This window comes from Lingula anatina, chromosome 4 (assembly GCF_051362555.1).
Source record: "Lingula anatina isolate TDL-2025a chromosome 4, LinAna3.0, whole genome shotgun sequence".
In the NCBI taxonomy this organism is placed as follows: Eukaryota; Metazoa; Brachiopoda; class Lingulata; order Lingulida; family Lingulidae; genus Lingula; species Lingula anatina.
Window position 1 is genome coordinate 29,348,323 of NC_141770.1, and position 144,179 is coordinate 29,492,501.

Here is a 144,179-nt window from a genome sequence, read left to right on the forward strand (position 1 = left end):
AAATATGAAAGTACGTACTGAGAGGATAAATACATCCGGACCGAATTTCAAAATTCATCTAAAACGAGTTTCTGTGCAATGATAAAAGTCGTAAGCGAATTCAAACTCAACACTGATTTTAATGGGAAGTATATCTGAAACGCGACCAAATTTGCAACATTTATAAATCATAAAAATAATATTTCTTGCTACTGTAATTTTCTGCTTTGCCAGAATTTTTACCCATGAAGGACAAAAGTGGGTTGATAAAAAAAAAAAAAAAAAAAAAAAACTACAGATATTCACGTACTGGCCATGGTTTAGTGGGAGAGGGGGGGGGGGGAGCGAAGTTAATTGATTCTCTCGTACTATATATATATATGGCTGTACCACCCTTCATCTTCGGTGAGCATCCTAGCATTTCTAAGACAGACAGTTAATTCAATGCAATTGAGATAACTATTACTTTCTGATATTTCCTAGTTACTATTTATATTTTATAGTTTATGGCCGAAGTTAGTAACAATATTATAAATTGAAAATATTTATGTACATAACATCAGTGAGTCTTTTTTATTGATCAGTTTTATTAAATAAATTTGCCTGACGAACTGATCAACAAATTTAAACATTAGGACCTATTATGCACAATCAGCGTTATAATACATTATATTGATTTTTCCAATTATCATCCCCATTAAACTTATGTTATCTCTCCGCACTTCTGCCGCTGTAGTAAACACATATTTTACAAAATATAAATTAAATTAATTGTGCAAATTTTGGTCTTAATTCACGTATAAAGCGCTATTATCATTTTTAGAATTATTTACATTTTAGTGCAATATTTTAATTATTTAAAAATAACATATAAATTATTGGAAATACTGTTCCTCTTCAAAGTAATATGCGGAAAATATTGCTCATATTAAATGCCATTTCAAGAGAATAAAAAACAAATAAAATTCCGTCTAAATACGAAGCGCTAACATAATTTAAATTCAGATACGGATTTTCCCGCAAGTCTGAGACCACATTTTTACTGGCAGTCAGTTTTTTCATCTTATAACGACGATCTTTGACAAAACCTTACTTTATAAGGCTTTGGAGTCATAGCCAAACCGAACTCTCCTTTCAGAGCTTCCTCATAATCTTCCCCCTCTTCTGGTAAAATATACGTCTTTTGTAACAGTGCCGTGACCATTATGAAAAGTTCCTTCAGCGCCAAGGCATAACCCAAGCATTTACGTTTTCCAACAGAAAATGTCGTCGCACGTTCTTTGAGTTCATTATCAATGGTCGTCCGTCCAGCGGCGTCTGTCCGCAGAAAGCGTTCAGGTTTGAAAAGGTCCGGGTCAGTCCAGACGCTACTATCGTGACATACTGACCAGTAATTGATTAAGATCATTGTATCATCGGGGATATAGAATTCACCGAGGACCACCTCTCTGGTCGTAGCCCTGGGGAGACTCAGAGGCAAGACCGGTCGGAAACGAAGTACCTCGTGAATCATCGCCATGACGTAAGGCGTCTTGTCCATGTCGTCGGTGCGAGGCTCTCGCGATTTTCCGATCACGGAATCGATCTCTATCTGCGCCTTCCGCTGAGCGTCCTGAAAGGCGACCAGACAGAGCGTCACCCAGTTGAGGGCGGTGGATGTTGTATGGAACCCAGCACCTACTATGTCAGATAGTAAATTAAACACGTGGGCGTCAGCGAGCTTTTTTGTTCGTCTGGCGTCAGATGATGTTGTAACGTAATTGATTAAGACGTCCATAACGTCACGGGGAGGGGTTATATGCGACAGCGTCGGTGTGTAAGAAGTTAACCATCGTTCCTGCAACAGACGATGGCAGATACGAGGCAACATGTCAGCCATGGCTTTAAACTTCCTCATTCGCTCCCGCATAAATGGTTCAAGCCACGGGAAAAAATCGGCTGGATTTCCAGCTTTGCAAAAATCAGTAAAATTTCTTACAGATTTTAACATATTCATAAATTGTTCATCTAAATTTCCAGCTCGGCCACACCCAAAGACAAGCGCGAAAATCACCGAACTTACAGCAGTTAAAAAGTCAGACGCAGGGTCGTATGGTCTTTCTTCGTTTTTCAAAATGTTTTTCACCAAATTATCGGCTTGTTTACTTATCAGTTCCTCAAGATTTTGTTTGTCCTTCATAACAGCGTTTAAGGCACGGACTGCGATTTTTCTTTGGACGTCACTTACTCCATAGTCGCGGTTATTTGTCAGGGATGCCCCGTCACAGATACTACTGAAGCTAAGGAGGCTTGCCCGGCCGTCAAACTCTCCGCGTCTGTCTAGCAGAACGTGTCGCGTAGCAGCCAGCCCGTTCACCACAACGACAGTTTTGCTTCCCATGCGTATTCTATAAATGTCTCCGTAATTCTCCCTCCATCTCGCTAACACCTGGTGAGGGTGAGAGCCCAGGTATGGCAGATGACCAAGAATCGGCCAGCCCCTCGGTCCGGGCGGCAGTCGACGCTGTGTCCTGCGATCTTTGTTTCGGTCGCTCTTTGGAAAATGATCGAGAAAAAATTTAGCCAAAGACACACCGATGAAGACACAGGTAAAAACCATAAAAAAGTGAAGCAATGCCCCCCCGGCCTGCACGCAACCATCCGTGAAACTGTCCTTAGCGGCCATTTGAACTGGGCTTATTCTGACTCGTTTTACAGACGATGTCCAGCTATTTATTCAAAGCATTCCTCTGGTAACTGAACGCTTTAACTGCTTAAAGGTAAGAGTTACTTGATCTCTTTCGGGTTCAGAAGTTATCACTATTAAATAAAGAAGAAATGAAATTACATTTATATAGGTGCTATCGCCCCCTCATTTACACGCATGATACCCCCGTGATGCGTGCCTTGACATTTCACTGAGCGACCTGACATAAAGGAACAAAACCCGCACGATGAACTCGTTTTCGCTTTATTCACAACCTCCTTTATTACGAAAACGAGCTTTTCAGTTTTAACCATACCCGCTCCGTCAGAATTACGCGCTCTTTGTAATACAGTAAAGTAAAACTAGAAGATTTGGCAGTCAGAGCAATGGTGCTATGTGATGCTTGCGTCTCATTGGGAACATTCCAAACAAGGTAAAAATGGGGGTGAGCGTCAATAACCTCAGGCCGGATATCAAATAAAACCATTAGTGCAGCTTCACCTGATACATTTCTAGCACAACCGTGCTACAAAGAAAGTATTTCTATCACTGTCTATGATACCAAATATAGACTTAAGATGCTTTTTCTTTAACCCTGAAATAGAAGTTTGAATGAGAAAAATACTTCCGTCTCCAAATTGGTAGATGGTTCTTTTATACAAGCCGCTGAGTCATTGTGATAAAAACATGGTGACCCAGGTGAGATATAAGGACAGGACAGGAGAGGTAATTATTGGATATCATAGCACTGCATATTAACTTGTTCACATTTTAACTGTAGGTCAACTTTCTCTCAAGGTTGAAATTTTGGTGAAGTAAAGAAAAAAGTGCAAAAAAAATTAATAAATAAATAAAAAATGGACAGATATATGAAATGAATAAAGAGATGAAATAAAATAAACAAAAGAATAAATCAATAAACAGGTCAATAAATAGACGAATCAACTCATGAATAAATCAACACAAAGAAGATAGGTAGAGAAAAAAAAAAGAAAAGAAAAGAAACCAATCAAATTCGCTCGACAAGAAAATTGGTGAATTTGACAACGGATGGTAAAAATTGCAAACACAGGAGAACTGACAGATAATTGCTAGTTATATATAAAGCACATATGTGAGCTCTGTTAAAGTGCATGACCACCGTACTAGGTGTTATACATTGTTGCACATGGTTGAATCGTCCTCTTTAAGTTCATGTTGTCACGCGAGGCTCATGTGATCGCCGGAATGTCATGGCGACCTTTATGAAGCATTCGTCGCACTTTTCCTTCCGTTATTCCCAAATGTTATTCTAACGTTGGTATAGTCAGTGAAATAATATTTTAATAAACGTGTGTGTTAATGTCAAATAACTGTGCTAGGGTGTTAGTGCTTTTGCACCCGTGACCAGTTGTGACAAGTACACATTCCACGTGGATTGGCTGATCCACTTATTGCTGATATATAATCACAACAATGCAGTAGTTAAATAAGTCTTCGTGAGAGAGAGAGAGAGAGAGAGAGAGAGAGAGAGAGAGAGAGAGAGAGAGAGGATAATATGAGAAAGAAAATACGAAAATATGTGTGTGTGTGTGTGAGAGAGAGAGAGGGATGATATGAGAGAGAAAATATGAAAATATGAGAGAGAGAGAATTTGGTTCTCTGTAGAAATATGTAAAATGCGTCTATAATATCTGCCACCCTGGTAGAGAGTACTAGTTCTAAGGTTGATCGTTTTACATCGTGCGGTACGTGTGTCGACATCGAGACAATACGATACGAGGATTGCGGCTCCCTTACACAGTTCATGTCCTTTAGTTTGGACCAAGCGAAATCACTCCGGTTAATTAGCATTGTCTAGCGCTGGGGCTCCGTTTACAATGTTCTTTTAACTAATAGCCAGGCTATTATAATTTTTCTATCCCCCTGCCATCTATTAAACCAATTAAACAATTATAAAAAGAAAGAAGGACAAATAAATAAAAGTAAAGATTAACTAATCTCTCAACATGCTTGTCCGGTGTCTTTGTGCCGATTCAATCAACCTGTCCTCCTCCACTTTAGCCCACTTTAACGTACAGTAACACTGACAAACAGGTGATATTTATATTTGCTTTACAGTTTATCGTTGAATGGTGCATTTACAGTACTAAGAGCTGTAATTCTAAGATAGACGTTAGGACATGCATTGTATATATTGTGAGACGCGCATTTCCAACAACCGTGTTAAATATTCATGACTGTGGTTGTGCCGTGTCCCGCACTTTTTGCGGTGTGTGGGACTCAAGGTTATTAACCCCGCCCCTCACCTTGTGGAGAATAATACACACAAGCTGTCCTTCACATTAAGAACTGTTCTATAAGGTCAGGGACTGCAGCATGACCTTGGTTGGTAGTTCAGGGTCGCAGTATTTGTCAGGTGTCTTACATAACCCATCTCACATCAACAAGGAAGGGATAACAACACGTGTCTAAATACAAGTGCACTGAATTTTGTAATCGTACCGTCTTTCCTCCAGCCAGGTGGATACATGTGTTACAATGAAGAAACTATGTAATAAAGAAGTTTGCTGTATACACAACAGGGGGATTTTTTTTCTCAAATTGCGTGATGGGCCTCTACTGACTTTGATAGAATACCGTGGGGTATATTTTACTCAAAAGGACTTATATCCGACTTCGGTTCACGATTCTCGACTTGAGAGAAAAAGTAACTCAACACCACAGCTTAGTTACAAAATCAAAACTGTTTATTCCCAGGACGTTGCTTGGTGTTATGCAAGACATCGGGGCGACAGACAGCGTGATTTTAAATTATCTTAATGTTAGATAAGAGCAAATAAAGTTAGATAAGAGCAATAACGATGCAAATACGAGCCTCGTGCTCATGCCCGCGACTCCATAGAAATCAACATTAAAATCAATTAACATGTCTGAAGAATGTTTTTGTGGTCTGCACAAAGTTTCTACCTTTTGATGTTATCTAAAGACATCCATGCCACACATTTTTGTCATCCACCCTACCCCGTCGCTTTTTTACTTTTCTGCCAACTGAAAATCACTTTGCCCCCTCCCACTTTTTTTTGTTCAAAGTTAAAAGAAAATCTTGGTAAGTCGTGTTCCACTCGCTGTCTGTATATTATAATGGCAAGTCACAGTGGAGGAATTGTGTTAGGTGAGCGGCCTGCTATGCTCCCCACTGGCTGTCAACATTTTGTGTGGGGGGATGGGTGCAAATTTCCAATGTTTGTCTATTTTTTCCCTTATTAACACGAAAAAAGCTATTCTGTAGAATTATTGTTTAGTAATCAGCATCTATATGATTGACCATTATCCAATGATTGCCTAACAATTTAATTATACTGGCTTACTTGTCAACGGGAACGAGGTCATAATGCGGAAGTTTATCGGTTTCTTTTGACTAGTTCCACAATATAAAGCTTACACATTCATTGTTATTGCATAGTGAATAACCAATCAACTGCCATCAGTTATCATCCACAAAGAAAATTTTATTAACATATGATGTATTTGATATTTTTATTGGTTAGATACACAAATTAAACATATTTCAGTTATAAAGAAATTAGCATCTTATATCGGAACCAATTGGAAACCTGTCTAAGTGTCGTGTTGGCGAGTAATGTTGTTAAATGGGATGTTTGCGTCTGTCCAGGTGTTTTACTAACGCCATTCCGCTGGTTAATTAAATTGTATTTATTATTATGAGCTGAAACCCAGGCAATATAATGCGGAAAAACAAACTTCAGCAACTTCAGAAACTGGAGGACTTAGTAGAGCCAAAAGCGGAACTGGTGAAGAAGTCGATATGCAGTCGAGAATATTGTTTTTATGCCCTCCGTACCGTAGGCTTAGTTCTCTTTTATTATACGTTTTCGATCGGTCTTACTCTCTACAACAAGAAGGTATTCACGGTAAGTTTACTGGAAAGTCATATCTTTACGGTATGTTTGGAAGTTTTATGTAAAACCTCATAGAAAAATATATAAAATAAAAGCCAGAGCTTGTTTCATAATAATAATAATAATAATAATAAATAAAAGCGAGAGCTTGCTGCTGTGTGTCTCGATGTTATTAACTAGATCTTCCTTTGCCACTTTGCTAGTTCCCCAGGTAATTTTAATTGATGAAATCTTACACATCTGCTACTGACTACTTTTAAGAAGTAATTATAAGTAGCAGATGTGTAAGGTTTCATCAGACACACCTAAAGCGCAGGTGGATGTACCAGTACTTTGTACCAGTCATGTTCTAGTATTGAGGCATCCTCATTGCAGACATGCTGAAAACTTTTCAGAATGGCCGGACATTTGGACTGGCAGCTAGTAATGAAAAATTGGCTGGGCCAAATGGATTTTTGTTGGACCAAAAATCACCCTACTTGTCGAGACTGATACTACCAGTACGATTAGGGTAGCTTACTTTGTTTGTGGATGTGATAGGTTTTAAATGGAGGGGAAAAAGGCTTTGGGTTTTATATAATTTTATTGGTGAAATATGTCGAATAATGAATGTAAATTCAAAATTGTGGTTCTTAAAACTCTTGTCGGTCCTTTGGACCAACCAAGTCCAATTTTTTACCAGTCCAGAAAAATTTTCCCGGTCATGACCGATCGGACTGACAGTTTCAGCAAGTCTGTCATTGTGAATTGTAACTGCTTAAATAGGCAATATATAAAGAAAAGAAAAACAAATATGTGTTGCCCTCACAATTATTGTAACAAGTTTGATAACAGTAATGTAATAATAATAATAATAATAACTTAGGGCTTGAGGTACATCTACCTGTTGGTGTTACTTTGCCTGCTGCACATGATTTCTGCATTAATTTAAGCAACTGGAATTTAAGTCATCAATTTGCCCACATATCACTTGCCTGATGCAAATTAGATTTTCAAAAGGCCTTCCCGCCCCTGGAGTGGGGCAAGTAGGTTTTCAATAATGCAAGAACCTAAATGTATTTTGTGTCAAGCTCTGATAACCTGTGGAATGTCTCTTTTTTCCAGCTATTTCACTTTGCACTGTCAGTGACTGTGTTCCACCTGACATTCAAGTTTGTGATGGCCAGTATTATACGGAAACTCGTAGAATGTAAGACTGGGAAAGATAGAGTGATGTTGTCCTGGGGAGTGTACTTGAAGAGAGTGGCACCTGCAGGTAGGAGATTTCTGTTACGTCCAATACATATCATATCATATCAAACTCTCCTTCACAGCTAACACACTACCACAACTAACACACTGTCACAGCTAACACACTGTCACAGCTAACACACTGTCACAGCTAACACACTACCACAACTAACACACTGTCACACCTAACACACTACCACAGCTAACACACTACCACAACTAACACACTGTCACAGCTAACACACTGTCACAGCTAACACACTACCACAACTAACACACTGTCACAGCTAACACACTGTCACAGCTAACACACTGTCACAGCTAACACACTACCACAACTAACACACTGTCACAGCTAACACACTACCACAACTAACACACTACCACAACTAACACACTGTCACAGCTAACACACTGTCACATTTAACATAGGCCGCATTCACATCGAGTTGAGCCATGGTTCTACAAAGCCATGACCTCAATATGGCGGACGTACATGAAAGGAAAATTGCCTAATCTTTTAATAGTCTCTCCGCCTCTCACACGCCTCCCCATGCGTCCTCCCTGCGGGGGTACAATCATTAAATCTCGGCTCCATTGGGACAACACATGGAGAGGCGTGTGAGAGGCGGAGAGACTATTAAAAGATTAGGCGGTTTTCCTTTCATGTACGTCTGCCATATTTAGGTCGTGGCTTTGTAGAGCCATGGCTCAACTCAATGTGAATGCGGCCATACTGTCACACCCAAAATAATTCACACCATCATACTTTCTCATCAGATTGTGCTGTACTTGTAATATTAAAGTTGACAGTCTTAAAAAATCAATTTAGAAATCAGTGTCTTTTGATAAAATTCTACCAAAGCAAAAGCAAATGAAACTCTGATTATGATGCATGTTCACATAATTCCTCATTTATCAGTCAGATTCTCTTCATTGTTTATTTACAGGTATTGCAAGTGCTCTAGATATAGGACTGTCTAATTGGGGAATGGAGTTCATCACAGTGACTCTGTAAGTATATGAAATGATGTTCACATTATTTTAAAGCTTGTGTCTTTAAGTTACTCTCATAATGGAGAAGGAGACTGATGAGTTTTACTCATGATTGTAGAATTAAAAATTCAGGAGTTGAATATGGATTCATACAACATAAATATGTTAATTTCTAGCTAGAATATTTCTTGATTGTTGAGAAAACCTGTTGAAATTTCCAGGAAAACAAGTTGTTCTACTATATTATAACAGTCTAACCAGTAGTCTGTATGTCTTTAAGTACTAGTAGTATGTTCAGTTCAAGCCCATTCAAATCCAGTGAATAAACCCCTATTTCAGGTACACAATGGTGAAGTCCACAGCAATTATATTCATCCTGACCTTCTCAATATTAATGAAACTAGAGAAATGTGTAAGTACTGTATGCTGGTCTGTTTTGTAACAGCACCTCATGATTTTTATATTATATGGCACTGTATCTATCTATGAGTGTGCTGGTGACTTACAGACAGTTATTGATTTTGATATTGTTGTTATGTAACAGATCTTCATGCATAATATGTTATTATGTTGTAGCTCTTTGCAATTTGTTATACATATGAATCATACGATATTTAAAAAAGTGAATTAAACTGTACTTCAGCATTTTAATTTACTTTAGCATTTTCTGTTAAAGATTTAGATCCGTGATGACAAAATCGATTCTCTTTGTTATAGATATTAGAAGAAAAATTTGTCCTTTTTGTTTGATATCTAAGCTTACAATGTATTCTTGATGATACTTTATAAATTATTAGGAAAACGACAAGTCATAATATCTAGACTCTCTGAGTAAATTATTTGGGTTTCCTGTATTTAAAAATGGTTGTTTATTTCAGAGATTTTCCCTGGTGTTTGTGGTGCTGTTTATCTCGGTAGGGCTGGTGCTATTTACATTCCATTCCACGCAGTTTAACTGGACGGGATTTTTACTGGTGCTGACAGCAGCCTTCACAAGTGGCTTCCGGTGGACGCTCTCGCAGGTGGTCACACAGAAAAGTGAAATAGGTATGAGGTTTTTTAGAGGGAACTTTGATCACTATGGCCAATGTGTGTTGGAAACACCTGTTAAGTTTTGACTGTTGTTTTTTCTTCATTTTGAGGTGTCTTAAATACTAGAATTTTAATTTTTTTTAGCAAAGAATGACAGCTCTCTCTCTCTCTCTCTGATTTATCACTAATTTTTATGTACAGACACAGATGTGTCTGTACATATTGCCATCACCTGCGTCTGTCCTCGCCGATGGCGATGGCGATGCCGATGCCGATGCCGGCGCCGTGCACTTTCCTTGTAAACACGATAAGTGGAGGGCAGTTTTACTTTTTGGCTTTATATTTACAGAGCTGATGAATATTCATAAAACGCAGGTCAAGTTCGAAAATCAGCATGATTGGGCCATTATTGTAGAAGTTATGCTGTTTTTTCACTTTTCAGCATATTTTTCACATTTCCTCAGATTCAATTCTTAGGCATGTTAACAGTCTCATTATTAGTACCACCAGCGTGTACGCTGGCGGTACTCATGGTTTTAGTCCCGACCCGTCTCGTACAGCTCCTGCGGCTCCTGCGGCTCCTGCGGCTCCGCCGGCTCATGCGGCTCCTGCGGCTCCGCAGGATGGCGTGGGATACAAGTCACCGTTACCGCTTCTCCTCCTAGACCGCAAGGACCTATGTCCCCATCTCTTGGATTTAGGTCACATATATTCTCAACTTGAACCCCCTGGTTTTTTTGTCTCAGTTGGTGCATTGGCCTGGGCGTGGCGCTCATTGTAACGCACCCTTGTCAAAATTTTTGAAAATTCAATGCTAAATATCTCCAATACCGAAGGAATTATGGGAAAAATTTCTACAGATGGCTGACCGAAAGTCATAAGTGGAGATTTCAAATATGCCCTTGGATTTGACCTTTGACCTTTATTTCAAGGTCAAACGGGCCAAAATTTTCTAAAAATGGGAATTTTTGCAAAAAAATTATTATTTTATGCCGAGTTTCAGAAACTTCACAGATCTAACTTATAATAATATGGACAGGTGTTACCCTTAGGGTCTTCTTTCATCTTCGTGAGTTTGGGGTCAATCGGTGCATTTTCACGGGAGCAGCGGCCATTAAATGCCGAAACTGAAAACTCTCCAATTCTGGAACTGTTAAAGCTAAAGACCTCTTGTTTTTTGCATTTTGTAGAGCTTATCAAGCGCAACACTGAAGGTGGTGTCCGTTATTTGTTTTCGATACTGCTTAGGCATTGCACTTTATCGAAAAGTTCAACATCTAATATTTAGTGGTGAAAATAAAAAGTGAAATACTACAAAATTAGCAGAGATACGCCCATAGATACTGTTGAACTTGAATAGGAAGTCATATACTTGTAATCTAACTGTGACCTTGAAATTGACCTTTGACCTACTTTTCATGATGAACTGCACTTTGCAAGTTTTCTGATTTTTATATCTCCAAAACTGGCAAAGATATGCCGATAGTTACTGTTGAACTTGAATAGGAAGTCATATACTGGCAATCTAACTGTGATCCTGAAATTGACCTCTGACCTACTTTTCACCATGAACTGAACTTTGCAAATTTTCCAGCCCTAATATCTCTTAGAGCGCATTCTCAACGAATTAAGCCAGGCTTTACAAAGCCGGTGACCTAAAAATGGCGGACGTACATGAAAGAAAAACCGCCTAATCTTTTAATAGTCTCTCCGCCTCCCCACACGTCGTCCCTGCGGGGTACAGTAATTAAATCTCGGCTCCGTTCGCCATGCGGAAGCTACCTGAGAAATATTAAGTGCGCATGCTCATCAGTTAAACTCGTGGTGAAGAAGGCATGGCGGCTGAAGGCGATCGAAGGAAAAAAGCTCTTCTGTTCTATTATCTTTGAAAACAGAGACGAAAAAGGAATAATTTGGCCCGTAGAGCAGCAATGAATCGACTATCTAAGGAGATAATATCACCAGAGATATTCACGGAAATATTAATGTTCGGAGCCAAGATTTAATTACTGTACCCCGCAGGGACGACGTGTGGGGAGGCGTGTGAGAGGCGGAGAGACTATTAAAAGATTAGGCGGTTTTTCTTTCATGTACGTCCGCCATTTTTAGGTCACCGGCTTTGTAAAGCCTGGCTTAATTCGTTGAGAATGCGCTCTTAAACTGGCAAAGATATGCCCATAGCTACTGTTGAACTTGAGTAGGAAGTCATGTACTGGCAATCTTACTGTGACCTTTAAATTGACCACTGACCTACTTTTCTCCATGAACTGAACTTTGCATGTTTTCTGGCCTTTATATCTCCAAAATTGGCAAAGAAATGCCCATAGTTACTTTTTAACTTGAATAGGAAGTCATAAACTGTGACCTTGAAATTGACCTTTGACCTACTGTTCACCTTGAACTGAACTTTGCATATTTTCTTGCCCCTCATATCTTCAAAACTAGCACAGATATGCCCAGTGTTTCCTCTTTTGTCAGCATATATGCAACACTGATAACACATTTCAAGGAAAACCAATAGGCCTATTGTCTAGAAAATCACAGGAGTGATCATTGTTAGGAAAATACAGGTCAATTGGAAAAAACGCTTGATTGGACCATTTTTACAGTTTTTTTTTTTTTTTTTGCATATTTTGAGAACTCTTGTTTATTGCATTTCTTAGATCCTGTCAGGCACAAGACTGGTGGTGGTGGTGTCTTTTTTTTTTTGGCTTTCCATCTGAATGTGCTTACTCCAGCTGGTGGTACAATATCCGGAGGCGGTATCGCCTCTCTGATCCTCTAGTTAAACTAATAAGATACGTAAAAGTGTTTGTTTGACATTTCCTGCATCTTTACAACATTGTTAGTTGATTTTGTAAAAATGATGGTAAACTTGTTATCGTGTATTGTGTAATAAAGTTTCAAAAATGGAAATAAACTCATATCATTGCAGTTTGTCAGATTCAATCATTCACTATGTTCAGAATCTCAGAATGGAAGAAATTGGACATTTAACACTGCTCTGTTGATATTTTTCCCATCTCATCAATTGTCTTAGTTGATCATATAAAAATGGCAGTAAACTGTTAATTTTGTTTTATGTTAAAAATTGTTAAAAATGGAAAAAAAAAAACATTTCAGAACAGTGCTGTCTTGTTTACATTTTGGCATTTTCAAGTTGTGACTTTGAAGTTCCATGGGCCTGAAGACCTTTGCTAGTCACATTTTCTGAATAACCATGATACTAATATTTTATTATTAAAAATTGATGGTCATCATGCTGTTAAACATTATGTAATATTGCATCAAAATTTGAAAAAAAAACTATTTTGGGCACTGCTCCCATGATGACCATTTAAGAAAAACCATGTCACTTACTGTTCTCAAACAGTACAGTAAATATATATAGATGTGTCTGTACATATTGCCATCACCTGCGTCTGTCGTCGCCGTCGTCGCCGTGCACTTTCCTTGTAAACACGATAAGTGGAAGGCAGTTTTACTTTTTGGCTTTATATTTACAGAGCTGATGAATATTCATAAAATGCAGGTCAAGTTCGAAAATCAGCATGATCAGGCCATTATTGTAGAAGTTATGCTGTTTTTTCACTTTTCAGCATATATGCAACACTGTAAACACAATATAAGAAAAACAGATGGGCCAATTGTCATTAAACTCACAGGAGTGGTCAATCCTGCTAAAACGCAGGTTAAGTTAAAAAATCAGCATAATCGGGCCATTATTTAAGAAGTTATGCTGTTTTTTACATTTCCTTAGATTCAATTCTTAGGCATGTTAACAGTTTCATTATTTAATTAATAAGATATGTCAAAGTGTTTTTTTGACATTTCCTGCATCTTTACAACATTGTTAGTTGATTTTGTAAAAATGATGTTAAACTTTTTATTGTGTATTGTGTAATAAAGTTTCAAAAATGGAAATAAACTCATATCATTGCAGTTTGTCAGATTGAATCATTCACTATGTTCAGAATCTCAGAATGGAAGAAATTGGACATTTTACACTATTCTATTGATATTTTTCCCATCTCATCAATTTTCTTAGTTGATCATATAAAATTGGCTGTAAACTGTTAATTTTGTTTTATGTTAAAAATTGTTAAAAATGGAAATAAACCCATTTCAGAACAGTGCTGTCTTGTTATTTTCTGTTTTTGTCTGTACATTTGACAGCTTTGCTGCCTTGTTAATTTAAACTCAACACAGTGTCTTTGAGAGAGAGAGAGAGAGAGAGAGAGAATAAGCAGCTAAGTGTCTTGCTCCAGGTTTATGTCTTCCTGATATGATGTATCACAAACATGTGATGTCTTGTTTCAGGTTTAAGTAATCCTCTAGATATGATGTATCACATTCAGCCGTGGATGATCATAGGTCTGCTGCCTTTGTCTTCTTATGTGGAAGGTAATAATAATAATAATAATAATAATAATAATAATAATAATTTAATATCAATAAAATTGTTCATGGTTCTAAGTAATTTACTGATATTTTTGTGATAGTAATCACTTAGTTTGGCACAGATTTTTTGGTAAAAAATCTATGTTTGGATCTTGTCACAAGAGCATCACCAAGCTAAAAGCCCACTGGTTGTTGGGTGTTGGTGAATGCTCTTGTGACAAGTGCGAAACTTATCAGTATAGAGTTTAAAACTATCTGTAATAATCGAAAAAACAACTAAGATTCTTTTTTGCCAAAAAAAAAAAAAAAAAAAGAAAAAAAAAGTTCCCTCTGGGTAAAATTTTATTTAGATGCATGAAGTTGTATAGTTAAAGGTCCATTTTTTTCGGAAAAAGAACCCCCCTTTTTAAATTGCTGGCCATTGGCCTGTGATCTATCCCCAAAGCTATTAATGATTTCTTGTTCATATTACAGGTGTTCCACTAGCCAGTTCCCATCATCTGTTCAGATTTCATGAAATCAGTGAGATTTTGACGTCAGTTGGTATAGTAATAGGAGGGGCTTTCCTGGCCTTCATGTTGGAGTTTAGTGAATTTTTACTTTTATCCAGAACCTCAGGCTTAACTCTTTCCATATCAGGAATATTTAAAGTAAGTTCCAAATACACGTTGTATCAGACCTTTGTAAAGCAAGAAATAAATTGTTCAGGAAATGACAAGACATGCTCCTTATTCAAAATTCTTAACAAAATTATGTTTTATAAGTTATAAGCCAATATTTGGGCTCTAATTTTTGTTTTTACAATACAAATTAAAATCATTGGTGGGCATAATTAATAATTATGTCACTAAAAAATAAAAAAAACTTATTGATATTTCTGTGTGAACTCAGTGTTATTTATGCATTTTTGGTTTCAGTTATGTTGTTGAAAGTCTTTGCAAAAAAGTAATGATACAGTTATGACACCATTGTAACAACTACTTACAGACAGAGGTGAATAAATATGATGTCCTGTTTTATTCAGGAAATTTGCAAAATAGTAGAAAATACAGGTATATTACTTTAGTAATAGCTAATAACTGAAGGAAATTAATAATTTTTTCGTATTTTTCATCCCAGGAAATTTGTACAATAGTCCTTGCGCACATCACATTTGGTGACAAGATGAATCCCATCAATTTCCTGGGACTTGTGATATGTCTGTTTGGAATAGCGTTACATGTGATATTAAAAGCTGTTCATAGTAAGTACATATCTGTCACCCAGAATATCAGATATTACTGGAAACTCACACTGCCCTCTATTAGCAGCATGTTTCTTCTATTCCCAGTATCACCTGGAGTCTCGGACACAAGTGTTACCAGGTCCCTGCTACCAGCATGCTTCTCCTGTCTCCAGTAACACTGTGAGATTCAGAGATCCCAGAAAATGAGCCTCTTATTATCTGCCACATCTCTTATTTTCTAGGATTTTTTTAAAATTATGCCTGTTGGAAATGGCAGAGGAAAGCTGGTAGCGGAGACTATTTTTCTAGTAAAGTCTAATGATGGTGAATGAGTAGTGAAATGGATGAACTATTGTGTGCATAGACGAGAATATTGAAATGGGAAAAAGAAAGAGAGTCGAGACAGACAGAACAAAATGACAACCTGACAGTCACACAGGCAGACAGGCAGACAGACACACAGACAGAGAGGACAGAAGGATAACCTGAAGGACGGACAGATAATCAAACAAACAAACAAATAAACAAACCAGCAAACAAACAAAGAAACAAACAGACAGAAGAGAGGCAGAAAAGGTGACAGGTGACACAATAACAGAATAAATATACAGTAAAAATTACTGTTATAAATATTTTCACTACTATTATAGTAAAAAAGTATCCATTTGATTGATGTTATGGCAAAATGTATTTGACATAAATACATATACACGAATTTATATAATTTTCAGAATAATGAATAACAATATTATTTTTTCTCTAGGAAAAGAAGATGAAAAAGAATTACACAATAATTCTGAGTCTATGGAGATGCTGCTAGTAAATGGAGAGGCAAACTCCACAGATGAGGAAGAAGCAGAGTTATTTGACCGCAATGCTGTGAGACCACCCAGAGTTCACAAACATAGGTAGAAATAACCTGTTTTAGTTACTTTATTTACATTTTACAATTTAAATTCGGTTAAAAATCAGATGGTCTTCTCAGGGACATGTTGTTTGAGGTTATTGAAAGGGGAAACCACACTCAAGGATGACAGATATTCCCTGCTTCTCATAAGAAAGAAAATGGTGCTTAAACTTTGAAAATGATTTAGATTTGGGAAATCCATTGGAAGTGGCTGAAGAGATGGTTGGAATTAAGAGAATTTTAGAAGGAAATATCATCATCGGATTCTTTTATTTGAGGGGTTTTCTGATTTTTAGGGACTGAATTGAGAAAGGTATTTATAAGATTTGCAGGATATGTAGACATAGAAAATGATTTAGATTTGGGAAATCCATTAGAAGTGGCTGAAGAGATGGTTGGAATTAAGAGAATTTTAGAAGGAAATATCATCATCGGATTCTTTCATTTGAGGGGGTTTTCTGATTTTTAGGGACTGAATTGAGAAAGGTATTTATAAGATTTGCAGGATATGTAGACATAGAAAATGAGTCTTCAGGAAACTGTAACAAGGATAGTGTACCTTAATGATTTTTAAATGCTCTAAGTCTTGAGAAAAATGTGACAGGTATTGCTACTAAAAAGAAAACAGTGGGAGGAATGAGTTGAATATTATCTTTTAAAAAAATGATTGAAATTAAAAAAATTCTGACATCTTTTTTGCCTTATATTCCATTGCTGCATTCTTTTTTTTTTTTCTTGTTGCAGTGAATGAAAAGGCATTGTACTGGGCATTTCAAATCAAGTGCAAATGTAGTATAAAATGAAGATGTAAAAAAGAAAAACTCATCCGTCTTGAAACCCTGGGGCTAAGGAACAGTGCCAAAAACAACTTTCTTTTTGCTTTTTTTTCACATTTAATGTTTTCTGTTGTTTTGCATTTCAGCAATGACTAACAATTAAAAAAAGCATCTAGATCTTTAAGTCCACAAATATATGATAATACTCTGTTTTATTGATTTTATTTCTGTTTTGCTATGAAAAGCAGTCTGTAAAAATGAAGTGAATGATGTGGATGAAGGAAGCCACATTTATTTATTAAGTCCACCGTTAAAAAAAAGAACTTTATAAAACAGTATCACGTACAGTTTTTTTAGAAGACGTTTTATGGAGAATTTTTTCTGTTCTTTTAATGAAGTGTCACGTCACATCTAGCACATTGTCACACCTAACACATTGTCAAACCTAATACATTGTCATATCTGACGCAGTCACACCTAACACATTGTCACATCTGACACATTGTCACATCCAAAACATTGTCACACCTAACACATTGTCACGTCTGCCACACCAAACACACTTGACAGTAGAACTTCATCCAGTCTGCAACTGAAACTTTCCTGTTCAAATCAGTATGAACTTCTAGTCTGAAGATTAAAAGAAAATGGGAAAATTATCAAAAGTTGAATCGGACTTGTCTAGTAACTTTGGAAAGTCCTATTTGTTTTTCTATAGAATATGGTATCATATCTACAAATTGGTTGCCTTGGTGCTTTTTGTCATTTACAAATCCCCCATCGGGTCTTCAAAGGTTTGTACATTTGTTGACATATTTCAGCAAACATTACCTTGAATTATATGATGAAGTTCATCATATCTTGTACCGTTTTTTATATTTGAAGTCTTCCATATTTTCTACACTTCTTAAGTTTGTATTTAGAAAATAGGTGTTAAGCTTCTTACAGTATTAGGTTTATTGTTGACAGCAAATACTTTTCATTATCCAGATATGGATATAATAATTAAAAAATAATAGTAAGCCTAATAATATATATGACACAAAGTATTATTTAAGCAATATATTTACAAAAACAGTTATTTGTCAATTTGTGTATATATATATATATATTTAAGAAAACATGAATTAATAGTCTTGTCATGATTTTATGGTGTAATCCTGGACAATGCATTTTAAAAAAATATTTACCAGTAGGAACTGCTAAGTTTGTGAACTAAAATTTGTTACTGAAGATCTGCAGAAATGATAAACATCAAACCTGTAACATGGAGCTATTTTATTGGAGACTCAGTAATGAGAGCCCTACACTATGGGACCATTCCCCCAGATATTTGGATCGCTCTATCTCCCTGCTGAGTCTCACCAAATTCCTGTCTTTACCCCCTAGCTGATAAGGTATACTTGACAGACAATTAAGCTGGTTATGTTGATAGCAATTTAGTGAGGCTCCCCAGAATTAGACCGATCCAGATGGATCGATCTAGGCATGGGAACCCAGTCTATGTTCCAATACTAGAGACCAAACAAACAAAATGTGTTCATAAATTAAATATTAAAATGAAAGCCGTAGCAATCACAAATCAATGCATTTGAATTGCAAATGTAAGAGGACGAAAATTAATTGATCTTTTATTTTGTTAAGATGCAACATTTTTATTATGAAGATGACAAGAATGGGACAAGTATTATCCTAATATGTTTGACAAGAATGGGACAAGTATTATCCTAATATGTTAAGTATTGTTGGAATATATACTTTATGTGTTGTGAGGGCTTCCATATGTTGATAACAGTTACTGTAATATGAGGTGTATGATATATAATACAGGGGCAGATGGAGGTTGTCTTCTGGAAGATTTTTAAGTTTTCATTAACAGGTATCTAATTTTTTCTGTTGGAAGATTGTCAAAAATGGAGGATGGATCCACAAAGATAATTTGGAAAAGTCAGAAAATATGTGGATCTGCCCCTGTTATACTTGGTTGAAAATATGGAGATTTCTAGTCATGATTGTATAATTTGGTAATGAAACTGTGTTCTATATATAAAATAAATGTATGTTTTTCAAGGAACGTATCACAATTTCTAATGTCTTTACTTTGTTACATCAAACACACATAATTGGATTTTGACACAACCACACTGTCATATCTGAACAACTTCTCACCTAACACACTTTCCTGTCTGAACTTTTCACATCTAACTCATTTTCATGACATTTTCACACCTAACACACTGCCACTCGACATTGTCACACCTAATGCAGTCAAATCTGAAGAGAATTTTTTCTCTCCTCTCATACACTTAAATAACAAGTCCTGTGTTGTAACTTGCCCTGCTTGTGTACTTTTTTAAATACCTCTCACTCACATATTCCACTTATATATTTTTATTTGCATTCATGGAAAATTGTATTAAAAACATTATCAGAATTTTTCTTTTTTATTTATTGACAGTTGTATTTCGTACAGAAAATTATTCTCACGAAACTTTTGCAAGTTTGCTTTATCAACAAATTAAAGCAATCAAAAAAAAAAAAAAAAAAGCTAAGAAAATACCATTGTCAATTACTTTGCTAAATTACAAAAGCTTCAAGTATTGCACCCCTGATTACTTTCTCTGTTAAAACACAGAAAAAAAAAACATGAAACTCAAAATCAACTTTTGCAAAAAGCTTCACAGTGCACACACACAAAAGATTAAAATAAGAAAAATAATCTCAGTAAAAGCAACAATATCCCACATCATGGTAAGTGGACAGGACAGTTTGTACTCCTGAATAATTATTTAAGCTAAAATAAATGAAGATACAAAAATATGATAACCTCTAACTTTTTAACCAATTAATACTGATCTACTTGTATATTTTACAACTTGGAAGATGTGAATGGGAGATGGGGAGGAGAACAGTTCATCTAGTATCTACCATTACACTTCCCATCCATTAAACAAATAATTATACGTAGAAGTCCTACCAGAAGATCACGCTTAAATGTTCAAGTAGTGCCATCTTAACTACTGAGGTTATATGCAAGATAAAACAAAAATTTGTTACAGACTTTCTATTAAGTTAGCATTTGAAAGGTAAAGATTTACAAAAACATAAAGATAACATTATAACAATATTATAGAAAATATCCCACGTTTACAGACTGCATTGCTTCATTTAATATCCAATGAATACGTCGTTATTGCAAAACACACATACTAAACTGGTTGGTTATAAAATCACAAATTTACAAAAGCATCTTTGAATATGGATGTGATCAATATCCCACATATACATGTCCTTGTGGACTGCATTACTGAATTTTCTATCTAGTAATTTTTTTCAACAGGATTTTGTCTTTTCAAATCATTGTAGATGTAATTTTTTACTAAGCTGTGCTAATTACATACTACACAATAAAATTCTCTCTGTTGCTTCTCACCTTGTTCAAAACTGATTTCCTCAGTCCTAGAAGTCAGATTTCAAGTATTTCTTGGTGAAACACTGGTGTTACAAGAAGTAAATACAAAAATAAACCAATTCTCATTTGCCACTTCTAAATCTTTTACAATACCTTTTATATATATGTTGAATTATACTTCATATTCTTACAATTATAGGTATTTTTTTGCATTGCTTTTTATTTACAACAATAAAATTAGCAAGAATGAAGAACTTTACAAACTTGAGGATCAGAGAGGCAATACTGCCTCCGGATATTGTATCACCAGCTGGAGTAAGCACATTCGTATGGAAAACCAAAAAACAAACAGGAACAACCACCAGTGTTGTGTTTGACAAGCTCTTCAAAATGCAATAAACAAGACAAGAAATATGCCCCTTCCCCCAAAATAAAAAAAACAGCACAACTTTTATAAAAATCGTCTGATCAAGCCGATTTTCAAGACAATAGGCTTGTCAGTTTTCTTTGAAATGCATAATCAGTGTTGCATATATATTGAAAGAAAGAAATAGGCCTATCTCTGCCAGTTTTGGGAATATAAGGGATAGAAAATTTGCAAAGTTCAGTGAAAAGAAAGTCAAAGGTCAAATGTGACAGATGTGACATCCAGCATATGACTTCCTATTCAAGTTCAAAAGTAACCATGGGTGTGCCTCTGCCAGTATTGGAGATAAAAGAGATGGAAAAATTGCAAAGTTCAGCGCATGGTCAAAAGTAGGTCAAATGTCAATTTCAAGGTCACAGTTAGATTGTCAGTATGTGACTTCCTATTCAAGTTCAATAGTAACTATGGGTGTATCTCTGCTAGTTTTGGAGATGTAAGGGATAGAAAAATTGCAAAGTTCAGTTCATGGTAAAAAGTAGGTTGAAGGTCAATTTCAAGGTCACAGTTACATTGCCAGTATATGACTTCCTATTGAAGTTCAATAGTAACTATGGGTGTATCTCAGCTACTTTTGGAGTATTTCACATTTTATTTTCACCATTGAATATTGCTCAGTTGTGTTTTTTGATACAGCGCAACTCCTTGACCGTATCGCAAACAAAAAAATGGACACCACCTCCAGTTATGTGCTTGACAAGCTCTACATGATGCAAAAAACAAGGTCTCTAGCATTTACGGTTCCAAAATTAGGGAAAGTTTTCAGTTTCAGTATCTTATGGCCGTTTCTCCCATGAAAATGCACCGATTGACCCCAAACTCCCAAAGATGAAAGGAGTCCCTAATTGCATCCCCTCACTATAATACGAGTGCTAAACTCTGTGTAGTTTCTGGAATTCAGCACAAATAAAAGTTTTTTTTTTTTGCAAAAAATTCCCATTTTTAGAAAATTTTGGCCTGTTTGACCTTGAAAAAAGGGTCAAAGGTCAAATCCGAAGGCATATTTGAAATCCTCATATACGACTTTCGGTCAGACTTCTATACTAATTTTTCCCATAATTCCTTCCGTTTAGGAGATATGTAGCATTGAATTTTCAAAAAATTTGACAAGGGTACATTTCATCGAGTGTCACGCCCAAGCGAATGCACTGACTGAGACAAAAAAACCAGGGGGTTCAAGTTGAGATTATATGTGACCTAAATCCAAGAGATGAGGACACAGGTCCGTGTGGTCTAGGAGGAGAAGCGGTAACGGTGACTTGTATCCCACGCCACCTGCGGAGCCGGAGGAGCTCACGGAGCCAGCAGAGCCCACGGAGCCAGCGGAGCCGTACAATACTGGTCAGGACTAAAACCATGAGTACCACCAGTGTACACACTGGTGATACTAATAATTATACCACAGGAAAAGCAAGAGGGTAAACTAAATTTTCATTCTAGTGATAGTGTTATTTAGCTTTTACCATGGCTGAGGTTGAAAACAAAAGATACAGACATGACGTATTTGGCATACATGCATATCACACCTGAATATATAACAACTCTCTCTTCACTAAATCTGTCAAATTGGAAAGAAATCCAACTTCCTTCACACAGAGAGAAGTTACCTTCATTTTTCATTACATTTATATTTGATTGAAAAAAAGTAATATGGCCAAAGAAAAATAATATTTTTCATATGGCTGCAATCTGTGCTTCAGTACAGAATATTTAGACTTTTCTTCAGATATCCAATTATTCAGTTCAGAACATCCAACAAGTGTCCCACCAATCTGTTCAGATCCGTATCGTAAGGATGATTTTTCAGCACAGCTTGGATCTTGGCATCGTTATCAGGTATTATTTTTCTCAATTCATTGAAAAATTCTCTGTTTTTCTCCTCCGACCTTGGTTGCCTTGTTGGTGGCTTTGTTGCTCTATTCTGACCTTGATCATGCCCTCGTGGTCTTTGACCTTTCTGACCCCAACCTCCAACGCCTCTTTGAGGACTCTGTGCTCTTTGACATTCTCTAATCACGATAAGTTGTACAACAATTATTATTACTGTTATGAAATCAGAGAGAGAGAGAGAGCGAGAGAGAGAGATCATAGCATATGGCTTCCAATGTCAGTTGGCATCTTTATCATTACACCGGTTAAAGTAGACATATTAACTTATAATGAAAACTGATATCTAGCAACAACTTAAGGTCTCACCTCATCAATCTCTCCATCTCCCTGGGGTCTAGTTTTTTCAGTAACTGGTCCAGTGTTGGACCTCCTCTGCCGAAGGGATCATTGGGGGGCATGAACATGTCCCCAGCAAAGGCGTACATCAACAACCTACAGAGATTTATAAGAGTAATATTTTGGAGATGAGTACTCAAACCTACTTCACCAGGCTGTTGCCAATGACAGGTAGACTTAGTGCCAGACAACTTAATAAAATATTTTAAAATCCAAAGTAACATTTTTCTCTGGAACAGTAGACCTTTTGGTGAATTTTCAACACTATTTTTTTACATCAAAACACCAGTTATTATTTTCTTTTCATAAACAGTCTTTTTCTATGACACCACACTATGTCATGAGAAATAAATAATAGTTTGCAAAAGAGTATCCTTTTTCTCAGACATATTTATCATGTATATATACATGTAATAAAACATTTAAAATTCAAGCAAGATGTTCTTTTCTGATTTATCAGATATTGACAGGCCTACCTCTGTTCTATGAATGTTCTCCATTCCTCACTCTCTTCCATCAAGTCACGGTAGTTATCATTGGACACTATGACACCATCCTTCTGAAAGGCATACTGGACTATAAACCTGAAAAATAAATTACAAATAGACCTGATTAATAAAGAAATGAATAAAGTAAAACATAAGAAATGAATTAATAAATAAAAGGAGATCTTTTAAAATTTAGTCCTCAAGCTAATGAAGACTAGATACTTTTTGCACCAACTTCATGAAGATAAAATAATAATGATTAATATTTCCCTATGCAGGCAAATAGATATTAAGTGGAGGACTACCAATTCTTTTAATTTAAAAAAGATAAAAAACAACTCCTTTATCCACTCACCTATCGTCATAACAAGTCTGCCTCTTTCCCTGAATCTTCCGGGAGGGGGTAAAAGTAAGCATGCCACTGCCCTCCAGCTGCTTCCAGAGAGCCTCGTCTCTCTCAGGGTCCTGAGATCTGGCCGTGCTCTTGAAGTGCTGTGGGGCAAACACCATGATCTCGGTGTGGCCGCGATTCTTGAAATAGTCCACAGCTATCTGGATACCCAGCCAGGAAAAGAAGTATTGTCCTTGCTTCTTGCCATGCCTGGTTTAAGAAAAAATTTTAATTCACATTTTTTTGTATAAATTCATCTTTGAAAATTAAATTTAAATTTGCACTGTAACACACATTTGGTAAAATGCTGACTTGAATTGAAATCCCTTTAAACTTTTAATTCATTATTTACGAAAATATTTTTTTTAAACACTGTTTAAAACAATATTATTAATCAATTTTATTTAGTAATATTAAAGCTGTAACAGTTAACAGTGAGTAAGAGTAAATAATTACATAAAAATGTATTATAAGTTTAATATTTGGCAACAGAGCACATTCTCCTAATGAATCCAAGTATCTTCTGAGACTGCATTCAGAACAGCAAACTATAAAGTCCCCAGACCATCATATGGGGATCCACTGTAAAAGCTTGCTGTCTAATTCTTAACTGACTCCCTGATTAGATTCCCTGCAGCATTCAAGCTGGTCAGCCATATTTGATCCAAAGACTAGTTAGTCTGCTGTGGTGAATGCTGCCTAAGGCTGAAGTAGCTTTGTGATAATAGTTAACTAGCGCATGCTTCCCAAATTATACCATATTTCATACTTACGTAAAAGCCACATTGCTTCCGTCAATGACAATACACCTCAGTGGCACGTCCTTCCCAGCAGCCTCCACAACCTCTTGGCTGTTGCCACTGGCCCATCTGGTTCTGGGTCTGGACGAGTCTTTAGCTTCAGAAACATCCATCTGGTGAGGTGAAGCCGACCTGCCTCGGTTCATTTCGCCACCATTTCTTCCTGTATATTCATCACGGCTTTTACCAGGGTTATAAAAATTCTGAGGAGGGGGTTCAACATCTCCTATATGCATTATATCATCATTATCCGAGTTGTTGCCATAATTTTGTAAGTTCTCTTGACGAGTGGTGCCCCCTTTAGCATGGAATTGTTGCTCTTTTGGCTTCAGTTTCTTTTTCTTTTTAGCCTTTTTCTTTCTGTTAGGACTTTCCGATGCCTTGTGTTTTTGACCGCTACCCCTGTCTGTCTCTAATCATATAAATTAAAAAAATATATTGTAACAAAGGTCATTGCATACAAACGTTTTTAATACCATAAGAATGTGTGTTGAGTATTTAAAATTTTAAAGAAAAACTAACTTTAATTCAGGTTTTGATAAGAGAAATTTACAAAATAACTAATTCAGTTATTTGGGCAAAAAGTTAGGCTACAAAGTCAACTTGAAAAAAAAAAGCTAAATACTTATATTAATTTTTGTTCAGCCAAGTCAGATATTTTATCCAGATTTAACTGACTAAAATGATAATTGCTAGTAATCTTTTAAGCCTTGAAAGCCAGTGAAAATAGTTATCATCTTTCAAATGTTCAAACAATTTTGAATGAGGCATATATTACCCAAATCTCTGTGCTGTAGTTGAAAAGCTTGTATCGGACTCTGTGGGTCTTGTTTTCTGTGTTTGGGCTGCAATTCGTCGTTATCATCATCAAATGGTTCCTGACCGAAATATTGAGCCTGACGTTCAATATCACCCGACCCAATTCGGCGATTTCTCTCTTGGGGCATGAAGGCCACATCCTCATCAGAATCCAGGGTGACAAAATCGGTGACATTTCTCCTCACAAACGGGGGCTCTGGCTCGTTATCATCATCAAATTGTTCCTGACCCAAATGATGAGCCAGACGTTCAATATCACCAGACTCAATTCGGCGATTTCTCTCTTGGGGCATGGGGGCCACGTCCTCATCAGAATCCAGGGTGACAAAATCTGTGACATTTCTCCGCACAACCCGGGGCTCTGGCAACATAGCAACTGATGTTATGGCACTGCTGTCTGTTGGACGAGATCCTGTTGCATTTATGTCCATGGCAAAATTACTGCCTGTATTGGAAGCGGCACCAGAAAGAATTTTTCCATGACCAGCATAGGAGCTTGCAGCCATGGCAATATCAGTATTTGCACCCTTGTAAAAGTTGCTCTCAATTCTAGATGTGAAGCCAGTGTAAGTGTGGGGTGAGGTTGTCATTGCTGCAGGCTCAGTTGATGTGAACCCTGTATTAAACACAGTTTCAGAACTAGTAACATGTACATCATTTCCTGTACTCGTTTGACCACCGGCTTTTGCTTTCCTCAAATCAGAAAGAGCTTTGATAAGCTCTGCAACTCGCAGATGAGTCCCCTTCTCGTGAATGACTTCACGCATCTCCTGTTCAGTGTAACTGAGATTTGTAAGCAAAGCATAATAGTGCTGTGGAATGGGAATGTTCTGATCTGAGCACATCATCGGAGCTTTCTCTGCAGAATCTGCTGTCTCTCCCCCAGACGATTGCGCACTAACCCCTGTTTGCGAATGTGTGTTTGGAAAATTTGTCAAGTTTCTAGCTGTATAATCCATTGTTCTTTGCAGTCGTGACATGCTCATAACAGGTGTCTGATCTGGATCATGGGAATGAGTAAAACTTCCATTACTATATGTGTTAGTCTGACCTGCATCAAACACAGCCACACCATCTGGCACATCACCACCTCTTCCACCAATAGGAGGCGCTCTGTGCTGCGGAAACACCATAGTACCATCGACACTGTCCATTTCCAAGACATCATTCACTGCCGAATCTGGGCAATCTTGGCCTTGTGTTCTTGGTCTGGGTCCGTTGTTCTGTGATGTCACATTGTACTGGAGTCCTGTGTAAGGGCTCCTTCTCAAGTCTCCTCTGCCATCGTCAAATTCCAACCACTCGATTACAATCTTCTGGCATCCCAAAGGAAGGGAACTAAAGTCACGAATTGCCGCCTGTACATCACTATAACTGTCTAACTTGTTTGCAAACTGCCTATTTAACATTATCGATTCCTCACTAGATTGTTGCTGACCTTTCCTATACTTTGCCGACAGGTCATCAAGGGCAGAAGACGCCATGACAACTCCAAGTTCTGAGCCCATGATATTGGCCACATTATGATGCGTAAAAATGGCAGCAATTTCAAATTTCCGTTCCAATTTGTCGTGAACTGGTGGACATGTTAAAACTGTATGTAGAACAGCAGGGTATGGCATCATTACTGAACCTTCAGGGTTACAAAGAGATTTGGTATATTCCTGAAAAAAGCAAATGACTGACTGTTAACTGATATAATTATAAAAAAAAAAAAAAAAACATTTATCTAAAATTTTAATTTAAAAGTTAATGATAAACAGATTAATGATGCTGGAATTGAGATAAATGCCGGCTTATCAAGACTTCAACGTCAGTTGGCTCGATACCAAAATGATACTGAAATAAAATTCTTAATCATAATTCTATGTTTTGGAAAAGTTAATGATAAACAAATTTATAATGGTTTTCAACAGTATGGAGACTAGCATTTAGTGATTTTAAAAATAAACTTGAATCTTAATTTATCAGTCTAAATACTAGCTGTAAGTCATTGTGGTCTAAAATGTTATTTCTAGAATTTAAGTACTAATACATGCTGATTTCCTGAATATCTTTCACAATTAAGGTAAAGAAAATTGCTGGGCAATATTTAACTAGAGGATCAGAGAGGCGATACCGCCTCCGAAGATTGTACCACCAGCTGGAGTAAGCGCATGCGTATAGACCCCCCCCCCACAAAAAAAAAGGGACACCACCACCAGTCTTGTGCTTGACAAGCTGTAAAAAATGCAATCAACAAGAATTTTCAAAATATGCAAAAAAAAAATATACATATAACTAAAAATGGTACAATCAAAGTTCAGTTCATCGTAAGGTAGGTCAAAGGTCAATTTCAAGGTCAGAGTAAGATTACAAGTATATGACTTCCTATTCAACTTCAATAGTAACTATGGACCTATCTCTGCCAGGTTTGGAGTTAAAAGGGAAAGAAATTAGCAAAGTTCAGTTCATGGTGATAAGTAGGTCAAAGGTCAATTTTTTTAGGTCACAGTAAATTGCCTCTAATGACTTTCTATTCAAATTCAATAGTAACTATGGGCGTATCTTTGCCAGTTTTGGAGACAAAAAGGGAACTAAAATTTGCAAAGTTCAATTCATGATAAAAAGTAAGTCAAAGGTCAATTTCAAGGTCACATTTAGATTGCCAGTATATGACTTCCTATTCAAGTTCAAAAGTAACTATGGACCTACCTCTGCCAGTTTTGGAGATAAAAGGGAACCAAAATTTGCAAAGTTCAGTTCATGGTGAAAAGTAGGTCAAAGGTCAATTTTTAGGTCACAGTAAATTGCCTCTAATGATTTTCTATTCAAATTCAATAGTAACTATGGGCGTATCTTTGCCAGTTTTGAAAGTGTAAGCATTAAAAAAGGTGCAAAGTTTAGTTCATGGTGTAAAGTAGGTCAAAGGTCAATTTCAAGGTCAGAGTAAGATTACCAGTATATGACTTCTTATTCAACTTCAATAGTAACTATGGACCCATCTCTGCAAGTTTCGGAGATAAAAGGGTACCAAAATTTGCAAAGTTCAATTGACCCCAAATCCACGGAGATGAAAGATGACCCGAAGGGTAACACTATCCAATAATATTATTGGTTAAGTCTGTGTAGTGTCTGAATAACAGCGCAAATAATTTTTTTTTTGTAAAAAATTTAGTTTTTTTGAAAATTTTGGCCTGTTTGACCTTGAAATAAAGGTCAAATCCAAGGGCATATTTGAAATCTACACATATGACTTTTGGAAAGCCATCTGTAGAAGGGGCATTCCGTGGTATTCGTTTTGCATTACGGACGGAATTTTGACACTTTAAAAATAAATTCTACAAGAACTATAATACATACATTGTTCAAATTTGGCAGGAATATTGATTAGTGCAAGCCTAAACTTCTGACCAAAAAACTTGAAATAACATCTATTAGTTTTTGAGAAATATTGGTTATTGATCACCATTACAGACGGAAAAAAATGGACAAGCATTTTTATTAATCAACTTCAACTTCAAAACTCTGCTCTGTTTGTGGCTTTTTAAAGATAAAACTGCAATTTTTCCCATAATTCCTTCCGCAGGGTAGATAATTAGCATTTAATTTTGCCATTTTTGGACAAGGGTGCATGGCACTGAGTGCCACACCTAGACCCCAATACCGACAAAGCCCAAATTTTACGTGGAACGAGTTGGGATTATAGGTGACCTAAATCCAAGAGATGGGTACGGAGGCCCTTACCGTCTAGGAGGAGAAGAGGTAAAGGTGAGATGGCGGCGGAGCCAGAGGAGCCGGCGGAACATGCGGGTCGGGACTAAAACCATGTGTACCGCCAGCGCCTACGCTGGTGGTACAATTAAAAAGGAAACTTAATATGAAAAACACGTTAAAAAATTAAAGCTAGCTTATTATTACAAATTTACCTTTGCCAGTTTCACACCGTATTGATTTTCCAAAGACCCAATAAATTCGATCCACTGTTTTCTACTGCCATCTGGATCATTGGCGATAAGGCCAAATCCTAGACGAACGTCAAACTTGTGTTCTATCCGATCTTTTACGGAATTCAATGTTGGGACAACGTCCATGTTTACTATCATCTCGTCCTTCACCTCCATTATTTCGGCCGTCAGTATGAACGCTGTACTTGAAACGCAGCTCTTGTCAAGTTTTATCCGATGAATTCATATTAGGCCATTTCGACGAAATTTCCTTCGTCATACCTATTCCGTTTTTATTTGAAAATTGCCAGCTAATCAAACTGTAAGAACTTTCCCCAACGTCAGTTTCTATTTCGAGCCTGTTTTCACCAATTCATCAATTGACATCTCGCCAAAAAAGAAGGGTGTTAAAAAGAATCATCATATCATTCATATGTATGACGAACACCACTTACTGCATATATATCATAGGTTTATGGTGAACTGTGGATAATTCCAACATCATATATACAAGATAACATTCATTTGAGGGTGATTACATTTTAACAATGTTACTTATAAACTTTTTTTATTACTCCGCTGATCTCATTTCTATTTTATGGTCATTTTAAGAAATAATAATTAGAACGAGGCTCAATTTTGGAGAAAGAGTGAAATTTCCGGGATTTCCGTCGAAGTCCCCCCCGCGTAGGGTGTCAACTTTTATAACTGTCTTTTGTCAACAAAATAATTTTTTATTTATTATTTTTATTAATTAAAATGAAATCTAACCCAAATTACTGAAATGTAATGGTTAGACATTTCACAATCATTCAGTGCGGATAAACCACATAGTTCTGTGACTTCCGGTACCAATGTCAACTATGAATGATCTCGGAGAAGAAGATTCACAGAAATCGAAGTCGTTAGTTTCACTAGAGGATAACACTCTGCAGGTGAATAGGCTAATGATACTGGGGGTTAAAAGTGATAGTCTACCTTGCAACAAGTTTTAACCTTATGCCTTGAGTTCCTTTGTTCAGATACGTTTGGTAAAAAAAGGTTTTGGTTAACACTGTGCATGAACAGCTAGTTGAGCTACACTAATCACACATTTAACCAAGAGGTATACACCCTGATTAAACCAATAACTGAACTTAGATTCAAAACAATAGAAGTAGATAAATGTGCACATAACTGTAAAATGCCAGTCAGCTAGCTTGTACACTGTGTAGCACGAAAATTCATGCGTTAGCACTCCTATTGACGATTCTGATATGTACTGTTAGCACAGCCAGTACATATCAGAATCGTCAATAGCAGTGCTAATGCATGAATTTTCGTGCTAGTACACTGTGATGCAGAGGATCTAAAAAATAGCTTTACCTCTCACCTCCTGAAATTGTGCACTGCTGAAAAGTTTTGCCCTGACAGTGCCATGAATGCAATTCTGTTGTGAGATAATACTGTGAGATCATGCACACACTGAAGACCACAGTTAGGCTTCTGACTGAGAGAAGTATGGCGGGGTTCATTGTTTCCTGCCTGGAAGCAAACCACTGAATTATTATGCAGGCCAAGAATGGGCCCATTCTAGACAATTAATTTCCTAAGCTAGACATTAATTACCTTTGCATTTTCAAATGTTTAATATATGAAACTAAGAATATTATTTGTTTTTCAGAATGATGAGGAAGAAAAAAGAGCCTTAAGTGACATTCCACAGATTCCACAGATTCCTAAAGTTAAGGCAAAACCTGCTCCAAAGCCAAAGAAACGTATGTGTTAATATTTCACAACATGAATATTCAGCACATTTATAAGTAAATAACTTTTCAATTGTATATGATATGTTTTACCAAAAATAGTATGTGTCTGATATAACCCAGCTAGTTGTACATGTAAGCAACTTTGATGCTGATCTCCCGAAATATTTCAGTCTACTTAAAACTGATGCTGTAATTCTATATCCTCAGGAAAGAGAAAACTTTAAAAGGATACTGAAAGTTTCTTTGATGCATTAATTAATCAATCGGTTAATAAATAAATTGATTAAATTACTTATTTTTGGTTATAAAGCACCGGAGATCCCCATATTTGAGCGTAAGAACTGGCTGATCCACCTGCACTATGTGAAGAAGGAGTACGATGTGTGCAAGTCTCTGATCAAAGAACAGCTCACTGAGACTGGGGGGATGTGTGAATATGCTGTCTACGTTCAAGGTACAGTCATTTCATTAATGTTAGGGGATTGTGTTGTCAAGTGCACACCATATTTGATCCACAGACTAGTTAGTCCAGGATCAACTGGTGGCAAATGTGCCCTTGTAGTACTTATTGATTAATTCATTAAAATATCCAATTTTTGTCTTGCTTTAGTTAAAAGTATTACTATTTTTGATAAAGGATCGTATTATTATTTTTGATAAATTTTAATGAGTGATGTCGAAATATGTTTTTGAACATTGTTTTCAGCTTTGATTCTGAGACAAGAGGGGAGGATCCAGGAGTCCTTGGAGCTCTTCCAGACCTGCTCACTTCTCAACCCTAACAATGCTGATAACCTCAAACAAGTGGCCAGATCTTTGTAAGGGTGATATGGTTTATTTGTTTAAGGAATAAAATGCAATCTTGGGCTTTATCTATAGCCAAAAATGGGATTAGGTATTTTTTCCATAACAGGATTGACTCAAAAAAATATTTATGGAATATTTTTTACATATTCATAGATGTAACTAACTTGTTTTTAAAAATTGTTGTTTTTTTTTCATAGCCTTAGTTTGCATAAATATAAAATGACCACTTTGGATTATTTTAATAATTATTTTAATATTTTAAAGCAATAATAACTCTTTCTTTGAGATTAAAAATTCCGCAAGAAATACATTGTAAACAACGCATGGAAATATATTCTATTGCATTTTACCATTAAAACGGCTGTTATTGTAGTAAAACTAAAATCTGTGCTTGTCAATAGGGCTTTCGATGCCTTTCTTCCTGGTCGTTAAGGCATCCGTTGCCAATGACGTTAGGGTGTCATGCGGATTCTCGCGTTCACTCGAGACCAAAATAACTTCTGGCGCCAAAAGCCTGATGCAATAGCAGACGTAAATTGCGAGTTTTTGTACAGTGCGTCGGAAAAAAAAAGCCCAGAATAGCACAGATAGCACACATTGTAGATATAGATGCATTTTGAGCAATAAGACGAATATATCTTATGAATCTTATATTATTGTTATGGTGTTGTTGTTGTCTGCTTTTGAATTTCAGGTTCCTATTGGCCAGACATAAATTATTTGATGTATTTCAGGTTCCTATTGGCCAGACATAAATTATTTGATGTATTTCATGTTCTTATTGGCCAGACAATGTATTTCAGGTTCCTATTGGCCAGACATAAATTATTGGTGTATTTCAGGTTCTTATTGGCCAGACATAAATTATTTGGTGTATTTCATGTTTTATTGGCCAGACGATGTATTTCAGGTTCCTATTGGCCAGACATAAATTATTTGATGTGTTTCAGGTTCCTATTGGCCAGACATATATTATTTGATGTGTTTCAGGTTCTTATTGGCCAGACATAAATTATTGGTGTATTTCAGGTTCTTATTGGCCAGACATAAGGCTGCCATAGATGTGTACAATGAGGCCGCAAAGATAAGTGAGAGAGACTGGGTAGGTGATTCATACAGAAGATGTGAAAATATCAATATTTGCCAGCAGGGAATATTAAGAAAAATTGAGAGGGATGTATGGTATAGGTTAACATCATATCTCTTTTGTCAGCCTTAGTAGGCCACTAAGATAAAACATTGTCAACTATAATTGGTCTGAGGCAAGCAATTTGCTTTTGCAAATAAGAAGAAACTAAATAAATATTAATCATTGCATATATGCACATGTCCAACTATATTTGACTAAAAACATTGAAATTACACAATAATTTCCTGACAAATTCACCCCCCTGCTACTCCCCAGGAGGTGGTCCACAACCAGGGCATATGCTACCTCTACCTGAAGGAATATGAGAAAGCCAAGGAGTGTTTGAAGCAGGCTATTGCCTTTGCCCGCCATGATCTGTCCTATATAATGCTGGCCAAGATTTACTTGATGGAAGGAGATATTAACCAGGCTATAGAGGTCTACAAGAGAGCTGTGGAGTAAGGGTTTAATTTATTGATTTTAAATTATCATTATATTTTAAATTATCATTATATTTTTATTGTGGGGTAAGTTATATTGTGAATGATGCATTAATGTGCTAGGTGTGTTGACAACTCTATTGATTTCTTCTTTTCTGCTTCTTTTTTTTTTTTTTTTTTTTTTTTTGCAGTAGGGCAGTTGATTGAATAATTGATTGATTGATTGACAGGTTAAAGATATTTTAAAAAAAGAAGCAACTGAGAGTTTCTAAACATGTAGTGAAAATGATGGACACATGGTTCCTGCTTTGATGATAAAATAACTGCAAGTGTCTTTGTTGAGACATTCAGTATTTTAACTTGTATGTGGTTTAAGTGTATCTGCTATGAATTCATCATATGAGAGTTCCTTTTTAAATGCAGTTTTTGATTTCAGGTTTTCTCCAGAAAACCCAGATATTTTGAGCACTATGGGCCTGCTGTACATGCAGGTAAGTTAACCAACAGTATGCCACAGAAAAGTATTTGGTACAGTGTGGTCTTTTTCTTGGTTTGTGCTGAACTAAATAAACACATTAAAAAAAAAAAAAAAAAAAAAAAAAAAAAAAAAAAAAAAAAAAAGCAGGTGATACATTTGTAGAGCTGATATTGCTGTAGCACTTTGAAGAAATTCCTCTTGTACTAGGTATCTGTTATACTATTCTTCCTCCATCTTCTAGGTTGGGCAGTTCCAGAAAGCATTTGAACACCTTGGAAATGCGTTGACTTACAACCCCACCCATACCAAGGCCATCCTTGCTGCAGGCAGCATGATGCAGAATCATGGCGATTTCGATGTGGGGTTGACCAAGTATCGAATTGCAGCACAAGAGACGCCGGAGAGTGCACCCCTGTGGAATAACATTGGGATGTGCTTCTTTGGAAAGAAAAAGTTTGTAGCAGTGAGTACATTCAGTGCCATTTTAAAAAAGAACCTCATAGAATCTTGTTTGCCTACATAACAAACACAGAAACACACAAATAAAACAACAAATAATGGATGATTGGATAAAATAAGAAAGTAAAAAATGCCTTATCCTAAGCTGATGGACTTTTGAGTTAATAAGCAATTTTGTTTCATTGATTCATTTATTGATTTTGCTAATTGTTTATTTTGCAAAGACTGAATTAAATATTTGATTTGTTATGATGTAATGTAAAATTTGAAATACAACACAATACAATACAATGCAATGCAATTATAGAATACAATATACAATGTCACCTTTCCCAGGCCATCAGCTGTTTGAAGAGAGCCAACTACTTGGCGCCATTTGACTGGAAGATCCTGTACAACTTGGGTCTCGTACATCTCACCATGCAACAATATGCCTCGGGATTCCACTTCCTGAGTGCTGCCATCAACCTGAGACCAAAATATGGACATCTCTTCATGTTACTGGCAGGTTAGTAAACATAGTTATAACTGGAGATTTCACTTCCTGAGTGCCGCCATGAAGTGCACAGAATATGAAGCTAAGACGTGAAGGAGGAGGTTGGTGGCAAAAAGATTTTACATCTTCTTCCTCCCTTCTTTGGTGTGGGAACTTTTGTTATTATCACTACCATTAGGAAACGTAAGATGTCAAGAAGATGGTGGCAAAATGTATACGTTCAAATTTTCCTTCATCCTCCTTTAGTTTGATTAAAAATATTTTGGCACTAGATGTTTGAAGCAAGCGTTTGTGGGTAGTAGTAGGTGTCTTTTTATTTCTTCTGTTAGCTTGGGGAAGAACCTGAATCTGCCATTCTGTTAAGGAAATGAGAGCCCGTTGCCCCACAGGTAGATCCATGCTATGGGGCAAATTAAATCATGTCTAAGAGGTGTGGCAGGCACCCTAATACAGTGGAAAGAAATCAATAAGTCATATTATTTGTTGATCTTTCACAACTTCAGATAATAATGGTACAGTTACAGGCCCATTTCAAAAGGGGGTTCTTTTTCTGAAAAAGTGGACCTTATACAATAAAACCTACTTGTACCTAGATCAAGTTTTACCCAGAGTGAACCTTTTCTCGGCAAAAAGGGCAGTTCTTTCAAACCCCCAGAACCCCCCTTGGCTATGGGCCTAAGTTATTTGATGATTTACTGCTATTCTTGCTATGTTTCAGTGGCATTGACCCACCTAGAGGACCCAGATAATGCTAAGCAAGCTTATGAACAGGCTATGAACCTTGACAGGTAAATACATAAATAAAAGTAAGCCTATGAGTTAGTAAAGAAAATGTACTGGTAAACTGAACAGCGGTGGGTTACTAGATAGTGCAGAACTGAAACTTGTGCCAAGTCTTATTATAAGATCCTCTAACTTTTGATCTACGTGTACTTCAATCCAAAATTATCATATTATATTTGTCTGTAAAAATAAAATAATTAATAAACTTAAACATTAATCATATGGTTTATGAAAGAAAAAATGGTGAGATGTAGAGGTTTGTATTTTCCAGTCGTGACCTATCTATTCCACTGAACTATGCCGTGTTTCTGTACAATCAAGGAGAGAGAAAAACAGCTGCAAAACAATATGCCATTTATGAACACAGATTGAAGCAGGCCAGAGAGAAGAATCCTAAAGCTATTGACCCAGAGGTAAGTTATTGCAGAATAAATATAGAGCTACAGTGTATTATATATTTCTCACTTGTTATTAGTTTGTAATACCTTTAAGAGAGAAATAATGATAATAATTATGAATTATAAATTTATAATGATTATATAAATTAAATAAGCAGAGTAACTGTATTTGTAACTGTTAAAACAGACAACATAGCAGCCATTTATTTATTTAATTGTTTATATTGTTTATTTATTTAGTTGTTGGAGGTTGGTACCAAGCTGGGTCCAGCTCTTCAAGTTGGTGAAAGTTTAGTGTGGAAAAAAGAACAGCAGATGGCAGCACCAGCAGAACAGAATACAAAACAGTCCCCTCCTGCAGAAGCCATTGGCCCCTCAGTGCCGCCCCCTAGTGCCACTTTCCAAGAGCCCAGACCATTGAAACAGAGTGCGCCTTTGGCACCAATCAGAGGCCCTTCTGTGGAGAATAACAACAGCAGCGATGTGAAGTCGGAAGAAAATGTTGCAGAAGTTGTACCAAAATCTGGGCTGTCAGGCGTGGATGATTTACCCTCGCCTCCAACAGAGACGCCTGCTATGAACATAATCGATGACGCCCCTGAGCCCCCGTCTCATGACCCTGAAGAAAAAGATCAACCCAGAGTTCCCAAGAGAGAGGTGTTACCGCCATTATAAGCAAAAGATGTCAGTTGTACTGTGATCGGATATCAGAAATGTCCATTCAGAGATTTATGGTGTTATTTAACCTTGTTATGACATATCTGCATGGATAGATACAACTAACATGGGAACTGTGGGATAGCTGTTGTGAAAAGGTCCTAGAAAGATTTTCTAGCATGTGTTATAAAGAAGCCTGTAGCTACAGATGGGGACAGAACCCAGTATGTTGTCAAGGGGTGCACTAAGGGGGGTCTATAACATGTGCTATACTGGGGCCTATAATAGGGTAACACCCTCCAGTGCATAAATACGAATTGGGTCAATTTATGAAGGTCAAATTCAGCTGAAAAGATTGGGAGTCAAAAGATTTGGCAATAGAAAAAGTCTGTGTGGTTTTCTTTAATCAAATTTTTGTTGTTGGTTCAGCCTGAAGTATTTAGTCTTTGTAATTTGCTGGAACAAAATCTGTCTGAGCTTACTCTGAAAGCTTCAAATACATTTATCAATTTTGATATCTTTTATGTTTTCAAGCAGCTTTTTATTTGTCAGATCACTTTTATTTATTATTTCTTAGCAACTTGTGTCTGTAACTTTTTATTTAGAAAATGTTGCTTATATAGTTGGTATTGTCTTGTTATTGGGAAATGTAAAAATTGTTAAAGGGATAACAACTGTTTGTATGAAAGTCATATAATTAAATACATTTTAAACTATCTCAGAATTTGTGCAGTTATGTTGTCAAGTTTTAAGGGGTCAGGGGGAATGGCTGGAATTTGTTGAATCCAAGAGTTGAACTAATCTGAACTGTCACATATCAGACATTATTTATCATCTTTCATGATTCTGTTATGTCTAATAGAAAAAAGTCCAAAGCACAAGCCATGTTGTATTAAAATCTTCATGATACTTTATTTGCATGTTTTACATTATTGCGCATCATGTCTACAAATTAAAAATCTCTTATACTCCTGAAAAGTTGAAAGTATTGAAGTGACAGTATTATATCCATTTTGGTCAAAGTATTGAGTGTTATGTATATTGTCACTATTTTTGCACTGAAATTCAACAGAACATACTTCAAATGTTCAAGATGTTTTAACAACAGTACTGTTTTTATTAACAATACAATTAAGTTAACCTGATGTGTACTTGACTGTCTCTTTACTCTCCATTTGTGAGTGAATGTGACATTAAATATATGACTTTAATAATCATTGCAAATAATGAAATATATAAAGAGATAATTTTAAAAGTTTTCTTTGCTTGTCAAATGAAAGTTGACACGACTATACAACTTTCAGAGAAAACACTAAAATCACAGTTATCTTAAGCTTGTATAGACTAGAATTATTGTGTAGCTGCATGCACCAATATCAGTATCTTGCATTGACCTTTGTTGGATGTACCAACCTTTTTGCACTGAGAATTGCTGTCTGATAAATCAAAATAATGCATATCTTACAAACAGATCGACTGAAATTTGACATTGGGGGGAAAAAAGCTTACTTGAGACTTTCAAGGTACTTTGAGGAAAAAATGATGGGTGCAGAGTTAAAAACTTGTGATAAAACAACTTCTCTCTTCATCCTTCAAATAAAAAAAAAACATATTAATGTGCATATTTTTGGCCATTTCACATTCTTCTTTATTTGGAAAGTCATTTTTTGGAGTTGCCGAGTTCTACATGAAGCATTTAAATTTGAAATATTTCCGTAGACTTTATGAAAAATGGTGGAGATTCCTCTGCAACTAACAAACTCTGTTTTTATTCTGAAGTGAACTTTTCTGGATACAACAAAAATAAACAAATCTCTTGAGTTATATGACAACACTATCCACAGATTGTTTTGTGTGATTTACTGGATTTACTGTGAACATCATCCATGATGGACTGCGAGAAAGTTACGCCAAATATGAACATGCCAATGATAAGGTACATAACTGCCATGATGAATAGTGCCCTCTGGGAATGTTTGTTCTTCTCAGTTCTTTGGCGAGTTAGCACAACTTGTAGTAAACAAAGACCTAGAAAATAAGGTGAATAAGGTTAAAATTAAAAAAAAAAAACATCCTTTTTTAAAAAATAAATGCCATCATTTTAAACAGTTGGTCTGCAAGGCTTTAGGCAATTTAACAGCCAAATATTGCAGCTCAGACTTCATTATTGGGAAAGAAATAGCACACCAGAGGTTATTGGCAATTCGCCTCTACAATCAATACCTTTGGTTTTCCAGAGAAATGCAATTGCATGTTTTATAGTTTGCTAAACCAGTTAAATAAAGGAATGTAAAGCTAAAATTTATACCACCAGAACTACTTTAAACAATAAATGGAACCAAATTATTTTTATAAAACCGAAAAAGACAAAACCCACCAGGAAATGTGAAGATGAAGACGGCAGCCAGGCCGCCCAGGAGATCAATGACCACTGCGATATTTGGGGTGACCACAGCCAGAAGCAGTGACAGGCCAAACCACACGATGGTCTGGATTACCCTCCTCAGAGTCTCTTTACGGACAATATCCTCTGGGGTCAGTTTCCACAGCTCCACCCAGAGGCTCTCAAAGGCAGCCCTGCAGAAAATGGGACAGTTATGAAAATCAAATTAGAAAAAAATTATATAAGACTTAGTACACCTTACAATAATAATAATAATAATAATAATAATAATAAATATGGTGATGCTAATTATCATGATAATGTTTTTTTCTGCAATTTCTGCAATTATTACCAAAATTTTAAGACAATAAAAAACATTGAGATCAATATAAAATATTGGAAATAAAAAATTTTGTGTATTTAGTAGAAATTTTAGTACCTCACCCTCTCTATTCCTTACCTGCCACAAAATAATAATATTGGATAAGTTGTGTATGTCTTGGCGGCCATCATGCTCACAGCTACTAAAACGTCTGCTGTGGCATTATAAGAGGACAAAATGTCTGACTTGACTGCAGTTCCAAAATTTAAGTAACCAAAAGTTGCTCCTACAGTGTAGGTGATGAGACAGATGAATATGGCAGCGGTGAGAGTTTTGGCAAACTCTTTCACAGTTCTGTTCTGCAGGCAGGAATATATAGGCACTACACTGATGTGACACTGAAATTATTGTCAATAAAACGAATTTATAATTTATATTATAATACAATGTCATACTGAAATTTTATAGTTAAAGGGATAAAAAATCTGTGTATGTTATCTACATTTGGCAATAAAAATATTGTAAACAATTCATAGAAATATAATATAATTCTATTCTACCACAAAAAAAGGCAGTTATAGCTGCAATAAATCTTCATATAACAATCATACCCACTGATAGTACAGTTATATAATACTTGGTACTGAAATTATACTAGTTACAATTTATAATAATAGTATCTTAAGCATATAAATTTACGCAATGGAAGAGTATTAGTTAAAACAATAACAATCATCAAAAAATTATGATACAAGTTTTAATAATTTTTAAACTCATACTTTAGAACAACAGATAAATGGAGTAAAGCAATTTGACATTAGTCAGTCAGAAATGCAGACAGACAGTTCAAGGTTTCTAAAATTTAAAAACAGTTTTAAAAAATACCTGATATCCAAAACAAATGGTCGGTACCACTAGAAACACATCCATCCAAGTGTCTGGCCTGAAAATATACCAAAATAATTCAAAATGTTGTAAAAATTATTCGCAAATAGAAGTCAAAACCGAAATGTTTGAGGACAAACAATTTCCGTACTCTACAAACAAGTGCTATCAAAATAATATCAAGTTTACATCAACTTCATCTGATTTAAAATGGCAGGTTTAATACCAAAATTGAACAGACAAATGTAGAAACAATTATTAAGTAACAGACTAATTAATTCAAATTGTTTGGGTAGAACTAATAAGATAAAGTAAACTAAGTACCTTGTTTTAACAACAACACTGTCTAAATTAGTAGCATAAAAATATTTGACAGGGATGAGGATGACTATGTAAACTATGGCCAACACGCCAAAGGCACTGGAATGAAAAAAAAAAAACAAATTAAACTTAATATGAATTACATGAAGATGAAATGGCTTTGTAAGATATTGAGCCTTTAATATCCTTACAAATTATTACGGAAATCTTAGATGGTTCTAATAATCTATAAAAATGTCCTATTATTATATAACTATGTAAAAATATCCTAATGAAACATTTTTATATATCAAATTTAAAACAAGGCAGCAAAGCTGTCAAATGTACAGACAAAAAACAGAAAATAAAGATGCAAAATAGGTCATTTTGTCACTTTTGATGCAATAATAAATAATGCTTATAATAGCACTGTCAGTCAACACTGAATTTTAATCATGCACAACAGGTAACATGGTCAATAACAGGAGCGGACCCAGAGATATTTTCTGACAGTATTCTGAAGTATCTATTTTGATCCATCCTCCATTTTTTCCAACAGAAAAAATAGATACCAGTCAATATAAACTTAATAACCTGACCGTCTTCCGGAAGACCCAAAAGATGGTCTCAATCCACCCCTTCAATAAGATTATAGTTTCAGGACCATGAGAGTTCAAATTCACATGAGGAAAGTCTCAATATTTGAAAAATGATGACAGTACATAAAATAATATTACATAATGTTTAAAGACATAAAAAACAATACAACTGCTTATGTGGAAATACAGAAAATGTGCAGAGCCTCAGGCGAATGAGAGTAAAAAGTCACAAATGCCAGTGTTTGAGAAAAAAATAAAAAGGAAAACATAACAAAACTAGAAAAGCACTCTGAGAGCGCAGACCTCTGCCAAAACAGCAATTGTTGATTATTATTGATTGATTATTGATCCGGACCACCACCAAAAACTAATCATTGTCCTCCTTGCCCACTTCTGACAGTTCCTGAAAATTTCATCAAAATTGGTCCGTAACTTTTTGAGTTATGTTGATGACAGACAAACAAGGGTGAAAACATAACCTCCTTGGCAGAGGTAAATATAATTCCAAAGCTGCTATTCAAACTTTTAAGTTTGATATATATATATATTGAAAACTTGTTTGCAATATTAAACAAAATTTACCTGCATAATTATCACTGCTTACTTATTATTAATCTAGCAGAGAGCTTAACCTTTGGGAGTTTACAGGGAACAAGTGTGCTTTATGTAATATCATTTAATGGCCTATGACTTTATATCTCTGAACATAGCTAAGTGATACCCAAGGGAAATTTACAGACTGACCCTCTCAAAGGTCTTTCAGGCCCGTAAGTCACATCTTAAGAAAAGCACAAAACAATAATGCATAAAATAGGAGACTACCAGTTCTGATGCAATAATACATTATGTTTAACTGCACAGTCAACATCAAATTTTAATTATGCACAACAGGTAACACCGACGAAAGTAAAAGCATAAGGCTTCAGAGTTCAAGTTTATACTTTGAAAGTGCCATGGCAGCAGCATGATGACCATTTCTATTTTGATGCAACAATACATAATGCTTAACAGCATAATGACCATCAATTTTTAATAATAAAATATACGTATCATGGATTTTCAGAAAATGTGACTAGCATGGGTCTTCAGGATCATGGAACTTCAAAGTCACACCTTGAAAATGCCAATATGTGAAAAATTAAATTTTCACAAAAAAAACTGTTTAACTGCCAGAAAAATTACCAAACAGACTGCATTGCCTACTGAAGCTGTATTTTAGTCCCATGTTTCTTTCCTGTAAGTTTGAGAACAGTAAGTGACATGATTTTCCTTAAATGCTCATCATGGGAGCAGTGCCCAAAATAGAGATTTCTACAAATTTTAATGCAACATTACATAATGTTTAACAGCATAATGACCATCAATTTTTAATAATAAAATATTAGTATCATGGATATTCAGAAAATGTGACTAGCAAAGGTCTTCAGGCCCATGGAACTTCAAAGTCACACCTTGAAAATGCCAAAATGTAAACAAGACAGCACTTTTCTGAAATGGGTTTATTACCATTTTTAACACTTTTTAAACATAAAACAAAATTAATAGTTTACTGCCATTTTTATATGATCAACTAACAAAATTGATGAGATGGGAAAAATATCAATAGAACAGTGTTAAATGTCCAATTTCCTCCATTCTGAGATTCTGAACATAGTGGATGATTGAATCTGACAAACTGCAATGATATGTTTATTTCCATTTTTGACACTTCATTACACAATACACGATAACAAGTTTACCATCATTTTTACATAATCAACTAACAATGTTGTAAAGATGCAGAAAATGTCAAACAAACACTTTTACGTATCTTATTAGTTCAATAACGAGACTATTAACTTGCCTAGTAATTGAATCTGAGGAAATGTGAAAAAAAGCATAACTTCTAAAATAATGGCACGATTATGCTGATTTTCTAACTCAAACTGTGTTTTAGTAAGATTGACCACTCCTGCCAGTACAATGACAATTGGCCTATCTGTTTTTCTTATATTGTGTTATTGTGTTATAAGTGTTATACGTATATGCTGAAAAAAGTGAAAAAACAGCATAACTTCCATAAAAATGGCCCGATCATGCTGATTTTCGAACTTGGCCTGCATATTATGAATATTCATCAGTTCTATATGTTTCAAGCCAAAAAGTAAAGCAGTTTTTCACTTATTGTGTTATCAGTGTTGCATATATGCTGAAAAAAAAGTGAAAAACAGTATAACTTCCATAAAAATGGCCCGATCACGCTGATTTTCGAACTTGACCTGCGTATTATGAATATTCATCAGTTCTGCAGGTTTCAAGCCAAAAGATAAAACGGTTCTTCACTTATTGTGTTATTGGTGAAAGTGCACAATGGCAACGACGGCGACGACGACAGACGCAGATGATAGCTATATGTACAGACACATCTGTGTCTGTACATAAAAACATTTAAAATCAAATCAATCCAGCACAGTAGTCTTAAATTATTGATGAAGTTATTTTTCTGATTCAGGATTCAATTCTATATCCTGGTACTTGACTTTAATTAACAGTGCTTAAATTTTGTATTAATTTATTAGCTTTTTTCAAATCTTACCTAGCATATTTCAGGAAATCAATTCTTCTGGGAAAGCACAAAGGTAGAATGAAGAGAACAGAGGTTATACTAATTGTGAACTTGCGATTCATGTACCAGCTATAGCAGAAATCTGGCCTGACTTTATAAAGCACTGAAAAATACAGAAGTAAAATATGTAATAAATTTCTTGTCAGTCTTTCAAATCAATTGTAAGTATAATCTCTAGAAATCCAAGAATACAAACATATTTACATTTAAATATTCTGAACTAAAAGCAAAGATTGTAACCAGAAATATATACAGCAAAAAGAAAAACAAAAAAGAAAAACAAAAAAATTAAAAAACATATCACTTCCATTTCCTACTTTGATGGCAAATAAATCTAAAAATTATTTTTAAAAACTCTGACTACATTGTACACAGCAAAGCATTCTCTACATAACAATAATTTTAATTATAATACTTACATTTGTCCCAGTTGTCCCCTATGATAATAAAGAATGTTATACAAGTCCCAAAACAATAGAGCACGATACACAGGGAACAGGCAGCTTGAGCCCACTTCCCGCACATGGCGTAGACAACATCCTGATAGGTGGCGCTCTGGTGTATGTCGGAGCAGTATGCCAGCAATACCAAGGCCCCGCATATGAATAACATCAACACCTGAAGACAAAGGATATATGATAGATATAATACAACAGATTTAAGAATTTTGATTTATTTATTTTTTTTTTTTTTGAAAATACATGGTGTCACTAAAATACATTAAATGCTGGTTTAAGATTCTTTAGTCACAACATATTTGTTTTACTAGAGAATTCTTTAGTGATTAAATCTGATCATTCTCTGAGAGATTGAGACACTGACAACGAAATAGCCAGGCTATTATATAAGAGAGATATCACCCAAATGTCCTTTACATAAGGAACTAACTTAACTGGTTCTACTTACTGCCTGTACCACTACAGCTACCAGTACTTACTGCCTGTACCACTACAGCTACCAGTACTTACTGCCTGTACCACTACAGCTACCAGTACTTACTGCCTGTACCACTACAGCTACCAGTACTTACTGCCTGTACCACTACAGCTACCAATACTTACTGCCTGTACCACTACCGCTACCAGTACTTACTGCCTGTACCACTACAGCTACCAGAACTCCCCCTGCCTGGTTGTAAGCATAAGGAAACTCCAGGAGACCAGCTCCTAGTGCTGCATTTACTACCAGGAATACAGAGGCTCCCCATGAGGTTCCTGAAAAATCAAATTTCTATAATAAATTATAGTAGTCCTCCATATACTTCTAAATATGAGTTTTTAATATATGTACTAGTATAATGTACATTCCTTAACTTAAGTGTGTTTGTGGTTTCAGTAATTCTGTAAAAACATGACTCTTTTTGTTAATAATAATTTAAACTAGAGGATCAGAGAGGCGATACCGCCTCCGAATATTGTACCACCAGCTGGAGCAAGCGCATTCGTATAGACCACCACATACACAAAAGAAGGGACACAGCCACCAGTCTAATGCTTGACAAGCTGTAAAAATGCAATCAACAAGAATTTTCAAAATATGCAAAAAATATATATAACTTAAAATGGTACAATCAAAGTTAAGTTCATCGTAAGGTAGGTCAAAGGTCAATTTCAAGGTCACAGTAAATTGCCAATATATGACTTCCTATTCAACTTTAATGGTAACTATGGACCTATCTCTGCCAGGTTTGGAGATAAAAGAGAAAGAAATTTGCAAAATTCAGTTCATAGTGAAAAGTAGGTCAAAGGTCAATTTCAAGGTCACACTTAGATTGCCAGTATATGACTTTCCATGCAAGTTCAATAGAAACTATGGACCCATCTCTGACTTCTTATTCAAGTTCAATAGTAACTATGGACCTATCTCTGCCAGTTTTGTAGATAAAAGGGAAGAAAAATATGCAAAGTTCAGTTCATGGTGAAAAGTAGGTCAAAGGTCAATTTCAAGGTCACAGTAAAATTGCCAGTATATGACTTCCTATTCAACTTCAATAGTAACTATGGACCTACCTCTGCCAGTTTTGGAGATATAAGGGACTAAATGTTTTAATTTTGGAGTTACCATAATGTGCCATAAATTTCCTACAGAAAAAATTAATTAAAATAAAGAAAAGGTCATTTTGGTCAAAATTCTTGAAATAAGAGGTGTTCTGAAGTTCCAGATGTTCAAATTTGATGAAATAATGTCATTTTTGACGACAAGTTGTCTGCTTTGCCAAGCCTTATGTTTTATTTTTCCGGAGTTCAAAATTTATTATCCATTACAGTACTGCACATTTTGCTTTCACCACCAATATGTGCCAGTATATGACTTCCTATTCAAGTTCAATAAAAACTATGGACCTATCCAGTTTTGGAGATAAAAGGGAAGCAAAATTTGCAAAGTTCAGTTCATGGTGAAAAGTAGGTCAAAGGTCAATTTCAAGGTCACAGTAAGATTGCCAGTATATGACTTCCTATTCAAGTTCAATAGTAATTATGGACCTATCTCTGCCAGTTTTGGAGATAAAAGGGAACCAAAATTTGCAAAGTTCAATTCATGATAAAAAGTAGGTCAAAGGTCAATTTCAAGGTCACATTTAGATTGCCAGTATATGACTTCCTATTCAACTTCAATAGCAACTATGGACCTATCTCTGCCAGGTTTGGAGTTAAAAGAGAAAGAAATTAGCAGAGTTCAGTTCATGGTGAAAAGTAGGTCAAAGGTCAATTTCAAGGTCACATTTAGATTGCCAGTATATGACTTCCTATTCAACTTCAATATTAACTATGGACCTATCTCTGCCAGTTTTGGAGATAAAAGGGAAGCAAAATTGGCAAAGTTCAGTTCATGGTGAAAAGTAGGTCAAAGGTCAATTTCAAGGTCACATTTAGATTGCCAGTATATGACTTCATATTCAAGTTCAATAGAAACTATGGACCTATCTCTGCCAGTTTTGGAGATAAAAGTGAAGCAAAATTTGCAAAGTTTAATTCATGGTGAAAAGTAGGTCAAAGGTCAATTTCAAGGTCACATTTAGATTGCCAGTATATGACTTCATATTCAAGTTCAATAGAAACTATGGACCTATCTCTGCCAGTTTTGGAGATAAAAGGGAAGCAAAATTTGCAAAGTTTAATTCATGGTGAAAAGTAGGTCAAAGGTCAATTTCAAGGTCACATTTAGATTGCCAGTATATGACTTCCTATTCAACTTCAATAGTAACTATGGACCTATCTCTGCCAGTTTTGGAGATAAAAGGGAAGCAAAATTTGCAAAGTTCAGTTCATGGTGAAAAGTAGGTCAAAGGTCAATTTCAAGGTCACATTTAGATTGCCAGTATATGACTTCATATTCAACTTCAATAGAAACTATGGACCTATCTCTGCCAGTTTTGGAGATAAAAGGGAAGCAAAATTTGCAAAGTTCAATTCATGGTGAAAAGTAGGTCAAAGGTCAATTTCAAGGTCACATTTAGATTGACAGTATATGACTTCCTATTCAAGTTCAATAGTAACTATGGACCTATCTCTGCCAGTTTTGGAGATAAAAGGGACTAAATGTTATAATTTTGGAGTTACCTTAATGTGCCATAAATTTCCTACAGAAAAAATTAATTAAAATAAAGAAAAGGTCATTTTGGTCAAAATTCTTGAAATAAGAGGTGTTCTGAAGTTCCAGATGTTCAAATTTGATGAAATAATGTCATTTTTGACGACAAGTTGTCTGCTTTGCCAAGCCTTATGTTTTATTTTTCCGGAGTTCAAAATTTATTATCCATTACAGTACTGCACATTTTGCTTTCACCACCAATATGTACTTTTTGATACAGCGTAGCTCGAAAACTGTATGGAATACAAAAAAATGGAGACCACCTACAGTGTTGGGCTTTACATACTCTACAAAATGCAAAAAAGAATGGGTCTCTAGCATTAACGGTTCCCAAATTAGAGACAGTTTTCAGTTTCGGTATCTTATGGCCGCTACTCCCGTTAAAATGCACTGATTGACCCCAAATTCACGGAGATGAAAGATGACCTGAAGGGTATCATTTTCCAATAATATTATTGGTTAAGTCTGTGTGGTGTCTGAATAACAGCGCAAATAATTTTTTTTTCGTAAAAAAATTCATTTTTTTGAAAAATTTGGCCTGTTTGACCTTGAAATTAAGGTCAAAGGTCAAATCCAAGGGCATATTTGAAATCTACACATATGACTTTTGGAAAGCCGTCTGTAGAAATTTTTCCCATAATTCCTTCCGTAGGGTAGATAATTAGCATTTAATTTTGCCATTTTTGGACAAGGGTGCATTGCAATGAATGCCACACCTAGACCCCAATACCGACAAAGCCCAAATTTTACGTGGAACGAGTTGAGATTATAGGTGACCTAAATCCAAGAGATGGGTATAGGGGCCCTTACCGTCTAGGAGGAGAAGCGGTAACGATGACAAGGCGGCGGAGCCGGCGGAGCCGTAGGAGCCGGCGGAACGGACCGGACGGGACTAAAACCATGTGTACCGCCAGCGCTAACGCTGGTGGTACAATAATAAATAATGCCCCAAATTAATGACATGATTGTCAAAATCAATCAATCATTAAAAAAATAAGTAAAACAGAATATGATATAAGCTCTGGTCCACTGTCTCAGGGGATATGTGTCACCTTCTCTGTCAAAAGCCTGAATTTCTACTACAGCGAGTATTTCTGTTCTGGAAATGTCTGATCCTGTTCTACTGACGTTAGCAATGCTCTGCATGCTGTCACTTTTAACAGGACTGTTAACTCTGCGAAGGTATCCATATTCTGGCCAGTTCCTACTATCCACTTCCATAGCTCTTACTTGGCATTCCATAGTTAATAATTTTTTAAGATTCCCACGTTTTAATCTAAGTGATCCTTGCTAGCCAGTGCAACAAGTAGTATATATTATATAAATTATATATATATCACAAGAATCACAGCTAGGCTTTTATCAATTTGACCCAGTCATAATCATATCATATAAAATCTATCACCTATACACAGATGTATACTAGTACATATAAAGCTGCATTCTAATATCGCTTCTCATATCTCTTATTTAGTATTAAATACATCAATATTAGCAATGATAATGAGATAGTAGAGAATAATGTGATGAGTCCAAATGATTCAACCCACTCTCTCTCCCCCCTCCCTCTGGTCATCACCCACCATCACTACCAGAAGACACCTGTAAACTCTTTTCAATTTTAATTAATGGAGCACAATTTTACAGTAGTCATTAAAAAAAAAAAAAAAAAGCTGTTAAGGGATATATTACACAGGGTTCATACACCTTAGGTCAATTTTTTTTTTTTGATTAAAAAAAATCCTATTCACTTTATAATTTTGCCAAGATGAAAATGGTATAATAATTATTAAATACGACAACAGAAATTGAAATTACAAACCCTGAGCAATATAAATTCCCTCTGTCCAAACAACTATAGCATTGACTGTGAAAATGACAACAATTTTGACAGTTAGCTAAAATAGTGCTAAATGTAACAAGTACATGTAGAACATATATTTATCTCAACATGTCCCAGTAAGTTGAACATTGCCAAAGAATTGCCATCCAACAGAACAACTGAAGGGCGTTTACAGAGGTGATACCATGATATTCTACAATGACGAAAGATAACCTATTTGTGTATAAGACTGCTACCATACCTCCTAAATAGAACTCTGACACAAGTAAATTTCTCACTTGTACTTTAATTTCTTTGTGTCTTGTTGATAAAGCGATAACGTAAATATATATGAAACTGGGCTGGAACTTACCATAGTGTTTTCAACTCCCGTATTCACATCTTCTATATGTAATGTGTGTAATAAAACAACAATGAATATAAAACTTAAAAGAAGAGGACTTTTGTGGCACCAACCTTTTTGAACTGCGGCACCCTTTACAATAGGAGTTAATTCACCGTCGTTTAAGTTGAAAGGGCCTCCCTCTCTTGACACAGAGCTCTCAAATTCGACACTCCTAACAGAAGTATTATTTACCGCCATTATTTCTTAAATTATGGCACAGGTCCCATACAAAAGCAATTCTTAGCTCGCCCTTATCCTCCTCAAACTTCAAGTGTGCTCGTCGCCATTTTGTCTAAAAATATAGTCACATGATCAAGCTCTCTCTATCAGACCACGTTAATAGATAAACAAAACAACAGGCGCGTTGCTCAAAATAGCGCTTATCACACCCTGTACATGGATGTAAACTCTGCAACGCCCTGTTCATAAACAAACTGACGAACGAAGCAGTTGTGAAACTGTTCTTTATTATTGATGTGAAAAAAACACTTGCCGAAGAATAATGTCACTGTTCATATAGATGAGACACAAGCAATTATATCCCGCAAGAAAACGCAGTAGATACTCCAGCTCAGTAGACTACTGCAATCATACTGCAAACCGCAGTAGACTACTGCAATCATACTGCAAACATGCTTCAAATCTGCTTCGATTTGGGAGCTAATTAGCATATTTGAAACGTGCTTCTATCATGCTGCTAATCTACTGCAATTAATGCTCCTCTCTGTACAAATCTATGTACTTTTTGGAGTAGAATTGCAGTAGGCTATGCTGCATTTCTACTGCAAATATGCTCCACACCACTACAGCGTTAATGCTTTTTGCTACTTCGATACTACTGCATTTTCGTGCGGGATATAATTAACAGTCAGAGAAAACTTTTTTGTAGGTCGATCTAATCGTACTCGGGTTTAAATAACTTTACAAGTTTCGTTTGATCATCAAATAGCGAGATAACTAAGTACTGTATATCTGATTAAATTATAGTATTAATGTAAGATAAAGATCGAGTTTAATGGACATCCCAAATTTAAAGTGATATCGTTATTTTCTAATCATTATTCTTATCAAATTAAGATTTCTTGGCGGAGTAAAAAAAAAACGGGTCGCGCACATGCGGCAACACGTGACCTCTGGATATGTCGTCAACTAATATTTACCAGTCTCCAACAATTTATATAATAGAAATTAAGCAAAACACAGAGGAAAAACAGAGAAAATGAGAAACAAACATATTGAAGCATTCAAAATTACACTTCCCAGTACAATTTAAAGAGGAAGAAGTGAACCCCTGTCAACTTGGCTATATTGAATTTTATTCTTAGATATACACTGTAGACCTGAATTTTATCCTAGCTGATCTTAACTCTATGATTTTTTAGTAAGAAAATTTAACTTTTCAAATACTGGGTGAAGGGGTATTTTTAAAATAATTATTCTGTCACACCGTACTTAATAATTATTAAAGGTCGCATTTCTGTTACTTAATTTATTATCAGGGGTTATTTTGAAAACATGGGGCCTTAAATTATGCCCCACACGGGACGAAGAGGAATGATGATTTTGAAAACTTATCCATAAAACACTTATGGAAAAATGTTCGAACAGAAAGAAAAGAAAAAGTGAAGCTCATATAAGTTCGTCTTTGAGAGAAAAATAGAAGTAAAATAATATTAATCCTTTTTCTTCTTTTTCGTTTTATTTTCTTATAAATTACTAATAAGTACCCCATAGATCTTCATTATCTTTGCTACCACTTCAAAAATTTGAGTGAAACATTCCATAACACATTATGGTTAACTCATCACATTTCAAATTTGGAAACAAATCGAAAAAATATTTTTAATTGCATGGGAATTTTATTTTGATCATATTTATAAATAGATCAAAACGTGATAGACTTATCATGCCTGGTCGCTATCGACTGTTCTCGTTTCTGATTGGTTGGCTATTTTTAGCTCCTGGCATGACGTCACATTGTGTTGGTTCCTTGACGCAAAACACAAGGGAAAGGAAAATGGTGGAGCGCCGTGATTCCTCCACAAAGAAAACCATAACAAATGCTTAAACCAATCTTGAACAAGGGAGTTATACTTCGACGCTCTACAGGAGGTGAAAACAGTGGACATATTGGAATGTGAAGCTGACAATGGGTGCGAAACAAAGCACAAACACCCCAACACGGACACGGACGTTTTCGACAGGGGATGCGGGGGGCTCGCTCGCAGGAGCCCATTTCGCTATTCCAGCCAGCGTTGCCGAGAGTCTAGGACTGCCAGGGACTAGCAGCGGTGGTGAATACTCTCGTAACAGAGCCAGAAGCCTGGGAGGGGTGCCTAGCACCTCAAGTAACGGACATTCTAATGGACACCCCATAGGAATACCTAACAGTAGTAATAACGGACTCCACGGGGGCGCCTTGAGGGGAGCCGAGGGACATTCGAGTCGCAGTACCCCCGAGGAAACCTCACGTGCTATGACGAGCACTCGAGGACTGGCCCATTCATTACCAGTACATTTGCTAGCGTTTCCAGGAATTTCAGGTAATTTGTTATGAGGTCTGGGTGAGTTACTTGGAAAGTTATGTCATTTAGCATTCAGACGATGTTGATAGACGTATATATGACGTCTAATTTCTTGTACTCGCTACCTCACGTGGAACAAAGACCATTAAAAGAAGAAAAACCGCAGCTAAAGATTGATGAATGGGCTTGGATCAACTGTTAGTGGACAGATTTTCAGTATGAGAGGGAAAATTTTGGGGATGAGTTTTTTTTTTTTTTTTTTAATTTGAAAGTGCCCTACTTTTTGGAAATCCCCAGTATTTGCACAGTTAGTGCGTCATAATTACCCCCTTTGCAAGAAAGCACACATATTTGCAGTATTGCAGTATTTTTTGTCACAGCAAAGTTGAAAAATTGTAAACAAAGAGCCGTTGAGATATATTTTTAAGTTACATTTTTACACCCCCTCCCCCCCCCCCCAAAAAAAAAAAAAAAATATATATATATATATATATATATATTTTTTTTTTTTTTCGATCGTGCACTATTGGGTTCATTCCCATTGAAGCTAATAGTCTAAATAGAAAGATCCAACTTACATTCAGCAGGAGTCCCGGCAGATTTGGATTGATCTGCATAGTCTGAAGGCTTCAGTGGAATTGAGCCCTATGAGCTGATTTAAATTGTGCTTGAATTCAAATATTCAACTGGATACAAATAGTTTGAATACTGGATCCTAATTCCGACATTCTATTGAAACTGAAATTCAAAACTCTAGATAATTGCAGTAGAATTAATGTTATATAATATCACAGCACCCAACATTTCAACAGCCACTTTAAAATAGAAAACTTGTAAATGTCAAGACTATGGTGTTCATCCTGCTGGAAATGGAACTTTTAGTTGAGTGAACAGAACACAAACGAGGTGTGAGAAATAACTGTCTTCTCATTTCCTCGCTGTGACTGAGTGGTATATTATGGCAGATTAAAAGCCTTGGTGTTGTGTGGCGTGAGATCTTTAGATATCTGTCTCTGGTTGATCAAAGATTTTGTTGGAGGAAAGGAAGGGAGGGGCGCAGAAAAATTAAAAACTATAATTTGGATTAGTAGACAAAACAATTTTAACATAATACATAGAATACAGAGATGAAAAAGAAGGCTGGTTTTTGTCTCACCTCACTTGTTATATTTAATTTGAATATTTTGATATCAGATATTTTGTTTCGAATTGTCAAGAAATTTTTTTTTTATAAAGTTGTGTCCTATATTTTAGTATATATATATATATATATAGCAAGATGGTCAGGTGGGAATAGACCCAGTCTTATCCTAAAAATGATGTGAACTGTTTTAAGGATAAACCCTATCCCTAAAGTGATGTCAGTCAGCTCCCCTTAAGTCTTGTTTTTGAAATGTGAGTTTGTCCTCAGACAAAGACAGATCAATCCCGTCAATATTATAAGTATTTATTTATGTGTCCTGTCCTAAGTTAAGATGGGTGAACTGCCTTAAAGTTGTTCTAACTCCTGTTGACTGTAGACGGATTTGTCTAAGCTTGAATTCACGCTGCTACTAAACCAACATTCACCATCAACCATCGTTATTATTAAAGCACGAAGCACGTGTATGGCTGAGTACATGTGCCCGCTTGTTTTGTTTGCTATCGATTGTACGGCTTACCGATAGGTTGCCTCCTGGTCTGGCGAGTGCTTGGCGGTCATTGTACCTTGACCACACAAAGAGAGCAGAATCAAACCCTACATCAATGGTGGATAAAACTCCTTCTTTGTTTTCTTTTAATGTGACGCAACAAGGGAATTTAATTTCACAGCACGCCTGATTAACAGTACTGTTTACTTGCTAGCTGAGATAAATAAACAGCTTATTGTCCATTATTGTGTTTTTAAATTAAACCTCCTGTTGTAGGAAAATACCTTTGAAATTTTTTTATTGAAAAAAGTGTGTTGTATAAGAAAGTCAGCCAGGGCAAACTTGTTGTTTATTTGTTTGTGATTTCTAGTGTTTATATAAGTGTGACATGTGAATGTAGGTACTCAGGCCACCCGTATGGTTCTAGTACCTGCTTTTTTTTTTTTTTTTTTTTTTTTGTTGGATTTGGAACACTTGTATAAGACCTAATAGGGCTAATCGGTTACTAGTATCTCAAAGGCCAGTTAAAAATACTGCTCTTATCAGTTTGAACTTTGAAATAAGGAAATGACCGAATTGTATTTATGTAGAATAAAAATGACACTCATTGATTACAAATTAACAAAGTTAAGATAATATAGACAAGTTTATTTTGATTTTAGAAATACATGTCAAGTAAATATGGCTTGCATAGGGTCAATGGAAAAGTTATGATAATATCTCCCAACATAACCGCCCAAAGACTTGTAGCAGGTTTTCAGGATATATGTCAGAAATGGGATAACTTCAAGTCGATTAGATTTGGGTTAAGGTCCATTAATTAAATATTCATTTATCTGATAATGAGAGTTGAGGTGTCCTGGCATGGTGGGAGGTGGGGGGGGGGGGATCACCGCCCGCTCTCAGTGAGGGCTCTTACAGAATTTGGATCCTAAAAGTGCAGGTAATAAGTCTTTTTTCATTGAAGATTTAGCACATCAGCTTGCACCTAAGTAACTAGCTATAAGATTACGCTGCAAATTATTTAAGTTAACACAGTCTGTATTGATCAGGCGGATCCTAGTGGAGTTGGACACATTCACACAAGAACTAAATTAGACTGGAAAAATGTGTAGTTGGACTTGCAAAGAGCAGACACCATTAGGCATCAGATTAAAAAACAAGCTGTTTTCACAAAAGCATTGAAGATTGAAAAACCGTTTCAACTTTTAGACTTGTCTACTAGTGCTTCAGTTCACAAGAAATTCCAAGTAATGAACTCGAGTGAAATAATTACTAGTAGTTGTCTGAAACATAAGCCACTGCTTTCTTGGTATAAATGGCACAATATTTCATTCAATAGAACTACTACCGATTTGTCTTACCTTAATTTATTTGTTTGTTTGCTTGTTTCTTTTTGCTTTATTTTGTGTATGTGTTTGAAACAAGCTTTTGGATTTAAAGATTCCTGTTCTTAGTTGAAGCAGATGTGAACGCAGCCAAAGGATGTCATATTATATCATATTCTGCCAGTGAAACTGTAAGAGGCAGATGTACAAGTATGAAGTATTCATGTCCATGGCAGATGGTGGGTCTTTGTGTGGGAAACCTCGACACCTGTCTCTGATTGTGGTCCAGTTTGGCAAAGATTGGAATACTTACTCTCTGTCATATATGAAATGTACCTTTTCTTTGTGATAGATATACTCAGTGTGTGCACACACACACACACGCACACACACACACACTAGAGTTTACACTGTCAGTTTTGTAAAGCACAATTAAGTAATTATAATAATAATTATATATATATATATATATATATATATATATATATATATATATATATATATATATATGTGCAAATTGACAGATATTTCATCAAGTAGCATACAAAAAAGAACTTTGCCCTGAAAATTGACCCAAACTTGTAGACCAAAATGATAGTCAGTTTTGACCCAGTATAAATTAACCCATGCTAACATTTGGTCTGTTTTATAATAAGAAAGACGCAGGTTATGTTTAAATATTCTACTCTGGATGTATGTTGTACTGAAGAAAAGAAGATTTTGGGTCTATCAGTTCAAACCAATTTTTATGTCTAAAGTCATTTTATGGAACAGTTAGAAGTGGGGCAGTGACCTGTGGAGCAGGTAGGTTACTGGTAAGATGGTGTACTTGATAACCATCTATAACAGCAATAACAGCGATACATGACTTTATTGGGCCTGCTCCTATATTAGGGGAGGGTGATAAAAAACCTGTCCCTCATTTCTGAACTAGGTCATACAGATTACTTTGGTGTTTTTGAGACTGTAAATTCTTATAAAATAAGCTTTAAATTTTTAGAATAAAAAGTATTTTGAGCATGCTTTACATTTATTATTATCATTATTAAAATGTGAAGAATTTAAAAGAATGATTCAGTCAAAAGCTTGAGGCCTTTGAAGCTATAAACTTAATGTGTGCTAGTATGCATGTATGTGTGTGCATGTGTATTTAGTTCTGATCATTTATGATAAAATTTTGTAGGTGTTTTGTCTGTGTTGTTCTTCTGTTAGTAATTGTTTACGAAACCTCTATTTCTGCTTTTTATGTCATTTTACTGAATTTTTTAAAAAAATCATTTACTAGTAACCATAGTTACAAAATTTTTTCTGAGTCCAAACTGAATTTTTAGATTGAGAATTGAGACCATCTCTTGATCGTGATCTCTTTGGTAAAAACCGTCCTTGTTTCATATTAGCCATTTATATCCAACTTTATAGATTTCCCATTTTTTTCCACATCATGATGCCAAACTTGATTCGAATCTAGACCACAGTGTTCAGTATCACATTGAAAATCAACCTTCTGTCGTGAGCAGTTCTTCAACCCTGGATCTAGTAGTGAATATATCTGATATATAGGGCTGGACAGTGGTTACGAAAGTAATCTGACCACCACCATATAGGACGGGATATATCTTGATTACAAACTGACCACAGGTTGAGTTGCATGCTGGCTGTAGTTAACTGGGGTCCAGTGACTGGTGAAGACAGGGTCAAGATGCTTGGACTTTTTGAGTTGACATGTCCAAACTTGCTATTCGGGTATGGCCAGTTTGAGGTGGTTTGACAAAAGTGTTTTAATTTTAAGTTCAAGAAGCTTGATTTCGTTTCCCAACCTTTGCTATGCAAAAATTAATAAAACAGGTAGTAAACACTTCTATATTTAGTTTGTGATTGGAAGGTATGTTTTTAGTTATATATATATATATCTGTCTCCTGAAAATTTGTCTGTCTGTGCTTGTCTGAATGTATGTATATACATTGGTTATGTGTGTGTGTGTGTGATTGTAATTATAGAATTGTGCAAATTGTCATATACAGCAGATCAGTATTGCTATCGGTGGATGTTCCAATATCTGTGTGTTTGCTTGATAAATAAGTAAGCAGTTCTTGTTTTGAAGGTGAAGGGGGGGGGGGTCGTAATTTATGACAAGCAACTGTCTTTTCCGTGTATTACCACAATATACACTTTGAACATGTAGAGCTTAATGAGATTTGTTACGTAACAATAGAGGATGATGTCTTCAATTGTCTCCCATATGAACCTTTGTTATATCTGGTAGAAATGTCTGATACAATGTGTTATATCTGGTAGAAATGTCTGATACAATGTGTTATATCTGGTAGAAATGTCTGATACAATGTGTTATATCTGGTAGAAATGTCTGATACAATGTGTTATATCTGGTAGAAATGTCTGATACAATGTGTCATGACAGGAAAGTTGATGTGCCAGGTAAAGTTAGTACTTAATAGATTGAAAGCAAACGAATTGTAGGTAAATAATAAATTTGATAAAAATAAGTAAACAAACAAATTAATTAAGCGATAGATAAATAAATGAATACTTGTGAATAAATAAATCTTGAAAAGTAAGTTAAAGTAAGTGAGTAAATCTCTCAGGACTTTAATGTGTTGGCAATGGCAGCAAACTCTGAAAAGAGGAGGTTGTAAATTTATTAAAATATACCACTGAGACAATGAAGAAAGTCGTTTCACTCTTTTCTGGAAAAACTACAGAAAAAAACATGGTGGGCGATAAGAGAACATCCTGTTTCATCCCCATTTGTGAATACTCGAACAAAAAAAAATGCAATAAATTTAAGGCCTAACTTGGACCAAAACTACTCATTAAAGATGTCAGATTGTGGGAACACCTATTTTATCTTGAATTCCATACCTAACTGTATAAAGATGACATTTAGCCTGATTAATTCGGTCTAAGTTATACCTTGTGGGAACACATTCTTAGAATGCTTTTAAGCACACCATTAGCTGACTTATTACAAATTCAAGTAGCTAAGTCACCAGTTGAATATTTGTTTTTAAATTAAGACCTTTGGAGTTGAGATCTTTTGAAAAATAGTAGCCCTGAGGAAGTTGAGGTATCACAATTATAAATAATTTTCTAATAAAGTAGCATTTAGTCCACACCCAATGAATGAGTATATTGATTCTTTATAGCTAAATTGTGAAATGTAACAACTTTGTATGCACAATGATGAATGTGTTTTTGTAATCATGACAATTGTTTTATCTTTCTTTATTTGTGCATTCTCAGGTGACACTTTTATGAATCATCTATTACTTGCAAATTTCCTGAATGAAATATTTTTAAAATAAAATTGATAATAAATAAAGTTAATAAAGAGAAAATCAAATTACAAGAACAAAATGGTGGTAAGATACATGCTTACTGGTACAGTTATTTTTTGCTTACAAAATAAGCTGTCATCAAAGTAGGGCATTTTATTGTTAAGTACACACTACAGGTTCATCAAAATAGCATGTCCTTGTCACCTGACTGTTTAGCTGGGTGTTCAGACATAGACCGGTTTGTGTTCAAAATCTTTTGGCATTTGACCATTTGAATTTGTATGCCTAAATATATATGTTGTAATGTATAAGAGTGCATTCCCGGAGATTTAAATCGATCCATCCAGATCGACCTAACTCCCTGGGGGTTCACGCTAAATTGCAGTCAGCCGAGTGCACACTACAGTTAATTACCCCCTTACAGCTTTTAGTAGGTTGGGACAAATGCTTAAGCCGGCTAAGCTGACAGTAATCTAGTGTGACTCCCCACAGGGATAGATCGATCTAAAATCTGTGGGAATGGGGTCTAAGATGTCAGTGTCTGAGGAGGATTGGGGATTGTCTATAGCCTGCACTGTACACAGATATGGCCCCTGTGGCCCACTAAAAATCTAAAGTCAGTTTTTTGTCTAAAATGTTGTTTGCTGAGATTCATACAAATAATTAAGAAGTTAGCATTCATCTTTTCATCTATCCAAAAGTTAAGCAGATGACCAGAAATTCTAGACTTCTAGCAAGCCCTCAAAATTCAGATTAGGTAGCTAAATATTTAGTTATGTCAAGAAACTTGTGTATGTGGGGAGGGGGGGGGGGGTGAATTTTTTTTTTTTTTGTTAGGGAGCTTTTTTGGGCCTTCATCAAAGCCTGTCTGAACACAATGAAAGGGCGAATTCCCAGAGATTTAGGTTGATCCAGGGATTAAGATTTAGATCGACCTAACTCCCTGGGGGTTCACGCTAAATTGCAGTCAGCCGAGCGCGCACCATAGTTAATTACCCCCTTACAGCTTTTAGTAGAGGGGACAGACGCTTAAGCCGGCCAAGCTGACAGTAATCTAGTGAGACTCCCCACAGGGATAGATCGATCTAAAATCTATGGAAATGGGGTCAAAGACTTAAGTGATGTAATTGGAAGTAATATATTATATCACTCTACATGTCCTATGTAATTATTGTTGCCGTTTAGCTGTGCAGGCATGTTCCAGGGGGATTTAGCAATTATGTTTTATGTCTAACTTTAAGTAATAGATATTCAATTGCACTTTGCTCTGTCCCAGCAACTTTTAATATCTTGATTAATGAGAGAATGCCTGGAGGGTGTATTGCAATCAACTGTACATACCCACTTGTCAGAACTAAAACAGTTTTGGTTGAATTGGGTCTGTAGGCAGCCCTAATAGGAAGGACCAATAGGAAGGGAAATTCCCTCCCATGTTTGAGTATAAAAAGGTTATCAGTAGTTCTTTCTTGATGTATTGTTTGGTTTGAAATATATGCCAAGTGACATAGAATGAGTATTTGGGTGGAGTAGACCTGACGGTTTGGGTGTTTTATTGTCCTGGGTTTGATTGTTAAGGATTGTAGAACAAATTTCACAGCAGCCTTTTCATTGCAGTTCAAATAACTTGGGGTGTTATTGTAGATACAACTGAATTTAGTCATCGTTGAGTGAAATTTTATCACTTCCATTATTATGCTTATTTGATGTCGTGACAAAGATATAAAAGTGATGACTGAGAGAACTTTAAAAGTTCCTTTGTAAATAATTTAAGAAATAAACTGTTATTTACGTTCTAATAAACTGTGGTGAAGATTGAGCAGATGAGTGGAGATTGGGCTGAAAAAGGATTCTATTGCTGATAGCACTGTGAGTCCTTGGTTGCCCTAGTAGTAGTAGGGTGGGGTAGGGGTGGAGTACCATATGTCAGATATATGCAGAGGACATGCTCTGGTAGATTATTACTGACACACCAACCCTCAAGCTATCAAAACTGCTTAAAACTGAAATCTTTGGATTGACTTGTCAGAAACCCCAATTGTTTCAAAGGCATCATTCTCCATTTCATTATAAACATTTTATATTTACAATAAAAAGTGACCAAACATACATACGCATGTATCTTATTGTTGACTCACCTCTAAAAGCAAATGTTATTATTGCTCTTTGTCTGGAAACTAACTTGGACTAAATACAAGGCCCAGGGGGTCTTTACTTGATAGCCTTCCTATTAATGATCTCAATTATTACCCAATAAGTGACCAGGGGGCTTAACTAACTGACCTTTTCTATTGATTAGTCTAGACTGGGTGATTTCCTCTTATATAACTTACGTTGTCATATTTCTGATTATTCAGTTTTATGTAATTTATTTTGCTGTATTTCTGATGTTTCAATTTGGTCAGGATTAGAGTCTTGATTAGTGTTATTAAACATGTAGGTTTAGATCCGTAAGATTTTTGCGTAGTCTGTATTTTGGGCAGTTATGGATGGCTTTTATTGAAAATATTGAAAAGATAATGAAACCAGACTTTATCACAGAGTTATATCTGATTTAGATGATTAAAGACCATTTTCATAAAAGAACTGAAGTCAGTTTTAGTCGAGATAGACTTTAACTCTAAAATTTTTTACTGTTTTTGTACTGAATCCAGAGTAAGACAGACATAGGGGCCATTCAGAGTGAGAAAAGCTGACTGCTAACTGTTCCACGGCCTTAATATGGTGGACCTACATGAAAGGAAGACCGCTTAATCCTGTAATGGTCTCTCTGCCTCTTACATGCCTCCGCACATGTCGTCTCTGCACCGGTTGATTTGAGCCAAGATTTAATTACTGTGCCCCTGCATGTCGAGGCGTGAAAGAAACGGAGAGACCATTAAGCGGTCTTCCTTTCATATTTGTCCGCCATATTTAGGCCATGGACCAGCTAGCACTCAGCTCTTCTCATTCTTAATGGCCCCATAGTCTTCTTAGGTTAGGATATTTGGCCTAATTTCTATGGCTAATCTTAGATGAAATACTAGTAACACCAGTTGTCTCTTAATTGTAATATGAACCACTATAAATCTATAGTGGATCAGATAGACACCAGTTTAGGTTATAAACCTAAGGCCAACTTATAAGTTTTATCATGAGACTTGGTGAAGTGCATTTATTTTGCCTAGATCATGCAAACCTTAGTGTTAAAAGGTCGCAGGTAACATTAGAGGAGTACTATCCAGCTTCTAGAATTAACTCAAATCTTTACCTGTATTATATTATGGTGTGTCTGTTGAATATATGTTTATAAAATTACTCATGGGTTCTTTAGCTGTGTAATTATGCAGAGATGAGGAAAAACTTTAAAGTTCTAGATTTTCAGTATTTTCCTGATTGCTTTACTAACTAGTATACGTGTGTGTTCGCATGTGTTTTTGAGTGCGTGAATCAGTGCGTGCATATGTGCATGTTTCCAGTTCATGTATTGATAGGAGCTAGGAACTTACTTTCCATTCGTGGCAAAAAATGGCATCTGGCATGTTTCTTTTATTTTATTTATTGAGATACTTTGTACAAAGTCCAAGTGGGCGATCTTAGAGATTTTTCTACTAGAAAATTGGCAGCAGCATTGAAACTGTTTTAAGAGTTGGCATGGAAGTTGTCTGCAGATAAGACCTTAAAAAATTGTAGAACTTCACATAAGGTTCAAGTGGTGGTATCTATGAAATTGAAGATTATATATGAAATGGGGCAAATGCATGGTTTTAAAGCTTTTTTTTTACAACCCTTTTTTACAGAAAATTTCCCAAGTGTCTTAGAATATGTTCATGCAGAGGTTTAACTTAATTTGTTTTAATCAATCTGTCCTAATAAGTATTAAGTTTGAGATCCTTACGTATCCTGCACAAAAGGTTTTAACTGTATAAGTACAGTAGGTGTCCCTACAAAATTTTGTTTTGCGCTGGCTTTAGCGAGTCTAGTTTAGATCTAAGTTACCTCTGATGTGATTGCTGCCCTGCAGACGTTCAAATTCCTCGCATTTAAGGTAGATCGGTCGTTACGTAATTTGACGATTTGCGCAATTTCAGCGCATCGTCAATCGTCTCTAACGACACTTCAGTCTGTTTTATCAATTTGGGGAAATAAAACAATTATCTATAAGATAAACACACATAATCAACTTGTATGTAACTCTGTATGATCGATACAGATTTTCGACAACGTTTGTCGACTATGATTCCATACGACAACTGTAGCACGTTCATAGACATGCCCTTCAAGAAATCGTCGGAATACTGTAGCTCCTTTTCCAATTTGAATTGCCACTAGAAAATGTATGACAGCTAAAGCTCACAAATTATGCACGTAGGTGCTGTATCATGTAAAGAATAAGTGTTGTAAATTCCAATCAAAGCGGCTGCGTAAATTTTGAGGTAGAATGCCTTGAATGTGCTGCATACCGTAGCTTAGATTTCAACGAAAACCGGAAGTGCGTCGTAACGCCATTCATCACTGGCCATTCATTTTGACTGAGAAATATTTCGTAGCTTATACAAATGTTCAGAAAATGGCCATACAGCTTGAAAAAAAATTCACTAATCACAATTAAAACTGCGTTATATTATACAGAAAAATTGTGCACTTCTGACCTTGACTTGTCAGTGTAAACAAAGTGTACTGAACGCACCGCAAGCAAGCACGTGAATGCCGCATTTGATACTTTGTATCAGACGCTTCATTTTACTTGACAACGCAGTGTTTACGATGTCACGTTCATGTTATATTCATTAATATAAAACAACGACAATTAACTATTTTCATATACATGAGTATTTCCCTTATTACTCTCTTCAATAATTTTTTGTAAAGTAAATGGCTTAGGCCTACACCTCATCAGTATGATAAATCTGAAAATAGCTGAGTATACTCACTTCAACTGTTAAACATAATGAAAGTTTTAAATGTACTTAGATGTCTCTCTACACACACACACACACACACACACACACACACACACACACACACACACACAAAAAGTCATAAAAAATAACGATTTCGTGAAAAACACCCATTTTCCCATTGATTTGAATGGGGACTTCCGACTAGTGCGTCACGCAGGGTGTAACGCACTTCAACTTGGCGTAGTTCTCTTATTTGGTCGGTGACCCCCAATTTTTTTGGTAAAATATATATGTACTTGGAGGCCTCTTTACACAAGAAAATTTTTAGAAAAATTCGAACGTCAGAAAGTCATAAAAAATAATGCTTTAGTGAAAAAACACCCATTTTCCCATTGATTTGAATGGGGACTAGTGCGATATGCAGGGTGTATCATATTTGGGGCTAGTTCTCTTATTTGGTCGGTGACCCCCAATTTTTTTTGCAAATTTTTAATGTACTTGGGTGTCTCTTCAAACAAAAAAAAATTTAAAAAAATTCGAACGTTGGAACATGTAACGACCGATCTACCTTAATTGGATATTTTATCGTAAATATTCACATGTGGACCTCAAGCAGGATGTTCTATTATCGCCCACTTAGTTTTCTAATGTAGTTTTTCCAGATAAAGTGAATAAGAAAAAAACTTCATTTTTGTCTCCTGGTGGTAGTTTCCAGAGTGGTTGACTGGTATTCAAGATGTCTGCCAGTACACATGTTCCTGACTCCTGCTGCCTGTTCACATTTCAGGAACTATTTAGAAAAAAATGAAAAAGAGAATTATTAATTTAGGCTCATGAAAGATATAAGACCATGGTACATATTCAGACTGGATTATTTTAAAGTGTGCAATAGTTGCTCTCAAAATGGTGGTGGCTGAAAATGAGAAATTGTGAAGCTTTCAGAGACTTGATTTAGAAACAAAAGGATGGTTATAGAAATAGGGCTTTTAGGTATTCAAAGAAAGGAATGAAAATGAAATGAATACTGTTCATTCAAAATGATGGTCCCTGTGAAGGTACTCTTATAGATCAGCTTTACGCAGAAATGTGGTAGGGGATTATATCAGCATCAAGGTAATAATGGTACAAAACAGATGGTCACTCTGGTACATTGCTGGTACTTCATGAATGCATTATGAAATACAGGGGCGGATCCAGAGATATTTTCTGACAGTCGTCCACATTATCTTCGTTGTTCCATCCTCCATTTTTTGGCCGTCTTCCAACAGAAAAAATTAGGTACTCATCAATGTAAACTTAGAAATTTGACCGTCTTTTGGAAGACCCAGAAGACAGCCTCAATCTGCCCCTGAAATACTGCTGGTACTAGCTAGGCACATTGAGAGTGAACTAAAATGTGGTCTAAGGGACCATTCCCAGATCCTATCGTACTAACTATGGATCAATCTATCTCCGAAGGGATTCTCACTAAATTGCAATCAACTTAAGCTGCTTTGATGACCGCCACGTCTACTGAAGCAGCTAGGGTGTAATTAATTATAGTTTAGCAGCTTCATTTGGCGTGCCAGACATCTAAGCTGCTTTAGCTAAAAGCAATTTACTGATAGACACTTTACAGATGGATCGATCCTGTTAGATCGATCTAGGTATGGGAACCCAGTCTAAAAGTCAAGACAAATTTTAGGGCTGAGGCTCTTTTGTGCACCCTGAGCTTCAGAGATAACTTGCCACTAACCTCTTCACTATAGCCTATCTTCATCGTGTCAAGTTACCTCTGACGAAAATAGTTTGACCTAGTTTATATAAGCCAATCGAATCCATGTTTCAAAATTTTTCACCAAAGTTTGGTGAAAACGCTGATTGGTTGACCGTCAATCGGCAATCCTCGGCTGATTCCGCAAGCTCCATACTAACAACAAAGTTATTGTCGAGTGCGGAGACATCCGAGTAGTTCCGAGTGCATAACCGAACACAAAGAAAGCATGGCGTCTCATACGAGTGACTACGTAAAATAATGTGTTAAGTTATCTCTTGATTCTTTGCAAAATATGAGTATATCGGAATTGAAACCAGAGCAGTTTGAGGCCCTGCATCATTATCTACTGAGGGATGATGTATTTTGCGTGCTGCCCACAGGTTACGGCAAGTCCCTGATATTCAGCCTTATCTTTGATTGGTCCGGATTTGAACAAAGCGCGCTTTGACTCGTTCGCGTTCATTGGCTAGATCGTTCAATGAGTCATTGAGTGCAGGCTTTAAATTTGATTGGCGGGCGGCGGAGGCTATCGAATGTGGTCAGAGGTAACTTGACACGATGAAGATAGGCTATAGTGAAGAGGTTAGTGGCAAGTTATCTCTGAAGCTCAGGGTGCTTTTGTGAAACAAGCCTTAGTTAGTTTTGGTGCTTAGGTGAGACTTGATTAAAAAATTCTACAGGTTAACAACAAAAGTTACATGGGAAAATCAGGCACATTTCTCTTTGGATGAACGGTTTATGAAGATCACTTCTGATACTGTGAGACGCAGGGTGATTACTGATACTATGAGATGCAGGGTGATGTTTCCAGAGCATCCAGACTCTCACCTGGTGATGAGAGACACCTCTTTTACCTGACTCGGGTGCCATGTGTACCTGTTCAAATCCTCACCTGGAGTGAACTTTGCTCATATTAAGATGATGGAGGAGATTAATTTACTGTTGTGGGTTTTTGGAAGCAACTCAGATGGTTGTAGAGGCATGTTGTGGAAAGCAGGAGGAGGCCTGGTATTTTAAACCACAAGTTTCAGGCACAGAATATGTGGATGAGATTTTCCTTCTTTGGAAAAATTTTTGTCCTTTTATTGTGTAAAAGAGAGTTGAGAACATTGCTGGGTTTTATATGAAAAGATTAAAAAATTGGAAAAATTTGGGGAAAGGGGAAAGTTTCCTGCCTTTTCTCTGCTTTACCTGATACCAATAAACCATGAATACAAGGCTGTGTCAGTCAATTTACATATCAAGGATCTGCCAGTCATCTGCTAATTGCCTCAATTAACAAGGCATGTCAAATTGGCCAACCATTAAGAAGTACTCAGTACATGTCCCTGTCAAGAGATCATAGCAGTTATTGGTGGGCTAGACTGAAGATTTCATTGTACAAAGTTGTCTGGTTTTGCAATACAATAATGGGACTAGTAGAGTGTTTGAGTTACGAGTCAGAACGTAGGACGTAGACAGACCTAATACATGCATGCACACACATGCACGCATATATATGAAAGTGCTCCCACACATGCACAGACGAAGAGATTGTCACAAGTTTTTGCCTCTGTAACTTCAGTTAAAAAGTAATAATGATGATTGTAGATAAAAGGCATCATCTCAAGTGCGTGTGTTTTATACTAGATAATAATAATCTGCAGAAACAAGTTGAGATGTAATCTTGTGTCATGGCAGCCTATTTAGTGGTCTTGGTAGTACTGACACTATAGCTATACCCAGCTTGCTCAACTGGTGGGATAAATCAGTCTATCTGGGTAACACACACACACACACACACATGCAGTGAGAGAGAACACACACACACACACACACACACACACACACACACACACATATGCAGAGAGAGAGAGAGAGAGACACTATATATCCTACTTGTTAAAGCCCACAGGTGGGTGTAGATAGTTGTATGCTGTACAGGTGATATGTTGTCTACCTGTCTAATGAGGTGTACTAACGTGGGGAGGAAAGCGTTGTAATGTCATACCTGACATTATAGTTCATCCGTCATGGCAGGTGTGCAGTGAAGAGTAGCAATAGGGCAGGCAGTTATTTATGCAATGGTAGTCACCTGTTTGCTGTTATATATTTGTTTACAATATAGTTTCTTATGTTTGGTCTCTCTCTCTCTCTCTCTCTCTCATGCACATACACACACATGGACACGTACATGAGTTGAACTCCCTCTCTGTTTCTACATTTCTACTGTTTGCTTGAATGTCTTCCCCCAAGACCAACTCTCTGATTACACAAGCAGACTAATTTTTATCAGCTAGCCTTGACATTTTTCCTGAGCTATTTTTTGTTACTAAGGGGTGTGTAAATGATATTCACAACTATCTATACAACACATAACCATAGGGCTTAGATAACATCATATGAACATGTTTAAATATAAAGTAGCCCATAATAGTATAACGTGCAGCATTTGCAATTCTTGTTTATGCACAGACAAATTAGTGAGTTGAGTCTTGCATGAATTATAGATGTATACAAAAATAAAATGTTTTTCAAAGAAAAGTTGAATTGCTTTAGAGATGTTGATTATTTTCCCATTTACAGTATCATGCATTTCATGTCCCAGTGACTTTTGAAGTTTTAGATATGACTATAAAAATATTTAAATTTGGTATATAGTGGATTCAACGAGTATACATTCCAGTACATTTTACCATAATATTATGCAATAGCATGCAATACTAAAAAAACAACAACAACAACAAAATACTTTGAAATTAACTTTTGTAGTAAATCAGAATACTTCATTCCAACCAGTCATAAAATGCAACGTTTCCCATCCCCTTATGTTTTCTTTTATCATTAAGTAACATAGATTAGTCTACAGTTGCTCATTTCATTGTCATCATCATCTGAGGTTATGCTCTGTTATGTTCCTATTTCCAGGGCTCAAGTGTCCAATTTGTTCCAAGCTGGTATTGCCTGATGATATAGAGTGTCATCTAGTCATGTGTTTAACACGACCAAGAATTAGTTATAATGGTAAGTAGTTGTTTGAACAAAATAAAAAAAAAAATTAAAAAGAAAAGACATGGTTTCACCTGTTTCTGGAAATTGAGAATTTATAAAGGTTAGTGAATCTGTTTCTAAAAGGTTTGAGATCAGCCATCACACTGATACTTTTATGTCTGGTTTTTTTACTTCAGGAAAAAGATAGGTGCCAGAACCCCCTCTTCCGCCTCCCCTCCCCCCCCCCCCCCCCCAAACATGAGCTTTTTTCACAGAACCAATGAATTTCAAAATTTTTTTAAATTCCCAGGGGCCTCAGTATTTGATCTCCTGTAAAATGTTTAAAGATTGTATTGCCACACCCAGGCTCCTGTCTGATCCTCCCCTCCCCCCTCCCCCCTCTCTCCTGCCATTGTTCATAATGATATTGAAGTGAGATTACTAAAATTAGAATATGCATCATAAGATTAGATAATTGATGGCAATGATTTTTGGTGCGGGTCAATTATCATAGCTGAGGGTTAATAATTTATCAAGATGACCTAATCTAAAGTCAGTACTGTAATTGCTTATATTATTATATTATCATCACTATTATTATAAAATTGAATAACTAGAAGAAGAATTTGTAATGTATACTAGTATGTGACAAACGATATTTTGCAGCTGTTGGCAGGGAGTCAGGTCGTTTGGTTAGACACATTGATTTTAACTCCATCATGAAGATTACTTCTGTCATTGAGACAATCATTAGTATCATGTTCAAAAATGATGTACAGAAAATTACAGTGAATAACATTTATTGCTGCTCTTTTGTGTAATCATCTAGAGAAAGATGAGTCAAAATATTTCTTTGACAGGCTGAAAAAATCATGTTTGACTTGTAGTAATGGATGAGGGAAATTCCTTCAGAGACCTTGGCTTCACATATGCCATATTTCTGTCTTTTTCCATCTCTAGGCTCTCTCGGTTCAGAGAATAGATTTTTATTCACTTTGTCTCATTCAAATCATCAGTTATCAGATTAAAATTTTGAAGACAAATTATATGATTGGTTGTAAAATTGTTGAATTAGAAATCTAATTTTAAGACACTGGAAAACATAATCTAATTCAGCGATCATGGAAAACAAATTGAGGTCTTCAGCAAAGCCACTTTACAGTAGCCAAATCAGTCTAAGAAGACCATTCCCAGACCCTATCATGCTAACTTTGGATCAAACTATCTCCAGGGGGATTCTCACTTAATTGCAATTAACTTTGGCGGCTTAGATGTCTGTCACGCCTACTGAAGCTGATAGGGGGTAATTAACTATCGTTTAGCAGCTTTAGAGGGCGTGCCAGACATCTAAGCCACTTAAGCTGAAAGCAATTTAGTGAGAAACCCCGTGGAGATGGATCGATCCTGTTAGATTGTTCTAGGAATGACAACCCAGTCCATATGTTGTCTGCTCTAGGGAATTTCCAGGAAAGATGGCTAACTATGTGCAGATTGGTCGCTCCGGGAGGTGATGTGTTTCCTTGCTGTCAAAATTGAGTTGTGATGAACTTATTTGTTGAGAGTGACAGCAGCATTATGGAAAGGAAAATTGTTTTGTAATGGCTGATGCTTGTAAAAATGTTCTATTTTCTTGAGGGAGAGGGACTGTGGAGACTGGAAAAATGTATCTATCTTTGTCTGCTTGCAGAAAATTTTGTCAGCATTCTGATAGAATGACTTCCTGCCTAATAAAGAAGAAGAAAATTGAGTAGAAAGATAATTAAATGAACTACTAGTACATAAAAAGTCATATCTTGTTTGGTTTTATCTGGGTAGTGTGTCTGTGTCTAGTGTGCCTGGTGTAAGTCTCAACCCAGTGAAGATTTCACTCAATAAATATAACGTGATACCAAGTCAATGAAGATATTGGCTGGCAGACTCGGACCAAAAAAATCTGTTTTGTTTGATTGATTTCACTCAGAGAGCACCCTGAGTTTCAGGGTTTATTGAAACAGATCTCAGGGTGTTACTGGACATCACAGAGACATGCTGATGATAGAGTTAAATTTCTGGAAACTCTGTCTGAAATTCAGGGTGTTAGTGGAAATAGCAAAGGTTTACTGTTGATAAAAGTTTTTAGTAACTCTATATAACTCAGGGTACTCAGTTTTATTGAGAGCGCCTTGTCAGTGTCAGATTGATTAATTCTCCAAGTTTCCATGGTTTCCAAGGTTGCCTAAAATCCGCAACAATTCTCTCTTTCTCTCTCTGCCCATTACCCTTCACCCCCTCCTCAGATATATACCGTAGTAGTTGACTTTTTAACTGAAATGTGATTAAAAACTGGCCTTTTTTATTTGGACCTGCAATCGAGGTAACAAACATTCCTCAGAGCTTTTTTCTATGGAACAAGGTCGTGTTAGCAGATACCAAACATTGTATACAGCTTGTAGCATTTTGTATTTGGCATTTATGTACGTCATGTTACTCTATCATTACAACTGATTTTGTACAAGTTACTGAATACAGGCAGAACCAGAGGTATTTACATTAAAAAGACTGATCAAGTAATTTTAGCCACATAATAGACATTTCTGGGATGTGCTGTTGTCAGCTGAATTTATAATATGTGAACCTGAAAGATTGATTGATTGGTTGAATGTCTGACTGACCAACCTACTGATTCATTGATTGATCAGTTGAAAGGAAATTAACAGGAAGAGATAACTGAAGTAATATTGGATGTTTTAAAATACACTACATGTTGAAGTAATAATGCAGTGTTATTATAATAGGTATATATACTTGGTCAGTATGCATTTGCTTGATTGAAGGATAATATCAATGAAATGGATGTTGGAGAGATTTGATGACTGATTTGATGACTGAGATGGTAGTGGATGTTATTGCAATGGCCATACTTTGATTTGGTTTTGGAAGAATAATAGAATACATAGCAGGGGCAGGGATGGGTTGCATATTTAGATCAAATTGGGCAGTGAACAATTCCTGTTCAAACCTCAGCAATAATTGCAGTTTGATATGACAAGTTGCCTACTTTGATAGTATGGTCCAAAGTGTGTGCGTCTGTATGTTCTAATTGTTAACGCAAGAGCCACTTGTGAAGTAATTTCCTGTTTGTTTTGAGAGGCCAATGAGAAAATGTATCTATAGTCTGTCTGATGGTGGGGTGCGTGCCTGCTCAGGCGATGGATTGGTCCTACATAGGCTCTGAACAGTCGTCATTTAGAACTGGGCTGATTCTAGACTGGCTGGAAACACGTCTAAATTTAGACTTTAACAGTTATCATAATGGAGTATTGTAGGAAATGTTTTCATGTTCTCATACTTTTGTGTTAAATGATCGATTGGGGACAATAAAGTCTGGATTTTTATATGAATTTGCATGATATGGTGGTCTTATTGTTGAAATGATGTATCGTTTGGAAGTTTTTAAATGACAAGGTGTATGTAGATTGTGGTCTTGAATTGCTTATGATTGTTCTTTACATCTCTTTTTTTTATCACCGACTGTTAAATATATCACCCCCATCCAAGTAATTGGTCACTCCTGTTAGACAATTTGTTTTTGCTTTATATTATATATATTTATTTATTTATTTAAAAGGATCATATGTTAGGTTTAAGACATTGTACAGTAATTAAATAATGTTATAGTATATTATTCCCCATTAATTTGAAATTGATCATAGTATATATAGAATTTAGAATTTGAGGTAAAGTAGCTAAAAAAACATTTTCCTGGAAATTCCAATACATGTCACCAATCTCGCTCATATCAGTGTTATGATCCCTTCTTAATTAGGATGAGGTCTGGTGAGTTTAAGGGCGTATTCCCAGACATTTAGATCGATCTATCCCCGTGGGGAGTCCCACTAGATTACTGTCAGATAATCCGGCTTAAATGTCCGTCCCGCCTACTAGAAGCTGTAAGGGGGTAATTAACTTTTGTGCCCGCTCGGCTGACAGCTATTTAGCATGAACCCCCAGGGAGTTAGGTCGATCTAGTATGGATCGATCTAATCTCTGGGAATGGGGTCTTACTCATGACAGTGAAAATTAAGAGATTAAGAGTTCAAAAACCATATTTTGATTAAGTAAAACCTCCTTGGTGATTAGAAGATAATTGCTGAAAATTTCATGTTTTATTAGTACCACCAGCGTGTACGCTGGCGGTACTCATGGTTTTAGTCCCGACCCGTCTCGTACAGCTCCGCCGGCTCCGCCGGCTCCGCCGGCTCCTGCGGCTCCTGCGGCTCCTGCGGCTCCGCAGGATGACGTGGGATACGAGTCACCGTTACCGCTTCTCCTCCTAGACCGCAAGGACCTGTGTCCCCATCTCTTGGATTTAGGTCACATATAATCTCAACTTGAACCCCCAGGTTTTTTTGTCTCAGTTGGTGCATTGACCTGGGCGTGACGCTCGTTGAAATGCACCCTTGTCAAAAATTTTGAAAATTCAATGCTAAATATCTCCCAAACCGATGGAATTATGGGAAAAATTACAACAGATGGCTGCCCAAAATTCATATGTGAGGATTTCAAATATGCCCTTGGATTTGACCTTTGACCTTTATTTCAAGGTCAAACAGGCCAAAATTTTCTAAAAATGGGAATTTTTTGCGAGAAAATATTTATTTCAGCCGATATTTAGAAACGAAACATATCTTACCTATAATATTATGGGCAGGTGTTACCCTTAGGGTCATCTTTCATTTTCGTGAGTTTGGGGTCAATCGGTGCATTTTCATGGTAGTAGCGGCCATTAGATGCCGAAACTGAAAATTCTCTCTAATTCTGGAACCGTTAATGCTAGAGACCTCTTGTTTTTTGCATTTTGTAGAACTTGTCAAGGGCAGCACTGGGGGTGGTGTCCATTTTTTTTGTTTTTGATACGGCTTAGGCATTGCACTAATCAAAAAGTTCAACATCCAAAATTCAGTGGTGAAAATAAAATGTGAATTACTCAAAAATTAGCAGAGATAAGCCCTTAGTTACTATTGAACTTGAATAGGAAGTCATATACTGATAATCTAACTGTGACCTTGAAATTGACCTTTGACCTACTTTTCACCATGAACTGAACTTTGCAAAAATTATCTCCCTTATATCTCGAAAACTGGCAGAGATACACCCATAGTTACTATTGAACCTGAACAGGAAGTCATATACTGGCAATCTAACTGTGACCTTGAAATTAACCTTTGACCTACTTTTTATGATGAACTATACTTTGCATGTTTTCTGGCCTCTTTATCTCCAAAATTAGCAAGGAGATACCCATAGTTACTATTTAACTTGAATAGGAAATCATATACCATGAACTGACCTTTGCATATTTTCTTGCCCCTCATATCTTCAAAACTAGCAGAGATATGCTCAGTGTTGCCCTTACGTTTTCTCTTTTGTCAGCATATATGCAACACTGATAACACATTTCAAGGAAAACCAATAGGCCTATTGTCTAGAAAATCACAGGAGTGATCAATGTTAGGAAAATACAGGCCAATTGGAAAATCCGCTTGATTGGACCATTTTTATGTTATGTTTTTTCTTTCTTTTTTTTTTTGCATATTTTGAAAATTCTTGTTTATTGCATAGAGCTTGTCAAGGACAAGACTGGTTGTGGTGTCCCTTTTTTTTTTTTTTTTTTTGGGGGGGCGGGGGTGGTTCCATTCAAATGCGCTTACTCCAGCTGGTGGTACAATATCCGGAGGCGGTATCGCCTCTCTGATCCTCTAGTTTTATTAATTTGTTTATTTAATTTTGCAAGGCATGCGTTTCATTTTTATCAGATATTCATCAATTATAAAGTCACTGGCAACACATCAAAGGTTTTTTATTTGCTTCACAAATTGAGTCTGGGAAGGATCTCTTGGTGGTTTATGGCCTTTCCATCGACATTGTGTTCATCAAGCCTTGCTGGCTGGATGTGGTTTTCCAAGAATTCCTGCAGAAGCGTTTTGCCGTCAACATAAAAGTTCTGATTGTGTGTGTCTTGGTTTTTATTCCTTCCGACAGCATGAATCTGAGAGGGACTAATGAAGCTTAAGGCTTGCAAATTGTTCACAGAAATATGGCAGGAAGAAGGCATTTGGACTTTTCTCAAAATAAAGGGCATTTGTAATTGTGTTGCTCTCTTCTGTTGACTTTGATTGAAACATATTCACTTATAGTTCCTATGGTATTGCATCTGACTTTCAGTTAAGTTGCTACAAATTCTTGGAAGTTTGATTTTTTAAAAGCTTTTAAGATAAGATTATTTAGTGGATTGTTACAAATGATAATAAAATGTTGTAATTTACAAACTTATGAGAAGTGGCCTTGGATCTTACCTTTATTTATTTTGACTTGAATCATTTTGTGACGCAGCTAGCAGGCTCCAGACATCATTTAGTTTGGAAGGAGCATACACTATACTAATGGATAATAAGCTGATGCCAGTAGAACAGTGGATGACATTTTAAATTAAAAAAAAAATGAAATTAAGAGGAGTACATGTTTACATTTCATAAGCATTTTAGCAAAAATGATGGAGAAAACAAAAGTGGTGACCAACAACAAGTAATGAGTCAAATGACAGTCTGGCCAGGGACATTTGTCCCATCTTTTTCATTCAGGATATAAAGGACAGAATCTATTAGTAGACATTTGATCACACTTCCAGTGCTTTTTCAGTATGTCATCACTAGTATCAGTGTATATCATAAGTGATATTCCTGGGAGTGCTTTTCAGGCAATGAAGAAACCCTGAGAAGAAGTAGAGGTTAAATAATGAAATGTATGCATATATGCCATATTATTAATATATACATCCTACTAAGTGAGTGAACAGAAGAAGAAAATAAAATTGAAAATAAAATTGAAAAAATGTGCCCTTTAATGTCCCCTTAAAGGGCCCCATAGATTGAATCTCTGCCAAAGCTGAATAGAAGCACGTTGCCTATAAATAGCCATAGACCTAGATCAGAGAGAGGAATGGCGCTATATTGATTGAACAAGAGGTACTCGAAGGGGTGCTTTTGTATTAGAGTAGGTTATGTCTGAGGCTCCTAAAGGGTCTGTTGTTATATTGGGGTTCTGAAAGGAGGGTCCAGGTGTGGGACTTGAATTGACTCTGAAAAGATTTGGAAACATTTCATAAAGAATCTCAAGTTTTTATATTAAACTTAGACTGCTAAGTCCTGTCAATTAGATAAAGTGTGTAGATGTCTAAAACTGAAAGCAATATTTTTTCTGATTTTTGCTGAAATAAGCATCAGGAAAGAGTTGTTACTGTATTTTGTTTTATACTTCAAAGTTGTAAGTAAGGATTTACTGTAATGCTGCAACATAATATTGTGTAGTACCTTCTTAATTCATTCCATTTTTTAATAAAATATCAGATATCACATTTATCATACTTAAATTGTCATAATTATCATGTTAATTGTTATAATTTCAGAGGATGTGCTTACAGAGGATAAGGGGGAATGTGTAATATGTTTATTGTTATATTTTCAGGGGATGTGCTTACAGAGGATAAGGGGGAATGTGTAATATGTTTATTGTTATATTTTCAGGGGATGTGCTAACAGAGGATAAGGGAGAATGTGTAATATGTTTATTGTTATATTTTCAGGGGATGTGCTTACAAAGGATAAAGGAGAATGTAGAATATGTTTATCGTTATATTTTCAGAGGATGTGCTTACAGAGGATAAGCGGGAATGTGCAATATGTTTATTGTTATATTTTCAGAGGATGTGCTTACAGAGGATAAGGGGGAATGTGTAATATGTTTATTGTTATATTTTCAGAGGATGTGCTTACAGAAGATAAGGGGGAATGTGTTATATGTTTATTGTTATATTTTCAGAGGATGTGCTAACAGAGGATAAGGGAGAATGTGAAATATGTTTATTGTTATATTTTCAGAGGATGTGCTAACAGAGGATAAGGGAGAATGTGAAATATGTTTATTGTTATATTTTCAGAGGATGTGCTAACAGAGGATAAGGGAGAATGTGTAATATGTTTATTGTTATATTTTCAGAGGATGTGCTAACAGAGGATAAGGGAGAATGTGAAATATGTTTATTGTTATATTTTCAGAGGATGTGCTAACAGAGGATAAGGGAGAATGTGTAATATGTTTATTGTTATATTTTCAGAGGATGTGCTAACAGAGGATAAGGGGGAATGTGTAATATGTTTATTGTTACATTTTCAGAGGATGTGCTTACAGAGGATAAGGGGGAATGTGTAATATGTTTTGAGGACCTCCAGCAGGGTGACACTATTGCCCGCCTTCCTTGTCTTTGTGTATATCATAAACCGTGAGTATTTCATGAAGTCACTTATATATATAATATATTTGAGTTTTCACTGCAGAAATAAGAATGGAAAAATTTTTTGAAACTTCTGCTAAAATTTACAGTATTTTTGGACTGATAAATATAACATTGGGAATGGGCTCTAACACCAAATTCTAGTTGTCCTTTGCACCAGGTCAGTGACATGATAGAAATAATAGACTGATCTCATTAAAAAAAAAACAAATTATATCAAAATTTTAACATTCTGTACATAAGTGTGAGCAAAGAAAGTGTTGGTTACTGTTGTACTAGTAAAATCTGGACCAAAACAGGTTTAAGACTGACTTTGTCTTAACATGGCTTTTGTTCATTGATTCGATCTCATCAGAATGTCCCAGTTGGGAAAATCTTTGTTAGTAAACTCTAAAAATGACCACAAAATATTTTGTGTAAACTTAAGTTTTCTAAAAGTTCCTAAGCAGAGTTATTCAGTCTATACAATCAGAAGTGGAAAGAGATTGTATCAATAAAAATGCCAAACAGACGCTATTTATTGTTCATCTTTGGGTAAATAATTAAGACGCTAACTTGGGCTGACTGTAGCTTGTATAGTGCCCCAGGCCAGTAGACTTATTGATAAGTTCTGTTGTGTCTGTCTTCTGGTAATAAATAGATATTACTCCCCACAGAATTCAACTGAAGTTACAATGACCTGTGTGAATGGAAGCCCAGTATAATTCAATATGGTCCTCTAGGTGCTTGTTTTAGACAAAAAGATTTTTAAGTGCAGTTGTCCTGTTTCAGGCACATTCTTGATTGTGCATCAATGAGAGTTTGCTTTAAATATAAATATTTTATCAATACAATGTGCCTGAAAAAATATTGTGCATCTGTATCTCTTGCTGCAGTCCACATATTTTATGATTTCCCTGGTGACCCACCTTCTCAGGACATCATTTTAAAAACTTCTATCTGATAGTCCCAAACTGGCAGTTTTAGCAGGTTATTGGCATCCTACTTCGATTTGGGTCACTTCTGTCTCATCCGGGAGACTGCAAACTGAATTTGTATTGGAACCAACAGGTTTCTCAGTAGTGGGCTCATTTTGATAAGAAATATTTATATTAAGTTTGGAAAGAAGTGTAGTTATAACCAGCCTATGTGCTAAAGGTATCATGGCACATACAGCAAGTCCAACTGCCTGCCCCCCTCTCCTCCCTCCCCCAGTCTTCAAATTGTACATAAAGCTCTGTTAACACTCCTCCTCAGTACCAGTGTGACCAATGTTTTTATATGATGGTGTTTGATCACACATAATCTCTTTCTGAACCTACCAGATATTGGAAGCTGTGAGTGAATAATTTCTATTTGTATTTACCGGTTTTTGCAGTCAGTCGGTTAATTTTCAATGGTGCAGTTTTTATGAAAAGGCATCATAGTCTCAACGGTGATACTTAAATGTTCTTGATTTAAAATATTCTTTCTGAATACACTAACAATGTTTTTTTTTACCTTTAAGGCTTTAAATATCAACCCTTCATCTAAGGGCCTTGTTTACACGACTCTTTAGAAACCATCTACTTTTTAACCATCATCACACAGAAGACCATGAAAAATCTTTTTTATCTAGTTTCTTTTTCTTTCTTTCAGGTGCATCGATCAGTGGTTTGATGTAAATAGGTCCTGCCCTGAGCACCCCATTGATTAGGACACAGTGTCACAACCGACTGTTTGTCACACCTGACACATTTACCATAGTCATGTGACAGTGAACACAATATATCACAACCAGTTGTCTGTCACACCTAACACAATGACCACAGTCAGGTGACAGTGAACACAATGTCACAACTAACACAATTATGATGATGTGCCAGAGGATACCAGTCGGCTCATCATTATAGTGATAAGAGAATACAGGATTTTCCTACATGGAAGAAAACTTTGCCACCAATTAACAAGTGGTTGTAGATAGTAATAAAAGAACTCATTTTCATGATAATAATGTTCATAAGCATATTTTATTTATAAACTGACACTGTTGTTGTACAGGAGAGCTAAGTCATCATGTTAATCATAAAATGATGTAAGGTTATGTATTTTTACTAAGTAAGCATTAATTACCACTCCATGCTCTAAGAGCAGCAGTCCTGTCAATCCTCGTCTCTCACACTTCCTGAACATACAAACTCCTGGTTATTTTTGCAGCATGAATAAGCTTTGAATTGATTTACAACAAAGCATTGAAATGCCAAGGGTACCCTGGAAATCTCAGTTGGGAAAAAAGCTGAGAATGTTAAATGTATAGTGAATTCCTTGTCTTATGAAGGTGCCATTTGCCAGTGAGATGTTGTTTTCAGAGAGAAAGTTGCCAGACCACTAATGTTTTCTAACATGATGATGATGATATGCTGTGTCGCATTTGGAAGACTTTGGAAGACTTGTACACAATCCACCTGAAAAAAGGAGACATTCTTTCGTATGTTTCTGTGTGGAGCACTTTGTATTTTAAAAAATATTTAAAGGCAATTTCATGTTGAAGGGTTGCCAAGAACTGAATAATTCCAAGGAATATTGCAGTTGGAGTCTGGACGAGTTTCTTGAAGAATATTTGGATGTATGGCATAAGACAGATAGAATTCTTGTGGATTTTCCATGCACAGAAATCTTTGGGTGAAAAAAGGGAACATTTTCAGACTGGCTTGGGAGTTACACAGAATGTATTAATTCCTTGGAGACATTAACTTGGGATGTTACACAATAAAGACTGATCATCACAATGGCAAAGAAACCTTGCAATTTTCTCAGGAATTAACAGCGTGGATGCTGAATCAGTCATAGGAAAGGAAGAGAATTTTGATGAATGGAGTTGTTGATCTAAGCTAGTATTGCACTGACATGACTGCAATTTCTGAGATAAATGGACTTGGACCAAAATGATGAGCATGAAAGGGTTCTTTTGTGAAAAGGAAGGGGTAAAATTGCCAATCATTTTTAAAATGTTTTTCTTTTTAATTCCATACTGCTCAAGATGACATGCTGTTTCATTTGAGATACGGTGATTGCAAGCTACAGAGTACTGAAAAATTAATCTTAATTCGTAACAAAATAGGAAAGCATGTGTTTCAGGGTTTACAGTAAACACTTGCATGTCATTTTTGCCAGGTGGGAATAATTTGCTAGCTTTATATATTGAAAGCATATATCAGAGTAGCAGGTAAAACTTTGAAATTTAGGGTGAAAAGTAAGATAAACATGAATGAAAAAATAATATTGCTTCAGTAAATTAGTTGATTTGAAAATCCATATTGCCTTAATTACTGCCACAGTTAAAGTTGGGTGTACAAAATTGACGTGCTCTCAGGTGCACATCATTACGTCAAAGCAGAGTGGGTGCCATTGCCATGGAAACAAGCCTGTTTGACGTTAACCTTAAACCGGCACATCTGTCAATAGAGCTAGTATTTACAGAGGATCTCGAGCCATTTTTTAAAATTCTGACACGGTTTCTGTACGATAGTGATGTGGTTTTAGGAAATTGGTATTGGGGTGCAAAAAGTGGAGGGCCAAGTCTCTTACGGGAGATGTTTTTTGTAACGCCTTTTTGATACGTTAGAGTGATCTGGTTCTAAATCTCCAGATATTGATAAATACATTGACGTATAGCGTGGTAAGTCATTGGCGGCAAATGTTACATTTTGATAGCGATTCAGACCATTTTTATTTGGTTGAAAACTTTGACCCTACGGGTGTGTAATAGTCGAAACTAGACTCGGTTAGTTGAAAGATATCAGCATTATTAATTAGCACTTTCAGATCAACTTTGGTTTGCCACATTTTACTTAAATGCCAATTTCTTTCTTTATTCCGAAGTTGATGCCAAATTGATGCGGTTCATAATTGCAGCCCAAACCATGTTACTGTGAAATTTGTCCAGGTTGGCGAAACCTTGGCGACATTAAGGTGAACACTAGTTATTAATATTTAGCAGAGTCCATCACATTAACATGATTGAAAACATTTAGTTATGTATTTGAATTTATATTTGAGTTATATTTATGCTATGGGAAATTACTTTAATTTAGTAATTGGTGCTTGAGTTGGTTTTGGGAGTCTGGCGTTCATAAATTGAACTTCATGGCGTCTGTAAATTTGGCGCATGTTGTAAAATTTTATCTGAAAGACATTAACACCAACAGGGATATGGCACAGCAAAAAAGTACCAATCTTTGAAAATCCTGGGCGAAGGTGGTTGAATTTGATAGGCGGTCATTGTACGTTTGGGACACATCGGCGTTTCCGTAACTACACTTTGAGCAGATAGATACGGAATCGGCCGAAGGTCGCAATTGTGTTTTGCCCGCCATGTCACCGCTACCACAATCGTAGATTGCCTTGGCAATGTCATGTGGCCTATTGTCCTGCTGACATATTAAACATATTGCGTCGAGTAACAGTTTTAAGTTTGACTGGTATACAATATAATCGCTTCTCTGGTCAATCAAATTGATTACCCAGGAGCTTAAACGTCTGTAGTAATTTCTGTGAGGATGGAGCGTACACCAAGTATTGTTCTGGGTTCAACAGAAAGCAAAAAACACATTTAAAACTTTTTCTCTGACGCGGCTGAATGTAAGAAATTGGGCAGGTGACAAATTTGTGATAAGTTTGTGAAAATATTTGTCAAAGCTCATGCTCAATCTTGGATCGAAAATAAATCCAGCTTACATTATGTTGTAAAGGTATCTGTAATTCCGTCTGGTTCACAAGATGGATATATTTAGACTGGGTTTCCATACCTTGATTGTTCTAACAGGATCGGTCCATCTCCAAGGATTTTTGTCTCTAAATTGCTTTCGGCTGAAGCGGTTTAGATGTCTGGCAAGCCTACTAAACGATAGTTAATTACCCCCTATAAGCTTCAGTAGGCGTGTCAGACATCTAAGCCGCTTAAGTTGATTGTAATTTAGCGAGAATCCCCTTGGAGATAGTTCGCCCCAAAGATAGTACAATGTGGTCTGGGAACTGTCTCTTAGATAACCGTTAGTTTGCATTTGTTTTCTCTCTTTTAGCTCTACAGATAATTTGTCCACTGGATATTGTCAGATATCGCTCTGGATAATTCTGTGCACCTTTAAGTGCATTTTTGCACATGAATGTTGCACAGAGCGGCCCACCCCGCTAGATTTTGTGGCGCTAACAGCGTAGAAAAGGCTGATATAATGTAAGGATAATGAAGCAGCGATGAAATGAGGGCATAAAAAGTTGTATTTTGTATTTTCACTTTGTAAACTTTGCACACATGACTTCGCATGGTTTGAATCGCATATGAAATCTGAATATAATGGTAATATCTAAATATCGATGTTTTGCAAAAGGCAATGCTATAATTTATATGGAAATAAAACTGTGATGAAATGATATTACTTTGTATTGTTCTCTCTCTCTCTCTTGCTTTCCCCAATTGCCAGTACGTCGTGTGGAAATCGTGAAATCGCCGCACCTTTTGATCATTGGAATTTTGACCAGTCTCTGGACCACCGGTGATAGTGGTTTGGAACTGAATTATTGGATAAAACGTGAGCTCCTTTATGAAAAATTACCACACGTTACTGCTTAAAAGAATGTCTATACATAAAGGAAGTTATGGTGTATTAGTTCATTGATGTTGAGCACCTTCGGAAACTAGTTGCAGCGCGGCTAAAAACCTCAGTAAACAAAGAAACGAGACAGTCTATACTGTGATTTCAATATATAAATATAACGTATAAAAACATGTAAGGTAAATAGAAATAAATAACTCGATTTCAAAAAAAGGAACTTTGTAACCCCCAGTTAAAAACGTTTATTGCCACTCTTTCATATCCGCTAACATTTCAAACTCTCACCTTTACAAACCCCGAGTTTTTTCTGCGCAAATTCGGTGCATTAGCAGCAATGTCCAACAACTTTTATCTCAATTTCATCATTTTATCTCTTAATGTCAGATAATGCCAAATAATGTCAGAGTTAAACAGTTGGCTGCTACCCCAATTTGCATTTTCACATCTTTCCACTCAGTCTTACGTCTAGACCTAGCCATTAGACTGGGGTTTATCAAATCCTGCTTCAAGCAAATTAATGACGAAAAAAAGGTACCTGGTCCCGGTTTCACAAAACAAACTTCAGTCAGGTTCCCTGGCTAAGAACTTAATTACCAAGGTTACATGGTCACATGGGCACACCTTACCCTATCATGAGCAGTGTAACAGCATCCTGATCGAAATCCTAGTCAACTATGCCAGGGAACTGACTTAAGTTTCTTTATTTTATTATTATTATTACTTTTTTTGGCTAATTCACTTGCTATCTCATGCACAGTCAACGTGGCCTTTACAACTCCAGCAAATTCATGAAATACCTCTTTGAACTTCAGATGCTTTACGGCTAAACCCATAGCATGAAAAATGAAATGGCTACCTGACATTGTAGTATATGCAGACATCTCCGTGCTGATAGAGCTGTCCTCCATATGAGAAGTCAAATAAGATATGAGGGAGATGCGTTTTGGAAAGTTATCTGATGATGTTTTATGTCGTATTATAATCCATAACCACAGATTATAAACCTATAAAAATAAACCAATGGAAGTGTTCTACTCATACATGCTGGGTATAATGAGACACAATATCTACACCTTCTTACATGAGTTTCTTTATTTCACCCTAAAACACTGGTGCCCATGTTTGGCAAAACAGCTGTATTGTGAAAATAAGGCAGACATGTTGTAAGCTCTAGTCTCTCTCATATACGAGCAGTTTATGCAAAACAATATTTGGCTTGCTCTCTGGAAGAATAAAATATACTCGTACGTATATAACGTAGTTAATAAGCTGGACATCAAAGAAAGCTTTTCTCTTGAAAATGATGCAGAAAACACTGGTAGTTACAAAGCAATATGAATTCATAGTTACACATTATAGAACGTTTACTTTTGAATTTTTATTTGATGATGCAAACTTTTTGAAAGTAATCAATTGAGAGCGCCATACTCCAAATGACAGAGGAGGCAAATGGAATAGAATATCGAAAACTCACATCATGATTTTCTTTATTTCACCCTTAAACATTCTTATCCTTGTTTAGAGAAACGGCAGAACTGCGGATAATATTATCTTTGAAAAACCCTTCGATGATATCTCATTTGAAAAGCCATGCGATCGTGAATATGTGTTAACCATCACCCCGTCCTGCTAGTATCAACCATGAGGTGTAACAGAACTCGAGATGTCTGTTACGACAACATGGTTCTGATCTAGTTTTTTTTTCCTATTGGAGAACTGGTGCCGAATTGATTGTACTAGAGAGACTTCAAATCGTCCAGTTAATGCCAAATTTTGTTGTTTGTGCTTGGGGAAACATTTACGCAGAGACAACATTTGTGTTAAATAAGTGGGCAAAATACACTTGTCATTTCACACCATGGCATATGCCTGAACAAAATATTTAATTCTGTTTCTACTTACATGGTAAAATAGTATATTTCAGATAGATAATACAAGCCAGCGCTTTTTATCACGTGCATGTGTACCGCTGCATGACAGCTGATGATACAAAGCATGGTATCATTGATACAGAATGGAAATTTCCACCCAAACCTAGCAAAAGGGACACAGGGCACATTTGAGGGTTTGGTATTTTCAAAATGAACTTCCAGTTTCTGTATTTTGATAAGGAAATCATTAGTTGGGCATGTTTTCTGAAGTATATGCATCGTTTAAGCCATTCCGATAGTCTTCAAGTGATCAAAGACCCGACAGTGCTAGTTGGAAATGTACGACTCTGTTTGTCTTTTGAACTATTGGTTCTGTATTGTGGCTTTTGGCTCATTCTTAAGCGCACTGAATGATGCAACGTTTCCTTCAAGGTATTTTTTTATAACTTAAGACGTTGGTGCTGTAACAAGTTTAGGAGCATAAATGACGGCGTAAATTGGATGAGGACTGACTTATAAGCAGTAATTTCAAATCAAGTGACGGACTTTTAATGCTTTTCTTTTAAAACTACCCAAAGTTTTCATTCCCTACCAAAATTTGAATAAAAACATCAACACAAATGCAATGCAATTCCGTTTAATTAAAGAATGGGCGTTTCTCTTATCTCACTTTCAATCTTAAAATCGGAAACAAATTTCAATTCTTTTCTTTTCTTTCTCAGCCCTTTCATCTTGTCTCAGTGTCAATTAACGCTGTGGTTCCTGACCATATCTGAAAACAAAACAAAACTTTATATATTAAAATATATATTTCAAGACACATAAATGGAAGGATCGAGCCAAGTTGAAAATGGCAAGCCCAATTCATTTTGCAAAACTGTGACTTAAAATTAAAAACGATTTTTGAATCTATGAAGAAATACTAAGTTGTTAACACTGATTTTTCTTTTTCCCTTTGGAAAGGAGAGGGTGGACATCCTTTTAGTTACTGTAGCAAAAGTATCAAATTTGCCAGGCAAAACGGAAGTGGCATGTAATATTTTTTTGGAAATATGTTTATGTTTAATTCATATCTGCATGAAATCATGTCATGAAATCATTGCACATAACTTTGGCTTGATAACTATGGTAACCTGTTTTGAATATAAAACCTATCCCCAAACAATTAAATAGGCGCCATGATTCATCATGGGTTAAAAAGCCTGACTCCTAGATAGTGTACTCAACAACCTGTGCATGTTACAGTGCAATCAGGAAATAATAATGCACATTGTGAAATCATTCACACCTAATGCCAACGATGTAGTTACGCTAAATATACGCCGCTTAAATGAAGTCATGTAGAAAACTTCGTTTTGTTTACTCCTCACCCGTCTGCGTCAACATCTTTATTTCTGTGAGCATCTTCCACTGATCTTTTATTAGTGCAGTCACATTTAGCAAGCCACCCAACAGTGCCGTTATTGATGATCTTGCTAAAATGTTAAGATATACATAATTAATTATTTGAATTTTAGCAATTAAAAAATAGAGGATACAAATACACAGTTTATGATGCGTTCGTAATGAATGACAGAAAGAGGTACCCAAAGACAATGAAAATATTTCAGGTTTATCTTTATAAAACCTTAGCATTCGAGTCAGTTTGAATACTGTAACAAGACGTGTATGGACGCCACAGTGGTACCATTTCTACAAAAGCTATGTTAATACATTATGCATACACGTATTATTGCACTGTGTCATTAATCTAAACAAAAGATTATTCAATATAAAATATTTGGGTAAAGTGAGATGGAAATACACCAATCTTCATAAACCAAATTTAAAACAAACAGGCAAATACCTGTAGCTGCCGAGTTTATAACCGCAGTCCTTTCGGCATCCACCTTTGCAAGCACAGCCGAATATATTGCATGACCCGTATCCACAGTACGGAGTTTTCTAAAATGCAATGTATGTATTCAAAAGACAAAATCAAATCCCAACATCCTCAAAGTCGCGATCGACAAAGTTGGCGTTATGCGGCATAACTATATTGACAAAGACTAGCATTTGTATTTAGAGTGCCAAGCGAGAGAGATTTAGTTTTCTTTCAATAAAAAATGGCTCAATTTAGGAACTGATCATAGCTTTCTTTTATTATTTTGAATTCTCTGCTAAAAAAATTCCCGATATTACTATGACCTACCAACTGTCTTTTGTAATAAATTGTTATATTTATTGGGGGGGGGGGGGGGGGGGGAACATACATGTAGTTTACTATCATTTCACAATATTTTCATTTATGATGATTTACATGGCGTTTTTGAGAAATGTGAATATTATGTATCCTGTCACAAATTAATCAAAATAAGTTGAGGGGATTCAGACAGAGAGGAGGGAAACAACTTTTTATTTTTTTTCCTCGAAATAACAATAGGGAGAAATAAGTCAAATTAAAGTCATTTCCTTCTTGTGCAACTTTGGCCACTTTATATTTTTCTGTATCATTAATAATAAATAATTATATCTTACTTTTGTGCAATCCTTACAGAATGCTGAGCGTGATAACGAATAACAGCAATCTGCTTGGGTTTCCCTCAGAACACTGCCTGTCAAAATGACTGCAATCAGTAGGACACCAAGATAACCGGCCATGTTCTGAATTCCTGAAAAAAGTTATTACATATCAATGCTGAAAATCAATAATAAATAGAACATAACACGGAACTGTGTAAGTGATATCTTGCAAGCTTCTGAGTTTATCTTCTAGTTGTTGGTGAAATGCTCATTGCAGTGCTATTCTGTCTTGAGATCTGCATAATGGTAGGTCAGAATGTGGGTGAAATTTTATAGAAAATGACTACAATGCCAAACACAGAATGTTATGTAAGGACAAGCTTAGAATGTCTGCTTAAGCAAGCCATGTGCGCGTCTTTTTTGTTAACTCCTTCACAGGCGGATCCAATCTATCCAACCCACCACCAAACCCCCGTGCATGTTGCCGAATTTTTGTACAATTAACTTCCGATATACATTTCTACTTTTTCGTTTTTTCTCGAAAACGTCATAGGATCGGTATAAATCTGTTATTTTACCAAAGAATAAGACATATCCATTTTAAACTCCTGGTACCGGTGTCAAGCAACACAGAGTCCTACCATTCTAGGGTCCGGCGGACCCGGTGTTTTAAAACTGAGAGTCCGGCGGACTCCCTGTCTCGAAATAACGGGTCCCGGACTCTATGTTCTGAAATGTAGAGTCCCCCTAGACACTCTATTTCAGTACGGAAAGTCCTAGGACCCTACGTTTTAATACTGAAAGTCCGCATTGAAGAGCAATAATGAAATGTCACACTTAAAACATAATGTTAACTGATACGGAGGGAAGAATTATAAGGATTAAAGGTAAAATAAACATTCTTAACCTCTGTTAAAGTGTAACGCGTAGCATAAATGAGCATTGTTCGCATTTCATAATCTAATTTGCAGGATTATCTTTTGTATGCAATTGAGAAAGAACATCACTTAAGAAATATAAATTTATTCAGAATACATAAGTTCCCTTGGTGAACTTCCTGATTTTACAAAAAAAGTTTATTTTATTAATCAGTATAGTAATTGTTTTTTCTCCTCAATGTCATTTTCTCTTTGTCGTGCATTTCTTGTAACAAGGCAGTTTTCTTATCTTCGCTTTCTACTACTTTCCTCCATCTCCCCTTCTTCCTCTCTTCATTTCCACTCTCTACTCCAACTGCATGTATCTTTCTTACAGCTCTGTAATATAAGCAGCAGCTTTCGAGCTAAAACAGAAATATAAATATGTACCTTAAATGTACGTGTAAGTTTCGCTTTTATTAAACAGTCTTGAAGTTAAACGAGTATAAATGTATAAAACTTATAATTAATTTATAATGGTTTGCAGCGCTTCTCCTTATTGCTCTTTTCTGATTGTCGGTTGTTCGTCTTCTGTGCCTGCCATGTTGTAAATAAGGTCGCACTGCTTGAAAATCCATGCTGACAGAGTAAGACATCGCGAAGAGCTAGCCATTTTATACCCTGAGAAACATGGAACACATTCCTTTTGGGTTGATTCAATTTTAATTTAGGTTACGCAACTTAAATTAAAACTTTATATAAATTGGTAAACAAAATTAAATGAGTACATTTTTAATTACACTCCATAAGCATGTATATTTAATAACTAATTAATTTCGTCAGTTTCCAGAAAATACATATTTTGCACAATTTGGCATTGATGCACTGTATAACGCTAGCTGTCACACATTTATGTCACACATTTATGTCATAGCCTAAGTCACGGGTATAGTCTAAATAAAAGGAACTTTTTGCACAATTTAGCATCGATTCATTGTGTATCACTAGCTTGCACACATGTGCGAGTGGTAATCAAATAAGTCACGCGTGTATATAGTCCAAAGCATCACAATGCAATGGGATATGTGTGAAATATTTTAAGTAAGTCCAATTAAAAAAGGCATGGAATGTAATCAAAAGTGAGTATAACACATATCATTGCGGAATGACACACTATAAATGGACAATAAGTTAAATATTAAACTATAGATTTAAAAAACAAGAGTGAAAATAGAGGCGTTAAAATGTCAACTCTAGTGTGGGACTCGAACCAACATATTGTTTAATTTCTGCATACTTCGTTGTCATTGGATACCATAGTAGGCTTATCACCCGTATCGCTGTCCACTACACCACCAGGTCGTTGTGCAAACCACCGCCGTTTTGTTATATTACATTTACTTGCATCAAGGGTTTGCTTTTTTATAATTCTGTTATACCCAGATTGTCAATATAAAGCGCTTTTACTAAATATCTACTATTCTACAGTAGGACCCTAGCTTTTAGACCAAGTTCTTCTGTATGACGGGTGGACTCTGTGTTTCGTGATAGCTGTCATGAAACGTAGGGTCCGGTTAAATGCAGGGTCCAGGGGACCCTGTATATTATATTCAATTATCATGATACAGAGTCCTGGACTCGTTATTTCAGAAACCAGGGGTCCTACGGACCCCTGGTTTCTGAGATAACGGGTCCCGGACTTTCTGTCATGGGGGACCTTCTGGTACATGACACCGGCTTCTCAAAGTAGCAAAATATTCAAATGTCAATACGACCTGGGCAAACGGTTAAACAAACCTGCATTATGTAACAGACAAATAATACGTTCGATTTAACGAATCACACTCACTTCAACCAAAAAAATATTCTGTCAAATACATGGCCCTTTTAATTGGTAAATAGTGTTTAAATATTATTTCATTTTCTCTGAAATTTATTTTTATTTGACATATAATGCATTATCTTACACGTAAAAACACCGCAGATCAAGCTTTTGAAAATCAGCTGAGATTTACTCAAATAAGCAAAAATGATAAACGGATTTAATCAAGACTGAGAACTGATGGTGGTACTGCTAAATGCAAGTCTTAAATTCATACCGGTAGAAACAAATAACATTTAAGTTTGCTATCTGAGAGAGAGAGAGAATATTTCAAATATTATTTGGCGATTCTCTTTAACTCAAAAGTCTTTCGCCTCAAGGCAGGTCGACTCAGCATAAATGTGGCCATAGATATTTTCAAATATGGAGTGCAGCAGTTTATGATAGGGAGAAGAGGGTGTTTCCTGAAATTCGAGAACCAATTCTAAGAGAAATTATTTTTTGAAGTTATATACATTTTGAAGATAACGTTCTAAACTAAGTCTCGTCTTTGGAGTCAAATAACGCGGAGAAGGAGCCACAATCATAACATCATAACATCCTATGTTGTACGTAGAGAAAAAAGCACTAGCAAATTATAATCACGAAGTCAAGAAAATATACTCACTGGATCCTTGTAAAGCACGCGAGGAAGATGGAGATAGTTGCTAGGTACGAGCTCCTGGACTCGAATGATCACCAATGAATGTGTCAGCCTTATATCACACCTACTGCAAAAGGAATCAACGATATTGCTTTGTCAATCACAAAAATGAAAAACATACTGGTAATTACCAATCACTTCAAAGTCTCACTTCATCGAAGTGGAAGTGATGGGGTCTTTTTGATCTCTGTGTGCTATCCTTAACGGCTCAGACACTCAATAAAGCTTTATCTTTATCGAAGCAGCTGCTAATTTCTTGAATAATCAGACACAATATCTAGACATTCTTACATAATTTTTGTTATTTCATCCTTACGTGTACATGTGGAGCTGTATTGAGAAAATAAGAAAACGTATAGGAAACTCTAGTCATTGTAATATATGTACAGCAGTATATAGATGTGAAATCAATATTTGGCTTGCCTTCTGTGACGAGAAAAAAATATACGGGTAAGCAGTGAATAAGCACTCTAAAGTTGTTCATCAAAGAAAGTTATCCTTTTGAAAATAATACAGAAAAAATGGCTAGTTACAAAGCCCTTCAATGTTCGACATTAAAGGATATTTTTCTTTTGAATTTTTATTTGATGATACAAACTTTGTAAAAGTAAACCCATGACATCCCCATACGCCATACGGCAGAAGGGCAAAATTAAATTAAATGTTGGGAACTCTCAACACGATGTTCTTCACTGCACCCTAAAACATTCATATCTTTGATAAAAGGAACATCAAACTGTAGAAATAGAATAGACATACCTTTGGTGATATCTTATTTCAAAACCCATGCGATGGTGAATATCGGTTTACCTTCACCGTCCTGTCAGCATTAATCATAACGTTAAATGGAACTCGTCACCTCTGTCAGGACAACATGGCGCTGATCGAGTTTCATTCGTACAGTATTGAACTTCTGGTGCCGTCGTCATTGTGCAAGAGGGATTCTTAATTGTCCATTTATTGTTAAATTATGTTGTGTTTGGAGAAACTTTAGTATAGAAACATAATTTTTCCTAATGATGCTATTTTAAACTGATCAATTTGAACATAATATAACTGAAAGCAAACCTGTACAGCTTTTTACGTGCAAGGTGTTGTGATACAGGCTTACAGCACTATCAGCTTCTGAATCTCCCTTTGAACATCCGTCAAATCCCAGGCAGTGAGGGCCGTAGTCATCCCCCACTCCCCAGAAAGGGCGGTTTCCCCACAATTTTTTTTGGTAGAAATATTTTAGATCTGTCAGGAGTCTATTCTAGACGATGATGTAAACACGTATATCCTCCATAATACAATGCGGGGATCTTTATAAAGGATGCTACTCGCGGTAGGTGTCTACTTACTTTAGTGACATTATACCAGTTTACTTAATTAAGTTAATTGTTGCTGATGCAAAATCCCTGATCACGTCATTGAATATATATATGCCTGTTTTCTAAATTGCGTTATAGGGAATGGAAAAATCAATGTTTGAGCTTAGAACACCCCAACAAGCTAATCCTGGTTTTCCTTCAGCTACTGCAGTCCTACATGTAGATGTGCCCCATGATTTTTATAAATACCGATGAGGAGTGATGGAGACCAAGGAATTCGGCTTGATAGACCATCGAGATCGTTGGGATAACCCCTTGCATCTTCAAGGGGAACCCGGCGACCACTCTATTGCTTGTTTTAACTGAGGCATGAGCCAACCTCTCCAAACAAGACGGAGCTCATAATCTGAACCCCGAAGCCAAATACGATACTCCTGTTGGACTTTTATTGGTAGATAACGAATTTTGTTGGGGATGATATGTGAGCATTATTATTATAAAGTTGTTATAGACAATCATAATAATCAGCAATGATGTTCGGGCATAATTTACATAAGCAAACCGTAAATTGCATTGTTATTACACCCGGTTAATTGCTGTGACGTGCATGTCCGTTATTTTGTAGACGTCATGGTATAGAAAACCTTGTACTTTGTGGGAAAATTGAAGGAAGAAGAAGAGGAAGGCAAAGGACATACATCATATATTGACAGCCTTTATGCCCCCCTCTGCCCCCCTCCAAATGTCTACTGTTAATACAGAGTAAACTGGAGGAACATGATCATCGAAGCCTACACCATGCCTGACACTTGATGAAGAAAGATAGGCAAAGTTACATTGTAGATTTATCTTTGAATTACTTACATATAGATGGCGGCCTCGACGTTCTCTAATCTTGGTCTCAAAAGCAAACATAACTAGAGGATCAGAGAGGCGATACCGCCTCCGGGAATTGTACCACCAGCTGGAGTAAGCGCATTCGTATAAAAAAGCAAAAATAAGGAAACCACCTCTAGTGTTGTGCTTGACAGGATCTACAAAATGTTTTCTAGAGTTCCAAATATTTTTCATTAAAAATTACAATTTAAAACAAAATCATGGGGAAGAGTAAAGTTTACATCCAAATTTTTCAAGTTCAATAGTAACTTTGGCATATTTTTGCTAGTTTTGGAGATATAACAGATAGGAAGGTTGTAATTTTCAGCTCGCGATGAAAAGGTCTAAGGTCAATTATAAGGTAATGGTTAAATTGTCAGTATATGACTTCCTATTCAAGTTCAATAGTAACTATGGGCCTATCTGTGCCAGTTCTTGGGAAATAAGGGACTAAAATGTTCAAAACTTCAGTTCATGGTGAAAAGTAGGTCAATTTCAAAGTCACAGTATGCATCGTTTAGGCCATTATGACAGTCTTCAAGTGATTAAAGAGCCGATTGTGCTAGGTGGGAATGTACGACTGTTTGTCTTTTGAACTGTTGGTTTTGTATTGTGACTTTTGGCTCATTCTTAAGTGCACTGAATGATGTAACGTTTCCTTCAAGGTATTTTTTTATTACCTAAGACTTTGGTGCTGTAACAAGTTTGTGAGCAAAAATGACGGCGTAAATTGGATGAGGACTGACTTATAAGCAGTAATTTCAAATCAAGCGACGGGCTTCTAATGCTTTTCTTTTAAAACTACCCAAAGTTTTCATTCCCTACCAAAATTTGAATAAAAACATCAACACAAATGCAATGCAATTCCGTTTAATTAAAGAATGGGCGTTTCTCTTATCTCACTTTCAATCTTAAAATCGAAACAAATGTCAATCCAGTCCTCTTCTCTCTCAGCCCTTTCATCTTGTCTCAGTGTCAATTAACCCTGTGGTTCCTGACCATATCTGAAAACAAAACAAATCTTAATATATATTTCAAGAGAGGAAGGATCAAGCCAAGTTGAAAATGGCAAGCCCAATTCATTTTGCAAAACAATTACTTAAAATTAAAAACGATTTTGAATCTATGAAGAAATGCTAAGTTGTTTTAAAACACTGATTTTTCTTTTTCCCTTTGGAAAGGAGAGGGTGGGCATCCCTTTAGCAACTGTAGCAAAAGTAATCAAATTTGACAGGCAAAATGGAAGTGGCATGTAATACGTTTTTACAAAATGTGTTTATGTTTAATTCATATCTGCATGAAAACATGTCATGAAATCATTGCGCATAGTTCTAGCTTGATAACATTGGCAATCTGTTGAATATGAAACATACCTCCCAAACAAATAGATCGGCGCCATGATTTATAAACAAAAGCCTGACTCCTAGATAGTGTACTCAACAACCTGTGCATTTTACGTTGCAATCAGGAAATAATCATGCATACACGTTCTAAAATCATTCACCCATAATGCCAACGATATTGTTACGCTAAATATACGCCGCTTAAATGAAGCCATGTAGTAATGTTTACTCCTTACCTGTCTGCATCAACATCTTTATTTCTGTGAGCATCTTCCACTGATCTTTTATTAGTGCAGTCACATTTAGCAAGCCACCCAACAGTGCCGTTATTGAGGATCTTGCTAAAATGTTAAGATATACATAATTAATCATTTGAATTTTAGCAATTAAAAAATAGAGGATACAAATACACAGTTTATGATGCGTTCGTAATGAATGACAGAAAGAGGTACCCAAAGACAATGAAAATATTTCAGGTTTATCTTTATAAAACCTTAGCATTCGAGTCAGTTTGAATACTGTAACAAGACGTGTATGGACGTCACAGTGGTACCAATTCTACAAAAGCTATATTAATACATTATGCATACACGTATTACTGCACTGTGTCATTAATCTAAACAAAAGATTATTCAATATAAAATATTTGGGTAAAGTGAGATGGAAATACACCAATCTTCATAAACCAAATTTAAAACAAACAGGCAAATACCTGTAGCTGCCGAGTTTATAACCACAGTCCTTTCGGCATCCATCTTTGCAAGCACAGCCGAATATATTGCATGACCCGTATCCACAGTACGGAGTTTTCTAAAATTCAGTGTATGTATTCAAAAGACAAATTCAAATCCCAACATCCTCAAAATCATAGCTTTCTTTCGTTATTTTGAATTCTCTGCTAAAAAAAATCCCGATATTACTATGACCTACCAACTGTCTTTTGTAATAAATTGTTATATTTATTTGGGGGGGGGGGGGGGGGGCTTGGAACATACATGTAGTTTACTATCATTTCACAATATTTTCATTTATGATGATTTACATGGCGTTTTTGAGAAATGTGAATATTATGTATCCTGTCACAAACCTGCTATTAATCAAAATAAGTTGAGGGGATTCAGACGGAGAGGAGGGAAACAACTTTTTATTTTTTTTCCTCGAAATAACAATAGGGAGAAATAAGTCAAATTAAAGTCATTTCCTTCTTGTGCAACTTTGGCCACTTTATATTTTTCTGTATCATTAATAATAAATAATTATATCTTACTTTTGTGCAATCCTTACAGAATGCTGAGCGTGATAACGAATAACAGCAATCTGCTTGGGTTTCCCTCAGAACACTGCCTGTCAAAATGACTGCAATCAGTAGGACACCAAGATAACCGGCCATTTTCTGAATTTCTGAAGAAAGTTATCAAATATTAATGCTGAAAAGAAATCAATAATACATAGAACATAATACGGAACTGTGAAAAATGATATCTCGCAAGTTTTTTGAGTTCTTCTTGTTGTTGGTGAAATGCAAATTGCAATGTCATTTTTTCTTGAGAACTGCTTCACAGTCAGGCCAGAATGTGGGTGAAATTTTATGGAAAATGACTACAATGCCAAAACAGTATGTTATGTAAGGAAAAGCTTGGAATGTCTGCTAAAGCAAGCCATATGAGCGTCTTTTTTGATAACTGCTTCAGAGGCGGATCCAATCTACCTAATTCACTGCCAAACCCCTGTGCATGTTGCTAAATTTTTGAAACTACTTTTCAAATTGGAACTCGTATCCTTACGTAATCCTACCGTAAATATATGGTTGAATAAAGTCTGTTAAATATGAAATTTTAACCTTTTTCCCGCTTACGCTGAAAAGTGTCTGTTAACTTATAAAATTATACAATTATACAATTAACTTCCTATATACATTTCTACCTTTTCGTATTTTCTCGAAAACGTGATAGGATCTGTTATTTTACCAAAGAATTAGACATGTTCATCTTAAACCCCTGGCACCGGCTTCTCAGGTAGCAAAGTATTTTACGGCAATACGACCTGGGCAAACGTCTTCCGGATAAAAAAAACTGCATTATATAACAGACTAGTAATACGTTCGATTTAACGAATCACGCTCGATCACTTCAACCATAAAATATGATGATAAATACATCACCCTTCTAATTGGTATAGTGTTTAAATATTATTTCATTATCTCTAAAATTTTTTTGTTATATAATGCATTATCTTACATGTAAAAACACCGCGGATCAAGCTTTTGAAAATCAGCTGAGACGTACTACTCAATAAGCAAAAATAACAAACGGATAAATCCAAGACTGTGAACGCCCTGCTAAATGCAAGTCTAAATTTTATACCGGTAGAAACAAATGACTTTTAGTTTGGTATCTGAAAGAGAGAATATTTCGAATTTTATTTGGCGATTCTCTTTAACTCAAAAGTCTTTCGCCTCAAAGCAGACTGACTAAGCATAAATCTGGCCAAAGATATTTCCATATATGCAGTGTAGCAATTTATCGTACAGAGAAGATGTTGTTTCCGGAGATTCGAGCCGTCTTCGGAGTCAAATACCGCGGAGAAGGAGCCACAAACATAACATTATAACATCCTATGTTGTCTGTAAAGAAAAGAAAAGCACTAACAAATTTTAATCACAAAGTAAAGAAAATATACTCACTGGATTCCTGTAAGGCAAACGAGTAAACTGGAGGCACTTGCTGGGCACGAGCTTCTCGACTCGAATGATCACCAATGAATGTCGCAGCCTTATATCACACCTACTGCAAAAGAAATCAACGATATTGCTTTGTCAATTGAAAAACTGAAAAACATACTGGTAATTACCAATTACTTCAAAGTTTCACTTCAGCGAAGTGGAAGTGATGGGGTCTTTTTGATCTCTGTGTGCTATACTTAATGCTTCAGACACTCATTAAAGCTACCTTTATCGAGGCAGCTGCTAATTTCTCAATTAATACAGCACAATATCTTAACTTTCTTACATAACTTTTGTTATTTCACCCTTTTGTTATTTCATCCCTAAACGCGTGTACATGTGGAGCTGTATTTCGGAAATGAGAAAAACGTATAAGTAACTCTAGTCATTGTAATATACGTGAAGCAGTATATAAATATGAAAGCAATATTTGGTTTGCTTTCTGTGATGAGAAAAAATATACTGGTAAGCAGTGTATAAGCACTCTAAAGTTGTTCATCAAAGAAAGTTATCCTTTTGAAAATAATACAGAAAAAATGGCTAGTTACAAAGCCCATCAAAGTTCGACATTAAAGGATATTTTTCTTTTGAATTTTTATTTGATGATACAAACTTTGTAAAAGTAAACCAATGACATCCCCATACGCCATACGGCAGAAGGGCAAAATTAAATTAAATGTTGAGAAATTCTCAACACGATGTTCTTCACTGTACCCTAAAACATTCATATCTTTGATACAAGGAACATCAAACTGTAGAAATAGAATAGACATACCTTTGGTGATATCTTATTTCAAAACCCATGCGATGGTGAATATCGGTTTACCTTCACCGTCCTGTCAGCATTAATCATAACGTTAAATGGAACTCGTCACCTCTGTCAGGACAACATGGCGCTGATCGAGTTTCATTCGTACAGTATTGAACTTCTGGTGCCGTCGTCATTGTGCAAGAGGGATTCTTAATTGTCCATTTATTGTTAAATTATGTTGTGTTTGGAGAAACTTTAGTATAGAAACATAATTTTTCCTAATGATGCTATTTTAAACTGATCAATTTGAACATAATATAACTGAAAGCAAACCTGTACAGCTTTTTACGCGCAAGGTGTTGTGATACAGGCTTACAGCACTATCAGCTTCTGAATCTCCCTTTGAACATCCGTCAAATCCCAGGCAGGGAGGGCCGTAGTCATCCCCCACTCCCCAGAAAGGGCGGTTTCCCCACAATTTTTTTGGGTAGAAATATTCACTTTTATCTGTCAGGAGTCTATTCTAGACGATGATGTAAACATGTATATCCTCCATAATACAATGCGGGGATATTTATGAAGGATGTCACTCGCGGTAGGTGTCTACTTACTTTAGCGACATTATACCAGTTTACTTAATTAAGTTAATTGTTGCTGATGCAAAATCCCTGATCACGTCATTGAATATATATATGCCTGTTTTCTAAATTGCGTTATAGGGAATGGAAAAAGCAATGTTTGAGCTTAGAACACCCCAACAAGCTAATCCTGGTTTTCCTTCAGCTACTGCAGTCCTAGATGTGCCCCATGATTTTTATAAATACCGATGATGAGTGATGGAGACCAAGGAATTCGGCTTGATAGACCATCGAGATCGTTGGGATAACCCCTTGCATCTTCAAGGGGAACCCGGCGACCACTCTATTGCTTGTTTTAACTGAGGCATGAGCCAACCTCCCCAAACAATACGGAACTCATAATCTGAACCCCGAAGCCCAATACGATATTCCTGTTGGACTTTTATTGGTAGATAACGAATTTTGTTGGGGATGATATGTGAGCAGTATTATTATAAAGTTGTTATAGACAATCATAATAATCAGCAATGATGTTCGGGCATGATTTACATAAGCAAACCGTAAATTGCATTGATATTACACCCGGTTAATTGCTGTGACGTGCATGTCCGTTATTTTGTAGACGTCATGGTATAGAAAAACTTGTACTTTGTGGGAAAACTAAAGGAAGAAGAAGAGGAAGGCAAAGGACATACATCATATATTGACAGCCTTTATGCCCCCCTCTGCCCCCCCTCCAAATGTCTACTGTTAATACAGAGTAAACTGGAGGAACATGATCATCGATGCCTACACCAGGCCTGACACTTGAAGAAGAAAGATAGGCAAAGTTACATTGTAGATTTATCTTTGAATTACTTACATATACATGTAGATGGCGGCCTCGACGTTCTCTAATCTTAGTCTCAAAAGCAAACATAACTAGAGGATCAGAGAGGCGATACCGCCTCCGGGAATTGTACCACCAGCTGGAGTAAGCGCATTCGTATAAAAAAGCAAAAAAAAGGAAACCACCTCTAGTGTTGTGCTTGACAAGATCTACAAAATGTTTTCTAGAGTTCCATATATTTTTCATTAAAAATTACAATTTAAAACAAAATCATGGGGAAGAGTAAAGTTTACATCCAAATTTTTCAAGTTCAATAGTAACTTTGGCATATTTTTGCTAGTTTTGGAGATATAACAGATAGGAAGGTTGTAATTTTCAGCTCGCGATGAAAAGGTCTAAGGTCAATTATAAGGTAATGGTTAAATTGTCAGTATATGACTTCCTATTCAAGTTCAATAGTAACTATGGGCCTATATGTGCCAGTTCTTGGGAAATAAGGGACTAAAATGTTCAAAACTTCAGTTCATGGTGAAAAGTAGGTCAATTTCAAGGTCACAGTATGCATCGTTTAGGCCATTATGACAGTCTTCAAGTGATTAAAGAGCCGATTGTGCTAGGTGGGAATGTACGACTGTTTGTCTTTTGAACTGTTGGTTTTGTATTGTGACTTTTGGCTCATTCTTAAGTGCAGTGAAGGTATTTTTTATTACCTAAGACTTTGGTGCTGTAACAAGTTTGTGAGCAAAAATGACGGCGTAAATTGGATGAGGACTGACTTATAAGCAGTAATTTCAAATCAAGCGACGGGCTTCTAATGCTTTTCTTTTAAAACTACCCAAAGTTTTCATTCCCTACCAAAATTGGAATAAAAACATCAACACAAATGCAATGCAATTCCGTTTACTTAAAGAATGGGCGTTTCTCTTATCTCACTTTCAATCTTAAAATCGAAACAAATGTCAATCCAGTCCTCTTCTATCTCAGCCCTTTCATCTTGTCTCAGTGTCAATTAACCCTGTGGTTCCTGACCATATCTGAAAACAAAACAAAGCGTAATATATATTTCAAGAGAGGAAGGATCAAGCCAAGTTGAAAATGGCAAGCCCAATTCATTTTGCAAAACAATTACTTAAAATTAAAAACGATTTTGAATCTATGAAGAAATGCTAAGTTGTTTTAAAACACTGATTTTTCTTTTTCCCTTTGGAAAGGAGAGGGTGGGCATCCCTTTAGCAACTGTAGCAAAAGTAATCAAATTTGACAGGCAAAATGGAAGTGGCATGTAATACGTTTTTCAAAATGTGTTTATGTTTAATTCATATCTGCATGAAAACATGTCATGAAATCATTGCGCATAATTCTAGCTTGATAACATTGACAATCTGTTGAATATGAAACATACCCCCCAAACAAATAAATCGGCGCCATGATTTATAAACAAAAGCCTGACTCCTAGATAGTGTACTCAACAACCTGTGCATTTTACGTTGCAATCAGGAAATAATCATGCATACACGTTCTAAAATCATTCACCCATAATGCCAACGATATTGTTACGCTAAATATACGCCGCTTAAATGAAGTCATGTAGCCATGTTTTCTCCTTACCCGTCTGCATCAACATCTTTATTTCTGTGAGCATCTTCCACGGATCTTTTATTAGTGCAGTCACATTTAGCAAGCCACCCCACAGTGCCGTTATTGAGGATCTTGCTAAAATGTTAAGATATACATAATTAATTATTTGAATTTTAGCAATTAAAAAATAGAGGATACAAATGCACAGTTTATGATGCGTTCGTAATGAATGGCAGAAAGAGTTTCCCAAGGACAATGAAAATATTTCAGGTTTATCTTTATAAAACCTTAGCATTCGAGTCAGTTTGAATACTGTAACAAGACGTGTATGGACGTCACAGTGGTGCCAATTCTACAAAAGCTATATTAATACATTATGCATACACGTATTACTGTACTGTGTCATTAATCTAAACAAAAGATTATTCAATATAAAATATTTGGGTAAAGTGAGATGGAAATACACCAATCTTCATAAACCAAATTTAAAACAAGCAGGCAAATACCTGTAGCTGCCGAGTTTATAACCACAGTCCTTTCGGCATCCATCTTTGCAAGCACAGCCGAATATATTGCATGACCCGTATCCACAGTACGGAGTTTTCTAAAATGCAGTGTATGTATTCAAAAGACAAATTCAAATCCCAACATCCTCAAAATCATAGCTTTCTTTTATTATTTTGAATTCTCTGCTAAAAAAATCCCGATATTACTATGACCTACCAACTGTCTTTTGTAATAAATTGTTATATTTATTTAGGGGGGGGGGGGCTTGTACATGTAGTTTACTATCATTTCACAATATTTTCATTTATGATGATTTACATGGCGTTTTTGAGAAATGTGAATATTATGTATCCTGTCACAAATTAATCAAAATAAGTTGAGGGGATTCAGACGAAGAGGAAGGAAACAACTTTTTATTTTTTTTCCTCGAAATAACAATAGGGAGAAATAAGTCAAATTAAAGTCATTTCCTTCTTGTGCAACTTTGACCACTTTATATTTTTCTGTATCATTAATAATAAATAATTATATCTTACTTTTGTGCAATCCTTACAGAATGCTGAGCGTGATAACGAATAACAGCAATCTGCTTGGGTTTCCCTCAGAACACTGCCTGTCAAAATGACTGCAATCAGTAGGACACCAAGATAACCGGCCATCTTCTGACTTCCTGAAGAAAGTTAAGTATTAATGCTGAAAAGAAATCAATAATAAATAGAACATAACACGGAACTGTGAAAAATGATATCTCGCAAGCTTTTGAGTTCTTCTTGTTGTTGTTGAAATGCAAATTGCAATGTCATTTTTTCTTGAGAACTGCTTCACAGTCAGGCCAGAATGTGGGTGAAATTTTATGGAAAATGACTACAATGCCAAACACAGTATGTTATGTAAGGAAAAGCTTGGAATGTCTGCTAAAGCAAGCCATATGAGCGTCTTTTTTTGATAACTGCTTCAGAGGCGGATCCAATCTACCTAATTCACTGCCAAACCCCTGTGCATGTTGCTAAATTTTTGAAACTACTTTGCAAATTGGAACTCGTATCCTTACGTAATCCTACCGTAAATATATGGTTGAATTAAGTCTGTTAAATATGGAATTTTAACCTTTTTCCCCGCTTACGCTGAAAAGTGTCTGTTAACTTATAAAATTATACAATTATACAATTAACTTCCTATATACATTTCTACCTTTTCGTATTTTCTCGAAAACGTGATAGGATCTGTTATTTTACCAAAGAATTAGACATGTTCATCTTAAACCCCTGGCACCGGCTTCTCAGGTAGCAATGTATTTTACGGCAATACGAGCTGGGCAAACGTCTTCCGGATAAAAAAAAACTGCATTATATAACAGACTAGTAATACGTTCGATTTAAAGAATCACGCTCGATCACTTCAACCATAAAATATGCTGTTAAATACATCACCATTCTAATTGGTATAGTGTTTAAATATTATTTCATTATCTCTAAAATTTTTTTTTTATATAATGCACTATCTTACATGTAAAAACACCGCGGATCAAGCTTTTGAAAATCAGCTGAGACGTACTACTCAATAAGCAAAAATAACAAACGGATAATTCCAAGACTGTGAACGCCCTAGATGGTTGTACTGCTAAATGCAAGTCTAAATTTTATACCGGTAGAAACAAATGCCTTTTAGTTTGGTATCTGAGAGAGAGAGAATATTTCGAATTTTATTTGGCGATTCTCTTTAACTCAAAAGTCCTTCGCCTCAAAGCAGATTGACTAAGCATAAATCTGGCCATAGATATTTCCATATATGCAGTGTAGCAATTTATCGTACAGAGAAGAGGTTGTTTCCGGAGATTCGAGCCGTCTTCGGAGTCAAATACCGCGGAGAAGGAGCCACAATCATAAAATCATAACATCCTATGTTGTCTGTAAAGAAAAGAAAAGCACTAGCAAATTTTAATCACAAAGTAAAGAAAATATACTCACTGGATTCCTGTAAGGCAAACGAGTAAACTGGAGGCACTTGCTGGGCACGAGCTTCTCGACTCGAATGATCACCAATGAATGTCGCAGCCTTATATCACACCTACTGCAAAATAAATCAACGATATTGCTTTGTCAATTGAAAAACTGAAAAACATACTGGTAATTACCAATTACGTCAAAGTTTCACTTCAGCGAAGTGGAAGTGATGGGGTCTTTTTGATCTCTGTGTGCTATCCTTAACGGCTCAGACACTCATTAAACTATCTTTATCGAAGCAGCTGCTAATTTCTTGAATAATACGACACAATATCTAGACTTTCTTACATAATTTTTGTTATTTCATCCCTAAACGCGTGTACATGTGGAGCTGTATTGAGAAAATAAGAAAACGTATAAGAAACTCTAGTCATTGTAATATATGTACAGCAGTATATAGATGTGAAATCAATATTTGGCTTGCCTTCTGTGACGAGAAAAAAATATACGGGTAAGCAGTGAATAAGCACTCTAAAGTTGTTCATCAAAGAAAGTTTTCCATTTGAAAATAATACAGGAAACACAGGTAGTTACAAAACCCATCAAAGTTCGACATTAAAGGATATTTTTCTTTTGAATATTTATTTGATGATACAAACTTTGTAAAAGTAAGCCCATGTCAGCCCATACGCCATACCGCAGAAGGGCAAAATAAAATTAAATGTTGAGAACTCTCAACACGATTTTCTTCAATGCACCCTAAAACATTCATATCTTTGATAAAAGGAACGTCAAACTGTAGAAATAGAATATACATATACCTTTGGTGATATCTTATTGCAAAACCCATGCGATGGTGAATATCGGTATACCTTCACCGCCCTGTCAGCATTTTAATTAAAATCATAAGGTCCAATGAAACTCGTCACCTCTGTCAGTTCAACATGGCGGTGATCGAGTATCATTCGCACAGTATTGGACATCTGGTGTCGTCGTCATTGTGCAAGTGGGATTCTTAATTGTCCATTTATTGTTAAATTATGTTGTGTTTGGAGAAACATTAGTATAGAAACATAATTTTTCATAATGATGCTATTTTAAACTGATCAATTTGAACATAATATAACTGATACAAACCTGGACAGCTTTTTACGCGCAAGGTGTTGTGATACAGGCTTACAGCACTATCAGCTTCTTCTGAATCTCCCTTTGTACATCCGTCAAATCCCAGGCAGGGAGGACCGTAGTCATTCCCCCACTCTCCAGAAAGGGCGGTTTCCCCACAATTTTTTTTTGGTAGAAATATTTTAGATCTGTCAGGAGTCTATTCTAGACGATGATGTTAACACGTATATCCTCCATAATACAATGCGGGAATATTCATGAAGGAAATATTATCACTCGCGGTAGGTGTCTACTTACTTCAGCGACATTATACCAGTTTACTTAATTAAGTAAATTGTTGCTGATGCAAAATCCCTGATCACGACATGGAATATATATGCCTGTTTTCTAAATTGCGATATAGGGAATGGAAAAAGCGATGTTTGAGCTTAGAACACCCCAACAAGCTAGTCCTGGTTTTCCTTCTGCTACTGCAGTCCTAGCTGTGCCCCATGATTTTTATAAATACCGATGAAGAGTGATGGAGACCAAGGAATTGGGCTTGATAGACCATCAAGACCGTTGGGATAACCCCTTGCATCTTCAAGGGGAACCCGGCGACCACTCTATTGCTTGGCAAGGTTATCCGAACGTTTTAACTGAGGCATGAGCCCACCTCTCCAAACAAGACAGAACTCATAATCTGAACCCACGAAGCCAAATACGATATTCCTGTTGGACTTTTATTGGTAGATAACGAATTTTGTTGGGGATGATATGTGAGCTGTATTATTATAAAGTTGTTATAGACAATCATAATAATCAGCAATGACGTTCGGGCATGATTTTCATAAGCAAACCGTAAATTGCATTGTTATTACATCCGGTTAATTGCTATGACGTTATTTTGTAGACGTCATAGTATAGAAAAACTTGTACTTGTGGGAAAATTGAAGGAATAAGAAGCAGGGGAAGGCAAAGGACATCTTATATTGACAGCCCTAATGTCTTTGCAAAAAAAAAAAAAAAAAAAAAAAAAAAAAAAAAAAAAAAATCTACTGAAAATAGAGTAAACTGGAGGAGCATGATCATCGATACCTGCACCAGGACTAACACTTGAAGGAGAAGAAAAATAGGCGAGTTACATTGTAGATCTATCTTTGATTTACTCACATATAGATGCGGCCTCGACGTTCTCTAAACTTGCTCTCAAAAGCAAACATATTTATATGATGTTCAAAACGAGGCTTTTATGCACACTGTTGTTGTCTATTGGTAAGCAGTGCAAATGGATTATGGTTATATTATTAACTGCTGATTTTAATGGAATCATGCAACAGTACGTATGCACGCATTTTATAGTTATGTTCTTTGTACTCTTGTGAGTTTATAGTTGGAGTTATATCAAAATGTAATAGAGGCATACATGTAATATATTTGTTGGTTTTGCTAATTAGGCCACAGCGCATTTTTTTGTGTAAATGATACGGCATTTTTGAACTTATTTTACAGACGATGGTATTGAAAAGATGACAAAAACAAAAGAAAAAATATGGACAAAACACATTTTATTCATGCAAAACAATATCTTATAAGTTGTAAATATATACATATTTTAAAATAACGTGTCTCTGTTCTCATCTCCGTTACGAACAATTACTTAAGTAGGGTCGAAATATCCAAGTACATCACATATGTTTAACCCTCAGAACCGCTTTACTAATGTCGTAAGGAGATAAAGAAACAGCGAATACACTCGATAATCTTAATATATTACTAAGAATCAGTGCAAAATAGAGTCCTTGGTGTATACAGATATGGAGGTCTTATTGCGCACACAATCAAATATCGTAACGACCGACCTACCTTAAATATTATTTGAAACTCAGTCACATCATTGAAATAATATACATTTATGTAGTCCATGGACATCCATGTGCACGTTATACGCAATGAATAAATAAAAAAATAATAATACATTCAACAACCACAATTGACGAAACATGTTACACCATTTTGGTTACTCTTTACACTTATGATATTTAATACCCCCGTCACACTAGAGGCAGAATGAACAAGAATGCCGTCGGAAAGACAATTCTTTGTGCATTCCTGGATATTCAAAGAGCATTCTAAAATTCCGAGTGCATTTAAAATAGTTTTACCCATTCTTGTGGTCGGCCTGAATGTTAAAAACTTTCGAAGTGCATTCAAAGTGGAAAATTATCGAATGGCATTTGAGTAGTATTCTAAAAGCACTGTGACTGCATTCTAAATATTCTCACGGCATTCCGACAACATTCGAAATATTCTGATCACATTCTAGCACTTATTCGGAACCAGCAGGAATCAAGCTAGAACCAGCCAGAATGAATTAATTGAAAAATTCGTGCCATAATCGGGAGGAAATTTCAAATTGCAGTCAGAATATTCCGAATGAAATTCAAATGCCGTACGAGTGTGGTTTGACTGCTGGCCGAATACAGGCAGAAGTATGTAAGAAGGTGCCTTGAATGATATATGAAGCGAACTCAAATGCAGTCAACTGCTCCCGGTTTGGCTGCCAATGATGGTTCGAAATATAACGAATTCAAACATAATGCAGCTGGAATACCTAAAATACTTAATCAAAATTACTTTCTAACATGCTTAGAATGTAACACGATGCCCAGAGTGTATGAATAACGCCACAGGAATGTTAACTGATCATAATGTTTTGAATGCTGTCGGAATGCCGTGAGAATATTTAGAATGCAGACATTGTGCAGTTAGAATACTGTTTAAATGTAATTCGATAAATTTCCTCTTGGAATGCACTTCGAAAGTTTTGACATGACAAAAACATTCGAGCCGGCCACAAGAATGGGTAAAAATATTTGGAATTGACTCAGAATTTTTAGAATGTTTTAAGAATGCTCTTCGAATATCCTGGAATGCACAAAGAATAGTATTTCAGATGACATTCTTAATCATTCCGCCTTTAGTGTGACGGGGATTTTATACTCCCCCAAAATGTTTCGAATGTGCCTCGGATGAGCGGAAATATTAATTTTACCAGCAATCGAACTGCACTAGTGCGCGGTTCAAAGTATATTCTAACTATTCTTACTGCCTTCTTACAGCATTATAAATATTCCTAGTTTTCCAAAACTTCGAAAACAACAAAACTATCTCTTGATCAGCCTTTCAATTATTGATCTCATCACGGGATTGATAGATTCGATGGATTCGACCTTCAATTGATTTTTTAAAATGTTGATATAGTTTAAAATGACTGGCCAGTCATCATTACCAGCGACCATCTTCCGAAGCTCCAATGGAAATGTCACCATTAGAATGGTAAAAATTTATGTAAATTCCACCCAAGCTTAAACGTATTTCCTGCCCTTTAAAATTTTGAAAAATAGCTTTTAAAATGGTAATTTTTCAAAATTTGCCATTTTCAAAAATATTTTTAAAAACTGGCCAAAGTTACTTGTTATTTGCATTCATTACATGAGAAAGAACATATACTGAGCTTTTAACACCAATTTGTTTAGTTGAGTCTTTAACACAAAAAGAATGATCATCGTGGCTTATAAAGTGAATTATAAGATAATGCTATATTCTTTTTTATTTATTATTCTAAATATTTTTTGAGTAAAAATCTGATGTACTGAAATATCTTTTTAGAGGGAACTGGAATGTAATGTCAAATCCACCATATGTTTTATCTTCAAAATACACAAGAGCTAGGATTTCATACCAAAATGAAGTCATGCTGACCAACCATATATCATAACTCTTATATGAGAATTTATTGCCAGGGACTTTTCAGATGCCTGTTTACATGCTTTGCTTGTACATGCATTTTGAATTCTGTAATTTACCCATTTAGTGTTTTGAAAAAGCAATCTTATCATTTGGTACCTGAACGTCTGTTGTATAAGTGTATAATTAGGAGTTGGGCGAATATTGCCTGATCAATACGAGCAGGTCTGACGTCGGACGAGGCGATGATGACCGCACCGCTTTGTTTTGACTCTAATACATACTAGGCATACGTCAAATACTGAAATTCACAATCGACACAACTTAAGATCTGCACTTAGTAGTTTGTGGCAGTGTGTTGGTATCTAACAGCTTTCTGTTAAGTACATCCTAGGGTTTTACTTTGATATCATAGATGGGATATGATAATTATTAAAAGTGGTAAAATCTTGACTATGTTCTACCGGCATCAACTATGGTCTGGACAGGTTTATAATCGAGTCAAAGGACTGATCATTAAGCCGACTGAAGTACTCATTGTACATAACGTTTTAGTAGCAGTGTTCTTTAAATGTTTCCCCCACCTCATGACAATGAATTTATACTGTAATATAAACTGTAATGTGACATGTTCTGTGGAACAGTAGAAAGCGTCGGTGATGGCGACATTGTACAAAAGACTCCATAGAAAAGACGTGCATATTGAGTGAATATCTATAGGGGTATCTGTAAATGTCTAGTAACAGGAGCATTCTGTGCCCCTGACAGAGGAAGCATTGTCTCTCTGTATACCCTATAATAGAAATATGAAGTGGTATAATACACTAATAAAGCTATTTTGTGCAATAAATTACTCGCATTCCAAACTCTCTTAAGATACGGAAAAGAAAACAATGGTACCAGAGAGTTTTTCTTCTGACATTATCTTAGTAGAAATTGTTTTTGTCAGTCACAATCCATTTTCTTTGTCAACCATCATATGCGGTATTCAATATCCAGTAATCATTTCAAATTATAAGTGCCGTTACATAATAAATATTTCCCAAACGAAGACACCCCCGGCAACAGTAAACGCTATGTGCGCTAGCGAAGTAGTACTGCTAAGCAGATCCCCGCCGGTAGAGGAGGGCGGGTTGCTAGGCTTGACGTCGTGCATTCCTGGAGGAGGTTTGCCTAATTGATTAGTACTTCCGTCAGATGCACAGGAGTCCTTAACCGAACCCATCACAGTGACCTGGTATACGTTGCCCGCAAAGGTGATTCGTTCGTTTCTGGCCTTCAGCCTCTCGGTGAAATCGTCTAGGAACGAGGCAAACATCTGGAAACCTTCACGATAACTGCTGATTGTCTTCGTTAACCTGACCTTAAAGGTGAAGACGGAGACTACTGTTGAAATCGTTGGACTTTGAAGTACCTCTCTACACACCCCGCGGCGGCCTGGAAATTTCCACACCCCTTTACTGGCAATTTCGAAAATGTTGAGACCGAAGAGATAAAATAAGTTTAGGGCACAGATCCCTTTAGCTGCAGTGGCGTTGAAATCGTTTTCCGGAACCAACGCAAAATGGATGGGAAAATCAATGTTGAACAGGTATCGTATTGGAGTAAAACACTGGTCATCTTCTGTGTCTTCACAAGGTAACTGGAACGTGGAATTTTATAATAATAATAATAATAATAATAATAATAATAATAATAAATATATATATAGCAGTTATATATAAGAGAAAAAAAAGGGGAAGCCCATCTTCAAACATGGAATAAGATAGGACGCCCTCGAACCGTTTGTAACAATGTGTTTTCAGATCACTATCAATAGACGGATTAAGCAATTCAATCATAAGACACGGTTGTCGACATAGCGCATGCCTTATTGAGGTAATTAAAATTGCAAATCAGTATGAAACTGTTTTTATATGTTTTTGTTGGATCTAAAGTGCACTTTCTGGTGGCAATTAGGTGTTGCTACATAATCTTTTTAAAATTAAAAATTTTGTTTGTATATACGGTTCACACTCTTATCAAAATCACGTCATGCAAGAGTAAACAATCTTTACAATCATATTCTGTCCCTGTGATAAAAAATATATTATCGCAAGAGAATAATTGACATTGTATATTTACAAAGCAATATCTGTACATAAACTGTATGCCCACATATCAACGACTTACATGTTCCTGATCTGTGAAGTCTTCACACGGTTTCTTATATTGCACCCCAGTTGCGTCGAGCAAGACGGAATATCCCAGTGAATCGAATGATCGAGATCTTTCTAGAGAATTGAAAAATACAATTTTTTGAAATCTATGTAGTGATAAAAAGGGTCCTCGAGGATTTTAGCGGACACCTTATATCATAAATATTTGCTGGTATTGGCTCAGTTAATTTTTCTTAAGCTATTGAAAAATAAAATTTTATTTGCTTTTAGGATCGATGGTAATGGAAGAGTCAAAAAAGATTTTTATTATCATGGAAATGACAAAATGTGGGCAAGTCTTAAACAGTTGTAGCTTCACACGATACTGATGCTGAGCAACCTCAAGATTTATTTTAACTGTATGCCTGAAATAAAGATTTTGTAGTTTATTGTGAACATTTGCTAAAACTGCCGACTTCAAACTTCGTCACTCCATACCATCATCCGCGAAAATGAAATTTGACAGACATTAATAAACATCGCTGTAATTCCCGCAGAATATCTTTCCTGGCAATTCAACAAGGCATCAAAGCTGTCAAATGTACACACAAAAAGCAGAAAATAATGGTCCACAAAAAAAAGGTTACTGGAGATTCTGATGCAAAAATACCTGATGCTTATCAGCCAAGTCAACATTAAATTTTAATTGTGCACGAAATGTAATACGGATGTAAATATAATGTGTTAGGATTTAGGCCCATGAGTGTTCAAATTCACACTATGAAAATGCCAGAATGAGAAAATACAAAAATTCACAAAAGTGCATAAATTCAAGAAAAAATAAATGATAATGGTATCAAGCTTGTTTTCCAATTTGAGCTGTATGTCATACCTAAGAATCATTCTTGTAAGTTACAAAATAATATATATATATATATATATATATATATATATATATATATATATATATATAAGAAAAATAAACAATCTGGATTTCCAACAGAATCTGTATTTCAGTCCTACGTTTCTTTTCTGTAAGTTTGAGAAGAGTAAGTGACATGATTTTCCTTTTAAAAATGAAAAATGGTCACTATGGAGGCAGTGGCCATGATAGGTTTTTTTCAATTTTTATGCAATATTAATGTATAAAAAGCATAATCACCCCGATTCTTAAATCATGCACTGCAAGTAACATGGGTATTTAGAAAATGTGACCAGCAGGAGTCTTCAGGCCTATGAAACTTCAAAGTCACACCTTGAAAATACCAAACTGTAAACAAGAGATAACTGCACTGAAGTGAGTTACTTTCCATTTTAACACCTTTTTTACATAGGGCAAAATAACCCATTTACTTTCATTTTAATATGATCAACTAAGAACATTGCTGAGATGGGAAAACATCAATAGAACAATTTTGAATGTCCCATTTGCTCCATTCTGAGATTATGAACATAGTGAAGACTTGAATCTTGAATCTGACAAACTGCTATGAGTTTATTTCCATTTTTGACTTTATTACACAATACACGATAACAGATTCACCATCATTTTAATCAACTGACAATATTATTAAGATATAGAAAAGGACAAAGGAACACTTTTACGTATCTAATTAGTTGAATGATGGGAATGTTTACATGCCTAAGGATTGAACCTGAGGAAAAAAAACATTTATATACAAAACAGGCATAACTTATCAAAACTGAACCGATCAAGCTTATTTTTGATTTTGATCTGTATATAAAATCCATGATTCAGTCTGGCCAGTTTTAAATCTAAACATGATACGGTTTTCATTTTATGCCAGTAGTTAAAATATGCTGACAAAAGTAAGAAATGCATAGCTTTTGCAAAAATGGTCTGATCAAACTTATTTTTTTACTTCGACCTGTATTTCAGTAAAATTGATCACTCATGTGAGTTTCAGGACAATCGACCTATCGGTTTTCTTTGAAATGTGTTATCAGTACAGCAAATATGCTGAAAAAAAAGAGAGAAAAAAAAACAGCATTACATTTGAAAAATGGCCTGATCATGCTGCTTTTCGAACTTGACTTGCGCTTTATTAAAATTCATCAGTTCTGTAAATTTGAAGACAAAAGATAATTCGGTTTTCCACTTATAATGTTATTACTGAAAGTGCACAGCGACGACGCCGCCGCCGCCGCTGCCGACGACAGACGCTAAGTGTATCTATACGGACTTCATAAAAAGTTGCGAATAGTGGATGCATTACATGTACGTAAGCTTTGTTTTGGCGAGAAACTATTAATTATGTTCGCAGGAAACAAACTGAATAAAAGGACTGGACTTTCCACGATGTGCCGTTATAAAGTGGCGCCGGTGTAACGTGACACAGAGTCCGTCGAAACATAGAGTCCGCGGACCCCCGGTTTCAGAAACCGGGAGTCCTCATTAAAAACATAGGGTCCCTCTAGTGTGACAGAGAGTCCGTGTAATATAGGGTCCCCCGGACTCTCTATTACACGGACCTTCTGTCACGTTACAACTATAGCAAAACTCAGAGTCCGTGCTTGTCCTCTAATTTAAATATTTATACATGTATTAAGTGTTCAAAAGAATAGAAATCAATATTCGTATTGTATTACTACTGAACACGAAAAGGCGTTGACAATAAGAGTTACCGTGTTTCGGGTTTTCGGCAAAGCTTCCTTCGTGGTACAGTGGCAGAGATGCAGAGATGGAATAGAGGCTGTCCAGCAGCTGATATGGATATGGTGAGTAAACAGGTTCGTATCACACAGGAGCCCCATTTCAGAGTATTTATATAAACATATTCTTAAACTATAATTGGTCCTTTTTATCGATATACCAATGTTATTTTTTTATTTTATCATAATATTTAGTGAATACTTTTCGATGGTTAATCTCATTTTACGCTGGGTGTATTTTACTGCATTCACTAGATAAACCAACGTAAAAGCTAAACCCATCTAAAAATATACACCCGTGTATTAATGGGTACGCCTCAGGGAATTATAACTCTTCACACACGAGACCTATATATTTATGGAGGGTTCATCTTACTCGCAGTCAACTCACGATGGATCCTAAAGCGGTGCGGTTGTATTTATTAGAGGGAAAGTACCAAGCTGGGGCAACGTTGAACGCTAAAAGATGTTTGAGACGCACCGCTAAAAAACATTACAAGGTAAACAAAATACTAGCTGCGTATATTTAACACTGTTTCAGACTGTCAATTTGCAGGTTGTCATATACTTACATAATGCAAGAAGCATTGGTAAAAAAGTGTTCATTGGGTGTATACAAAGACACTGTAACTGCATGATAACACAAGCATTTTTTAATTTCGTATCAACCTTTTCGTCTCTATCTCATGGAGCGCGCATAGCGTATTTCTTAATTTCCCTTTTTTTCTAGCTACAAGATGGAATACTATGGTACAGAACTGAAAAGAAAATCAATAATGTTGAGGATGGAGGAACCACGGTCACTAACGGAAAATGGAGGAAAGTTGTGGAAAATTCTGAGGAGAAGCACACAATAATAAAGCAATTACATGACGAAAGTAAGGACGCAACTTATGTTCAGACTTATTATATTTTAAAATTATTTGGTTGGCATTATATGCTTTTAGTATTTTGCATTATCTTTAATGTCTCTTTTAATGTTTTAATGTACGTGGTCACATGGGAGTCACAAAGACTCTCCTCAAAGTGCAGCAACGTTTCTTTTGGCATCGCATGTCAGATGATGTAAAAAAATACATAGCTAGGTGCCATAGATGTCAAATGCAAAATCCAAAAGCTAAGAACACTACCCCTCCTCTCCGCCCAGTACCAGTGTCTAGTTGTAAGCCATGGAGCCAGGTAGCTACCCCTTTTTAATAATTACACATTAAAATATAGAAAAAAAGCTTAATAAAGATTACGAAATGGTTATCCATCAATTATTATACATGACAGGCCAAAATTTAACACACCCGCAATGCCTTTTTCCTTTAACACAGATATTACTTTATATTCATGTTATTATAAGATATCTATTACAGATTGGAATTGACCTTGTGGCAATGGAGGAATCGTACAACGGAAACAAGTACTTCTGTTCAGTGTTGTGCTATTTGACAAAACATGCTTCGGTAAAACCTTTTAAGAGCAAATGTGCCACTGAAGTAGCTTCATGCCTCCTTGATCTCATGATGATGTGAGTGTTTTATTTTATAGTGCTAAAACTTCTTCATTTTACCTGTGAATCATCTATGCATCTCGTCATTATTAAATAACATATTGAGATAATATATTAAACTCATGTTATCTTATATTTTATTTACTAATGCTATCGATTACCTGATTTAGATTTGGATTCCCGAGTGTGATCATCTCTGACCAGGGTCGGGAATTCAACAACCACCTCATTGATGAGATTTGTAAAACAACTAAAACAAGAAGACAAATAACCTCTCCATATCACCCACAGTCAAACGGCTTAACTGGTGAGTCGATCTGCTTCATACTAACTAAATCGGCGATCTTTTTTATTATTTAATAAATTTAGAACTTTCCCTATTAGTGCCAGTTCGAAATTTTAACGCAAACACATAGTAAATGTTACATATTTTTTTCTAATTCGCTTTTTTTAAACGCCTTTACAGTGTTTTTTTATTTTACTCTATAAGGTTTATAGTACCTCACCTTATAGTACCTCACGTTCTATACTGATTTCTATTGGCATTGATGATGCTATTTTACTTTATTGCTCTTCAAACACAGAGAGATTCAATCAGACCATTCAAAATAGTATGGCAAAGTCATACGACGACCCAAAAAGGTGGGACGATACCCTAGCGGGCTGTGTATTTGCCCGCTACAAGATTCCACCAAGACGAGTCTCTATTTCTTGATGTTTGGAGTGTATGTATTTTAATCGCATCAAATTGAAATATACTCTTATAAATCAATAAAAGAAAAAAATAGAGATTCACTTTTATTAAAAGTTGCAGTTGTAAACAATTATTTTTATTTCTATGTACATTCACTGATAGATGAAGACTGTTTTTTTTGTACACAGTGCTGACAATATGACAGATCAAATGCCAACGACATTTTGAATAATAACTGCCAATACACTTAATTTCAGGGAACCAAGTCTTCAAACTGATGAAGAAGTTGGTGAAATTGTGGAAGATGTGCATTCCAGGGTAGAAACCATTAACTACCTTAACAATATTGTCAGACAAGCAGCACAAAGGAACATCCGTACTGCCCAAGAAAAGCAAAAAAAAAAAAAAAAAAATAAAAATAAAATAAATAAATAAATAAATAAATAAATAAATAAATAAATAAATAAAACGACCTGAGACACCAGAGTGAAGTAGGAATTAATTTCTTGTTAATGATATACTAAGGATTAAAAACTTAAGTAATGTCTTATTTTCACAGAAAATCAATATGTTTATCAAATATATTGACATTGTGTAATTTCCTTTAAGGTACGTAGTATCAATGGTGTGTGGCATATATTCTTTTTTACCATCGATAATACATACCATTTTAAATATTTTTCACGAAGGACTTTCAGGTTGGAAGCAAAGTTTTAAAGAAAAACCTCAGAAGGGAAGATAGAAAGGGAGGCAAATCTGCCCCAAGGTACATGGGGCCATACACAATAGTGGCGAAGAAGCCAAACGGCACGTATATTCTGGAAAATTTACAAGGGAAAAAGTTTAAGAGGGCTGTGGGTGCTGGTCAACTAAAGCAGTACAGAGAAAATAGGTGATTTTTCTTTTTAAAAATTATAAAATGTAAAAAACATCTTTTATCTAATCTATAAAAACAATGTTAGCTATTGAAACATCAACTTTATATATATTGTCATTGCTTTTTCATTACCAATTTGGACGGCATTTACAGCACGTTGATTTTTCTTTATTTCAGAGCTGAAGGCGAAGCTGAAACCAGTTAAATATTAAAGAATGACACAAATGAGTATTTTGTAAAACAAAGATTGTAAACAATAAACATCCAGGCTTTCTGTATTCTTGTCTTTTTAATTCAATACATTTTATTTTTTATTGATAATTGGTTACAATTATATTGCACCAATATAACTATTACTTCAATGAAATGTATAAAGCGTACATATTGCAAAAAATAAGGAATATAGCCGTATTAGTACGGATTAAACTCCATTTTCTATTGCCTAAAATGCAACAATGAGGGGGCCCTCCGATTCAAAGCGGACTGTGTTCTGCCGGACACTCAGTTTTAAAACATAGGGTCCGCCGGACTCTGAAAGGGCCGGACTCTTCGGCACGCTACACCGGCGGCAAGACACGTAATCACGTAACTTCGACGCAATCAATTGGAAACAAACCCTTCCTATGATTAAAGTTATAGCTTCAAAGGAGTAGCTCACTCCTAATACCATTGTCTTTATACTACTTTTATTTTAATTTCTATTAGATTTAATTTTATCATTTTGAATTTTCATGCTCAGTACATGTATTTGCTTTTAAATAATTATCTTCGTCACGTATACATCCACTAAAAGGTCTTACTAGCACTCGTTTTTTTCATTATTTGATGCACGTGCTTTTTCACATTTTCCTTTTTTTATAAAAACTGGAACTTACCTGAGTCAGAACAGGGTGTAATGTCCAGCTCAAAACGCTTTGGTAGTCTACATAGCCAGCAGAAGATATTTCTTCCATAATAGTCTGATGACCACATCGGAAATCGCGTGATGGATATCGGTCCTGACGAACAAAGTTCCTCGTGCTCTGGGTCGGCGTCTATGCCACACTGAGGAGTCTCGACGCGTCCACTTGATGTTGAAACAATTGGCATGTGGTCAGATGGAATGCACGGTCTGCCTGGAGTGTTGGTTGGAGGATCAAATAACAAGGCACACCCTTGCGTTCGTCTGACCTGTTCCACAACATCCTCAGCACGGGTGAAGTTGAAAAATGTATCAACACCAAATGAAAAAACGCTGGCGCATGTTGCGTAAAAATCCCATTGTTGGACAGTTGCTATACCGTGGCACACTGCACAGTGTTTGTTATGAAATGTCAATTTAGTTGCTAAGTCAGACACGGGAACAAGGCGGTCAGTTTCACTGGTATTTCGCGGCCCTTCGCATTTAGATCGCACGGTGTCATAGGGCCATTCCTCTGGGCATGAAGTCACCATCCAGAAGTGTTGGCTCTGAAGTCCTCTGAAAAGTGCTGTAGACTGCAAGAGGCATTCGATGTTATTTGGGTTTAAGCGCACTCCCGCCGATGGCAAAGGCTCTTTGCAGTCAAAACAACAGTCTTGAAACAAAGTGCAAAATTCGTCGCAGAAGCACCATGTCTGAACAACTAAACTACCTGCGCAGAATCTTTTGGGCAAGCTAAAAGGAAAGGACGAGCAATTCCACTGAGTCGGTGTTGATTCGCTAGATGTTGTCGGGTCCCATGTGAAAGTTATGCCAGACAGATCCCTTTTTCCTCGGTCTCCACTTGTCTCTCTTCTCGTATCGATTGGAAAGGTAGCAGTTCTTGCATTCCAAGGTAAATTTCTCTCGTCGGTGAACACTCTCTCACGCAGGACTACTGTTACCGGTTCTGCCACATCGCTGTTTTCTACGCCAGAAGAATTGGTGAAATTGGCTCTTGTCGAGGTGGGTAGAAAGTGTAATGGTGAATCCCTGTTGAAGTCATTCTGAATAGAGACTTCAGCTGAATGACGGCGAGTTAAAACCGATCCAGGTGAGATAGTATCACCGGGGATGGTTTGGTTGACTAACGCGTTGGACCGTCCCTTCGAATCGTCGTGTGGGTCCACGCCTAACACTCCTCGCAGAAACAGAAAAAATAATGCAAATTGCCGGAGTTTACTTCGCAATGGTGAACCCATTGCAAAGACCGCAAGCTACCACCGCACTGTTTCCAATATCCAGTTTGCACGTTCTAAACAAACTTTTATAGTTGATAGCACGCTATGTAATAAATGGTGGTAAGATGTTTATGAAACAATTTGCATAAGGTCCATATCGACAGTCGCTATAAGCTGAGCAACAGATGAAAACAAGGAATGGTAATCTGTGACGGATTACAGATTTAACACGTGGGGGTAAATAATCACGCAAATTAAATGTTTCGATACTTCAGATGGTAGATCGTAGTGAATGACGGAAGAAGTTAAGAACTCTTGTATGTTCATTGTTTGCATGAAATTTTTCAGGAAATTTATCTTTGCATGTAATACACTGAGATCATAAGTAGTTTAAAAGATATGCCAGGCAATGCTCTTGAATGTCACAAATACGTAGGTGGTGCCTTCGGGGAACAGAAAAATTCACAGCACCACAAGTCTCACAGGACCAAGGAACACCATAGATCGCATTCCCAGTAAGGGACATACGATGTCGCAAAGTGTGCAAGAAGCACAAAAAACAAGTAATTGTTTATATTTAAATATTACGTATTAATTTGGATAAAATTTCCATTAGAATCTGTTGCAAAATAGGCCAAGAAATGGTGCTACTGTGGGTGCATGAAATAAATGGCGGTAAGATGTTTATGAAAAAAATTGCATAAGATGCCATATGGACAGCCGCTATAAGCTGAACAACAGATGAAAACAAAGAATAATCTATGACGGATTACAGATTTAACACTTGGTGGTAAATAATCACACAAATTAAATGCTTAAATACTTCAGATGGAAGATAGAACTCTTGTATTTTCATTGTTCGCAGACAAGCCGCACTTTACATAGAAACAAACTGTTTTAACGAAATCATTATTTGAAAGAAATTTATCTTTGCATGTTATACACTGAGATCATTGGTAGCTGAAAAGATATGCCAAGTAATCCCCTTGAATGTCACATATCCGTCCGTGATGTCTTCGGGGAACAGAAAAATTCTAAAATCGCCTCACAGTATCAAGAAACACCAAAGATCGCAACCAGTAAGTGACATACAACGTCGCAAAGTGCGCAAGAAGCACATACAGCAAGTGATTGTTTACATTTAATCCTATGTATTTATTTTGATAAAATTTCCATAAGAATCTGCCGTAAAATAGGTCAAGAAATGGTGCTACTGTGGGTTTTACTGATTTATTAAGCCTTTTTTATGAATTTGGTATGAGGACACAATAGCTAGAACATATTTGCTAAAAACTGCACTTTATAAATCGTGTTTCAAATCAATATGAGAATAATCGTTTAAATCAAACCCAAGGAAAAACGTTTTCAATTTTCTGCGTGTCATCATCATAGACATGCATTTAATTGTTCTCATGGGCAATTTTGTCTACTCACTAAGTAACACTTTAAGCCCCTCCACCTTATCGCCTTATCGAATTCAGTGAATAATGTTCTCCACATGCAACGGCTGAATGCAGAATCTTGTGATCACCTTAGAGGAAGTTTCAAATTAAGGGGACCGGGATAGGAGGGGGTTAAGAGAATGATTTCATGATAATAAATGATTTACGCAACCAGCTTGCCCATGCAATGACTCATCCAAGAATGGAGCTTTGTTCCACAGAAACTTTTTCAGACATTAATTATCTCAATGAGGAGGCCTTGTGAAGCACGTGTGGTTTGCAGGGGCGCACACACACAAAACTGAACATCTCAATGAGGAGGCCTTGTGAAGCACGTGTGGTTTGCAGGGGCGCACACACACAAAACTGAACATACAGTAGCTCTTTTAGTCATTCTTATGATTGATAATTATTAAGTTTCGAAGTTAATAAACTAAATATCTTCCTTGTAACTTCTCTTTTTCTTAGTGCTCGGCACTTCTTTCGAGAAAGATATTTCTAAGATATCACAAAACATAACCAGAGTATCCAGGCAAGAGAGGATAGTACATGAAAATGATTTGTGATATATACATATAATGACTTATTTTAACATGCAAATGTATTAAACGTATATCAGTTATTTCTAGAATCGACTTTGAGTACATAAAAAAATTAATAAAAATGAATATGATATTTGAAATAGAACTAAATGCTAAACAATAAAGGTCAACACAGTCATCATTATTTAAGGGATATATAATATATAAACATAATAGCTTACTTTAAATTGTCGATTTATTAAACGTATGTCAATTAAGTAAAGAATCAACATTTTAATAGATGAATAAATGAATGATTAAAATGAATATAATATGTAAAATTTAATTGAGTGCTAAACAAAAATAGTCAACACAGTCATCATTCTTTGGTAAACAGACGACGCGAATGAAGCGATAAGTTAAGGATTACTGAGTGTGTGGACACGTAGACTGCTTTCAAGCCTGCAGAACACAAACATAATTAAGGAACAGAAATCTATGACGGATTACAGATAACCCACGCAGGGTCTTATAAACAAGCAAATTAATGGTTCTCGTATGTAAGCCAGTAGATTCTGGTAAACTATGTAAGAAATTGGAACCTGCAGCGTTCTCAATCTTTGGCAAGCAGAAGAATATGCGAAAATGCATTAAGTTTACGAAATAATTATTTTGACAAAATCTCTCTTTGCATTCAATACACGTAGTTTTTCAGACAATACAGGTTATCTCCCTGGGCGTCACAATGCTGGCCGTGGTGCTGTGGGGGAACAGAAAAAAATCCTAAAATCGCCTCCCAGTACCAAGAAGAAAAACGAGGTCATCACCCCTTGTACGGGTCGAAAAATGTCGCGAAGTGTGCAACAAATATCGCAAAGATAACAGTTAACAAGTGATTGGTTAGTTCGTTTATATATGTTTCAATATTACGTGTTTATTTTGTTAAGTTCTCAGCTCGTCCAATGGCTCATCCAAGAATGGAATTCCTTTCCACAGCAGTTGCTTCAGACTTTAATAATGTCAAAGAGAAAGAGGTGCGAAGCATGTGTGGTTTCTAGAGGCGGGCATATGACGGTGAAAATAGCTGTGAATTCAAATTAAGCCAATGTAATGGTTGAATATTATCATTTGCAGCTTTAATGTCATTGAACAAAATCGTTCATTGCAATTTCTGCTTATTTAAGTACCCCCTCAGTATGAAATTGGAAACCCTAGCAAGCGAAGGTATTAGTACTTCAGCCAGTAGGATGTTGTTAAAGAGGAGGAGCGCAGGTTTAAATTTTAACTTATGTCTCGGAACTCCTCTGATTTGGAGTGGGGAATGAAAGGGGAGCTGTCTTGAATTACGACCGACAAGCACTCGATTCCCCCCCCCCTTCCACCATTGTGTGAATAAATATTAAGATATTTTATTTCAGTATTGACGTCCCTTTGCTTACTAGATGTTGAAGGTTTGGTTACATTAAGATTAAATACATTTCAACCTACTACTGTGTGGTTTCATTAGGATTAACTTAAGATTAACTTACTACAGCGTCATTTCATCAGGATTAACTTTAAGTTAACCTTTCGCTGTGTGGTTACATCAAAACCGAAATGGCTGTTTGGTGGCAATTGTTCATGTATATGCATTTGTAATTGTTATTTTCGTGCTATAAGTAGTTACAAGATGTCGCCCGCACAAATCCAATATTTGTCCAATATAATTTTCAACTGATTTATTTGCTTATTAAGCCGAGACTTATAAATGATTCTAAGAATGTAGACAGGAAAAGATGGAAAGCCTGCGAGCCTACCTTAATACTGGTTAATACTTCCACGCAGCTACAACAGCGAGAGAGAGAGAGAGAGAGAGAGAGAGAGAGAGAGAAGATTGAGAGAGAAACAAACTGTGCAAAGTATCTAATACAGCTGTTTTTATGTTCTTGTGTTTTAGCTGACTAAAGCTATGTTTAATGTATATGTGAAGTACATACGTCGACCATGACAATAAGTTGACCATGATCAGTAATGTTTCGAGTAGAACTCACACAAGAATCTGTTGAAATTAAAACCATTTTAGTGTTGCCCTGTGTATGTGTTTGTTTCTAGTAAGTTAGCGATTGAACCATCCCTATATTCTAACAAACATATATGATATTGACTTTAGTTACTCTCATCTAGTAGGCCTACGTGTCTTTACATTGTCTCAATTTGTTAGGAGGCTATGATGAAAAGAGAATGGCCTTTTGAAGTTCTTTGGCAGCACCACTGCCAGGCTAGGGAGGTACTAGTATTTCAAGCAATGATGGTATATTTTATGGAAACAATGTCCTCGTCAAACTATTGGAACGCTAGTGTTTCCAATTCCATACATCATTTACCCAGACCTGCTGGCTGAAGCATTAATACCTTCGCTTTATATATAAATATAATGCATGTAGTAGGACAGGTTATTGCACACAAACATAGCACTTGTCTCAGTCTCACTTTGACCTTCTCACCTTGGCATGACCTTGGGATCACTTGGGATGGTCCAATCATTATTATTTGTTGCCAAATCCATTCCATTGTGACAAATGTGACATTGAGCGGACATGGCATTCTTCAAACTTGAACCCCTCGTACAATTGGTTAACTGAAGGCCACGTTCATAGCAAAAACTAGGGAAATACCGAACAAGGAATGTGTTCGAGTAATTGACAATGTTTCGCAACGTAAGTGTGCCTCCAATGCAGTGTCGAACCATTTGGAACATATTTTTGAAGCGAACATAACTTTTTAGCAAATCGACCAACCGACTGAAACTTTGGTGACTGAGAATACGCACACTGAAGTTAAAATCCAGGAAATTTGTTGAAATTGTATGGACCCTTGTTGGATTTAATAATTTTGTATGAATTTTGTGTATTTTTCTTTTTGGGTCACCCTATATTTATTGCTATATACCCGGTTACTTAGTGGCAAATATCGTAATCATAAGTATAAATATTTCATATTAACAATGTTAACTGATTTTCCTAGCGTTCTGAAAAGAGCCCTGCCTTGGAGTTAGTACGGTACACGTATATGACTTCTAAATACACGTTGAATATACGTTTAAGATCACACGCCTCCCCACACGTCGTCCCTGAGGGGGGACAGTCATTAAATCTCATCTCCATTGGGACGACACATGGGGAGGCGTGTGAGAGGCGGAGAGACTATTAAAAGATTAGGCGGTTTTTATTTCATGTACGTCCGCCATATTTAGTCCCCAGGATTTGTAAAGCCTGGCTCATTCGTTGTGAATGCGATCTAAGGGAGTGTTCCTGTAAGCTTTTCGTACTAGCTGGGTCGATCTTACTCCCCGGGGTTTCTCGCTAAATTGCATTCAGTTTAAGCGGCTGAAATATCTGGCACGCCTCCTCCTAACTTAAGTACTTGGGTAAAGTCAGGGAAATTTTGTGGTCCATGATGTTGTTCATGTTGCATTGGCACGCCAGACAATTAAGCTGATTATATTGACTGCACTTTAGGGAGAACCTCCGCTGAGTTTAATAGATCCTGCTAGTATGAAAAGATTAAGATTAAGGGTATGATGAGTCTAAGAAGACAAGAACCTCCCGCCGATTCCATTAAAATGGTATGTTAAAATCCAGTGCCAATACTAGCCCACTTCATGTAATATTATGAGAGGGACATACGAGGGTCCTGTTGGGTATTTTACCCGTTGACGTATTCACTGTGATTTGTGGACCCTCTCATTCGGAAAACTTATCACACCCTAAACACCACCGTAGCGTCTGTCACACGACCCAAAACCTTGACCCTGGACCCCTAGACGGCAGATCAGGCGACTTAACCTAGAGTCATTACATAAGAGGCACATAATTCGTTTCAACGCGTCACTCAGAGAGGGCGTCTGATCACCCTTAAGAACCATGGATATGTTTGCAGAAAAACCCTGGGGTAAGCGCCCTTACTGGGGGGTTGGGTTCAACTACGACCATCAGTGGGTGCTGACAGATAAACAGAGGGAACTGCAGGGCAAGCTGATGGAGCTGTGCCGAACGACGATGCGACCAAATGCCGTAAGTGACTTTTACATTACAACGCGGTTTTAAATTGTGTCTGTAATTTATTTGTTTAAATGGGTTTAATCTAAAACATTAGTGATGTAAAAGAATAAGATGATACTGTATTTTTTTATTTTAAAAAGTGCCCAGACTACATTATTTAGCGCGAGTGTTTTTAATAACGCACAAGTGAGCCGATCATACAAATGACGTTACGTCATGCTCCAATGTCAAAGGGGCAGACGAAGTTGTGTGCTATTTAAATTCCATGAAGTAATAATTTTCTTTTTTATTTTGATGACATATGCCCATAGTTGCTGACTCCTAGATTTCCAAATTCAAGTTCACATTAACAATGCGATATTGACGATGAATTGGTTATGTACTAATGCCTTTATTATTATTCCTCTTTTCTTTTATACTATTTATTCTGTCATGTTTTTCTAATGGTCGAGTGCATTTAACGCTTTCGCTGTCTCTGGTAGGAACCAAGCCGATAAGGCTGTCATCCTTTATCATATGAAATCTTGTTAACAGTACGATGCCTGGAGATACACTCTTGCTTAGCACTACTGACACACATAACTGCACAAAGTATGCTTACTTACTATCTTCTTCGAACCTTGGTCTCATTTTTACGAAGTACATGTATGAATATTAAAAAAATCTAGTAACGTTGTAAATTTATTTATTAATTGATATATTTTATTTATTTATTTACTTATCTCTGATTATCCGTGTCATGAATTTGCTTTATTGTCAGTATTCCCAGTGTTTTTAATAGTTTAGATATCGTATAATATAACGCGCATTGAGATATTGATGGAATGGACCATGATTAAGGAGTAGTTTTTTTTAAAAATTATTTAAAATCATAACCTTAATGGTAACAGGAAGCAAATGTTTAAGTATGTTGCTGGGTTAATGTGTGGGGGGGTGGGGGCAGAAATAAATAAGCCACAGATGAGGAAGGCCCTTCTTAGCCCTTGCTTCCTGATATACATTACATGTACGTTTGACAATGCTGAACAAAACGGTGGGAAGCTGGGCCCCTTAATTAACCCCCGGTTCCCACACCATTCAATAAAGCATTGAAGCCCTTGTCTCAAGTTTATTTCACAATACCAATTCTCCATCCTCATCCCTGAATTTACACCTTATAATCAGCCAGGTAAGATATGACGAGACATGTGAATTCTCAATCCCCTAGTAAGGGCGGTTACCCCAGGGTTTCTCTGCAAACATATCCATGGTGCTTCAGCGCGATCCGACGATCTTTATAAGTGACGCGTTGTGACGAACTAAGTGCTTCGTTATAGTGTCTCTAGCTTGTCACCTGATCTACCGTCCTGGGATCCAGTTTCAAGGTTGTGGGCCGTGTGACAGACGCTACGGTGGTGTTTAAGGCGTGATAAGATTACTGTATGAGAGGGTCTCGCTGGAGGGGTCGTGATCACAGTTCACGGAAAATCAAAATCGTCAATTTAAAAAAAATATAGTATATAAAACTTTATTCAAAACTCACTACTTGTAATGCGAGTCAAAATACTGAAAATAATGAATTACGAGGAATAATTACTTCGTTTCACGAGAAGTGAAGAATAAAACGACGCAATCATGAGTCAAGGGATAGGTGTGCTGCACGGGCCACGCTATATAATATGAACCTGTTCCGCATCTCAGGAAATAAAAAGTGTCTTTCACCGGTAACGAAAATCCCCTTCGGTCCCTTGTATGACATAATACCACTTGGAGTGAACTTAGATTCACACTTCGGTTGATTTTAACGTAAATATGTAAATAAAAAAGGCCTGAGATACTTGTCATCTTCAATGTTTATTCGACGGGTACTTGCGAGTCCTACGTACCGTGTATACCTACCAACTTGAAAGCAGGACTCTGTTCAACACACTAGGTGAATCAGTTGACCTTTTACATGATACATAGATGTTTACGATGTCCAACATACCTCGTGTGTGGGTGCCTGAATTCGACATGTGATATTTGACACTAGGTGACCGGGTGTGACAGAAATGATAGTCCCCGGGGCTCAATGTGATTAGTAGTGGTTATGGTTTGTTGGAGTATTGGGGTTAGTATACGGGGCAAATGTTTCCTTATAAAGTAACTGGGAACGGACTACGCCCGGTACTTAAAGGAATATCATTACTGTCACAACAGAATGAAAACAGTAAATACAAGTTAAATATTGGGAATATTTATGTGACCTTGAATTTCACCAATACCTACTCTCCGCTATGAACAGTTCTTTACATGTGTTATACATGTATCTACAAAACTGGCAGAAATACACTCATAGAACGTTTGGAACAAAAATGATGTAATGGCAATCTTTCTGTTACCTTGAAATTGACCTTTGGCCTACTTTTGACAACGATATGCAGTTTGCTCATTTTCTAGCCCTTATGTCTCCAAAACTGGCAGAGATACACCCATAATCACAATGGAACTTGAATAGGAAGTCATATGCGACCTTGTTCACATTTTGAGGTTTAGATAATATGGATTTGAACTCTAGTAGCGCTGAAGCGCTATGCTACTTACATATTCCTAATGTCCGTGTAACCTGTTGTGGTGAATTTACTATTGAACATTATGTAAAATTGAATCGAAATTGACAATTAACCATTTTGTGCATCACCATTTGCTTTTATGTTTTGTGTAAAAGTGGGTCTCAAATTTCTTCGAAATCACTGCAATATTACAAGAATACCCCAAGAAGCGAAGGATGGGCCTGCGTGTAGCTTGTCTCTTTTCGAAATGACTGAGGAACTAGTGCTAGACTCCAATTTAATATAAAAAACTAACGGCGCATTTGTGCCAAGGTTAAGACGTTTACTTTCTTATGTATCCACAAATAGTGTAACCTCCCAACAACATAGAATAACATATGTTTACCGTCCCGCCAGCCATTAATTTGTGCAAAACTGTAAATAAGAACTTTGCTGCTGACTTTTAGGATGATGAGTCATATTGAATATTCGATGTGTATTTTTATCCCTTAGGCATATCATTTAATACAGGCAACAATTTGACATACTGCTTAAAATATTAGGATAGTGGGGTTTTATAATAAAAAGGCGCTTACCCCAGGGTTTCTCTGCAAACATATCCATGATGCTTCAGCGTGATCCGACGATCTTTATAAGTGACGCGTTGTGACGAACTAAGTGTTTCTTTATAGTGTCTCTAGCTTATCACCTGATCTACTTTCTAGGAATCCAGTGTCAAGGCTGAGGGTCGTGTGACAGAAGCTACGGTGGTGTTAAAGGTGTAATAAGTTTACCGTATGAGACAGTACCATTGGAGGGGTCGTGATCACATGTTACAGAAAATTAAAGTCATTAAAGCAATAATAACTCTTCCTTTGAGATTCAAAATTCCGCAAGAAATACATTGTAAACAACGCATGGAAATATATTATATTGCATTTTACAACTAAAACAGCTGTTATTATAGTAAAACTAAAATATGTGCTTGTCAGTAGGGCTTTCGATGCCTTTCTTCCCGTCGTCAAGGTATCCGTTGCCAATGACATTGGGGTGTCACGCGGATTCTCGTGTTCATTCGAGACCAAAATAACATATGGCGCCAAACCTGTGATGCAATCCGCAGACGTAAGTTGCGAGTTAGTGTACAGTGCGTCGGATAACGAAAAGCCCAGAATTCGCAGTTTGTTGGATTTTAACATGAGCATGTAAATGGAAACAGCCGGAGGCTCTTGTCCTCTTAGAACCATAGTTTTATCGAACTAGCAGGGTCTATACCCGGTATATCTCAGCGGAGGTTCTCCGTAAGGCGCAATAAATTTACTCAGCTAAATTGTCTGGCATGATCTTTCGTAAATCAACATAAAGAACATCATGGACCACAGAAGATATATCGATCCATCTAGTGCGATAATGTTGTAGGAACACTCCCTTAAACGTTTATTCAACGGATATTTGGGAGCCATACTTAAACCTCACTAACTCCTAGGCAGGACTCTTTTCAGAACGCTAGGAATATATGATATGGAATATATGTATATAAATATGTTAACGATGATTGACACTATTTAACCGGGGATAATAGCAATAAATATAGGAAAGAAAAGAAAAAAAAAAAAGATTAAATCCTACATTGGTCCATACAATTTCAAGAAATTTTAACTTCAGTGTGTGTATGCTCATTCACCAAAGTTTCAGTCGGTTGGTCGATTTGCATAAAAATCAAGTTCGTTTCAAATATATGTTCGACATTGCATTGGAGGCACACTTGCATACGTTGCGAAACATTTCAATTACTCGAACCCATTCCTCGTTTGAGGGGGTTCAAGTTTGACGAATGCGGTGTCCACTCAATGTCACAATTGTTGCTGCTCATGCAGTCTTTCTTGATATCGCTTTTCGGAAGTGCTGCGGAAATTTTGGACATCACTTGGATGATGCAAGGAGATACATGTAGATCGAGATGGACAGTGGTTCCATTTAGAAAGGACCCCCCCCACACACACATACATCAGATGACCCCCTAGCCTGGGTTAGAGAGCAATTTCTGGAATAGCTGTTCAGTAGGAATTGTGACGTTGAGTGGGCACTGCACTCACCTGACCTGAACCTCCCAAGATATTAGTGGTCTGCCTCTGGTCAGCAGGGTGCGTCGTATTGATATAACGGTAAGGCAATTTTACATTCAGGGAGACCCAAAAGAAGCAGAACATTCAAAAATGATTAAATCTTAATTTTAAGAACTTTGCTGGACTTAAACTTCAATGTTTGTATGGCCATTCCCGAAGGTTTCAGATATCTTGGTCGCTTTGCATAAAAGTTATGTCCTTTTTTAAAATATGCTCCAAATACCCCCGAGGCATTGGATGCACACTTGCATATGACACGAAAAAAGTGTACATTTTCAAACACATTCCTCCACAGATAAAAATCTGGGGAGGTTTAAGTCCGATGAATGCATGTGGCACTGGTGTGTTTGTGTGTGTGTGTGTGTGTGGGGGGGGGGGGAGTACTATTACGCAAGGCACCACTTGATAGTGGAGAGGCTCCGACTCATCATTATTATTATTATTATTATTATTATTATTATTATTATCTCTGGCTTTGCTGCAGTTATAATGTATATGTAGCACAGCGACATCATCATTAAAAGATTGAGGACACGGTTGCTGAGTTGATTCACAGAGCAGTTCTTTGGAAAAAAAATAGTCTCAGATGCCTTTTCCAAGCCATAGGGTACATTTTAGTGGTTATACTTATACCATATAAAGGTACCCTCATCTGTAAATATACACCTGTCTGAATGTACGTGTGTTGTTTTCTAACCAGCATAATGAATACATCAACCTTATTTTATAATGCACATGAAGTCTGACAGCTGTCTGTGTTATTCAATATAGAAAGGGGTGAGGTGTATCAGGTAGACAGTAGTCCCGGCGTGTTCAGCCGTCTTCGTCTATTGCTGGGGCTGGTTGGCACCCCACGAGTAACAGTAATCCGTTTCCATTGTTTTGTACATGTAACAATCGTCTCAGATATTGACCACGATAATTTCGGCGAATACAGACCAGTGCCTATTGTCATTGGCTTTTACATTTCTCTTTTAAACCATTTTTTATAAAACGTGATGAAGTATTTTCTTATCTTATATATAAAAAGGTGCGTGAACGTTAATGACAAGCAAACATTCACACATACATACACACACATACAGTACATAACCGATCGAAGCGACAAAGACTTCACTGTTAAGCATAGGCGCATGGGTGGTCGTAACAGTTGGCTTATTGAACGAGGGGAGACAGCTATTATAAACTCCACATCGAAACAGGCAGATCCACTAACACTCCTCGGAACGACAGAATATGCCATTACTGTTCTAAAGACAAAATTGAAGATGAAAAACACTTTCTCACAACATGCCCCCTATACAACGACCTGCGAACAATATTATATAAGGTATTTACAAAACACTATACACATTTTGGCCTAAATACAAGTGATGAAAAATTTACTAAAATTATGAAATGTCAAGAAGAAGAAACCGTTTCTGCACTTGCTCAGTTTCTCTCCTACGTTTTCAAGTGTACCGCCAATACAGCGTTAGGCCATTTTGGTACATATTATTAAAAAGAGCATTACTTTTACCAAATCGACCAACCGACTGAAACTTCAGCAAATTTCTTGAAATTTATGGACCCTTAATTGTAGGCTTTAATAATTTTTTATGAATTCCGTGTTTTTTTCTTTTTGGGTCACCCTGTATCTCAAAGACAATTTGTACCAGAAAAACCTCATATGAATGGTGAACTGTGGGGAGCAATCACAGTAAAACCTCGAAGGAGGAATGTGTTTGAAAAATGTACACTTTTTTCGTGTCATATGCAAGTGTCCATCCAATGCCTCGGTGGTATTTGGAGCATATTTTAAAAAAGAACATAACTTTTATGCAAAGCGACCAAAATATCTGAAACCTTCGGGAATGGTCATACAAACATTGAAGTTTAAGTCCAGCAAATTTCTGAAAATTTGATGGACCTTTGTAGGATTTAATAATTTTTATATGTTCTGCCTTTTTGGGTCACTCTGTATGTAAAATTGCCTTACCCTTATATTAATACGACGCACCCTGCTGACCAGAGGCAAACCACTAATATCTGGGGAGGTTCAGGTCAGGTGAATGTAGTGCCCACTCAACATCACACTTCCTACTGATTGGACATTCCAGAAATTACTCTCTAACCCAGGCTAGGGGGTCATCTGATGTGTGTGTGTGTGCCTGGGGGGGGGGGTCCTTTCTAAATGGAACCACTGTCCATGTCGATCTTTGTCCTTGCATCATACCAAAGATGTCAAAAATTTTCGCAGCACTTCAAAAAAGCGATATCAGGATAGACTGCATGAGCAGCAACAATTGTGGCATTGAGTGGACACCGCATTCTTCAAACTTGAAACCCTCAAACAATTGGTTAACTGAAGACCACCTTCATAGCAAAGATTAGGGAAATATCGAACGAGGTATGTATTCGAGTAATTGACAATGTTTCGCAACGTATGCAAGTGTGCCTCCAATGTAGTGTCGAACCATCTGGAACATATTTTTGAAACCAATGTAACTTTTTAGCAAATCGACCAACCGACTGAAACTTTGGATTTAATAATTTTGCATGAATTTTGTGTATTTTTCTTTTTGGGTCACCCTATATTTATTGCTATATCAACGGTTACTTAGTGGCAAATATCGTAATCATAAGTATATATATTTCATATTAACGATGTTAACTGATTTCCCTAGCGTTCTGAAAAGAGCCCTGCCTTGGAGTTAATACGGTACACGTATATGACTTCTAAATACACGTTTGAATATAGGTTTAAGGGAGTGTTCCTATAAGCTTTTCGTACTAGCTGGATCGATCTTACTCCCCGGGGATTCTCGCTAAATTGCATTCAGTTTAAGCGGCTGAAATGTCTGGCACGCCTCCTCCTAACTTAAAGTACTTGGGTAAAGTCAGGAAAATTTTGTGGTCCATGATGTTGTTCATGTTGCTTTGGCATGCCAGGCAATTAAGCTGATTATATTGACTGCACTTTATGGAGAACCTCGGCTGAGTTAAATAGATCTTGCTAGTATGATAAGATTAAGATTAAGGGTATGATGAGTCTAAGAAGTCAAGAACCTCCCGCCGATTCCATTTAAATATTTACTTTAAAATCCACTGGTGTGCCAATACTAGCCCACTTCATGTAATATTATGAGAGGGACATACGAGGGTCCTGTTGGGTATTTTACCCGTGGGCGTCACTTTTTTATTTCCCGAGGCACGTGACACGTTCATATTATTTTACCTGATATGTGAAGCACCCCTTTCGAGTGTCTTTTTATCCTCTGCCTTGCATTAATCGAAGTCATTGTACCGGTGACTAGTGATTTTCTGGATTTTCGATTCGCATTACCAGTAGCGAGATATGAATAAAGTTGTATTTACTGTGATTTGTGAAATTGATGACTATAATTTTCCGTGAACTGTGAAAACGACCCCCCAGCGGGACCCTGTCATACGGAAAACTAATCACACCCCAGCATCTGTCTCACGATCCAAAACCTTGACCCTTGACCCCTAGACGGCATATCATGTGACTTAACTTAGAGGCATTACATAAAAGGCACATAATCCGTTTCAACCAGTCACTTATAAAGATCGTCGGATCGCGCTGAAGCACCATGGACATGTTTGCAGAAAAACCCTGGGGTAAGCGCCCTTACTGGGGGATTGGGTTCAACTACGACCATCAGTGGGTGCTGACAGATAAACAGAGGGAACTGCAGGCCAAGCTGATGGAGCTGTGCCGAACGACGATGCGACCAAATGCCGTAAGTGACTTTTACATTACAACGCGGTTTTAAATTGTGTCTGTAATTTATTTGTTTAAATGGGTTTAATCTAAACCATTAGTGATGTAAAAGAATAAGATGATACTGTATTATTTTATTTTACAAAGTGCCCAGACTACATTAATTAGCGCGAGTGTTTTTAATATGGCACGAGTGAGTCGATCATAATATGACGTTACGTCATGCTCCAATGTCAAAGGGGCAGACGAAGTTGTGTGCTATTTAAATTCCATGAAGTATCAATTTTCTATTTATTTTGATGACAAATGCCCATAGTTGCTGACTCCTAGATTTCCCAATCCAAGTCATGCTCCAATGTCAAAGGGGCAGACGAAGTTGTGTGTTATTTAAATTCCATCCATGCGCATTAATTTTCTTTTTTATTTTGATGACATATACCCATAGTTGCTGACTCCTAGATTTCCTAAGTTCACATTAACAATGCGATATTGACGATGAATTGGTTATGTACTAATGCCTTTATTATTATTCCTCTTTTCTTTTATACTATTTATTCTGTCAGGTTTTTCTAATGGTCGAGTGCATTTAACGCTTTCGCTGTCTCTGGTAGGGACCAAGCCGATAAGGCAGTCATCCTTTATCATATGAAATCTTGTTAACAGTACGATGGCTACATCACTTAGCCCTGAAGATACATTATTTGTACTTGCTAAGCGCTTCTGACACACATAACTACACATAGTATGCCAACTTACTATCCTCTTCGAACCTTGATCTCATTTTTACGAAGTACATGTATGAGTATTCAAAAATCTAGTAACGTTGTTAATTTATTGATTAATTGATATATTTTATCTATTTATTTTTTTTTATCTCTGATTATCCGTGTCATTAATTTACTTTATTGTCAGTATTGGCAGTGTTTTTAATGGTTTAGATATCGTATAATATAACGCGCATTGAGATATTGATGGAATGAACCATGATTAAGGAGTAGTTTTTTTAAAAAATAATTTAAAATCATAACCTTAATGGTAACAGGAAGCAAATGTTTAAGTATGTTGGTGAGTGGAGGGGGGGTGGGGGTGGGGGCAAAAATAATTTAGCCACAGATGAGGAAGGCCCTTCTTAGCCATTGCTTCCTGATATACATGTACGTTTGACAATGCTGAACAAAACGGTGGGAAACTAGGCCCCTTAATTAACCCCCGGTTCCCACACCATGAGTTAAACATTGTGGCCCTTGTCTCAAATTTATACCACAATACCAATTCTCCTTCCTCTTCCCTGAATTTACACCTTATAATCGACCAGGTAAGATATGACGAGACATATGAATTCCCAAGAGAAAACATGGACGCCATGGCGGAGCTGGGGCTGCTGGGATTGATTGTACCGAAGGACCTCGGTGGGCTGGGCGAGAACCACGTGTGTGCCGCCATGGTGGTGGAGACTATTGCCCGTTATGGGTGTCCCAGTACTGCTATGGTTTACTGTAAGTTAGGCCAAGTATAGGCCGGTGTGAACGGAATCCTGGTCCGCCTTAGGAATAGTAGTCCTAAATATATATAGGACTTCTATTCCTGGTGGACCTGCATTCCGTTTACATAAGTCGGTGAAATGGAGGTCCGCCCTATTTTTATGTCCGTCCCTTTATATTACAACTAGGTAAAGGCCAGTGACATGAATAGTATGCTGAAGTGAGCATATATAATTAGTCCGTAAAATCGCAGACTTACCTGTTCGTCTCTCTGGCGTAGTGGTTAGGCAGTGCAACAATGTGCATCCAGAACAGTTTCTTAAAATAGACAAATGGGAGTACGAATCCCTATAAGGCTGAAGTTGCGTTTTTAAATTCTGCGTGATTTTGATATCTTTGCCATGTTTGTGGGCCATTTTACTTTGCCACGTCGGATAATTTTGATTGGTTACAGAAGCACCCAATTTGAAATTTTATCTGACAAATGAACAGGTCTACTAAAATGAAAATAAATTTATCAAAACTTCATTTTTTTTTATTTTTCATTATTAATTTTTTGAATATCAAAATAATAAAGGTAACGACATAGGTCATTTTAATTCACACATATTATTATTTATCATATGTGACTTCCGATTAAGTGTGAGAGAAAAAGTCTAATCGGACATATAGTCCTAGTATAAATCAAGAAAACAGGTCCCATCCGGACTGGCACTCCTTGCCATGCGACTTGCATTCCTTAGTAAATGTTGTCCCACGGACGTTAAATCCTAGTAACGTATGTCCTAGGACATCCATTTCTAGAAACGCTAGACCTAGGACTACCATTCCGTTCACACTGCAACGTTCTGTTTGGAGAAATAAATTGGAATATCGCCCAGTGTCATTTATTTTTCATCTTGACAATATGAAATGCAAAAAGTAAAAAGAAGAAAAGATATTCTTCAGAATAAATATCCATTACCAACTTTTATATTGTTCACCAATTTTGTTAACTTAATATAGGGGTGAAAAAGACTTTTAAAACAATCTTATATTAAAATTATTAACTCGTAGGACCCTCAAAACAACATTTTAGCTGTCTCTTTCATTTAACATTGGATTCCGGTATGTCATTTTAGGTATGCACGTTGGAGCAGTGGCTACTCTCCTATTCCGTTACGATAACAGCGAACTCATCAAAAATGTCCTCCAACGTTTGGACAAAGACAAGCTGGTGGGGACTGAGTCTTTTAGTGATCCCGCTACGGGTAAAAAGGCACATTATCTTTCTATCCGTGTATATAGTTATTTTATTATTATTTATTTATTTTTTGCGGACTACACTCGTGAGAAAATAGGTTTTATTTAAGTTAACATAAGTCGAAAGAGTCATAGCTGTTTGATTTCCATTCATTTTTCGTTTATCACATTATATTATCTTTTCCACCTTTTTATACAACACGCATACTTTGCCATACGGCTTATGTGGTATTTCAAATACCCAGATCAGCAAAACCTTAATAATATTGATTAAAACGTTTTCGGTTGAAGATATATCCGTTCTTAATGACATTATACGTGACATATATATATATATATATATATATATATATATATATATATATATATATATATATATGATATCTCTTAGGTGGACATTTTTGGTACCCACTGTCCTCAAAGAACCGGTATACCAAGGATGGCAGGTTCCAAATGTTAAAGTACGCCTCCTGGACAACCAGCGCCGGATTTGCTGACTTCTACGTCGTCCAAACCACTAGCCCGGGCTTTGGCAGCGACTATTCCGACCTTTCCATATTTCTGCTTTTCAAGGTGGATGTAGTTAAAATTCCAATTTTAAAAGTGATATTTGGCTGGAATCTGAAAAGGTGTAATTAGAGTTACCGCAAGCCAATATTAATAGGTGGTTAAAGATTATGCCTATTAATTTTGTCTTTAATTTTTTTTTTGTTTATTTTGTTTATTTGAAAATGCATAGTTCACACGTGCACTAAAATGTTTTCCATGTACGACGGCTAATAAACCCATACGATATAGACGTTATTATGTAAAAATACATAAAGTTTACAGTCTCAATTGAATAATTTAGCCAATGTGCTAACTCATCAAACCATAGCGTTTATCCATTACAAAAAATGTTACCTTTAAACTATAGGACGAAGTTCGTGCACATGCTGACGACTGGAAATCCCTAGGTCTCCGTGGTAACCAATCTGGCGTACTTATAACAGAGGGCGTGCTTAGTCAAGACAGGCAGGTTGGAGAAATCGGTAATTCAGTCATTCATCCTTGTGCGAAATGGCATAATAAAAATGCGGTTATTCTCAATCGGATGCATAAGTAACAAATATGGGCGAAATATAATGTCTTGTTTATGAATCTAAATTCTGTTATTCTATTAATGTCTTTCTGATCATTTAATTCACACATGAGCGTAGTATCTCTAAGCTATGAAGTTCATCAGTTTAGTTGTGAAGACTCAAGCATACAGACGCGTAATATGGCTAGTGGTAGTGTAAAACAAGTTGGAGGAAAATCAAAGGGGAAGTTGTTGTTGCACAAAATCGACAAACACATTTTTCAGAGCAACCGCGACCGCCATTTACTTTCTTACTTATTACTGCTCATGCATCAAGGTATCAGAATCTCCTCCGAGCGCAGCCGAGAATTAATTACAGCTTTGGAAGTAACTTGCCCTCGCTGCCAGTAATTACGCCGCCGGGTATCCAGGGCATAGACCGTGATCACAAGGTTCCGAAAATAGATTTTTAGATTTTTAGAAAATAGATTTTCCATGTGAACGGAGCCTTATTCCTGTAACACCTATGACAATAATGGAAAGTCTTATCCTTATGCATTAATACGGTTAAATGATACAATTAAAATTGTAAATGAAAATTCTTCTGGTGAACCATATATAAGACAAAAATGGAGGGCGTGCAACTACAGCTCGTCTGTGTAGTGATTTGCGTGCAAGACCATAAGGTAAATATTTATGAAGAGGCCTGTTAAATACTTGGGTTTGATACCTACCTTTAACACGACCTTACCCCCCCCTCACCTCCCACCTTCACCTCGGATAACTTATTGTACCTAACTCTATATTGGTGTTTTTAATGTATAATGTTCTATATTATGTGATTATTACACTAACAACATTGTTTTTCGTTTTGTTTTTTAAGCCTCAAAATGCCAAAATATCAAAGGAATATAACAGAACATTATATATAATTTCAAATTCCAAACTGTCTTGATTTGTTTTAAATCATCTATCCAAGAGCAACTTTCCATTGAGTTTGGGGTCATTTTGCAATTCCTGCGAGTGTAAACCGAAAAATTAATCTAAGAACGGAGATCCTGTGTTTTGTGTAAAGTGATTTTTCCCTCATTTAAAGGCCTAAGAAGGTCAATGACAGATGTAAAAATTTGCGTTTACTACAAGAAAAATACACGTAATAAAATAAATGAAGAAAAACTATGGGAACCATGTTTTTTTTATTACTTCATTAATACGCATATAAACACCGTAAAATATTAAAATAAAATTAAATAAAGCAAACGTTTATTATGTCTTTGAATCTAGCATATCTTTATATCTATTTATTCATGTCATTTCTCGGTGTAAACTAAATAGGACATGCGTCACAAAATTGTTAGGAACGCACGTCCCATTAGAACGTGCATTATAACACGCAGGACTTGCATTACATGGGGGCCTTCGTCCTAAGGACATTGAATCCTAGTAACGTATGTCCTAGGACTTCCATTCCGAGCAGTGCATGCCCTAGGACGTGCACTCCTGCCACACTGGTGCACCCTTTACGCAACTTCATTTCAACATTTTTGGTGGGATATTTTCAACATGTTCTGGTGAAAGTTCTGGGTGGAATACAATTTTAAAAAGTCATCTCTGTCATGTATTTCATAGGTGAGGGTGCAGCTATAAACGATGAAGTTGGCAATCCGTGGTTCTTGCTACTGACTGCCTCCTGTTGGAACGGTATAGCCTTTGGTTGTATCGATGTTGCTTGCAAACATGCCACAGAAAAGGATCACGCTGACAACGGACTCCGAGTTTGCGACTATCCCACAATCCAGGTACGATGACGTCATCTGCACGTTTTCTGAATTCACGTGCGTTTACTTGAATTCTAACTTGAGTGGTCCTCTGTAGTTCTGCGCATGGGGCGGCTTAGCTTTTAAGCTTTAATTTAAAAATGTCGTCCTCTTGCAATTTTGATGTTGATTTTCCATATCTATAGACAACGCAAAATATCATCTCCCGTGTTGGTCAGTAAAGATGAAGTCTTCGACGCTGTCTTTGTCCTGTTGGGCTACAATTTAACTCAATTGGAATAAGCACGCAAAAGCTACATAAGTACAATACAATATTGATTAATTATTAGCCTAACAACGTGTACGAAAAAATGTACTGTACAAATCCGTTGATAAAGATACGTCGATTGAATGATGTCATTTGAAAGTTTAGAGGCTGCTTTGTACTCTATAACTCATCTTCGGGATATTTTATTGTGCTACAAAAGAAGTATATTTCTGGGGCACTGCCAGTACTTCCTGACCTGCGAAGTGTATTTCTCAACAACAATTATGATTTACTCTATTCTAGGACTACTTCGGAGAGTGCATCATAGACACTAATGCCTGCCGAGCCTTTGTTTTCAATGTGGCCCATGGAATGGATTTGGCAACAAATAATAATGATTGGACCATCCACAGTGATCCCAAGGTCATGGCAAGGTGAGAAAGTCAATGTGAGGCTGAGAGAAGTACTATGTTTGTGTGCAGTAAACTGTCCTACTGAGTACTACATGCATTCCATTTATATATAATAAGAAAATCATTTGAAAAACGTTTCAACATCTCAGTGTTGAAAACATTTATACTTATTTCATTCATTTCAGTCGCTTAAAAACAATTCTGGAAATATTCTAGAAAGAGCTGAAATTGTTAAGGACTATTTTTATTCCCAACTAAACGATATAATACTAAAACATGGTGCCTATAATCGCTTCAGAACAGACTTCCTGCACTGGGGCTGGCAGATAAAGTTTGCAGCGGCCAAAAATGTCGGACATGTTTCCGATGTAATGCTTCACGCCTGCGGTGGTTCTGGATACAAAACAGAATTGGGTGAGTTTCAGTTCGAAATAAATAAGATGCACGAGCATTGCCTGAGCATAATATCTCCTTTCAAAAGATGAACATCTTTCGAATCCATCTACGCGGTCGACAAGAATGAAGTCTTTTCAGGTTGTGTAGGACATGGAATGGTATTCTTGTTTTATTCAAGAGACTGTCTGAATTATACGTAATGCTATCAAACTAACAATCATTGAACTATCTACCTATGGGGAGCAAAATTTAATAACATGGCTATTCTTGCTCTTCTTTGACTTATTGCAGGCATTGAGCGTCTTCTCCGAGACGCTAAGGCCGGCTGGGTGATGGGTGTGAGCAATGAGATCATACGGCAGTGGGTAGGAATCACGGCTCTCATGGGCACGGAGCAGCTGGATTTATGGTAGGTTGAGTTGATTTGCCAAACAATAACACCTTAGATGGTTAAATATAGAACCCGCGACCAAAACTTGGCTCCAACATAAAAATCATCCTCCATTTTTGACCGCCTTTCGACAGAAATATTAGATATTGTTACGCCTTCGCGGCCGAGTGCCTTATGAAGGTACAAATAACAATGTACTTACTGGTGTCTCAGAGTATAAGCACAGAGAGAGTCAAGAACACAAAGCCAAATAGCCAAAGAGATCAGCCCCAAGAGAAGAGCAAAAGAGAGCGATTTATTTCACGTTACACCTTATATACTAGTTCAGATAGTACACGTTTACCAATCAGAACCAACTATACAGTGAACAGTTTTACCTTTAGGTTACCAATCACGGGAGAGATTCAAACTTGCACACCGGACAACACTTTACTTACAGAGACATCTACCGGTAGCAATATAAAACAATCTCATCTAACACACTACATCGTCACAATATACCCGTCAATGAAAACTTGAAAATCTGACCGTCTTCTGGAAGACCCAAAAAACGGCCTAAATCCGCCCCCTGAATATGTTCTCAATAAATGAGTCGGACGTGATAAGATATCGAATTAACCTACCCGTATCTGGCAGAATTTTTGTCAGTTTCTCGCGTGTCAGTTTTAGTTCCTACTTCTGCTTTGTCTACCTCGAGGGCCTGCCAAGGAAAGTAACATACTTTGCTTCTGCAATTCCCGTTTTATTTCCTTTTTCATTATCCCGTAGAGTTATTCCTCTATCTTTCAACCCACGTGTGCTCGGACTATACCCTCCATCTTGGTTTGCAGTGACAGCCGGGTCTTCTTCTAAACAGTAGTATTCATCCATATGCAAATTGAGGCAAGTCCCAGAATCCCACGTATTGGAGAGTAATGGCGAGAAGTTTTGACGAAAAAAAATGCTGCGCTTTTTTTCTCTCAGTGATCTTAAAAACATGTCCTTTGATCTTTATTTTCTCAACGGTTTCGTTTGAGGTATGCCTTGGGGTTCAGGATAAAACAGGCAAAGTTTCAGAGAGACGCCTATTTAAGCGTCTACATACTTAGTTAATGCCAGATTGAGAAAAATGAAAATTTCACAAAAAAAAAAAAAAAAAAAAAAAAAAAAATGCATGAATCCAATAAAAACAATAATCCAATAGAGCTGGTTTTCTTATTTGAGCTGTATGTCAAGAAGAGTAAGTGTCATGATTTAATTTTCTTAAATGGTCACTATGCAGGCTGTGTCCAAAACGGGGTTTACTTCAAATTTGATGCAATATTACATAAAGCTTAACAGTATAATGACCATCAATTTTTGATAATAAAATAAAAGTATCATGGGTATTCAGAAAATGTGACTAGCAAAAATCTTCAAGTCCATTTGTAACCCTCAAGTTTAGGTGTTTTTATCTCTCGTTAGGTTCGTCAAGGCTTTGGTGTCGTGCGCCTTTGCCGGAGACGAACTCAAAACGAAACAACCGAAATGATTACTCTATTAGTTTATTATGCAGGTTAGAAGTGGCCTGAGCGTCGGTCTTACAGTCGCTCGCTGATCTAAGGACTCCGTCAGCTTCGTATGTCCTTTCTCTCTCTCAATCTATCTCATCCAGCAATGAGACGACCTTTTATACTTGGCGGGGGAGAGCTCGTTAAAGTTTCATCAGACTTTGATACGTTTGATGTCGTAAGGACCGCTATTGGCGACTCTGTGTCTGCCCGAACGTCCTTTCTGGACTTTTCTCCTTGATACTCTTAAGATATCTTAGCGATTACGATCATCAAATCGATATCTGAGCCTGATTATCCTTTAATGAGTCGACCCTACCGCTTCCCTAACACAACTACTATTGTTCTTTGTTGGTGGCCTCTGATAAGGATCCACCATCATTAACCTTTTGTCGGTGAATCCTGATATGGCATTATTAACCCCGATACTCACAGTGCAATCTAATTTGCACGTTACACATGGAAGTTCAGAGTCAAACCTTGGAAATGGCAAAATGTAAACAAGAGATAACTATAATGAAATGGGTTTATTTCCATTTTCAACACTTTTTTACATAACACAAACTAATCGGTTTACTGTTATTTTTACATGATCAACTAAGAAAATTGTTGACATAGGAAAAATATCAACAGAACAATTTTAAATGTCCAATTTGCTCCATTCTGAGATTCTGAACATACTGAATGATTGAATCTGACAAACTATAAAGATATGAGTTTATTTCCATTTTTGACACTTTATTACACAATACACAATAACAGGTTTATCATCATTTTATATAATCAACTAACAATATTGTTAAGATGCAGAAAATGTCAAAAGAACACCTTTACATATCTTATTAGTTTAAAAATTAGATTGTTAACATGCCTAAGAATTAAATCTGAGGAAAAAAAAACACTTATTAAAAAAAAAAAAAAAATTTACCGATTAAGCTTATTTTCGAATTTGATCTGTATTTTAGTAAGACTGATAACTCCTGTGAATTTCAAGACAATTGGCCAATCGATTTTCCACGAAATGTATTATCAGTGTTGCATACATGTATGCTGAAAAAAAGTGTAAAAACAGCATGACTTTTGTAAAAATGGCCCGATCATGCTGATTTTCGAACTTGACCTGCGTATTATGAATGTTCATCCGTTTAGTAAGTTTTAAGCCAAAAGGTAAAAGGGTTTTCCACTTATCATGTTATTGGTGTTGCACATATGCTCAAAAAGTGAGAAAAAAATCATAACTTCCATAAAAATGGCCCGGTCATGCTGTTTTTTTTAACTTGACCTGCATATTATAAATATTCATCAGTTCTGTAAGTTTCAAGCCAAAACCTAAATTGGTTTTCCACTTATTGTGTTATCGGTGAAAGTACACTGCGACGGCGACGACGGCGACGACGGCGACGACAGACGCAGGTGATGGCTATATGTACAGACACATCTGCCAACTTTTTGTCAAATAAGAGCTACTGCTTTTAATTCATATTCTTTATGCACACAAATCAAACGCCCCATGAAAATACATACTTACATAGTTAAATTCAATTTGTAGGTCACAGAGAACAAACAAGCGCCTTCTTAACTACGAGTTAAAGAAGCTGAAACCGGAGGTAAAGAAGGAGCTTGCGCACAAAATGCTGAGGGAGTGTGAGCAAGAGCTCGGCCAAGACAGCGGCACTGCGCCAAACCAAGATACTGACTTCGACGACCCTTTCTCCACATCTGCCGCCCTGCCTCTTGGCCCTTTCAAAGACCCCGCCGGTAAAGTCCACCTTGCTGCTTTAAACGCCGATACGTTTACCACCCTTAAGCTAACAGAGGTAATCCAAGAAGCAGACAATGTCCAGAGACTAAAATTCGCCCTGCCTGACCCAGAAGCCCACTCAGGTTGTCTGCCCGGTCAGTATGTGCAAGCACGTGTCAATGTTGGCGGGAAATTCCACGAGCGTTATCTGTCGCCCATGAGTGCTCCCACTGCGTTTGGTGTGATGGAGTTTGGGCTGCGCCTTGAGACGCATGGTGCGTTCTCCCTCGCTGTTAAGAATATGAAAATCGGTAGGTGCACTTATCTTTTCTTATAGGACATAAAAGTGATATTAATATTATTGCTCATCATACTTAATAGGTAACATATTGGATGGCGCTGTCTTAATTATAATTAAGGTGATCTCTTTAAACTGATATGTGTATGGTTAGACATGAATACCCACGGTTTACTTTTCTTAAGTCTCGGTCACAAACGGCCGTATGGGCTCTTACGGGCTGGACGCGTCCAAATTTTGCGCAGAAACTCATGTCCCGCGCAGGGTCTTTTTACGCAATTTCGAGTTCGCAGACAGCGAAAGCTGTAAGCACGTACCGAGGATGTTGGACATGTTCAAAAGATTCTACGTACAGCCTACGAACAGGGAGGCCGTAAGCGTAACTTGCTCCCCTCGCACGGAGTTAACAAGAAATACGCGCGTTGTGCAAGACGCACGTCGCAAGCAATGAAGAAGCAAGTGCCCTCTTACTGCGACCTCTACGGCCTCCGCAACACCCAAAAATCGCAGGGGACGAACAATCCTGAAATTCGTGCGTCCGGTTGTGACCAAGGCTTTAAGCATGTGGAACGTTGTGCTTCATTTAAGTCATACGCCTGAATATTAATATTGTAGAATATACGAAAAACGTTACGATGATATTCAAACTGATTTTTTTATTTTTTTTCAATAGACATAATGTGAAGCTACATTTTTGACAACGTTTGTTATATTTTATGCCATGGAAAAAGCTACCAAAATACAATATACACTTACCTTATTTCAGGAGACACTCTAGAATGCCGAGGTCCATGTGGAGGTTTTGAATATTCCGCGGGAAAACTGGATACTTTGACCATGATAGCCACCGGAGTCGGAGCCACGCCTGCCATACAACTTATCCGCAGCATCGCCAACGACCTCTCCGACACAACCAAGGTCAAGTTCTTCTACCACGCCAAGACGCCGAAGCAGCTATTATGCCTTGAGGAGCTTAGAGCATTTGGGAAACACGACAGTCGTTTCGATTTCACCTTCTGCGTTAGTGAGTGCGACGATACCTGGACTGGGACCGAGGGACTCATCGACGCCACCACTTTGAAACCGTTCCTGCCACCCGCCAACGGCAAGACCAACAAGACCATCATCTGCACTGGTCCAGTAGTCGTAATCACTACCCTGTCTGCCCTTCATGAGCTTGGATACAAGAGCGACGACATCTACATCTATGGTCCGTTTGGAGTCGAGCTGATACGTGCCGTGTATGGCCAAAAAGCCAAACTTGCAACACATTTGCCCTGCTAGACTGTATGTTAATTGTTGCACCGTTGCAAAACTGAGGACCACAATTTGGCCTTCCATTTAAGATCCCATATTTTGTCATCCTAGTTTATATTCGTAGTTGTCTTCTAAAACAAACATTGGCTTAAATATTAACCACATTTTGCATAATTTGTTGTTTAAGCGAAGTACTTCCAACCAATTTATCTCACTCCTTTTTGTGAAAAGGGATCCCAGGACTTATTTTAAACACCTTCACAAATGAGACTTGAATAGTTGCAATTTTAGATCACTATAGTGATTTAAGTGGAGTCAATCAAGTGAAATTGCCTCCATTCAGAACAAACTGGATATGTTATTTCCCCGAGGAAGATGCTCTAGTTTATGAAGACTTTATACAGACATCAAAATATTGGATTGTATTGGACGTATACAACAAGGGCAATATTAGCCGTTGATTGAAGAAAAATCACAACTTTATTCTTGTAACACAGCTAATGAAATTATATAACAAGTATTTTCAGATCTTTATGAGCTGCACAAGAGCTTGGTTTACAACTTCCTATGGCTTCAAGCAACCCGTTTAAATGTTTATATTTATATTGAGGAGGCATCCTTTTGGTACATATATATGTAACATGTCACGTGTAGCCCGGGAGGTGACAGGAGTGGTAGTCCTAGGAGTGGAAGTGTGGGCTCCCACACGTTTTAACGTT

General features: G+C 36.5%; 10 protein-coding genes across 15 annotated transcripts in view; 4 read left to right on the top strand and 6 right to left on the bottom strand.

Moving 5' to 3' along the window:
• Positions 1 to 259: 259 nt before the first annotated feature.
• On the bottom strand, positions 260 to 2,790 carry LOC106172519 (cytochrome P450 1A2). The gene has a single exon (XM_013553271.2). It carries the CDS (start codon positions 2,642 to 2,644, stop codon positions 1,043 to 1,045), a length of 1,602 nt encoding a protein of 533 aa, XP_013408725.2. The 5' UTR covers positions 2,645 to 2,790; the 3' UTR covers positions 260 to 1,042.
• A 3,453-nt stretch (positions 2,791 to 6,243) lies between these two features.
• Positions 6,244 to 19,210, top strand: LOC106170732 (solute carrier family 35 member H1-like). 2 transcript variants are annotated; one of them, XR_015333876.1, is made up of 10 exons: positions 6,244 to 6,579; positions 7,672 to 7,822; positions 8,748 to 8,811; positions 9,133 to 9,205; positions 9,672 to 9,840; positions 14,146 to 14,229; positions 14,701 to 14,876; positions 15,346 to 15,469; positions 16,215 to 16,671; positions 16,845 to 19,210. XR_015333876.1 is itself a non-coding variant. In XM_087010783.1 (10 exons), the coding sequence occupies exons 1-10, from the start codon at positions 6,394 to 6,396 to the stop codon at positions 17,107 to 17,109; spliced, it is 1,179 nt and encodes a 392-aa protein (XP_086866909.1). In that variant the 5' UTR covers positions 6,244 to 6,393; the 3' UTR covers positions 17,110 to 19,210. The 2 variants fall into 2 exon arrangements, 1 of the variants encoding a protein (XP_086866909.1); XM_087010783.1 differs by having other exon boundaries at positions 16,215 to 16,359; positions 17,103 to 19,210.
• Positions 19,211 to 19,212: 2 nt separating this feature from the next.
• Positions 19,213 to 30,000, bottom strand: LOC106172534 (uncharacterized). Its single transcript, XM_087010782.1, has 7 exons — positions 29,603 to 30,000; positions 25,654 to 27,358; positions 24,849 to 25,287; positions 24,040 to 24,285; positions 23,673 to 23,780; positions 23,167 to 23,292; positions 19,213 to 22,979 (listed from the first exon to the last, which is right to left on the bottom strand). Exons 1-7 carry the CDS (start codon positions 29,795 to 29,797, stop codon positions 22,709 to 22,711), a joined length of 3,090 nt encoding a protein of 1,029 aa, XP_086866908.1. The 5' UTR covers positions 29,798 to 30,000; the 3' UTR covers positions 19,213 to 22,708.
• A 374-nt stretch (positions 30,001 to 30,374) lies between these two features.
• Positions 30,375 to 37,929, top strand: LOC106172533 (BBSome complex member BBS4). Its single transcript, XM_087011426.1, has 12 exons — positions 30,375 to 30,555; positions 31,284 to 31,377; positions 31,679 to 31,822; positions 32,075 to 32,186; positions 33,205 to 33,277; positions 33,581 to 33,762; positions 34,181 to 34,235; positions 34,464 to 34,685; positions 35,018 to 35,189; positions 35,896 to 35,965; positions 36,232 to 36,373; positions 36,599 to 37,929. Exons 1-12 carry the CDS (start codon positions 30,475 to 30,477, stop codon positions 37,031 to 37,033), a joined length of 1,782 nt encoding a protein of 593 aa, XP_086867552.1. The 5' UTR covers positions 30,375 to 30,474; the 3' UTR covers positions 37,034 to 37,929.
• LOC106172510 (sodium-coupled neutral amino acid transporter 7) lies at positions 37,903 to 50,239 on the bottom strand. Of its 2 annotated transcripts, XM_013553258.2 has the most exons (9): positions 50,000 to 50,239; positions 45,202 to 45,323; positions 44,529 to 44,727; positions 44,080 to 44,212; positions 40,930 to 41,025; positions 40,606 to 40,663; positions 39,859 to 40,118; positions 39,393 to 39,592; positions 37,903 to 39,043 (listed from the first exon to the last, which is right to left on the bottom strand). In XM_013553258.2, the coding sequence occupies exons 1-9, from the start codon at positions 50,124 to 50,126 to the stop codon at positions 38,850 to 38,852; spliced, it is 1,389 nt and encodes a 462-aa protein (XP_013408712.2). In that variant the 5' UTR covers positions 50,127 to 50,239; the 3' UTR covers positions 37,903 to 38,849. The 2 variants fall into 2 exon arrangements, with proteins under 2 accessions (XP_013408712.2, XP_086867553.1); XM_087011427.1 differs by lacking the exons at positions 45,202 to 45,323; positions 50,000 to 50,239 and adding an exon at positions 45,016 to 45,090.
• A 1,654-nt stretch (positions 50,240 to 51,893) lies between these two features.
• On the top strand, positions 51,894 to 82,032 carry LOC106180170 (E3 ubiquitin-protein ligase ZNRF1). Of its 3 annotated transcripts, XM_013564077.2 has the most exons (4): positions 51,895 to 52,471; positions 68,253 to 68,348; positions 76,527 to 76,632; positions 78,262 to 82,032. In XM_013564077.2, exons 1-4 carry the CDS (start codon positions 52,078 to 52,080, stop codon positions 78,317 to 78,319), a joined length of 654 nt encoding a protein of 217 aa, XP_013419531.2. In that variant the 5' UTR covers positions 51,895 to 52,077; the 3' UTR covers positions 78,320 to 82,032. The 3 variants fall into 3 exon arrangements, with proteins under 3 accessions (XP_086867260.1, XP_013419531.2, XP_086867259.1); XM_087011134.1 differs by lacking the exon at positions 68,253 to 68,348 and having other exon boundaries at positions 51,894 to 52,471; XM_087011133.1 differs by lacking the exons at positions 76,527 to 76,632; positions 78,262 to 82,032 and adding an exon at positions 75,760 to 75,869.
• Positions 82,033 to 93,014: 10,982 nt separating this feature from the next.
• LOC106180166 (uncharacterized) lies at positions 93,015 to 96,461 on the bottom strand. The gene is made up of 5 exons (XM_087012175.1): positions 96,185 to 96,461; positions 94,769 to 94,902; positions 94,214 to 94,311; positions 93,738 to 93,842; positions 93,015 to 93,162 (listed from the first exon to the last, which is right to left on the bottom strand). Exons 2-5 carry the CDS (start codon positions 94,889 to 94,891, stop codon positions 93,138 to 93,140), a joined length of 351 nt encoding a protein of 116 aa, XP_086868301.1. The 5' UTR covers positions 94,892 to 94,902; positions 96,185 to 96,461; the 3' UTR covers positions 93,015 to 93,137.
• Positions 96,462 to 99,287: 2,826 nt separating this feature from the next.
• Positions 99,288 to 102,531, bottom strand: LOC106180165 (uncharacterized). 2 transcript variants are annotated; one of them, XM_087012035.1, is made up of 5 exons: positions 102,434 to 102,531; positions 101,003 to 101,136; positions 100,466 to 100,563; positions 99,990 to 100,094; positions 99,288 to 99,415 (listed from the first exon to the last, which is right to left on the bottom strand). In XM_087012035.1, the coding sequence occupies exons 2-5, from the start codon at positions 101,123 to 101,125 to the stop codon at positions 99,391 to 99,393; spliced, it is 351 nt and encodes a 116-aa protein (XP_086868161.1). In that variant the 5' UTR covers positions 101,126 to 101,136; positions 102,434 to 102,531; the 3' UTR covers positions 99,288 to 99,390. The 2 variants fall into 2 exon arrangements, with proteins under 2 accessions (XP_086868161.1, XP_086868162.1); XM_087012036.1 differs by having other exon boundaries at positions 101,003 to 101,159.
• A 5,699-nt stretch (positions 102,532 to 108,230) lies between these two features.
• Positions 108,231 to 117,668, bottom strand: LOC147762735 (uncharacterized). The gene is made up of 3 exons (XM_087010175.1): positions 116,019 to 117,668; positions 109,436 to 109,536; positions 108,231 to 108,905 (listed from the first exon to the last, which is right to left on the bottom strand). Exons 1-3 carry the CDS (start codon positions 117,283 to 117,285, stop codon positions 108,288 to 108,290), a joined length of 1,986 nt encoding a protein of 661 aa, XP_086866301.1. The 5' UTR covers positions 117,286 to 117,668; the 3' UTR covers positions 108,231 to 108,287.
• Positions 117,669 to 131,423: 13,755 nt separating this feature from the next.
• LOC106180163 (uncharacterized) overlaps positions 131,424 to 144,179 on the top strand; it is a 13,194-nt gene continuing 438 nt past the window's right edge. The window contains exons 1-11 of the mRNA XM_087011993.1: positions 131,424 to 131,646; positions 132,943 to 133,123; positions 134,230 to 134,358; positions 134,742 to 134,923; positions 135,267 to 135,381; positions 137,040 to 137,209; positions 137,739 to 137,869; positions 138,147 to 138,262; positions 138,536 to 138,653; positions 141,714 to 142,216; positions 142,970 to 144,179. The exon at positions 142,970 to 144,179 is cut by the window's right edge and continues 438 nt beyond it. Of these exons, the coding sequence (XP_086868119.1) occupies positions 131,497 to 131,646; positions 132,943 to 133,123; positions 134,230 to 134,358; positions 134,742 to 134,923; positions 135,267 to 135,381; positions 137,040 to 137,209; positions 137,739 to 137,869; positions 138,147 to 138,262; positions 138,536 to 138,653; positions 141,714 to 142,216; positions 142,970 to 143,487 (2,313 nt within the window). The 5' untranslated portion in view covers positions 131,424 to 131,496 and the 3' untranslated portion in view covers positions 143,488 to 144,179. The remainder of the gene's footprint in view (positions 131,647 to 132,942; positions 133,124 to 134,229; positions 134,359 to 134,741; positions 134,924 to 135,266; positions 135,382 to 137,039; positions 137,210 to 137,738; positions 137,870 to 138,146; positions 138,263 to 138,535; positions 138,654 to 141,713; positions 142,217 to 142,969) is intronic.

Excerpts from the sequence above, each read along its gene's own strand:
- LOC106180165 (XM_087012035.1), bottom strand. The coding sequence starts at position 101,125 with ATGGCCGGTTATCTTGGTGTCCTACTGATTGCAGTCATTTTGACAGGC. Across the intron at positions 100,095-100,465 it reads TATAAACTCGGCAGCTACAG|CAAGATCCTCAATAACGGCA; the intron begins GTATTTGCCTGC and ends TTAACATTTTAG. Across the intron at positions 99,416-99,989 it reads AAAGATGTTGATGCAGACGG|ATATGGTCAGGAACCACAGG; the intron begins GTAAGGAGAAAA and ends TTTTGTTTTCAG.
- LOC106170732 (XM_087010783.1), top strand. The coding sequence starts at position 6,394 with ATGCGGAAAAACAAACTTCAGCAACTTCAGAAACTGGAGGACTTAGTA. Across the intron at positions 9,206-9,671 it reads TAATGAAACTAGAGAAATGT|AGATTTTCCCTGGTGTTTGT; the intron begins GTAAGTACTGTA and ends TGTTTATTTCAG. Across the intron at positions 14,230-14,700 it reads TTTGTCTTCTTATGTGGAAG|GTGTTCCACTAGCCAGTTCC; the intron begins GTAATAATAATA and ends TTCATATTACAG.
- LOC106180170 (XM_013564077.2), top strand. The coding sequence starts at position 52,078 with ATGGGTGCGAAACAAAGCACAAACACCCCAACACGGACACGGACGTTT. Across the intron at positions 68,349-76,526 it reads ACCAAGAATTAGTTATAATG|AGGATGTGCTTACAGAGGAT; the intron begins GTAAGTAGTTGT and ends TTACATTTTCAG. Across the intron at positions 76,633-78,261 it reads CTTTGTGTATATCATAAACC|GTGCATCGATCAGTGGTTTG; the intron begins GTGAGTATTTCA and ends TCTTTCTTTCAG.
- LOC106172510 (XM_013553258.2), bottom strand. The coding sequence starts at position 50,126 with ATGGCGGTAAATAATACTTCTGTTAGGAGTGTCGAATTTGAGAGCTCT. Across the intron at positions 41,026-44,079 it reads GATTTCCTGAAATATGCTAG|TGCCTTTGGCGTGTTGGCCA; the intron begins GTAAGATTTGAA and ends TTTTCATTCCAG. Across the intron at positions 40,119-40,605 it reads CCATTTGTTTTGGATATCAG|TGTCACATCAGTGTAGTGCC; the intron begins GTATTTTTTAAA and ends CAATAATTTCAG.
- LOC106180166 (XM_087012175.1), bottom strand. The coding sequence starts at position 94,891 with ATGGCCGGTTATCTTGGTGTCCTACTGATTGCAGTCATTTTGACAGGC. Across the intron at positions 93,843-94,213 it reads TATAAACTCGGCAGCTACAG|CAAGATCCTCAATAACGGCA; the intron begins GTATTTGCCTGT and ends TTAACATTTTAG. Across the intron at positions 93,163-93,737 it reads AAAGATGTTGATGCAGACAG|ATATGGTCAGGAACCACAGG; the intron begins GTAAGGAGTAAA and ends TTTTGTTTTCAG.
- LOC106172519 (XM_013553271.2), bottom strand. The coding sequence starts at position 2,644 with ATGGCCGCTAAGGACAGTTTCACGGATGGTTGCGTGCAGGCCGGGGGG.
- LOC106172533 (XM_087011426.1), top strand. The coding sequence starts at position 30,475 with ATGTCAACTATGAATGATCTCGGAGAAGAAGATTCACAGAAATCGAAG. Across the intron at positions 31,823-32,074 it reads ATATGCTGTCTACGTTCAAG|CTTTGATTCTGAGACAAGAG; the intron begins GTACAGTCATTT and ends CATTGTTTTCAG. Across the intron at positions 32,187-33,204 it reads AAACAAGTGGCCAGATCTTT|GTTCTTATTGGCCAGACATA; the intron begins GTAAGGGTGATA and ends GGTGTATTTCAG.
- LOC147762735 (XM_087010175.1), bottom strand. The coding sequence starts at position 117,285 with ATGGGTTCACCATTGCGAAGTAAACTCCGGCAATTTGCATTATTTTTT. Across the intron at positions 109,537-116,018 it reads TACACCCTGTTCTGACTCAG|AAAGATCTCGATCATTCGAT; the intron begins GTAAGTTCCAGT and ends TCAATTCTCTAG. Across the intron at positions 108,906-109,435 it reads ACTTCACAGATCAGGAACAT|TTACCTTGTGAAGACACAGA; the intron begins GTAAGTCGTTGA and ends TCCACGTTCCAG.
- LOC106172534 (XM_087010782.1), bottom strand. The coding sequence starts at position 29,797 with ATGGAGGTGAAGGACGAGATGATAGTAAACATGGACGTTGTCCCAACA. Across the intron at positions 24,286-24,848 it reads GGAAGCAATGTGGCTTTTAC|GCATGGCAAGAAGCAAGGAC; the intron begins GTAAGTATGAAA and ends TTCTTAAACCAG. Across the intron at positions 22,980-23,166 it reads GAGATGGAGAGATTGATGAG|AGAATGTCAAAGAGCACAGA; the intron begins GTGAGACCTTAA and ends TATCGTGATTAG.